Source organism: Orbicella faveolata, unplaced genomic scaffold, assembly GCF_042242905.1.
Source record: "Orbicella faveolata isolate gen_17 unplaced genomic scaffold, um_ofav_v1 contig_34, whole genome shotgun sequence".
NCBI lineage: Eukaryota > Metazoa > Cnidaria > Anthozoa > Scleractinia > Merulinidae > Orbicella > Orbicella faveolata.
The window spans coordinates 31381915-31523890 of record NW_028301563.1 but is presented as its reverse complement, the minus strand read 5'-3'; the positions used below and the strand labels follow the sequence as shown (position 1 = coordinate 31523890).

At 39.8% G+C, this 141976-nt stretch overlaps 10 protein-coding genes and 1 long non-coding RNA gene across 18 annotated transcripts in view; 7 read left to right on the top strand and 4 right to left on the bottom strand.

Moving 5' to 3' along the window:
* Window positions 1–2874: 2874 nt before the first annotated feature.
* LOC149105767 (uncharacterized) lies at window positions 2875–9038 on the bottom strand. Of its 2 annotated transcripts, XM_089271283.1 has the most exons (4): window positions 8916–9038; window positions 8572–8700; window positions 5032–5872; window positions 2875–4532 (listed from the first exon to the last, which is right to left on the bottom strand). In XM_089271283.1, exons 2-4 carry the CDS (start codon window positions 8671–8673, stop codon window positions 4198–4200), a joined length of 1278 nt encoding a protein of 425 aa, XP_089127409.1. In that variant the 5' UTR covers window positions 8674–8700; window positions 8916–9038; the 3' UTR covers window positions 2875–4197. The 2 variants fall into 2 exon arrangements, with proteins under 2 accessions (XP_089127409.1, XP_089127408.1); XM_089271282.1 differs by lacking the exon at window positions 8916–9038 and having other exon boundaries at window positions 8572–8848.
* A 9432-nt stretch (window positions 9039–18470) lies between these two features.
* On the bottom strand, window positions 18471–19352 carry LOC149105766 (uncharacterized). Its single transcript, XR_016201404.1, has 2 exons — window positions 19161–19352; window positions 18471–18543 (listed from the first exon to the last, which is right to left on the bottom strand). It is a non-coding gene; the product is annotated as an uncharacterized LOC149105766 (long non-coding RNA).
* Window positions 19353–23447: 4095 nt separating this feature from the next.
* Window positions 23448–25959, bottom strand: LOC149105765 (uncharacterized). Its single transcript, XM_089271285.1, has 2 exons — window positions 25768–25959; window positions 23448–25150 (listed from the first exon to the last, which is right to left on the bottom strand). The coding sequence occupies exon 2, from the start codon at window positions 24930–24932 to the stop codon at window positions 23898–23900; it is 1035 nt and encodes a 344-aa protein (XP_089127411.1). The 5' UTR covers window positions 24933–25150; window positions 25768–25959; the 3' UTR covers window positions 23448–23897.
* Window positions 25960–53366: 27407 nt separating this feature from the next.
* LOC110060494 (uncharacterized) lies at window positions 53367–100095 on the top strand. 4 transcript variants are annotated; one of them, XM_089271271.1, is made up of 15 exons: window positions 53367–53511; window positions 54095–54651; window positions 58590–58960; window positions 60959–61697; window positions 62398–62494; window positions 63078–63327; window positions 64346–65149; window positions 66634–67311; window positions 69264–69819; window positions 82887–82991; window positions 85935–86191; window positions 86602–86869; window positions 94458–94711; window positions 95171–97259; window positions 98216–100095. In XM_089271271.1, exons 2-13 carry the CDS (start codon window positions 54150–54152, stop codon window positions 94481–94483), a joined length of 4653 nt encoding a protein of 1550 aa, XP_089127397.1. In that variant the 5' UTR covers window positions 53367–53511; window positions 54095–54149; the 3' UTR covers window positions 94484–94711; window positions 95171–97259; window positions 98216–100095. The 4 variants fall into 4 exon arrangements, with proteins under 4 accessions (XP_089127397.1, XP_089127398.1, XP_089127396.1 ...); XM_089271272.1 differs by having other exon boundaries at window positions 95179–100095; XM_089271270.1 differs by having other exon boundaries at window positions 95171–100095.
* On the bottom strand, window positions 71506–73439 carry LOC149105764 (uncharacterized). The gene is made up of 2 exons (XM_089271291.1): window positions 72693–73439; window positions 71506–72232 (listed from the first exon to the last, which is right to left on the bottom strand). The coding sequence occupies exons 1-2, from the start codon at window positions 73095–73097 to the stop codon at window positions 72116–72118; spliced, it is 522 nt and encodes a 173-aa protein (XP_089127417.1). The 5' UTR covers window positions 73098–73439; the 3' UTR covers window positions 71506–72115.
* On the top strand, window positions 74733–82459 carry LOC110055191 (uncharacterized). The gene has a single exon (XM_020761560.2). It carries the CDS (start codon window positions 74822–74824, stop codon window positions 77159–77161), a length of 2340 nt encoding a protein of 779 aa, XP_020617219.2. The 5' UTR covers window positions 74733–74821; the 3' UTR covers window positions 77162–82459.
* Window positions 100096–101744: 1649 nt separating the features above from the next.
* LOC110060498 (uncharacterized) lies at window positions 101745–105171 on the top strand. Of its 2 annotated transcripts, XM_020767283.2 has the most exons (3): window positions 101746–102109; window positions 102370–102603; window positions 103647–105171. In XM_020767283.2, the coding sequence occupies exons 1-3, from the start codon at window positions 102070–102072 to the stop codon at window positions 104042–104044; spliced, it is 672 nt and encodes a 223-aa protein (XP_020622942.2). In that variant the 5' UTR covers window positions 101746–102069; the 3' UTR covers window positions 104045–105171. The 2 variants fall into 2 exon arrangements, with proteins under 2 accessions (XP_020622941.2, XP_020622942.2); XM_020767282.2 differs by having other exon boundaries at window positions 101745–102603.
* Window positions 105172–106884: 1713 nt separating this feature from the next.
* On the top strand, window positions 106885–116647 carry LOC110060497 (uncharacterized). 2 transcript variants are annotated; one of them, XM_020767280.2, is made up of 11 exons: window positions 106885–107215; window positions 108437–108599; window positions 109318–109387; window positions 109671–109809; window positions 111168–111300; window positions 111702–111899; window positions 112625–112723; window positions 113948–114051; window positions 114612–114840; window positions 115753–115824; window positions 116210–116647. In XM_020767280.2, the coding sequence occupies exons 1-11, from the start codon at window positions 107109–107111 to the stop codon at window positions 116384–116386; spliced, it is 1491 nt and encodes a 496-aa protein (XP_020622939.2). In that variant the 5' UTR covers window positions 106885–107108; the 3' UTR covers window positions 116387–116647. The 2 variants fall into 2 exon arrangements, with proteins under 2 accessions (XP_020622939.2, XP_020622940.2); XM_020767281.2 differs by lacking the exon at window positions 112625–112723 and having other exon boundaries at window positions 106887–107215.
* A 3135-nt stretch (window positions 116648–119782) lies between these two features.
* Window positions 119783–131005, top strand: LOC110060507 (phenazine biosynthesis-like domain-containing protein). Of its 2 annotated transcripts, none has more exons than XM_089271347.1 (10): window positions 119783–119935; window positions 120805–120901; window positions 121490–121588; window positions 123813–123875; window positions 124026–124078; window positions 125188–125221; window positions 125836–125920; window positions 127162–127329; window positions 128502–128564; window positions 130157–131005. In XM_089271347.1, exons 1-8 carry the CDS (start codon window positions 119831–119833, stop codon window positions 127232–127234), a joined length of 609 nt encoding a protein of 202 aa, XP_089127473.1. In that variant the 5' UTR covers window positions 119783–119830; the 3' UTR covers window positions 127235–127329; window positions 128502–128564; window positions 130157–131005. The 2 variants fall into 2 exon arrangements, with proteins under 2 accessions (XP_089127473.1, XP_020622950.2); XM_020767291.2 differs by having other exon boundaries at window positions 119784–119935; window positions 127136–127329.
* Window positions 131006–132972: 1967 nt separating this feature from the next.
* LOC110060489 (E3 ubiquitin-protein ligase TRIM45-like) lies at window positions 132973–136109 on the top strand. The gene has a single exon (XM_020767273.2). The coding sequence runs from the start codon at window positions 133164–133166 to the stop codon at window positions 135456–135458; it is 2295 nt and encodes a 764-aa protein (XP_020622932.2). The 5' UTR covers window positions 132973–133163; the 3' UTR covers window positions 135459–136109.
* Window positions 136110–137638: 1529 nt separating this feature from the next.
* Window positions 137639–141976, top strand: part of LOC110060490 (protein phosphatase 3 catalytic subunit alpha-like) — a 10812-nt gene continuing 6474 nt past the window's right edge. The window contains exons 1-7 of the mRNA XM_020767274.2: window positions 137639–137848; window positions 137958–138158; window positions 138270–138394; window positions 138614–138725; window positions 140178–140323; window positions 141045–141184; window positions 141775–141852. Coding sequence (XP_020622933.1) covers window positions 137800–137848; window positions 137958–138158; window positions 138270–138394; window positions 138614–138725; window positions 140178–140323; window positions 141045–141184; window positions 141775–141852 — 851 coding nt within the window. The 5' untranslated portion in view covers window positions 137639–137799. The remainder of the gene's footprint in view (window positions 137849–137957; window positions 138159–138269; window positions 138395–138613; window positions 138726–140177; window positions 140324–141044; window positions 141185–141774; window positions 141853–141976) is intronic.

Sequence of the window (141976 nt, the reverse complement as noted above, 5' to 3'; positions counted from 1 at the left end):
TGGTACCTCAGAGGGGTTCTTTTAAAAATTTCCAACGAGCACCCCAGTCTCTTCATAATTAAAACAAAAATTATACAGCATAAACCCATCAGTAAAAATTGTAGTGTTATCAAAGGTGTCCTGTAAAACTTAGTAAAAATAAAACTAAAAACCTACGCATACATCAGTGAAAAGTACATATAAAAATCACATTTAAAAATTTCCTGTAAAAACTGCAAATAACAAAGTTCGTTGACCTTTTTTCGAAATCAAACTCTAGAATTCATATTTCTGACCTCTAATGGTAAGCTATCTTAAACTGAAGCACCTAAAAAAGAAAAACTTTTAGGACCAAACTCCAGTTTCATTTTGGGTAGTTCAACTGACAGAAGTCTGTTCCTGGTGTTGAAGTTGTGATTTTTCCTCGTGAAAGGCGTACATACATTACCATGTAGGCAGTCAAAAACACAGAGACAAACTTTTCTATTCTTTCACATAGGAGTCTACCCGGTCGTGAACCTCTAAAGCATCGTTAGGAAGTCACATTCCCCTTGTCAGTTTACTGTGCTGTTAAAATGCTTAAAGAATAATGGCTGGCTGTTTGTAACAGTCGTTAGGTTGTCGGATGGCGATAAACAATGCACGAAAGGGACCGAATCACTCGATAATTCTTCGGAAAATTATCGGATCAATGACCTCGGTCTGTTGTATACAAGACATTCTTCGGTTAAAAGGGTGGAAAAAAAGGCTCGATTTTCCGCCATGGACACCATTCTGTAGGCACTAGTCTGCTGGCAGCCGGTTTTTTCTCTAAGGGTCACTAGGACGAGTGTTTAGTCATCGCGAACGCAAAAGGGTGGTATGGCGGTGGCCGAGTAGGGAAGAAGGCGGGACAAGGGCGGTATGGCCGAGTAGGGAAGAAAGCGTGCCGCGCTCATGTCTCCTCCCATTACCCTTTAGCCAAAACGTCTCGCCTCATAACCCCTACTGAATTTCCAGAGAAAAACAGACTGCCAGCAGTCTCTGTAAGAACATGATAACTGATCCACAATAAAAACAAACAGTCAGGTTCTTTTGTCCTTTGAAATTTATGGCCAACCAAAAATCTTGTGGGAGGCCCGCCATCTCGGCCAAATCACATCTCCACAGCGCGGACGGAGGTGCTGTGCGGGGCGGGGGGGGAGTGTTAGCCCTCCCCCCACGTTTTCGCTGTAAAAATACATGAGCAAAGCAAAGGATAATATAATACCACTTGTTACGAATGTTACGCAGCTCGACTTCGTGTTGTTAACGGCAAACTCCGTGTTGGATGTATGTGGACGATATCTCTACAGCGTTTTGGCCATACAACCGTTACCTGCGAACAAGAGATTATCTCTTGTTGCGAATGTGCACGTGCATGTGAATGACTTCAGAGTTTTCCAAGGCCTCTGTTTTGCGCTGTCCCCTTTAAACATTAAGGATCAGTTTTTAACTGTCTCCTGACTGTGGACAGCGTTTTCGCTGAAGACGATGTTTGGCGTCTGTCGGAAACCGATAAAATGCGCGTTTTCACGATATAGAAAAACGCATTAGTGAGGACAGGACCCGAGAAAACAAAAAACAAACATATCTTCCCACGAAACACAGAGCTATTACAGGCCAATATGCTCTAAATGCATTGACTACAGCGTTTTCAGCACCAAAATGTTGCTGCAATTGTGAATTTCTTGAATGATTGTACACCGTTTAGACAGCGTTAGTTGAATCTCGCTGAAGGAAAATGGTTAGATTCCTGGCTTATCACAAGGTGTTACAGTGGAGTAAATTTCTTGTGCCGAAAGTCGGATTGGATATTGAATTTAAAGGCTCGATAATACAATTTAACACCTGTACGGTGAAAAGATTGCTTTTGAAGCGCTGGAAGTTTGTGATTGTTGCATGCCTCGCTTGCTATTTTAAATGCATTATTCTGCCACTCAGAAGACTTAGGCCCCATTTATATGGTCTCGAGTATGTCCCCGAGATAACCCTCCCCACGAGGCAACTTTGTCGAGCGTTTATATGTGAAAACGGTTTCCCTACAGGCCGAGTCAAACTTGACTCTGCATCATTACATAACCCTTAATTAACAATCAAATGCGCAAATGTCCCTCTTTCTTTGAGTTTCCCTCGGTCATTCGATCACAGTGGGATTTGCCGAGTTAATTTTCACTTCTCTGAAACAAATTTTTGCTTTTTTAACACTTAATCTAGACATTTAGTGACACTCGCCACGCCCAGGGTTGTCCCGGTTAGGCGCGCCAGAGTGTTTATATGAAGACAAGTTGTCTCGCCTGCCAGAGATACTCTATACCTGCCGAGGCGAAAGAACTCGCCCACCCGAATTGTCTCGGCCCCCACCTTACCGTCGCCCCCCCGAGACGGGTTTGCGATCGTCATGTAAAAGGCTGCTTGAATTTTAAGTGAAAACCAGGATTTCATCACAGGGAAGCACGCTCTGGTAAGTGCGTGGATTCTCTTATCCCCCAACCAAGGTTTTTCTTGTGAAGGGGAGCAACACAAGGTCAACGGGTTGAAGTCACAACCCAATGGTGCAACCATCTGAACTGAGGCAGATGTTAAGCACACGGATAGCATGATCTTACCACTTATTCTAAGACCCTGGTTTGTGGTCCGGTCTGGGTGTTGAACCCACGACATTCCGCCACGCAGTTTGGCGCTCTTACCAACTGAGCTAACGATAAAACCAAAAACCAAAAAGCTTAAGATAACAAAAAAAACTATAAGGAGGTTGATGGCGTAACTGTGCAGACTCGTTGGTATCGACGATTGCTTGTCGAAAAATGGGTAAGATCAAATTGTCTGCACAGCTTCTTTTTTACTCCCTTCTATCAAAAAAGACAACACGATATATATATTTTTTTGTTTAGTTATTTATCCTCCAGCGGATAAGCAATGCAAAAAAGAATCTGAGTATCGTTTATTTTAATCTACAGCTAATCAATTTTAACCTTAATCTTTACTCTGCCAATATTATATATTTCCTTTCAAATTACAATCTATGTGTATTTCTTAGTGTCATTTTTTGATCAACTCATCACAAAAAAAAATTCGTCTCAGTGGAAAAGCTTCAGTTTAGAATATAATGTTTTTCATTGAATTTTATGCCTTTTTATAATCCCAGCAACTCAGGCTTCTCACAATAAGCAAGCAAGCAAGCAAGCTGACTGAATTCATTCCAAATGCTTCTCAATATATAATTGTCTTCGGCAAAATATACACTACCCGTGACATTTGTAAAAGTAGCAATACTTTTAAATAAATCAGCTTGACACAATATTCACAGTATAACGTGAAACTGGCATTGTAGAGCCTTCCTTTCTCCTAAACTTTATGAAAATACTTTATCGATTGATCGGTTGATTAATTGAAGGGTTACTTTATTAATAATAATTCATGAATTGTACAAATTCGTATAAATAATAAATTGGTATAAATTTAGCTTAATCTTTATTTTATTTAATATTTGTGTTTTGTTTTTTATTCTTGTTTGTTTTTCCTTTTGTTTGGTTTGGCTTTTTTGGGTATCCATAAGCTGTAATGATGAGTTCTTTTTTGGGTGTGTCTTCATGCCTGCGTTTTCGACTCCTGCTGAGCTTCAATCCATCCTTTATAGGCCCTGTTTACAGGGAGGAAGGGTTACCCTAGCAGGAGGGTCAAAGATAGTCTGGGTTTAAAAGCAAAATTTTACACGTAGTGTTACCCTACCACCCGGAACAACTTAATCGTAAACAAAATGGCCGACAAGGGAATAGCTCTGCTTGGTAAGTCGATTCTCCTGTCTGGACTGCTGTTTACAAGTGTTACCGAATGCCGTTATGTTACGTATTATTGCCAGACAACAACAACAAGTTGCAATGTCAAATGCAGCCCTGGTTCAGCCCAGTTGTTTGGCTTGAGCAGGGTAGGGGAATTATCCCTAGAAGAGCGTTTACAAGGCGGCTAAGGTAACCCTAGGGTTCAGCAAGAGTTACCTTCGACACTCGAAAATGGCCAACAATTTGAAAATGACACCATGTTATTCATTCAACTGAGAGTTAGTTGGTCTTCCGCTAACATTTTACACTGAGACCAACCTCTGTCTCCTCTGTCTCCTCTGTCTCTTTTGTCTCTTTTGTCTTTCGTAGTCTAGCTGATCATCTTACAGCACTGCTGTAGTCCGCAGATTACTCAGCATTACTGGGTCGGTGAGAGGTCTTGTGCTGAACGTGTCACAAGTAACTGTACAATGTCGTTTCGCCCGATTTCTTTTAGTTTCTCAGCAAATTGCCGCAGAGTAAGCTCTGGATATTTTGTTTGTAACTGAGTCAGCAGCATCTTAGATGGACTCCCGCCTTCAACACCGAGCTGATCTCGCAAAGAGTTGCGTACTTCGAGAGGAATTTTCTTGAACTTAGAAGCTAACCGTTCGTAGTCGCGTCTGAACCACAATCTTCCATTATCAATCTTTAAGCATATCTCGTCAAACACGTCCAAACGGCTGCTCTCTAGCTCCGCCAGGGTAATATCACCTGTGAGATGCAAAGATAATTAGTCGAGGCATCCTCTCTCTCTTTCTCTTACCGACTGTAATACGTGGAGAACACATCTCACCGATCAGCCAACAACTTTCAACACAGGCACTTTTCTGATCAACCAAAGGGGAAATTTTCAAACCCGTCTGAAACTATTCGTATAATAGTGGATTCTTAAGCGGTTTCTATTGGACTATCTGAACCGCTATTTCTTTAAGATATTTTCGTTCAATTCTTTATCCCCTCCCTCCCTTTTCCTCTTTGGAATAGGCCTGTCTAGATCTTACCCTTATATCTACTGAAGAAATGACCTCCGTTAAGCAGCAGTTCCAGCCTGGTCAAAAGTTATACGGCTTGATTTTAAGTCTTAACAAAACTTATTCTGATAGGAGACGGCAATTCGAGAGACATCTTTAATTTATTTAAGTGTTATTGTCAAAAAAACAAGCATGCACGTGGTTGTCTTGACTACCTACAGATTTATGATGTTACTCACCCACGAGGTTTAGTCTCTCTTGTGAGGTAGACGCAGGCTGTTGGCGGTTAAAGAGTACAGCACTGGGGGCATTAGTGAAAAAACAATGACATCTGAAGCCAGGTTGGTTGGATTGCCTCGTACTGAAAACCGCCAACAGTATCAATATTGCTAAGACTGCAACTAGGAGTGCCACTGCTACCCAAAGTGTTTTGTTTTCAGTGCTTCCTTCTCTTGACTCGGGCCATGTCATGCCTCCACCTGTGTAATTGCTATTTCCCGACCAAAAAGAAGTAGGTATCCGGGACACGCGCGACTGCCTCTCTTGTTGAGTGGTCTGTAAGGTCATTGAGATCTTTTGACTTTGCCTGGTTGATAGTCTTCCGTGTGGCGATGTTTTAGAAGCCTTTGTAGGCATATTAGGGCACGGCACTGAACGGGCTTTACACTTGTTCTGATAATGCGCACATTCCTGCGCCATTTCGTCCTTCCCGTCTCCGCAGCATTTCTCACAACGAAAACAACTGAACACAAATGGCAAATGATAATACCCCTCAGCGCATTTATCGTCACACTTAGTGTTCGAGAATAATGTGCAGTTCCTTTTTATCGCCTTTCCTTCCGAACATACAGTACACGCCTTGCAACGCGCTTTCCCGTAATTGTCCGAGTATGTTCTGCCAAGTTGGCAGGAAATGCAGTGAACTGGAGTCCTATATGCAACAGAAGTGCCGCAAGGGACGGAAGGCTGCGATCCCGCGGGACAGTCGGGACATTCTAAACATCTATACCTCCTCCCTGTTGTTGCATTCCAGTGGATTTGTTCAGGCTTGCACGGAAAGTCTGCGACAGCTCCATAAACCTGTTTGGGCAACGAAATAGTTATTCAGTGTCAACTCGACAATTTCACGCTTTATTTTCACTACTGCTTAAGTAGTGTTTCTAACTGCGACTATCAGATCTTCACTCTTTAATCCGCAGTTCAAATATATGAATTTCATATTCATACTCATAAATTGTACTTCTTACACTGCGATGCACTCTAACATAAAGCTATTTAGTATGGTGACTGTAAATCAATCACAACAACTCGATCAGCTCAAAAACATCTCAGGATATAAGTTACTTTTCTATTCGAAGCAAGCAAAAGACGTGTTTTGTAGTAAGATGCGCGTTTTGGTTTAAGACTGGCATAACGTGAATAATATATTCTGTCTAAGTGCCTCCATAAACAAACTAAAACCGAAAGTGCCATGAATCGTCTTTGGTATTTTTACCACAGTCGTGGAAGCAAGATTAAGAAATAGTCGACAGATACGGCGCCTATTCGAGCGAAACCAGCGCCTGCTTTCCGCGCAATTCTTGAGAACCACAAAGAAAGAGACGGTTGCTTTTAAAAGTACTCTTTGCCGGATGAACAGAAGATGAATGCAATGACTTGGTCAGCATAGGCGCGATAAAAATTCTGTCCGTTGAGCCGAAGTTCTTTAAAAAGGTGAATATGGCTGGCAACTTACATTCGTGCATCAAAATTAACCCTCCCTCAACTTTTCGTTGAGTTTGAACCCTGGGGGCCTCTTGATATGAGCCCGGTCAACCGGGCTGGCTCGGTTTCCGAGATCTCGCCTCACCACTCTTTCCTTCGTAAAAATTTCGATGTGTTTATATGAGAGGCCGGGCTGGCCCGGTTACCGAGATCTCGGTTTTTGCAACCGAGATCTTGGTAACTGGGATGAAAATTTTCCCTTATAAACACTCCAGCTCGGGTGACCGAGACGAGACTTTTTCGACAAAATAGCTTCGCTTTCGCAACATACCGGCCAAAATGTACGTATTTCCACTTCAAAAGTATACGAATTAGTTTTATCAGTGAAGTTACAGGAGTTCACAAAACTACGACAGTCGCGAACGATACAAGTATATACCATTTTGGTTGTGTTTCCTGAATTTCATCCCGGTCGACCGAGCTGAAATTTCCAATATGAACTGACCACAAAATCCGTCCTGGTAACCGAGCCAGCCCGGTTGCCGGGCTCCTATGAAGAGGTCCTTAAAACAAGCCTTTCGTTCGGTGAACCGGATACCAGCCTCACCAAGTCTCGACGTCGTAATATCTTAGTCGCAAGATTAAGTGTACAGGCTTACGATACATGCATTAGCCAACGGCTATTAAATTTCTAGGAACATTTTTATCCATCCGATCAATGTCGATCGTCATTATTTGTTTCCTGTAATAAATAAATGTGTTACTCTTTTCTACAGGGTTATACTTTTTTCGTCAAACTACGTTCGTATCCGATTCCTGCAGCTAGACGAAAACACCTTTTATAAGTCTGCGTACACTGAAAAGGCCTACAATTGCTTAGAGTTTTTAAGACAAAGTGGTCAATATGTTTCGGCCGTAACTCGTGAAAACTGAAGTGTCCTGTGGATTTTCAAGGTCTTCCTAAAGCTAGATGACCCTTGACTGTACATTATAAATTGGCTTTGAATGTCAGCCTAGATAGTGTAGCTTCAAATAATGTACTAAACTGCTTCTGTTTCGTTATTTTCACGGATTGAAAAATAAATAAAGTGGTTTATAATCGATCAGGTTTTCGTATACGGTTTACGCAATTTCGCCCACATAGCGTCGCGTGCCTCTGCACACGCAGTTTCATGTACATAGCGGTTAAATAGCTACATCCCACGCAACCTTGTGACTGCGTTTAATGGAGAATATTTTGATGAGTCACCATGAGTGTAGGTTACACCTTCTGCAGTGGGACCTTTGTAACGCCACATCAACATACATGTGGCATAATCTTTATCACTTTGTCTCACCCGCCATCGTTCGCTTTAATTGTCTTGATCTACAAGATCTATTCAAACTGAACAATTCTGCATTGCATTTTCTTAATCGTTAACACAGTAACGGGGGATCAACGTGAGGAGAGGTTGTGCTTATATATCGAGTGAGTTACAGTTTAAGTGTTTTCGTTACACAACATTTTCTCAGTTGTGCTAGCGAAGCATTTTCTGTTAAAAGGACAAACGTGAAAGATCATCATTCATTTGAGCCCTATACTTCATTTCATTGTGTTCATTTAGAAATCCCGAAAAATAGCCATGTAACGACCTTTTCGATGTTATGTACTGTATTTGCGAAGATCTCTAACCTAACTGTGATGGTGTCGGCGATAAAATACTACAAACGAAGATTGTAATTCTCAATTGGGTGACTGAACACGTATGCACAAAAACAAGGGTATTAAAACAATTAATTAAGATATCGCGACTCAAAAGCCTTGTCAAATAACACAATTTAACTTGAAGGTTCCGGCTATTTCTTTTTCTAAACAAGACATGTACATAAGAACACAAACGTTTCTCATCGCTGTAATTGAGATTGATGATGCAAACACAAACCTACTTGCGTAAGCAAATTTACTCAGCGGCAGCAATTAGCTTACTTACAGTTGTATAAACTTAGGAAGCAATCAAAACACAGTCACATTATTCTCCCTTCACAGTTATTTTTTTCCTTCGCCGTTAAATAAAATATTTAAGTTGTGTTCTCACCAAAAAGCAAAACATCATGATTGAGACAGGACTCGATGTTTTTTCCATCGTGGCGGCGCATCTTGACGACGATATACGTGGTTTGCAGAGTGATAGGCTCATTGTCGTCTCGTTGAGATTTCTTTTATACTGCAGAGAAGGAAGATCACAAACTGCTGGTTAGATGTCGACACAGCTGAGTCGAACGAAAAATGCACAAGTAGTCACCACGGACTTTTGAAACAGGAAAATAGTGTGAACAGTAGCCTACGAGACATGAGTCATCACAGAAGTGACCTCACGCACAATGAAATGCCTCCAAAATTGGGGCGCAATATTGTGTATTTGCTAATATCATCACCTACCTTACGATGCGTTCTCTTTTTTTGCTCTCTGTCTAGAATCAAGTCAGTAGTAAATATTATCTACACGCCTAAGCATGCACAACGGAGAAAAATAAGTTAATGAAAGAACGAGGGAAAATGATTACTTTAGCCCCGAGAGGGTATCAAGTATTCGGGGATTCCCCTCGAGGGAGTGTCGCGTCACACAAACATGAAACAAACCAGGCGAACGACGAGTTACCCAACAGGAACATCAGTGACCTTATAAGAAACTACTTTACACCGTGTTTCTCTGGGGTATAACGTACAGTGCGACCTCCCTTGTAACAACATCAATAATAAACTCTCGAGAAGATGAGTGATGTTCCTCAGCCCTGTCAAAATTTTACGATTCTGTGATTAGTTTAAGCAGCCGGTACCCACAGTTTAAGGCCACAATGGTCCAGATCTAAACGATGGTCAGACTGAGATCCAGGAAAAATGGTCCTAATGTGCATTTTCCAGGCTTTTGCGTTTCTAGCACAGGATATTGGCAGTTCCAGTTTCCTGGGGTGATTAGCCTCGCAAGTCGGTTGATTCTTTCAAGAACAAAACTGAAAAATTTTCGTTTATTCTGGAAATCATATTTAGTTGTCAAATATCTAAACGATCTCCATAAAACGATGGAAACCAATTTAGATGCGCGCCTTCAGATGAAAACGGCACGACGACCATACCCTTATGGCAGGCACATACTACTGGTATAATTTACGCAGGGAAGTACCCCCGAGATTTTTCTTGACACAAACTGGCCCCGCCAAATCGTTCAAAAACACTGCTATACAACATTTTGTTGCTTTAACGATGTTAGAACACTTAGCCCACCTGGTTTAGCCGCGCGCCAAAGAGTGTATAACATGTTAATAACATATAACGTTTTGCCGTGGCTTATTGTATGCTGGTCTACCCTTTATCACCTTATGTCGTAGCTTAGTGATGATCTTCTTTGTAATTATATTTAACAATTACATTATGAGTTCGAGATTACTATCGCAGCCCGAATCAGCGATCACGCATAGAAATCGAAAGCGAGCGTCCTACTTGTTTTAGTATAAATCTATTAGTCGTTCAAACTAAACAAGTAAATTTTCTAAATCGATCCTCCTCCCAGACACTTCGAAAACGCGAAGAAGCGTCCGCCTTTTTATTGGCAACCGCTACGCACTGATTTACAACAGAATAGATAGCGAGTAGCGTAGCCAATAAGAGAACAGCATTTATGATAGAACGCTAGTAGATATATTTATATTAAATCACGATAGAAACGTAAGGTCATTAATGTGTGTTTTCTTAAGGAATCATATTAAGGTCTCGACCATTTCTCTATTTCTCAAGTCAAACTCTATGTTAGTATTTTAGTCACTGAGTTATTTTATTTATTAGATTTTATGTATACTATAATAAGGGCCACTAGGTTATCAGTTTTAACTGTAAAGTGTTTTAACCCTCGTTAGATAACGTTATCTTCTTCTTCCGCTTTGCATCGCGCATCCTTACTGCCCATAATTTATGGCGTCATTTAGCGCGCGCTTGTGCACGGGCATATTTAAAACATGGCGGATTGGCCTTGATATTGAGCTCTGTCAGTTGAAAAATGGCTATAGCTCACCAACGAGCACGGGGACCCCACCTTTTTTCCACTCATTGTAACCAACTAATCATTAGCTTTGCGCGAGAAGAGTCTGGTCTGATTTCTATTGCTGAAAATTGAATAAATAAGGAAATAGCACATACACTGTGGTCTTTTCTTTTTTGACGTTTGGCAACTATGTCAAGAAATTTGGTTCAAATTTTTATCAACCATTTAGCTTTCTGTCCAAATCAAACTTAAAAATGTTTATTTGTATCCGACACAATGCATTGAGTGTAGTTTAATGCGACGAGTCTGGGCTCACAGAGATTTATAACTTGGAATGCATGCGTTCTGATAATAAGCATTAAATAATGTCAAAAATGGGGAATTTTCAATGTCTCGCTGCTCCTTAATGAGCGCGGGCACCCCCCTTTTTATTTCAAAATTTAAGTTCTCATATGATAAAAATCCAGTGGACAAAGTTTGAACAACAACTTTATTGTCACTTTATTTCAGAGGAATTAGCTTGTAAAAAAGTGATGCCTGCCCTTGACCTCAAGAACTCGTGCGCACTCAAGAAGGGCTTCCGGTAAAGGCTGCTTATTTTGTGCGTCTCTGCCTACCAAATTAAGCCGCAGGCCGAGGGCAGCATTTTCAAGCCCGAGGTCACAGTTTTTCACCATACGGACCGACCGTAAGCCGGCAAATAACATGTTTATTATTTTTTTTCCTGCAGTAAATTGGTTTTACAGATTACAAATGGGTTTGTTTACGCAACTCTTGTTATTGAATTGGCTTGCGCGCGGTCTACTAACGATTTGTAAAAAATCTCGGCAACGAGCGAGTAACTCAGATAGTAGACAAAGAAAGATGTATTAAGAAACAGATTTTTTTCGAACTACTTTGTGTTAGTTGCATTTATTTCACCAGTTAAGTTCTCCAAAATTGTTTTTGCGGTGTGAAATTTCGTGCGAAGTTGAAGTTTTACTACAAAAACAATTTCTGTCAGTCGTTGCTTTTAAAATCACTTCGTCACATTTCTACCGTAAATTGAATAGCAGAAAGCGAGGAAATTCGTTAAGTGTATTCCACAGAAATTCTTCTAAATACAGCAACGATCAGAGAGGTTAACTCGACTGAAATAGGCTCAAATTTTACGGCGAGAGAAACACAGGATTACGCGCCATTACAGCGCCAAGCTACAAACAATTAAGCAAACTCTCACAACCTCAACTGAACACTCAATTGAATTTACTTACAGTGACTTTCCTTGCCATTTTAAAGTGAACAGAGATAAACTTGCGTTGACTAATCGCCGATGGATGTGTAAAAAAGGCAAAAGATTAGCGATTACCGCTAACTTTTAGGAGCGAAATTTAGGCAGCGGGAAAAAAAATCCGGCCCGTGAGCCGTATCGTAAAAAACTGGACCGGTCACGTGCGTATGATTAGCCAATCAAATTCGAGGATTTAGGATTCCGGCCCGCTCAGATGCTTGAGAAAAAAATAAAATCCCCTATTTTTCCTCTAGACCAATCAAAACAAGAGGTTTACACCGTCCATTGTATAATTCGAAGTACTACAAGCAATCAGCTGTCAAGTTGTTCACATCCCGTCTAGTAACAACGAGACTCCTGTTGTGACCCTATACATGTGCGCATCCCAACTCCCTTTCCCTACTTTATAGGACTCAAAATGAAATGTTTTGTGTTGAACTGCAATAGATTAGAGGCTCACGCAAGTTCATCGAATTCCATCAACAGTACATTTTTTTAACTTTACCTCCGCAATTTTATAGTAGATTTAAAGATTAATAATAAGGAAAAAGGGTAAATTGCACATGCCTTTTTTAAAATGTGGTGTCCTCTTGTACTAGACCAGTTTTTCTGAAAAACACTTTTAAACATGAGCCGTCTCACCCTACCCTCCTAAGAACTGGTAAAGCCTTTGAAAAGTTAGCGTTAAAGAAAACGCGGGGCAGGCCTCTTTCAACTGACGTCTGAGTCTTTTCTTGGTCAACAAAAAAGTTTGTTTTATTACCATTGTCTTTCTTGCGCTATTTGATGTAATAAACTCTCCACGAACAAAACTTCTGAGGTTTTAATTACTTAAGGAGTACAAAGTTGAGTTCCGTTTGTTCGAACGACCAGAAACTGATGGAAAAGAATAACTATTATTGACACATTGTGTGCGACAACGGTTTGTCAACATCAGAAATTTTGACTACGTTTTGAGATTCTAACAACACGGGATTGTTAAGCTACAAGTCTAAAAGTTTTTCAAATAACAAAAGGCATATATAGAGCCTATTCAAGTCTTCAGATTCCACGAGCAACTTTTCAACTTTTAGGAGTAATTTTCGAGCTGTTTTTTAACAAATTCCCTCTTCAATTTACATAGCATCATAGTTAGGGTTCCTCTTTTCCCGTTTGAAGCGAATGGTCGCAAAATTCAATTCCATCCTTGTATCATTCCTCCCATTTTCGGTCTTCTTTCAAATAGCCCACTAAAAATAGCCCACCAGAAATCTTAGCCCTCTAAGAATTTGTCTGCCTGTCAGAATCGATATCATCAGAATTTGCAGTACTTGCTCAACGACTGTGTTGAGCAAGTGTTGTGTTGCTTTCGTTCTCGATTATTCTTTGCTGAAGTCCCTGTACGATGTCATTTCGCCTTATTTCAGTTAATGACCTCAGAAAATCCCTAACAGTGAGATTGAGATACAAAGCCTGAAGAAGCTTCACTAAAGCCTTAGAGGGTCTTCCACCACTGTTTTTGAACTCGTTTTGCAAAGACCGGCGTTGGTCGAGGGTAATTCTTGGATATGTCAGAAGCTAACGATTCGAAGTCCTTGCTTTGTCCATTGTCTAGCCTCGCACACATCCACTCAAGAGCTTCCAGGTGTTTGTGCTCCAGCTCTTCAAGGGTTATATTAACTGCAAAAGAAGAATAGAATTTACCTGTAATGCTTATGTCTAAACGTTATTAAACCGCATAGGGTAGTGTGTCCGCTTTGTCGTCTCACAAAGTCTTCTGAAAGAATTTCAAAAATCCGACGGATTTTTCTCTCATTTCATTGCACAGAACACCACATGAACAGTACATGACATCCAAGACTTCATGCAGTTTCGTAGTGGTTGCCCGACAAATGGCAATGATTCACAATTTTAAAAGCTAAGTAGTGTTGACTGAAATTAGGACTTCGCTAGCTTCTCAGAGGAGCTGGAATTCTTGTATTAGGAATTGTACAAAAAACTCATTTATAATTTACAACAAAAATACAAAAGAAATTAATGCTTTAAGAGTGTCTTTATATCTGATTTAGACACGGCTAAATTTTACTCCCGATTTTCTAGGCCAAAATAACTTAAAACCTCAATATGAGTGTAAGAATGGAATACCTTTTTTTAAGAACATAGAGGCTGAAATTTGCTAAATTTTAACCAGAGAATATTTTAAAAGGCGAGGCTGAGATTTGGAAAAGAATGTAATTTTGTGTGGTGCAAATTTGTAGATACAAACCGTATAGAATTCTTCATTTTTCTAAACGGCAAAACTAGCCAAAAACAAAACAAAACAAAACAAAACAAAACAAAAACAGCACTAGTACTAGCCGTATGTCACCGGATGCTAACAACATACTGCAAGAGGTTAGGCGTGTCATATTAGGCTTTATTGGCTGCAGTCTGGCTCCACAATTTCTTCAAAGTCATGATAAACATTAAATTAACCCCAAGAAACCTTTTTGACCTTTTCCCAAACCTAAAACTAATCCTAAGATACCTTTTTATCCTTTCCCAAACGTAATTAAACCTTAAGGAACTTTTTTAACCTTTTCCCAACCTAACACGAACCCTAAGGAACCTTTTTACCCTTTTCCCAAACCTAATACAAACCCGAAGGAACCTTTTTGCCCTTTTCCCAAACCTAACACAAACCCTAAGGAACCTTTTTGCCCTTTTCCCAAACCTAACACAAACCCTAAGGAACCTTTTCACCCTTTTCCCAAACCTAATACAAACCCTAAGGAACCTTTTTGCCCTTTTCCCAAACCTAACACAAACCCTAAGGAACCTTTTTGCCCTTTTCCCAAAACTAACACAAACCCTAAGGAACCTTTTTACCCTTTTCCCAAACCTAATACAAACCCGAAGGAACCTTTTTGCCCTTTTCCCAAACCTAACACAAACCCTAACGAACCTTTTTGTCCTTTTCCCAAAACTAACACAAACCCTAAGGAACCTTTTTACCCTTTTCCCAAACCTAATACAAACCCGAAGGAACCTTTTTGCCCTTTTCCCAAACCTAACACAAACCCTAAGGAACCTTTTTACCCTTTTCCCAAACCTAACACAAACCCTAAGGAACCTTTTTGCCCTTTTCCCAAACCTAACACAAACCCTAAGGAACCTTTTTGCCCTTTTCCCAAACCTAACACAAACCCTAAGGAACCTTTTTGTCCTTTTCCCAAACCTAACACAAACCCTAAGGAACCTTTTTGTCCTTTTCCCAAACCTAACACAAACCCTAAGGAACCTTTTCACCCTTTTCCCAAACCTAATACAAACCCTAAGGAACCTTTTTGCCCTTTTCCCAAACCTAACACAAACCCTAAGGAACCTTTTTGCCCTTTTCCCAAAACTAACACAAACCCTAAGGAACCTTTTTACCCTTTTCCCAAACCTAATACAAACCCGAAGGAACCTTTTTGCCCTTTTCCCAAACCTAACACAAACCCTAAGGAACCTTTTTGTCCTTTTCCCAAAACTAACACAAACCCTAAGGAACCTTTTTACCCTTTTCCCAAACCTAATACAAACCCGAAGGAACCTTTTTGCCCTTTTCCCAAACCTAACACAAACCCTAAGGAACCTTTTCGCCCTTTTCCCAAACCTAATACAAACCCGAAGGAACCTTTTTGCCCTTTTCCCAAACCTAACACAAACCCTAAGGAACCTTTTTACCCTTTTCCCAAACCTAATACAAACCCGAAGGAACCTTTTTGCCCTTTTCCCAAACCTAATACAAACCCGAAGGAACCTTTTTGCCCTTTTCCCAAACCTAATACAAACCCGATGGAACCTTTTTGCCCTTTTCCCAAACCTAACACAAACCCTAAGGAACCTTTTTACCCTTTTCCCAAACCTAATACAAACCCGAAGGAACCTTTTTGCCCTTTTCCCAAACCTAATACAAACCCTAAGGAACCTTTTTACCCTTTTCCCAAACCTAATACAAACCCTAAGGAACCTTTTTGCCCTTTTCCCAAACCTAACACAAACCCTAAGGAACCTTTTTACCCTTTTCCCAAACCTAATACAAACCCGAAGGAACCTTTTTGCCCTTTTCCCAAACCTAATACAAACCCTAAGGAACCTTTTTACCCTTTTCCCAAACCTAATACAAACCCTAAGGAACCTTTTTGCCCTTTTCCCAAACCTAACACAAACCCTAAGGAACCTTTTTACCCTTTTCCCAAACCTAATACAAACCCTAAGGAACCTTTTTGCCCTTTTCCCAAACCTAACACAAACCCTAAGGAACCTTTTTACCCTTTTCCCAAACCTAATACAAACCCTAAGGAACCTTTTTGTCCTTTTCCCAAACCTAACACAAACCCTAAGGAACCTTTTTGTCCTTTTCCCAAACCTAACACAAACCCTAAGGAACCTTTTTGTCCTTTTCCCAAACCTAACACAAACCCTAAGGAACCTTTTTGTCCTTTTCCCAAACCTAACACAAACCCTAAGGAACCTTTTTACCCTTTTCCCAAACCTAACACAAACCCTAAGGAACCTTTTTGTCCTTTTCCCAAACCTAACACAAACCCTAAGGAACCTTTTTGTCCTTTTCCCAAACCTAACACAAACCCTAAAAAACCTTTTTACCCTTTTCCCAAACCTAACACAAACCCTAAGGAACCTTTTTGCCCTTTTCCCAAACCTAACACAAACCCTAAGGAACCTTTTTACCCTTTTCCCAAACCTAACATAAACCCAATGGAACTTTTTTGTTCTTTTCTGAAACTTAAAACTAACCCGAAAAACCTTTTTGCCCTTTTCCCAAACCTAACACAAACCCTAAGGAACCTTTTTGTCCTTTTCCCAAACCTAACACAAATCCTAAGGAACCTTTTTGTCCTTTTCCCAAACCTAACACAAACCCTAAGGAACCTTTTTACCCTTTTCCCAAACCTAACACAAACCCTAAGGAACCTTTTTGTCCTTTTCCCAAACCTAACACAAACCCTAAGGAACCTTTTTGTCCTTTTCCCAAACCTAACACAAACCCTAAGGAACCTTTTTACCCTTTTCCCAAACCTAACACAAGCCCTAAGGAACCTTTTTGCCCTTTTCCCAAACCTAACACAAACCCTAAGGAACCTTTTTACCCTTTTCCCAAACCTAACACAAACCCTAAGGAACCTTTTTGTCCTTTTCCCAAACCTAACACAAACCCTAAGGAACCTTTTTGTCCTTTTCCCAAACCTAACACAAACCCTAAGGAACCTTTTTACCCTTTTCCCAAACCTAACACAAACCCTAAGGAACCTTTTTGCCCTTTTCCCAAACCTAACACAAACCCTAAGGAACCTTTTTACCCTTTTCCCAAACCTAACACAAACCCTAAGGAACCTTTTTGTCCTTTTCCCAAACCTAACACAAACCCTAAGGAACCTTTTTACCCTTTTCCCAAACCTAACACAAACCCTAAGGAACCTTTTTGCCCTTTTCCCAAACCTAACACAAACCCTAAGGAACCTTTTTGTCCTTTTCCCAAACCTAACACAAACCCTAAGGAACCTTTTTGTCCTTTTCCCAAACCTAACACAAATCCTAAGGAACCTTTTTACCCTTTTCCCAAACCTAATACAAACCCTAAGGAACCTTTTTGTCCTTTTCCCAAACCTAACACAAACCCTAAGGAACCTTTTTACCCTTTTCCCAAACCTAATACAAACCCTAAGGAACCTTTTTGCCCTTTTCCCAAACCTAACATAAACCCAATGGAACTTTTTTGTTCTTTTCTGAAACTTAAAGCTAACCCGAAAAACCTTTTTGTCCTTTTCCCAAACCTAACACAAACCCTAAGGAACCTTTTTGTCCTTTTCCCAAACCTAACACAAACCCTAAGGAACCTTTTTACCCTTTTCCCAAACCTAACACAAACCCTAAGGAACCTTTTTGTCCTTTTCCCAAACCTAACACAAACCCTAAGGAACCTTTTTACCCTTTTCCCAAACCTAACACAAACCCTAAGGAACCTTTTTGTCCTTTTCCCAAACCTAACACAAACCCTAAGGAACCTTTTTACCCTTTTCCCAAACCTAACACAAACCCTAAGGAACCTTTTTGCCCTTTTCCCAAACCTAACACAAACACTAAGGAACCTTTTTACCCTTTTCCCAAACCTAACACAAACCCTAAGGAACCTTTTTGCCCTTTTCCCAAACCTAACATAAACCCAATGGAACTTTTTTGTTCTTTTCTGAAACTTAAAACTAACCCGAAAAACCTTTTTGCCCTTTTCCCAAACCTAACACAAACCCTAAGGAACCTTTTTGTCCTTTTCCCAAACCTAACACAAACCCTAAGGAACCTTTTTGTCCTTTTCCCAAACCTAACACAAACCCTAAGGAACCTTTTTACCCTTTTCCCAAACCTAACACAAACCCTAAGGAACCTTTTTGTCCTTTTCCCAAACCTAACACAAACCCTAAGGAACCTTTTTGTCCTTTTCCCAAACCTAACACAAACCCTAAGGAACCTTTTTACCCTTTTCCCAAACCTAATACAAACCCTAAGGAACCTTTTTGTCCTTTTCCCAAACCTAACACAAACCCTAAGGAACCCTTTTACCCTTTTCCCAAACCTAATACAAACCCTAAGGAACCTTTTTGCCCTTTTCCCAAACCTAATGTGACCGAGGCAGGTTCTGGTGTTGTTAGTGAACAACGAAACAGACTTGTAGCCACAATAAAATTTATTTATGCAGGAATACAGAAATTATACAAAAGGAAAAAAAGGGTGATTGCAAACTGAAAAGAATAAATTAAAATAGCAAATCACTAAAAATATTACAATAACATAATCAAAATATAATACAGAAATAATAGTAAAACTTGAGTGTTACAATGAGCATTCACTAAATTCCTACAAAGCATTGCATGACACTGAGTAAAATATTAATCCTCTTATCTGGCACTAATAAAAAGCTATTCTTAGAACTAAATGTGAATTAACTGAAAACAAGTGAAACATAAACCAAATAATAGCTCAAAACAGCAAAACAATGAAATAAACTGATCTTGCTAGCAATTTGAATAATTGTCCGACATAAAACTAAGAAAACTGTAAACTTGTTACTTTGTGTCAGGACAACATCTGTCATCATAGCTGGGTTAAACAAAGCTAGACTAACAGTGAAATATCTAATTTCAACAATGAACTCAGCACTAAAATGAGTCTTATGTAGAGACAAATACAATGTTTTGGAAACTACACATACAATGAATCCTAGATACAATTTGGACATGAATCAACAGAGGATTCAAGCAAAGATTAAACAATTGGTTTAAGATAAGTACAAGTTGACTGTAGTTTTGAACTTAAAACCTAAACTTTAGACATAATAACAAGGTTAAATGTGACATACCAAAATCCTGAGTGAAACGAATCACTAACTTAGGTCACAAGGAACAGTACTTGACCAAGGGGTCCTCAACTTGAAAGTGCAGGTCTTGAACACTTTGAACCACTGAATTAAACTAACTAACTGCACTTCTTTTATTAGGAAACAAACAATAGAAGGAAATTCTCATGATTCTAGTACAAGGTGTGGTGGTGTGACATACAGGAAATTCATGATGTAAATCCTGTGTGGTTAGGTTATGTGGGTTGATTTGATAAAGAAAGGAAATAGTTTCTACCAAACTGAAATTCTAAATTTGTGCTAAAAATGCATTGTCATGTTTTTGTGAACCTGGTCACACACTCCCCTGCTTAACACTGTCGTCCACGACATGTGTATTAATAGTTACTAAATTCTAGACATAGAGTCCATACAAAATTAATAAAGTCGATATAACTAAATAAATTGAGAGTTCATTGACTGTAATAGTTATGGAACTTGTTACTGCAGTTTTTGGTTGCTTAAACCTGTTCTTGTGTTTTCCAGCAGTTTTCCTCTTTGTTCGTCTAGGTGGTATAGGAGATGTAGTTTCTGGAACAGGGGCTTCTGCTGAAGGTACAGGTTCTGTATCATTTTCAACGGTAGGTACTCTCTCCTCTGAACAGGCTGGGTCTGCACTGGTCTGGCCTGTAGGTCCTGGTCCATTAGAGGGTTCTGGGGCTACCTTTGTGCATTCTTTGGGTAGAATTAACACAAGCTCCTCATCTGAATTATCCTCCTCATCTGCTTCACTACTAGGATCTAAGGATTTAGATTTTCTAACAGGTTTGGGTCCTGGGTCCTTCTGTTCCACGTCTGGATTGGTCACACTCAATCTTAGATTGCTTCTGTGCACCTTTCTGGTCTGGCCAGGATCATTGATAGGTTCCACCGTGTAGACTGAACCGTAGAGGTCTGTTGGAACATCAACAACTTTATACGGGGTAGAATCCCAGGCGTCCTGTATCTTGTTGCGTCCATGTACATGGTTTCGTAAGTACACTATCTGATCTTTCTGGATCGGGATGTCAAACTCTTTTCCATTGTGGTGTTCTCGTCGTCTCTTGGCTTGGAGCTGGAGATGCTCCCCTGCTCTTTGGTAAGCATCTCTTAACCTTGTTTGATGAGCTGCTAACCAATCAATTGAACTTTCTTCAACATCTTCACCCTCTCCAAGAAGTAAATCAATTGGAAGTCGAGCTTCTCTTCCAAACATTAGATAATGGGGGCTGTACATCGTTGATGAATGTGGTGTGGCATTGTAAACGTACAATAACTCTGGTAGGTGTTCAGGCCACTTGCGCTTCTTAGACGGAGGGAGGGTTCTTAGCAGATCATGCATTGTTCTGTTGAACCTCTCACATTGTGCATTACCTTGGGGGTGATAGGGTGTAGTGCGAGATTTCTTGATCCCATAAAGTCTGCAAAGTTCTGCAATAACTTCACTTTCGAAGTTTCTTCCTTGGTCTGAGTGAATTCTTAGGGGAATTCCATATTTGAAGAACCATTCTTTCACTAGAACTTTAGCTGTTGTAATAGCTTTCTGGTCTCTTGTTGGGACTGCACAAGTAAACTTTGTGAAGACATCAGTCATAACAAGAACATTCTCTCTTCCGTCAGTCGCTGGTTCAAGGACTGTAAAATCTATTGCTAGTATTTCAAGTGGCTTCGTCGCCAATAGATTTCCCATGGGTGGTCTGATTCTCGGGTTTGGCATCTTTGATAAGGTACACCTTTCACAGTTCTTGATCCAACTCTCCACATCTGAGTACATTCTGGGCCAATAACATCGTTCACGTGTCAGCTGAAGACTTCTTTCTAATCCTTGATGTCCCATATCATCATGCAGGCTAGTGATAACTTTGTTCTTCAGAGTGGCTGGTAACAGAAGCTGTTTCAGTTCTCCAAGTTTGGGATCCTGAACAATTCTGTACATTAGGCCTTGTTCTCTGGCAACTTTATCCCACTGTCGCAACAGGGTGACACACTCGTGGGAAAGCTGCTTTCTCTCTGCAAAGGTGGGTTTCTTATCCCTCTCCCAGAACTTTAGGAATTCTTTAATTGTGGGATCAGCCTTCTGCATGTTGATAAGTTCTTCCTTTGTGTGAGTGGGGAATGATGTAGTGGCAATTACTGGCTCATCTGTTGTTGCTTTCTTATTAGCATCATTAGTTGTCTGATCAGTTGCTGTTAAATCATGGTCTGGTTCATATGCTGCCATTCGTCTTACTTCAATTGGGATAGGCGTCTTCACAATAGCATGGCTCAGGTCAGGAGGTACAGGAGTTGCTAGAGTAACTATAGACTCAATGTGTAATAATTCATCTTCCTTTGAATCGTCTACCTCTGGTGTCAATGATTCATGAGGCTGGCGTGATAAGGCATCAGCATTTGCATTAGATCGTCCACTTCTGTAGCTGATTGAGAAGTCGAATAAAGCCAACTGAGCTGCCCATCGCTGTTCCAAGGCACCAAGCTTGGCAGTGGTCTGTAAGTACTTTAAGGGGTTGTTGTCGGTGTAAACTTCGAATTTTGAACCAAGGAGATAGGTTCTGAATTTCTCAGTTACTGCCCACTTCAATGCCAACAGTTCAAGCTTCATGGAGCTGTAATTTCTTGGGTTCCTTTCACTTGGCCTCAATCTTCTACTGGCATAAGCAATGACTTTGCGCTGGCCATCCTGATCTTGTGATAAGACTGCTCCAAGTCCCACATGACTGGCATCTGTTTCTACGATGAATGGCTTGCTGTAGTCTGCAAATCCAAGTATTGGGGGATGAGTCAATTTTTTCTTCAATGCATCAAATGCAGTCTGACATTCTGGATTCCACCTTTTCACAAATGGGACTTTAAGTTTCTTCTCCACTTTCAGCTCATGCAGGCAGTTGTTAACTAGTTGGTGTAATGGTCCAGCAATCCTTGCAAAGTCTTTGACGAATCTGCGATAGTAACTGCAGAATCCAAGGAATGATCTCAGTTCTTTAACAGTTGTTGGCAGTTTCCATTCTGATACAGCTTGAGTCTTCTCAGGATCCGTTGTGATACCATCAGAAGAGATCTGATGACCAACATATGTGACTTTACGTCTAAGGAAGTGACACTTCTCTGGTTTGAGTTTTAATCCATGTTCTCGGAGTCGTGTAAAGACTCTGTCAAGTCTCTCTATGTGCTCATCAAAGGTATTGGAATACACGATGATGTCATCCAGGTACACAAGCAGTATCTGAAAGATGTAATCGTTCAAACAGGTTTGCATAAGCCTCTGAAAGGTCGCGGGACTGTTGGTCAAACCCATCGGCATTCTGTTGTACTCGAAGATTCCGAACGGCGTTGTGAAGGCAGTCTTGTGCCTGTCTTCGTCGTCCATGGCAACCTGGTTGAACCCACTTGCGAGGTCCATCGTTGAAAACCATCTTGCACCTCCAATGGCATCAATAGATTCCTCAATTCTTGGTAAAGGGAACTGGTCTCTTACTGTCTTGGAGTTAAGACGTCTGTAATCAACGCATAGTCTCAGGGATCCATCCTTTTTTCTGACAAGCACAATAGGTGCGGCGTAAGGGCTATGGTTTTCTCGAATGATGCCACCATCCAGGAGTTTTCGTATGTGATCCTTTGCCTCTTGAAACTGGTTTGGTGGGATTCTTCTGTAAGGCTGTGCAACTGGTACTTGATCGATAGTTGGGATCTTGTGCTTGACTGTTTCTGTGTATCCAAGGTCATTCTCATTCTCTGTAAAGACGCTGGCATGTTTCTGGAAGAGAGTCTCAAGCTTCTCTCTTTGCTCAGGTGTACATTCTATGGCTGATAGATCAATTGGATATGCCAAAGGTTGTGTTTGGTCTTCTTCTGTTGTGGATTCTCTGACAAACACCATCTCTTCATTGACTGAAACTCTCTTGAAGTCAACAGTGTTTTTAGTATCCATAACATTATTAATCTCGTGAAGTACTCCTATTCTTGTATGGGGTTGAAGCCAGACATCTTCATCAGTAATGTTCGCAACTCTTACATGAAGCTGTCCATTAACTACACCGGTAACTGTATTTATGACAATCAGGTTTCCCGGAGTCTGTCCACTTAATGGTTCCACAAGAGCAGCAGTGTTACTTGTTTGAGGTCCATGCCATCCAGTTATTTTGACAACAGAAAGAGATCCAGCCGGAATTCTAACCTTGGTCTTACCGGCTACTTTTGCAAAACCACGTGCTGAAATAGATTTGGCACTTGAAACAATCTTCAACACTTCACTCCATTCAGGTAAAATGTCCGTTTTTCCATTTTTGTAAGGTTCTTGCAGTTGGGTAATAATGTTCATTCCAATTAATCCAGGGGTTATCTTCTTACGTTGCCTGGCCTCTTCACTCGCTGGACTCTTAACGACTAAAATTCCCCTTTGTGGGATCATGACTCCCAGGGCTTCAATATCCAGTTCTAGGTATCCGACATATGGTATCTCTAGTCCATTTGCTGCTGTAAGTCTTAACCAATCGCCGGTAGGTAAAAGTGTTTTCCCTTGAGGGCGAAAGTGTTCATTGAAAAACTCTTCTGTAATTGTGGATACTTCAGATCCTGAGTCCAAGAGGCAAGGTACGTCCACTTCACCCAGTCGTACTGTCGCCACTGGGCACTCTCCAACTGCCTTCTCATACATTCTTGACACATCCATATTTGAGCCACTGTTGTCCCCTACTGTCACTTGGCTCCTTGTGGCAGAGGGAGTTAGTTTGACGGCTTGTCAGGGCGCTGTCTACCTTGTGGTGGTCCCTTCCTGACAAGGCGGTCATCATTTACCCTGCAGTTCCTGGCAATGTGTCCATTCTTGTTGCATTTGAAGCAAACAATATTAGGGCGCTGTCTACTCCATTCCTTGGGCGGGATTTGGGTCCTTGGCTGCTTGAGGTCTCTAATTGAACTCGTCAGTTCTTCTAAGGACTTCTGCTGCTTGAGCAGGACCTCCAATACCTTATCCATGGGGGTGACGACGGAGCTAGCAGCACTACACTGAGAACTCTCATCTGGGATGTCAGCTGCTACTTCCTGTGATAATGGGGGCCTTGCACGCTGTGGTCTTTCCTCCTCTTCTGACCAGCGTAAGGCTTCCTCCCTTAAATCTAAGAATGCGGGCTGATGCTCTCGGATGAACTTCTTCAGTTCCTTTCTAAGAAAGGGGTCCCTTACATTGTCTGCAAATTGGTCCCGTAGAGTCTTCTCTGGGTCAGGGACTGCCTTTGGATCTGCTTTGGTGACGCGCTTGAGTAGTTCATTCAAGCTGTACGAGTACCCTCGAAGTGTTTCATTTTCTTTCTGCTTACGCTCGTAGAACATCTTCAGGAGTTGAGAGCTGGAACGTTTCTCTCCAAATGCTCGTGCGAGAACATCCAGAAGGAAGCTTGGGTTACTTCGCTCCTTTTCGCTGTACATTCGTACCTCTTCTTTTGCTGGTCCATCCAGGTGAGACATTATGAAGTCCACTTTCTCGGGTGGGGTCATTTCTCGTGCCTCAAATGTTGTCTTCAGTTCTTCTATAAAGTCTTCAACTGGTTGGTCACCTTCTGTTTTCTTCCCAGTGAAGTTCTTTATCTTCTTGTCGCGGGGAAAGACAACAATTTGCTTTGCACCATTTGTTGTTGCTGGTACTGAGGATGACACTTGAGTCGGATTGGTGGATTCCTTCAGGGCTTTTAGTTCTTCCATTGCCTCCTTGTACATCTGGGTCAATTCATCCACTTTTGTTGATAGCTCCTCTGTAGTCATGGTGATTTGATCCTTGTGCTATTATTGCAACCACCCTTTTTATAAAATTGCTGACTTTTTTCGATTTCTTTTTTTTGTACCCTGCTCGCAGCGCCAAATGTGACCGAGGCAGGTTCTGGTGTTGTTAGTGAACAACGAAACAGACTTGTAGCCACAATAAAATTTATTTATGCAGGAATACAGAAATTATACAAAAGGAAAAAAAGGGTGATTGCAAACTGAAAAGAATAAATTAAAATAGCAAATCACTAAAAATATTACAATAACATAATCAAAATATAATACAGAAATAATAGTAAAACTTGAGTGTTACAATGAGCATTCACTAAATTCCTACAAAGCATTGCATGACACTGAGTAAAATATTAATCCTCTTATCTGGCACTAATAAAAAGCTATTCTTAGAACTAAATGTGAATTAACTGAAAACAAGTGAAACATAAACCAAATAATAGCTCAAAACAGCAAAACAATGAAATAAACTGATCTTGCTAGCAATTTGAATAATTGTCCGACATAAAACTAAGAAAACTGTAAACTTGTTACTTTGTGTCAGGACAACATCTGTCATCATAGCTGGGTTAAACAAAGCTAGACTAACAGTGAAATATCTAATTTCAACAATGAACTCAGCACTAAAATGAGTCTTATGTAGAGACAAATACAATGTTTTGGAAACTACACATACAATGAATCCTAGATACAATTTGGACATGAATCAACAGAGGATTCAAGCAAAGATTAAACAATTGGTTTAAGATAAGTACAAGTTGACTGTAGTTTTGAACTTAAAACCTAAACTTTAGACATAATAACAAGGTTAAATGTGACATACCAAAATCCTGAGTGAAACGAATCACTAACTTAGGTCACAAGGAACAGTACTTGACCAAGGGGTCCTCAACTTGAAAGTGCAGGTCTTGAACACTTTGAACCACTGAATTAAACTAACTAACTGCACTTCTTTTATTAGGAAACAAACAATAGAAGGAAATTCTCATGATTCTAGTACAAGGTGTGGTGGTGTGACATACAGGAAATTCATGATGTAAATCCTGTGTGGTTAGGTTATGTGGGTTGATTTGATAAAGAAAGGAAATAGTTTCTACCAAACTGAAATTCTAAATTTGTGCTAAAAATGCATTGTCATGTTTTTGTGAACCTGGTCACACTAACATAAACCCAATGGAACTTTTTTGTTCTTTTCTGAAACTTAAAGCTAACCCGAAAAACCTTTTTGCCCTTTTCCCAAACCTAACACAAACCCTAAGGAACCTTTTTGTCCTTTTCCCAAACCTAACACAAACCCTAAGGAACCTTTTTACCCTTTTCCCAAACCTAATACAAACCCTAAGGAACCTTTTTGCCCTTTTCCCAAACCTAACACAAACCCTAAGGAACCTTTTTACCCTTTTCCAAAACCTAATACAAACCCTAAGGAACCTTTTTGTCCTTTTCCCAAACCTAACACAAACCCTAAGGAACCTTTTTGTCCTTTTCCCAAACCTAACACAAACCCTAAGGAACCTTTTTGTCCTTTTCCCAAACCTAACACAAACCCTAAGGAACCTTTTTGTCCTTTTCCCAAACCTAACACAAACCCTAAGGAACCTTTTTACCCTTTTCCCAAACCTAACACAAACCCTAAGGAACCTTTTTGTCCTTTTCCCAAACCTAACACAAACCCTAAGGAACCTTTTTGTCCTTTTCCCAAACCTAACACAAACCCTAAAAAACCTTTTTACCCTTTTCCCAAACCTAACACAAACCCTAAGGAACCTTTTTGCCCTTTTCCCAAACCTAACACAAACCCTAAGGAACCTTTTTACCCTTTTCCCAAACCTAACATAAACCCAATGGAACTTTTTTGTTCTTTTCTGAAACTTAAAACTAACCCGAAAAACCTTTTTGCCCTTTTCCCAAACCTAACACAAACCCTAAGGAACCTTTTTGTCCTTTTCCCAAACCTAACACAAATCCTAAGGAACCTTTTTGTCCTTTTCCCAAACCTAACACAAACCCTAAGGAACCTTTTTACCCTTTTCCCAAACCTAACACAAACCCTAAGGAACCTTTTTGTCCTTTTCCCAAACCTAACACAAACCCTAAGGAACCTTTTTGTCCTTTTCCCAAACCTAACACAAACCCTAAGGAACCTTTTTACCCTTTTCCCAAACCTAACACAAACCCTAAGGAACCTTTTTACCCTTTTCCCAAACCTAACACAAACCCTAAGGAACCTTTTTGTCCTTTTCCCAAACCTAACACAAACCCTAAGGAACCTTTTTACCCTTTTCCCAAACCTAACACAAACCCTAAGGAACCTTTTTGTCCTTTTCCCAAACCTAAGACAAACCCTAAGGAACCTTTTTACCCTTTTCCCAAACCTAATACAAACCCTAAGGAACCTTTTTGTCCTTTTCCCAAACCTAACACAAACCCTAAGGAACCTTTTTACCCTTTTCCCAAACCTAATACAAACCCTAAGGAACCTTTTTGCCCTTTTCCCAAACCTAACATAAACCCAATGGAACTTTTTTGTTCTTTTCTGAAACTTAAAGCTAACCCGAAAAACCTGTTTGCCCTTTTCCCAAACCTAACACAAACCCTAAGGAACCTTTTTGTCCTTTTCCCAAACCTAACACAAACCCTAAGGAACCTTTTTACCCTTTTCCCAAACCTAACACAAACCCTAAGGAACCTTTTTGTCCTTTTCCCAAACCTAACACAAACCCTAAGGAACCTTTTTACCCTTTTCCCAAACCTAACACAAACCCTAAGGAACCTTTTTGTCCTTTTCCCAAACCTAACACAAACCCTAAGGAACCTTTTTGTCCTTTTCCCAAACCTAACACAAACCCTAAGGAACCTTTTTACCCTTTTCCCAAACCTAACACAAACCCTAAGGAACCTTTTTGCCCTTTTCCCAAACCTAACACAAACCCTAAGGAACCTTTTTACCCTTTTCCCAAACCTAACACAAACCCTAAGGAACCTTTTTGCCCTTTTCCCAAACCTAACACAAACCCTAAGGAACCTTTTTACCCTTTTCCCAAACCTAACATAAACCCAATGGAACTTTTTTGTTCTTTTCTGAAACTTAAAACTAACCCGAAAAACCTTTTTGCCCTTTTCCCAATCCTAACACAAACCCTAAGGAACCTTTTTGTCCTTTTCCCAAACCTAACACAAACCCTAAGGAACCTTTTTGTCCTTTTCCCAAACCTAACACAAACCCTAAGGAACCTTTTTACCCTTTTCCCAAACCTAACACAAACCCTAAGGAACCTTTTTGTCCTTTTCCCAAACCTAACACAAACCCTAAGGAACCTTTTTGTCCTTTTCCCAAACCTAACACAAACCCTAAGGAACCTTTTTACCCTTTTCCCAAACCTAATACAAACCCTAAGGAACCTTTTTGTCCTTTTCCCAAACCTAACACAAACCCTAAGGAACCCTTTTTCCCTTTTCCCAAACCTAATACAAACCCTAAGGAACCTTTTTGCCCTTTTCCCAAACCTAACATAAACCCAATGGAACTTTTTTGTTCTTTTCTGAAACTTAAAGCTAACCCAAAAAACCTTTTTGCCCTTTTCCCAAACCTAACACAAACCCTAAGGAACCTTTTTGTCCTTTTCCCAAACCTAACACAAACCCTAAGGAACCTTTTTACCCTTTTCCCAAACCTAATACAAACCCTAAGGAACCTTTTTGCCCTTTTCCCAAACCTAACACAAACCCTAAGGAACCTTTTTACCCTTTTCCCAAACCTAATACAAACCCTAAGGAACCTTTTTGTCCTTTTCCCAAACCTAACACAAACCCTAAGGAACCTTTTTGTCCTTTTCCCAAACCTAACACAAACCCTAAGGAACCTTTTTGTCCTTTTCCCAAACCTAACACAAACCCTAAGGAACCTTTTTGTCCTTTTCCCAAACCTAACACAAACCCTAAGGAACCTTTTTACCCTTTTCCCAAACCTAACACAAACCCTAAGGAACCTTTTTGTCCTTTTCCCAAACCTAACACAAACCCTAAGGAACCTTTTTGTCCTTTTCCCAAACCTAACACAAACCCTAAAAAACCTTTTTACCCTTTTCCCAAACCTAACACAAACCCTAAGGAACCTTTTTGCCCTTTTCCCAAACCTAACACAAACCCTAAGGAACCTTTTTACCCTTTTCCCAAACCTAACATAAACCCAATGGAACTTTTTTGTTCTTTTCTGAAACTTAAAACTAACCCGAAAAACCTTTTTGCCCTTTTCCCAAACCTAACACAAACCCTAAGGAACCTTTTTACCCTTTTCCCAAACCTAACACAAATCCTAAGAAACCTTTTTGTCCTTTTCCCAAACCTAACACAAACCCTAAGGAACCTTTTTACCCTTTTCCCAAACCTAACACAAACCCTAAGGAACCTTTTTGTCCTTTTCCCAAACCTAACACAAACCCTAAGGAACCTTTTTGTCCTTTTCCCAAACCTAACACAAACCCTAAGGAACCTTTTTACCCTTTTCCCAAACCTAACACAAACCCTAAGGAACCTTTTTGCCCTTTTCCCAAACCTAACACAAACCCTAAGGAACCTTTTTACCCTTTTCCCAAACCTAACACAAACCCTAAGGAACCTTTTTGTCCTTTTCCCAAACCTAACACAAACCCTAAGGAACCTTTTTACCCTTTTCCCAAACCTAACACAAACCCTAAGGAACCTTTTTGCCCTTTTCCCAAACCTAACACAAACCCTAAGGAACCTTTTTGTCCTTTTCCCAAACCTAACACAAACCCTAAGGAACCTTTTTGTCCTTTTCCCAAACCTAACACAAATCCTAAGGAACCTTTTTACCCTTTTCCCAAACCTAATACAAACCCTAAGGAACCTTTTTGTCCTTTTCCCAAACCTAACACAAACCCTAAGGAACCTTTTTACCCTTTTCCCAAACCTAATACAAACCCTAAGGAACCTTTTTGCCCTTTTCCCAAACCTAACATAAACCCAATGGAACTTTTTTGTTCTTTTCTGAAACTTAAAGCTAACCCGAAAAACCTTTTTGTCCTTTTCCCAAACCTAACACAAACCCTAAGGAACCTTTTTACCCTTTTCCCAAACCTAACACAAACCCTAAGGAACCTTTTTGTCCTTTTCCCAAACCTAACACAAACCCTAAGGAACCTTTTTACCCTTTTCCCAAACCTAACACAAACCCTAAGGAACCTTTTTGTCCTTTTCCCAAACCTAACACAAACCCTAAGGAACCTTTTTGCCCTTTTCCCAAACCTGACACAAACCCTAAGGAACCTTTTTACCCTTTTCCCAAACCTAACACAAACCCTAAGGAACCTTTTTGCCCTTTTCCCAAACCTAACACAAACCCTAAGGAACCTTTTTACCCTTTTCCCAAACCTAACACAAACCCTAAGGAACCTTTTTGCCCTTTTCCCAAACCTAACACAAACACTAAGGAACCTTTTTACCCTTTTCCCAAACCTAACACAAACCCTAAGGAACCTTTTTGCCCTTTTCCCAAACCTAACATAAACCCAATGGAACTTTTTTGTTCTTTTCTGAAACTTAAAACTAACCCGAAAAACCTTTTTGCCCTTTTCCCAAACCTAACACAAACCCTAAGGAACCTTTTTGTCCTTTTCCCAAACCTAACGCAAACCCTAAGGAACCTTTTTGTCCTTTTCCCAAAACTAACACAAACCCTAAGGAACCTTTTTACCCTTTTCCCAAACCTAACACAAACCCTAAGGAACCTTTTTGCCCTTTTCCCAAACCTAACATAAACCCAATGGAACTTTTTTGTTCTTTTCTGAAACTTAAAACTAACCCGAAAAACCTTTTTGCCCTTTTCCCAAACCTAACACAAACCCTAAGGAACCTTTTTGTCCTTTTCCCAAACCTAACGCAAACCCTAAGGAACCTTTTTACCCTTTTCCCAAACCTAACACAAACCCTAAGGAACCTTTTTGTCCTTTTCCCAAACCTAACACAAACCCTAAGGAACCTTTTTACCCTTTTCCCAAACCTAATACAAACCCTAAGGAACCTTTTTGTCCTTTTCCCAAACCTAACACAAACCCTAAGGAACCTTTTTACCCTTTTCCCAAACCTAATACAAACCCTAAGGAACCTTTTTGCCCTTTTCCCAAGCCTAACATAAACCCAATGGAACTTTTTTGTTCTTTTCTGAAACTTAAAGCTAACCCGAAAAACCTTTTTGTCCTTTTCCCAAACCTAACACAAACCCTAAGGAACCTTTTTGTCCTTTTCCCAAACCTAACACAAACCCTAAGGAACCTTTTTACCCTTTTCCCAAACCTAACACAAACCCTAAGGAACCTTTTTGTCCTTTTCCCAAACCTAACACAAACCCTAAGGAACCTTTTTACCCTTTTCCCAAACCTAACACAAACCCTAAGGAACCTTTTTGTCCTTTTCCCAAACCTAACACAAACCCTAAGGAACCTTTTTGTCCTTTTGCCAAACCTAACACAAACCCTAAGGAACCTTTTTACCCTTTTCCCAAACCTAACACAAACCCTAAGGAACCTTTTTGCCCTTTTCCCAAACCTAACACAAACCCTAAGGAACCTTTTTACCCTTTTCCCAAACCTAACATAAACCCAATGGAACTTTTTTGTTCTTTTCTGAAACTTAAAACTAACCCGAAAAACCTTTTTGCCCTTTTCCCAAACCTAACACAAACCCTAAGGAACCTTTTTGTCCTTTTCCCAAACCTAACACAAACCCTAAGGAACCTTTTTGTCCTTTTCCCAAACCTAACACAAACCCTAAGGAACCTTTTTACCCTTTTCCCAAACCTAACACAAACCCTAAGGAACCTTTTTGTCCTTTTCCCAAACCTAACACAAACCCTAAGGAACCTTTTTGTCCTTTTCCCAAACCTAACACAAACCCTAAGGAACCTTTTTACCCTTTTCCCAAACCTAATACAAACCCTAAGGAACCTTTTTGTCCTTTTCCCAAACCTAACACAAACCCTAAGGAACCCTTTTACCCTTTTCCCAAACCTAATACAAACCCTAAGGAACCTTTTTGCCCTTTTCCCAAACCTAACATAAACCCAATGGAACTTTTTTGTTCTTTTCTGAAACTTAAAGCTAACCCGAAAAACCTTTTTGCCCTTTTCCCAAACCTAACACAAACCCTAAGGAACCTTTTTGTCCTTTTCCCAAACCTAACACAAACCCTAAGGAACCTTTTTCCCCTTTTCCCAAACCTAACACAAACCCTAAGGAACCTTTTTGCCCTTTTCCCAAACCTAACACAAACCCTAAGGAACCTTTTTACCCTTTTCCCAAACCTAACACAAACCCTAAGGAACCTTTTTGCCCTTTTCCCAAACCTAACACAAACCCTAAGGAACCTTTTTACCCTTTTCCCAAACCTAACACAAACCCTAAGGAACCTTTTTGTCCTTTTCCCAAACCTAACACAAACCCTAAGAAACCTTTTTACCCTTTTCCCAAACCTAACACAAACCCTAAGGAACCTTTTTGTCCTTTTCCCAAACCTAACACAAACCCTAAGGAACCTTTTTACCCTTTTCCCAAACCTAATACAAACCCTAAGGAACCTTTTTGTCCTTTTCCCAAACCTAACACAAACCCTAAGGAACCTTTTTACCCTTTTCCCAAACCTAATAGAAACCCTAAGGAACCTTTTTGCCCTTTTCCCAAACCTAACATAAACCCAATTGAACTTTTTTGTTCTTTTCTGAAACTTAAAACTAACCCGAAAAACCTTTTTGCCCTTTTCCCAAACCTAATACAAACCCTAAGGAACCTTTTTGTCCTTTTCCCAAACCTAACACAAACACTAAGGAACCCTTTTACCCTTTTCCCAAACCTAATACAAACCCTAAGGAACCTTTTTGCCCTTTTCCCAAACCTAACATAAACCCAATGGAACTTTTTTGTTCTTTTCTGAAACTTAAAGCTAACCCGAAAAACCTTTTTGCCCTTTTCCCAAACCTAACACAAACCCTAAGGAACCTTTTTGTCCTTTTCCCAAACCTAACACAAACCCTAAGGAACCTTTTTACCCTTTTCCCAAACCTAACACAAACCCTAAGGAACCTTTTTGCCCTTTTCCCAAACCTAACACAAACCCTAAGGAACCTTTTTACCCTTTTCCCAAACCTAACACAAACCCTAAGGAACCTTTTTGTCCTTTTCCCAAACCTAACACAAACCCTAAGGAACCTCTTTACCCTTTTCCCAAACCTAACACAAACCCTAAGGAACCTTTTTGTCCTTTTCCCAAACCTAACACAAACCCTAAGGAACCTTTTTACCCTTTTCCCAAACCTAACACAAACCCTAAGGAACCTTTTTGTCCTTTTCCCAAACCTAACACAAACCCTAAGGAACCTTTTTACCCTTTTCCCAAACCTAACACAAACCCTAAGGAACCTTTTTGTCCTTTTCCCAAACCTAACACAAACCCTAAGGAACCTCTTTGCCCTTTTCCCAAACCTAACATAAACCCAATGGAACTTTTTTGTTCTTTTCTGAAACTTAAAACTAACCCGAAAAACCTTTTTGCCCTTTTCCCAAACCTAACACAAACCCTAAGGAACCTTTTTGTCCTTTTCCCAAACTTAACACAAACCCTAAGGAACCTTTTTGTCCTTTTCCCAAACCTAACACAAACCCTAAGGAACCTTTTTACCCTTTTCCCAAACCTAACACAAACCCTAAGGAACCTTTTTGCCCTTTTCCCAAACCTAACACAAACCCTAAGGAACCTTTTTACCCTTTTCCCAAACCTAACACAAACCCTAAGGAACCTTTTTGCCCTTTTCCCAAACCTAACACAAACCCTAAGGAACCTTTTTACCCTTTTCCCAAACCTAACACAAACCCTAAGGAACCTTTTTGTCCTTTTCCCAAACCTAACACAAACCCTAAGGAACCTTTTTACCCTTTTCCCAAACCTAACACAAACCCTAAGGAACCTTTTTGTCCTTTTCCCAAACCTAACACAAACCCTAAGGAACCTTTTTACCCTTTTCCCAAACCTAATACAAACCCTAAGGAACCTTTTTGTCCTTTTCCCAAACCTAACACAAACCCTAAGGAACCTTTTTACCCTTTTCCCAAACCTAATACAAACCCTAAGGAACCTTTTTGCCCTTTTCCCAAACCTAACATAAACCCAATGGAACTTTTTTGTTCTTTTCTGAAACTTAAAGCTAACCCGAAAAACCTTTTTGCCCTTTTCCCAAACCTAACACAAACCCTAAGGAACCTTTTTGTCGTTTTCCCAAACCTAACACAAACCCTAAGGAACCTTTTTATCCTTTTCCCAAACCTAACACAAACCCTAAGGAACCTTTTTGTCCTTTTCCCAAACCTAACACAAACCCTAAGGAACCTTTTTACCCTTTTCCCAAACCTAACACAAACCCTAAGGAACCTTTTTGGCCTTTTGCCAAACCTAACACAAACCCTAAGGAACCTTTTTACCCTTTTCCCAAACCTAACACAAACCCTAAGGAACCTTTTTGTCCTTTTCCCAAACCTAACACAAACCCTAAGGAACCTTTTTACCCTTTTCCCAAACCTAACACAAACCCTAAGGAACCTTTTTGTCCTTTTCCCAAACCTAACACAAACCCTAAGGAACCTTTTTACCCTTTTCCCAAACCTAACACAAACCCTAAGGAACCTTTTTGCCCTTTTCCCAAACCTAACACAAACCCTAAGGAACCTTTTTGCCCTTTTCCCAAACCTAACACAAACCCTAAGGAACCTTTTTACCCTTTTCCCAAACCTAACACAAACCCTAAGGAACCTTTTTACCCTTTTCCCAAACCTAACACAAACCCTAAGGAACCTTTTTGTCCTTTTCCCAAACCTAACACAAACCCTAAGGAACCTTTTTGTCCTTTTCCCAAACCTAACACAAACCCTAAGGAACCTTTTTACCCTTTTCCCAAACCTAATACAAACCCTAAGGAACCTTTTTGTCCTTTTCCCAAACCTAACACAAACCCTAAGGAACCCTTTTACCCTTTTCCCAAACCTAATACAAACCCTAAGGAACCTTTTTGCCCTTTTCCCAAACCTAACATAAACCCAATGGAACTTTTTTGTTCTTTTCTGAAACTTAAAGCTAACCCGAAAAACCTTTTTGCCCTTTTCCCAAACCTAACACAAACCCTAAGGAACCTTTTTGTCCTTTTCCCAAACCTAACACAAACCCTAAGGAACCTTTTTACCCTTTTCCCAAACCTAACACAAACCCTAAGGAACCTTTTTGCCCTTTTCCCAAACCTAACACAAACCCTAAGGAACCTTTTTACCCTTTTCCCAAACCTAACACAAACCCTAAGGAACCTTTTTGCCCTTTTCCCAAACCTAACACAAACCCTAAGGAACCTTTTTACCCTTTTCCCAAACCTAACACAAACCCTAAGGAACCTTTTTGTCCTTTTCCCAAACCTAACACAAACCCTAAGAAACCTTTTTACCCTTTTCCCAAACCTAACACAAACCCTAAGGAACCTTTTTGTCCTTTTCCCAAACCTAACACAAACCCTAAGGAACCTTTTTACCCTTTTCCCAAACCTAATACAAACCCTAAGGAACCTTTTTGTCCTTTTCCCAAACCTAACACAAACCCTAAGGAACCTTTTTACCCTTTTCCCAAACCTAATAGAAACCCTAAGGAACCTTTTTGCCCTTTTCCCAAACCTAACATAAACCCAATTGAACTTTTTTGTTCTTTTCTGAAACTTAAAACTAACCCGAAAAACCTTTTTGCGCTTTTCCCAAACCTAACACAAACCCTAAGGAACCATTTTGTCCTTTTCCCAAACCTAACACAAACCCTAAGGAACCTTTTTACCCTTTTCCCAAACCTAACACAAACCCTAAGGAACCTTTTTGTCCTTTTCCCAAACCTGACACAAACCCTAAGGAACCTTTTTGTCCTTTTCCCAAACCTAACACAAACCCTAAGGAACCTTTTTACCCTTTTCCCAAACCTAACACAAACCCTAAGGAACCTTTTTACCCTTTTCCCAAACCTAACACAAACCCTAAGGAACCTCTTTGCCCTTTTCCCAAACCTAACATAAACCCAATGGAACTTTTTTGTTCTTTTCTGAAACTTAAAACTAACCCGAAAAACCTTTTTGCCCTTTTCCCAAACCTAACACAAACCCTAAGGAACCTTTTTGTCCTTTTCCCAAACCTAACACAAACCCTAAGGAACCTTTTTGTCCTTTTCCCAAACCTAACACAAACCCTAAGGAACCTTTTTACCCTTTTCCCAAACCTAACACAAACCCTAAGGAACCTTTTTGCCCTTTTCCCAAACCTAACACAAACCCTAAGGAACCTTTTTACCCTTTTCCCAAACCTAACACAAACCCTAAGGAACCTTTTTGCCCTTTTCCCAAACCTAACACAAACCCTAAGGAACCTTTTTACCCTTTTCCCAAACCTAACACAAACCCTAAGGAACCTTTTTGTCCTTTTCCCAAACCTAACAGAAACCCTAAGGAACCTTTTTACCCTTTTCCCAAACCTAATACAAACCCTAAGGAACCTTTTTGCCCTTTTCCCAAACCTAACATAAACCCAATGGAACTTTTTTGTTCTTTTCTGAAACTTAAAGCTAACCCGAAAAACCTTTTTGCCCTTTTCCCAAACCTAACACAAACCCTAAGGAACCTTTTTGTCGTTTTCCCAAACCTAACACAAACCCTAAGGAACCTTTTTATCCTTTTCCCAAACCTAACACAAACCCTAAGGAACCTTTTTGTCCTTTTCCCAAACCTAACACAAACCCTAAGGAACCTTTTTACCCTTTTCCCAAACCTAACACAAACCCTAAGGAACCTTTTTGTCCTTTTCCCAAACCTAACACAAACCCTAAGGAACCTTTTTGTCCTTTTCCCAAACCTAACACAAACCCTAAGGAACCTTTTTACCCTTTTCCCAAACCTAACACAAACCCTAAGGAACCTTTTTACCCTTTTCCCAAACCTAACACAAACCCTAAGGAACCTTTTTACCCTTTTCCCAAACCTAACACAAACCCTAAGGAACCTTTTTGCCCTTTTCCCAAACCTAACACAAACCCTAAGGAACCTTTTTGTCCTTTTCCCAAACCTAACACAAACCCTAAGGAACCTTTTTGTCCTTTTCCCAAACCTAACACAAACCCTAAGGAACCTTTTTACCCTTTTCCCAAACCTAACACAAACCCTAAGGAACCTTTTTGTCCTTTTGCCAAACCTAACACAAACCCTAAGGAACCTTTTTACCCTTTTCCCAAACCTAACACAAACCCTAAGGAACCTTTTTGTCCTTTTCCCAAACCTAACACAAACCCTAAGGAACCTTTTTACCCTTTTCCCAAACCTAACACAAACCCTAAGGAACCTTTTTGTCCTTTTCCCAAACCTAACACAAACCCTAAGGAACCTTTTTACCCTTTTCCCAAACCTAACACAAACCCTAAGGAACCTTTTTACCCTTTTCCCAAACCTAACACAAACCCTAAGGAACCTTTTTGCCCTTTTCCCAAACCTAACACAAACCCTAAGGAACCTTTTTACCCTTTTCCCAAACCTAACACAAACCCTAAGGAACCTTTTTACCCTTTTCCCAAACCTAACACAAACCCTAAGGAACCTTTTTGTCCTTTTCCCAAACCTAACACAAACCCTAAGGAACCTTTTTGTCCTTTTCCCAAACCTAACACAAACCCTAAGGAACCTTTTTGTCCTTTTCCCAAACCTAACACAAACCCTAAGGAACCTTTTTACCCTTTTCCCAAACCTAACACAAACCCTAAGGAACCTTTTTGTCCTTTTCCCAAACCTAACACAAACCCTAAGGAACCTTTTTACCCTTTTCCCAAACCTAATACAAACCCTAAGGAACCTTTTTGTCCTTTTCCCAAACCTAACACAAACCCTAAGGAACCTTTTTACCCTTTTCCCAAACCTAACACAAACCCTAAGGAACCTTTTTGTCCTTTTCCCAAACCTAACATAAACCCAATGGAACTTTTTTGTTCTTTTCTGAAACTTAAAGCTAACCCGAAAAACCTTTTTGCCCTTTTCCCAAACCTAACACAAACCCTAAGGAACCTTTTTGTCGTTTTCCCAAACCTAACACAAACCCTAAGGAACCTTTTTACCCTTTTCCCAAACCTAACACAAACCCTAAGGAACCTTTTTGTCCTTTTCCCAAACCTAACACAAACCCTAAGGAACCTTTTTACCCTTTTCCCAAACCTAACACAAACCCTAAGGAACCTTTTTGTCCTTTTCCCAAACCTAACACAAACCCTAAGGAACCTTTTTGTCCTTTTCCCAAACCTAACACAAACCCTAAGGAACCTTTTTACCCTTTTCCCAAACCTAACACAAACCCTAAGGAACCTTTTTGCCCTTTTCCCAAACCTAACACAAACCCTAAGGAACCTTTTTACCCTTTTCCCAAACCTAACACAAACCCTAAGGAACCTTTTTGTCCTTTTCCCAAACCTAACACAAACCCTAAGGAACCTTTTTACCCTTTTCCCAAACCTAACACAAACCCTAAGGAACCTTTTTGTCCTTTTCCCAAACCTAACACAAACCCTAAGGAACCTTTTTACCCTTTTCCCAAACCTAACACAAACCCTAAGGAACCTTTTTACCCTTTTCCCAAACCTAATACAAACCCTAAGGAACCTTTTTGTCCTTTTCCCAAACCTAACACAAACCCTAAGGAACCTTTTTGTCCTTTTCCCAAACCTAACACAAACCCTAAGGAACCTTTTTGTCCTTTTCCCAAACCTAACACAAACCCTAAGGAACCTTTTTACCCTTTTCCCAAACCTAATACAAACCCTAAGGAACCTTTTTGTCCTTTTCCCAAACCTAACACAAACCCTAAGGAACCCTTTTACCCTTTTCCCAAACCTAACACAAACCCTAAGGAACCTTTTTGTCCTTTTCCCAAACCTAACACAAACCCTAAGGAACCTTTTTGTCCTTTTCCCAAACCTAACACAAACCCTAAGGAACCTTTTTACCCTTTTCCCAAACCTAATACAAACCCTAAGGAACCTTTTTGTCCTTTTCCCAAACCTAACACAAACCCTAAGGAACCTTTTTACCCTTTTCCCAAACCTAACACAAACCCTAAGGAACCTTTTTGTCCTTTTCCCAAACCTAACACAAACCGTAAGGAACCTTTTTACCCTTTTCCCAAACCTAACACAAACCCTAAAGAACCTTTTTGTCCTTTTCCCAAACCTAACACAAACCCTAAGGAACCTTTTTACCCTTTTCCCAAACCTAACACAAACCCTAAGGAACCTTTTTACCCTTTTCCCAAACCTAACACAAACCCTAAGGAACCTTTTTGCCCTTTTCCCAAACCTAACATAAACCCAATGGAACTTTTTTGTTCTTTTCTGAAACTTAAAACTAACCCGAAAAACCTTTTTGCCCTTTTCCCAAACCTAACACAAACCCTAAGGAACCTTTTTGTCCTTTTCCCAAACCTAACACAAACCCTAAGGAACCTTTTTGCCCTTTTCCCAAACCTAACACAAACCCTAAGGAACCTTTTTGTCCTTTTCCCAAACCTAACACAAACCCTAAGGAACCTTTTTACCCTTTTCCCAAACCTAATACAAACCCTAAGGAACCTTTTTGTCCTTTTCCCAAACCTAACACAAACACTAAGGAACCCTTTTACCCTTTTCCCAAACCTAATACAAACCCTAAGGAACCTTTTTGTCCTTTTCCCAAACCTAACATAAACCCAATGGAACTTTTTTGTTCTTTTCTGAAACTTAAAGCTAACCCGAAAAACCTTTTTACCCTTTTCCCAAACCTAACACAAACCCTAAGGAACCTTTTTGTCCTTTTCCCAAACCTAACACAAACCCTAAGGAACCTTTTTACCCTTTTCCCAAACCTAACACAAACCCTAAGGAACCTTTTTGTCCTTTTGCCAAACCTAACACAAACCCTAAGGAACCTTTTTACCCTTTTCCCAAACCTAACACAAACCCTAAGGAACCTTTTTGTCCTTTTCCCAAACCTAACACAAACCCTAAGGAACCTTTTTACCCTTTTCCCAAACCTAACACAAACCCTAAGGAACCTTTTTGTCCTTTTCCCAAACCTAACACAAACCCTAAGGAACCTTTTTACCCTTTTCCCAAACCTAACACAAACCCTAAGGAACCTTTTTGCCCTTTTCCCAAACCTAACACAAACCCTAAGGAACCTCTTTGCCCTTTTCCCAAACCTAACATAAACCCAATGGAACTTTTTTGTTCTTTTCTGAAACTTAAAACTAACCCGAAAAACCTTTTTGCCCTTTTCCCAAACCTAACACAAACCCTAAGGAACCTTTTTGTCCTTTTCCCAAACCTAACACAAACCCTAAGGAACCTTTTTCTCCTTTTCCCAAACCTAACACAAACCCTAAGGAACCTTTTTACCCTTTTCCCAAACCTAACACAAACCCTAAGGAACCTTTTTGCCCTTTTCCCAAACCTAACACAAACCCTAAGGAACCTTTTTACCCTTTTCCCAAACCTAACACAAACCCTAAGGAACCTTTTTGCCCTTTTCCCAAACCTAACACAAACCCTAAGGAACCTTTTTACCCTTTTCCCAAACCTAACACAAACCCTAAGGAACCTTTTTGCCCTTTTCCCAAACCTAACACAAACCCTAAGGAACCTTTTTACCCTTTTCCCAAACCTAACACAAACCCTAAGGAACCTTTTTGTCCTTTTCCCAAACCTAACACAAACCCTAAGGAACCTTTTTACCCTTTTCCCAAACCTAATACAAACCCTAAGGAACCTTTTTGTCCTTTTCCCAAACCTAACACAAACCCTAAGGAACCTTTTTACCCTTTTCCCAAACCTAATACAAACCCTAAGGAACCTTTTTGCCCTTTTCCCAAACCTAACATAAACCCAATGGAACTTTTTTGTTCTTTTCTGAAACTTAAAGCTAACCCGAAAAACCTTTTTGCCCTTTTCCCAAACCTAACACAAACCCTAAGGAACGTTTTTGTCGTTTTCCCAAACCTAACACAAACCCTAAGGAACCTTTTTACCCTTTTCCCAAACCTAACACAAACCCTAAGGAACCTTTTTGTCCTTTTCCCAAACCTAACACAAACCCTAAGGAACCTTTTTACCCTTTTCCCAAACCTAACACAAACCCTAAGGAACCTTTTTGTCCTTTTCCCAAACCTAACACAAACCCTAAGGAACCTTTTTACCCTTTTCCCAAACCTAACACAAACCCTAAGGAACCTTTTTGCCCTTTTCCCAAACCTAACACAAACCCTAAGGAACCTTTTTACCCTTTTCCCAAACCTAACACAAACCCTAAGGAACCTTTTTGCCCTTTTCCCAAACCTAACACAAACCCTAAGGAACCTTTTTACCCTTTTCCCAAACCTAACATAAACCCAATGGAACTTTTTTGTTCTTTTCTGAAACTTAAAACTAACCCGAAAAACCTTTTTGCCCTTTTCCCAAACCTAACACAAACCGTAAGGAACCTTTTTGTCCTTTTCCCAAACCTAACACAAACCCTAAGGAACCTTTTTGTCCTTTTCCCAAACCTAAGACAAACCCTAAGGAACCTTTTTACCCTTTTCCCAAACCTAACACAAACCCTAAGGAACCTTTTTGTCCTTTTCCCAAACCTAACACAAACCCTAAGGAACCTTTTTGTCCTTTTGCCAAACCTAACACAAACCCTAAGGAACCTTTTTACCCTTTTCCCAAACCTAACACAAACCCTAAGGAACCTTTTTGTCCTTTTCCCAAACCTAACACAAACCCTAAGGAACCTTTTTACCCTTTTCCCAAACCTAACACAAACCCTAAGGAACCTTTTTGTCCTTTTCCCAAACCTAACACAAACCCTAAGGAACCTTTTTACCCTTTTCCCAAACCTAACACAAACCCTAAGGAACCTTTTTACCCTTTTCCCAAACCTAACACAAACCCTAAGGAACCTTTTTGTCCTTTTCCCAAACCTAACACAAACCCTAAGGAACCTTTTTACCCTTTTCCCAAACCTAACACAAACCCTAAGGAACCTTTTTGCCCTTTTCCCAAACCTAACACAAACCCTAAGGAACCTTTTTGTCCTTTTCCCAAACCTAACACAAACCCTAAGGAACCTTTTTACCCTTTTCCCAAACCTAACACAAACCCTAAGGAACCTTTTTGTCCTTTTCCCAAACCTAACACAAACCCTAAGGAACCTTTTTACCCTTTTCCCAAACCTAATACAAACCCTAAGGAACCTTTTTGTCCTTTTCCCAAACCTAACACAAACCCTAAGGAACCTTTTTACCCTTTTCCCAAACCTAATACAAACCCTAAGGAACCTTTTTGCCCTTTTCCCAAGCCTAACATAAACCCAATGGAACTTTTTTGTTCTTTTCTGAAACTTAAAGCTAACCCGAAAAACCTTTTTGCCCTTTTCCCAAACCTAACACAAACCCTAAGGAACCTTTTTGTCCTTTTCCCAAACCTAACACAAACCCTAAGGAACCTTTTTACCCTTTTCCCAAACCTAACACAAACCCTAAGGAACCTTTTTGTCCTTTTCCCAAACCTAACACAAACCCTAAGGAACCTTTTTACCCTTTTCCCAAACCTAACACAAACCCTAAGGAACCTTTTTGTCCTTTTCCCAAACCTAACACAAACCCTAAGGAACCTTTTTGTCCTTTTGCCAAACCTAACACAAACCCTAAGGAACCTTTTTACCCTTTTCCCAAACCTAACACAAACCCTAAGGAACCTTTTTGCCCTTTTCCCAAACCTAACACAAACCCTAAGGAACCTTTTTACCCTTTTCCCAAACCTAACACAAACCCTAAGGAACCTTTTTGCCCTTTTCCCAAACCTAACACAAACCCTAAGGAACCTTTTTACCCTTTTCCCAAACCTAACATAAACCCAATGGAACTTTTTTGTTCTTTTCTGAAACTTAAAACTAACCCGAAAAACCTTTTTGCCCTTTTCCCAAACCTAACACAAACCCTAAGGAACCTTTTTGTCCTTTTCCCAAACCTAACACAAACCCTAAGGAACCTTTTTGTCCTTTTCCCAAACCTAACACAAACCCTAAGGAACCTTTTTACCCTTTTCCCAAACCTAACACAAACCCTAAGGAACCTTTTTGTCCTTTTCCCAAACCTAACACAAACCCTAAGGAACCTTTTTGTCCTTTTCCCAAACCTAACACAAACCCTAAGGAACCTTTTTACCCTTTTCCCAAACCTAATACAAACCCTAAGGAACCTTTTTGTCCTTTTCCCAAACCTAACACAAACCCTAAGGAACCCTTTACCCTTTTCCCAAACCTAATACAAACCCTAAGGAACCTTTTTGCCCTTTTCCCAAACCTAACATAAACCCAATGGAACTTTTTTGTTCTTTTCTGAAACTTAAAGCTAACCCGAAAAACCTTTTTGCCCTTTTCCCAAACCTAACACAAACCCTAAGGAACCTTTTTGTCCTTTTCCCAAACCTAACACAAACCCTAAGGAACCTTTTTCCCCTTTTCCCAAACCTAACACAAACCCTAAGGAACCTTTTTGCCCTTTTCCCAAACCTAACACAAACCCTAAGGAACCTTTTTACCCTTTTCCCAAACCTAACACAAACCCTAAGGAACCTTTTTGCCCTTTTCCCAAACCTAACACAAACCCTAAGGAACCTTTTTACCCTTTTCCCAAACCTAACACAAACCCTAAGGAACCTTTTTGTCCTTTTCCCAAACCTAACACAAACCCTAAGAAACCTTTTTACCCTTTTCCCAAACCTAACACAAACCCTAAGGAACCTTTTTGTCCTTTTCCCAAACCTAACACAAACCCTAAGGAACCTTTTTACCCTTTTCCCAAACCTAATACAAACCCTAAGGAACCTTTTTGTCCTTTTCCCAAACCTAACACAAACCCTAAGGAACCTTTTTACCCTTTTCCCAAACCTAATAGAAACCCTAAGGAACCTTTTTGCCCTTTTCCCAAACCTAACATAAACCCAATTGAACTTTTTTGTTCTTTTCTGAAACTTAAAACTAACCCGAAAAACCTTTTTGCCCTTTTCCCAAACCTAACACAAACCCTAAGGAACCTTTTTGTCCTTTTCCCAAACCTAACACAAACCCTAAGGAACCTTTTTACCCTTTTCCCAAACCTAACACAAACCCTAAGGAACCTTTTTGTCCTTTTCCCAAACCTGACACAAACCCTAAGGAACCTTTTTGTCCTTTTCCCAAACCTAACACAAACCCTAAGGAACCTTTTTACCCTTTTCCCAAACCTAATACAAACCCTAAGGAACCTTTTTGTCCTTTTCCCAAACCTAACACAAACCCTAAGGAACCTTTTTACCCTTTTCCCAAACCTAACACAAACCCTAAGGAACCTTTTTACCCTTTTCCCAAACCTAATAGAAACCCTAAGGAACCTTTTTGCCCTTTTCCCAAACCTAACATAAACCCAATTGAACTTTTTTGTTCTTTTCTGAAACTTAAAACTAACCCGAAAAACCTTTTTGCCCTTTTCCCAAACCTAACACAAACCCTAAGGAACCTTTTTGTCCTTTTCCCAAACCTAACACAAACCCTAAGGAACCTTTTTACCCTTTTCCCAAACCTAACACAAACCCTAAGGAACCTTTTTGTCCTTTTCCCAAACCTGACACAAACCCTAAGGAACCTTTTTGTCCTTTTCCCAAACCTAACACAAACCCTAAGGAACCTTTTTACCCTTTTCCCAAACCTAATACAAACCCTAAGGAACCTTTTTGTCCTTTTCCCAAACCTAACACAAACCCTAAGGAACCTTTTTACCCTTTTCCCAAACCTAACACAAACCCTAAGGAACCTTTTTACCCTTTTCCCAAACCTAACACAAACCCTAAGGAACCTTTTTGCCCTTTTCCCAAACCTAACATAAACCCAATGGAACTTTTTTGTTCTTTTCTGAAACTTAAAACTAACCCGAAAAACCTTTTTGCCCTTTTCCCAAACCTAACACAAACCCTAAGGAACCTTTTTGTCCTTTTCCCAAACCTAACACAAACCCTAAGGAACCTTTTTACCCTTTTCCCAAACCTAATACAAACCCTAAGGAACCTTTTTGTCCTTTTCCCAAACCTAACACAAACACTAAGGAACCCTTTTACCCTTTTCCCAAACCTAATACAAACCCTAAGGAACCTTTTTGCCCTTTTCCCAAACCTAACACAAACCCTAAGGAACCTTTTTGCCCTTTTCCCAAACCTAACACAAACCCTAAGGAACCTTTTTACCCTTTTCCCAAACCTAACACAAACCCTAAGGAACCTTTTTGCCCTTTTCCCAAACCTAACACAAACCCTAAGGAACCTTTTTACCCTTTTCCCAAACCTAACACAAACCCTAAGGAACCTTTTTGTCCTTTTCCCAAACCTAACACAAACCCTAAGGAACCTTTTTACCCTTTTCCCAAACCTAATACAAACCCTAAGGAACCTTTTTGTCCTTTTCCCAAACCTAACACAAACCCTAAGGAACCTTTTTACCCTTTTCCCAAACCTAATACAAACCCTAAGGAACCTTTTTGCCCTTTTCCCAAACCTAACATAAACCCAATGGAACTTTTTTGTTCTTTTCTGAAACTTAAAGCTAACCCGAAAAACCTTTTTGCCCTTTTCCCAAACCTAACACAAACCCTAAGGAACCTTTTTGTCGTTTTCCCAAACCTAACACAAACCCTAAGGAACCTTTTTACCCTTTTCCCAAACCTAACACAAACCCTAAGGAACCTTTTTGTCCTTTTCCCAAACCTAACACAAACCCTAAGGAACCTTTTTACCCTTTTCCCAAACCTAACACAAACCCTAAGGAACCTTTTTGTCCTTTTCCCAAACCTAACACAAACCCTAAGGAACCTTTTTGTCCTTTTCCCAAACCTAACACAAACCCTAAGGAACCTTTTTACCCTTTTCCCAAACCTAACACAAACCCTAAGGAACCTTTTTGCCCTTTTCCCAAACCTAACACAAACCCTAAGGAACCTTTTTACCCTTTTCCCAAACCTAACACAAACCCTAAGGAACCTTTTTGCCCTTTTCCCAAACCTAACACAAACCCTAAGGAACCTTTTTACCCTTTTCCCAAACCTAACATAAACCCAATGGAACTTTTTTGTTCTTTTCTGAAACTTAAAACTAACCCGAAAAACCTTTTTGCCCTTTTCCCAAACCTAACACAAACCCTAAGGAACCTTTTTGTCCTTTTCCCAAACCTAACACAAACCCTAAGGAACCTTTTTGTCCTTTTCCCAAACCTAACACAAACCCTAAGGAACCTTTTTACCCTTTTCCCAAACCTAACACAAACCCTAAGGAACCTTTTTGTCCTTTTCCCAAACCTAACACAAACCCTAAGGAACCTTTTTGTCCTTTTGCCAAACCTAACACAAACCCTAAGGAACCTTTTTACCCTTTTCCCAAACCTAACACAAACCCTAAGGAACCTTTTTGTCCTTTTCCCAAACCTAACACAAACCCTAAGGAACCTTTTTACCCTTTTCCCAAACCTAACACAAACCCTAAGGAACCTTTTTGTCCTTTTCCCAAACCTAACACAAACCCTAAGGAACCTTTTTACCCTTTTCCCAAACCTAACACAAACCCTAAGGAACCTTTTTACCCTTTTCCCAAACCTAACACAAACCCTAAGGAACCTTTTTGCCCTTTTCCCAAACCTAACACAAACCCTAAGGAACCTTTTTACCCTTTTCCCAAACCTAACACAAACCCTAAGGAACCTTTTTGCCCTTTTCCCAAACCTAACACAAACCCTAAGGAACCTTTTTACCCTTTTCCCAAACCTAACACAAACCCTAAGGAACCTTTTTGTCCTTTTCCCAAACCTAACACAAACCCTAAGGAACCTTTTTGTCCTTTTCCCAAACCTAACACAAACCCTAAGGAACCTTTTTGTCCTTTTCCCAAACCTAACACAAACCCTAAGGAACCTTTTTACCCTTTTCCCAAACCTAACACAAACCCTAAGGAACCTTTTTGTCCTTTTCCCAAACCTAACACAAACCCTAAGGAACCTTTTTACCCTTTTCCCAAACCTAATACAAACCCTAAGGAACCTTTTTGTCCTTTTCCCAAACCTAACACAAACCCTAAGGAACCTTTTTACCCTTTTCCCAAACCTAACACAAACCCTAAGGAACCTTTTTGTCCTTTTCCCAAACCTAACACAAACCCTAAGGAACCTTTTTACCCTTTTCCCAAACCTAATACAAACCCTAAGGAACCTTTTTGTCCTTTTCCCAAACCTAACACAAACCCTAAGGAACCTTTTTACCCTTTTCCCAAACCTAATACAAACCCTAAGGAAACTTTTTGCCCTTTTCCGAAACCTAACATAAACCCAATGGAACTTTTTTGTTCTTTTCTGAAACTTAAAGCTAACCCGAAAAACCTTTTTGCCCTTTTCCCAAACCTAACACAAACCCTAAGGAACCTTTTTGTCGTTTTCCCAAACCTAACACAAACCCTAAGGAACCTTTTTACCCTTTTCCCAAACCTAACAAAAACCCTAAGGAACCTTTTTGTCCTTTTCCCAAACCTAACACAAACCCTAAGGAACCTTTTTACCCTTTTCCCAAACCTAACACAAACCCTAAGGAACCTTTTTGTCCTTTTCCCAAACCTAACACAAACCCTAAGGAACCTTTTTGTCCTTTTCCCAAACCTAACACAAACCCTAAGGAACCTTTTTACCCTTTTCCCAAACCTAACACAAACCCTAAGGAACCTTTTTACCCTTTTCCCAAACCTAACACAAACCCTAAGGAACCTTTTTGCCCTTTTCCCAAACCTAACACAAACCCTAAGGAACCTTTTTACCCTTTTCCCAAACCTAACACAAACCCTAAGGAACCTTTTTACCCTTTTCCCAAACCTAACACAAACCCTAAGGAACCTTTTTACCCTTTTCCCAAACCTAACATAAACCCAATGGAACTTTTTTGTTCTTTTCTGAAACTTAAAACTAACCCGAAAAACCTTTTTGCCCTTTTCCCAAACCTAACACAAACCCTAAGGAACCTTTTTGTCCTTTTCCCAAACCTAACACAAACCCTAAGGAACCTTTTTGTCCTTTTCCCAAACCTAACACAAACCCTAAGGAACCTTTTTGTCCTTTTCCCAAACCTAACACAAACCCTAAGGAACCTTTTTACCCTTTTCCCAAACCTAACACAAACCCTAAGGAACCTTTTTGTCCTTTTCCCAAACCTAACACAAACCCTAAGGAACCTTTTTGTCCTTTTCCCAAACCTAACACAAACCCTAAGGAACCTTTTTACCCTTTTCCCAAACCTAACACAAACCCTAAGGAACCTTTTTGCCCTTTTCCCAAACCTAACACAAACCCTAAGGAACCTTTTTACCCTTTTCCCAAACCTAACACAAACCCTAAGGAACCTTTTTGTCCTTTTCCCAAACCTAACACAAACCCTAAGGAACCTTTTTGTCCTTTTCCCAAACCTAACACAAACCCTAAGGAACCTTTTTGTCCTTTTCCCAAACCTAACACAAACCCTAAGGAACCTTTTTACCCTTTTCCCAAACCTAACACAAACCCTAAGGAACCTTTTTGTCCTTTTCCCAAACCTAACACAAACCCTAAGGAACCTTTTTACCCTTTTCCCAAACCTAACACAAACCCTAAGGAACCTTTTTGTCCTTTTCCCAAACCTAACACAAACCCTAAGGAACCTTTTTACCCTTTTCCCAAACCTAACACAAACCCTAAGGAACCTTTTTACCCTTTTCCCAAACCTAACACAAACCCTAAGGAACCTTTTTGCCCTTTTCCCAAACCTAACATAAACCCAATGGAACTTTTTTGTTCTCTTCTGAAACTTAAAACTAACCCGAAAAACCTTTTTGCCCTTTTCCCAAACCTAACACAAACCCTAAGGAACCTTTTTGTCCTTTTCCCAAACCTAACACAAACCCTAAGGAACCTTTTTGCCCTTTTCCCAAACCTAACACAAACCCTAAGGAACCTTTTTACCCTTTTCCCAAACCTAACACAAACCCTAAGGAACCTTTTTGTCCTTTTCCCAAACCTAACACAAACCCTAAGGAACCTTTTTGTCCTTTTCCCAAACCTAACACAAACCCTAAGGAACCTTTTTACCCTTTTCCCAAACCTAACACAAACCCTAAGGAACCTTTTTGCCCTTTTCCCAAACCTAACACAAACCCTAAGGAACCTTTTTACCCTTTTCCCAAACCTAACACAAACCCTAAGGAACCTTTTTGTCCTTTTCCCAAACCTAACACAAACCCTAAGGAACCTTTTTACCCTTTTCCCAAACCTAACACAAACCCTAAGGAACCTTTTTGTCCTTTTCCCAAACCTAACACAAACCCTAAGGAACCTTTTTACCCTTTTCCCAAACCTAACACAAACCCTAAGGAACCTTTTTACCCTTTTCCCAAACCTAACACAAACCCTAAGGAACCTTTTTGCCCTTTTCCCAAACCTAACATAAACCCAATGGAACTTTTTTGTTCTCTTCTGAAACTTAAAACTAACCCGAAAAACCTTTTTGCCCTTTTCCCAAACCTAACACAAACCCTAAGGAACCTTTTTGTCCTTTTCCCAAACCTAACACAAACCCTAAGGAACCTTTTTGCCCTTTTCCCAAACCTAACACAAACCCTAAGGAACCTTTTTACCCTTTTCCCAAACCTAACACAAACCCTAAGGAACCTTTTTGTCCTTTTCCCAAACCTAACACAAACCCTAAGGAACCTTTTTGTCCTTTTCCCAAACCTAACACAAACCCTAAGGAACCTTTTTACCCTTTTCCCAAACCTAACACAAACCCTAAGGAACCTTTTTGCCCTTTTCCCAAACCTAACACAAACCCTAAGGAACCTTTTTACCCTTTTCCCAAACCTAACACAAACCCTAAGGAACCTTTTTGTCCTTTTCCCAAACCTAACACAAACCCTAAGGAACCTTTTTACCCTTTTCCCAAACCTAACACAAACCCTAAGGAACCTTTTTGCCCTTTTCCCAAACCTAACACAAACCCTAAGGAACCTTTTTGTCCTTTTCCCAAACCTAACACAAACCCTAAGGAACCTTTTTGTCCTTTTCCCAAACCTAACACAAACCCTAAGGAACCTTTTTGCCCTTTTCCCAAACCTAACACAAACCCTAAGGAACCTTTTTGCCCTTTTCCCAAACCTGAAACTAACCCCAAGAAACCTTTTTACCCTTTTCCCAAACCCGAACCTAACCAAAAGGAACATATTTCCCCTTGCTTTTCATACCATCTCAAACTTATGGTTGCCTTCAGTTAACTTATTAACATTTCCTTATTTTATTTCATTTCGTTTTATTTCTTTTAATCTGTACTTGAGCTGGATAGTGCTGTGTTACAGAGGTCACTCCCTCAATTTAACCATTAATATTAACATTTAATTTTCTCTAGATTTATTTTATTGTTATACACACACATATTCTCACCCTCACATACACAACATCCCTATGTCCCCACTGATTTCTTATCAGTGGAGTGGGAACCCTATTTTAGGGATTCCATATTCAACACCTATAATGCCACTAAGGTTGCTAGTTTTACTTCTGATAAATAAATATGTAAAAACGGTTTCATATCAGGCTTTATTGGCTGCAGTCTGGCTCTAAAATTACTTCAACACCATCAAAGTCATGATAGGACTGATAATCTGACGTTTTGGCGGCATAGTCTACTTCATATTCCTTAGACTCTCGGAGCACGTGGACAATGTAATTCACAATAATGCTACGCGCATTGATTTCTTTAATTTACACGCATGTGTCACGATATTATAAAACACTCTTTCAATGCGAATATAACGGAATTAAAAATTATTTGTTAATTTCCATATTACACACGCCTCGTTTTCCACACTCAGCATAGACATTACATGGAATGTCCATGGAAATTGAAATGGAAAATTGAAATTTTCTACACATTTTTCTACACTCCGCACTTTCTACACTCCACACTCCGCACTTTCCACACTCCTCATTTTCCACACTCGCCATTTTCTGCACTCCACATTTTCTACACTCCGCATTTTCTACACTCCGCACTGAGTTGGAGCGAGGATGGGACCAACCAAAATCTTGGCGACAACCTGCGATTTGGACAGGAAACGCCTGCTGGTTTATCAGTTTCTCTGGTTTCTCAATGGCAAAGAAGTATTCACTTAATACGTGTAATTAACACTCTCAGTCACGCATCTTTCCAGTTCGATTCTTTCTTTTCGCGCGATCAAGAAAGAGAGAATATAGACAAGTCTAGTTTTCTGTCAGTCTTTTATTGAGGGCCTTACTGAATTCGAGTTGAATTTGAGCTGAATTATATTTGGTAAATTTCCTGAACGCTAATATTAGGTTGCTTGTTATTTATTCTGTTTATTACGAATCGGTTAAAACCGTGCATAGAAATGGCAATACTAGAATAAATCTGTTGAAGTTGTCGGTTTTCGGTAGGTTTGGACAAATGTCATCATTATCGAGTTGAATTGTATAAAGGAATAAGATTATAATCACAATAATATTACAGTGTTGAATATTCCTATAAGGGACGGATCATTAGAAAAGTGATGGTGTCGGGGTTAGGGAGTAGGGAAAAACCCAGAGAAAATTAGAGCAAGGGAAAATGGCAGGAAAAAATTCTTGCAAAGAGAAACCCAAAGAAAATAAATTCATGGAGAAGAAGGGTTGCATTTTGGTATCAAACCAGTTAATTATAACTCAGCCAAGGTGCGATAAATTTTCCAGTGTTCTGTCACGGGACTGGCCATTTACATAAAGCCAGAGTGTTTGTTTTGAGTCTCATACTTTTGTCAACTCTTCTATCTCAACTAATCACAACTCATACATTTTGATTATTTCTCAAATTTAAATAGGTCAGTCCTCTTTTTGGACTGACATTTTGGAGCGGAGGGCACTACCGACCCGAGGGGCTGTCCGACAGCCGGAAATACGTCTGCGTTCGCAGGCTACGAATCCGCTCGATTTACCGCAAAAATCCACAATCCATGCTCTTTTTAAGGCCAACTCCGTCGATCCGAAAACCTATTCACCCCCCTCATTAACCCTTTGTACCAAATTTGGGAGGGCAAACTACAAAGAGCTTAACAACTTTCCCGGCTTGAGCTGTCTTCTTAGACTTCTCCACATCAGGTGGCTAGATAAAATTCTGGACACGGAGGTCCTTTAACGGACCAGCATCCTGTGCACTCAACCTCTTACAGAAAGCACAGGCAAAATGGGCTGGCCATGTTGTCTGAATGCCAGACAGCCGACTGCTCGAACGGCTGCTGTATGGAGAACTGTGTCAGAGCTAGCGTTTAGTTGCAAAGAATCCCTCAAAGGCCTAGGCGCAGGCATCAACGTCAACGCTTTGGAGTGCCTTCTCTGGACCGTCCCACCAAGCGAGGGAAGATCATCGCATTAGAGGCCCAAAACAAATGCGCCACGCGTAGGCGAATATGGTAGAAAGCAGATTAAAAAAAATTCGTGCAAAGGGTTGCAGTTGGAAAAAAAACTTGCACAGTCAAAAGGCCAAAAAAGAAAAAAGAAATTTATGCGAGGTTTTCTGATAGTCTGTCCGTAAAAGGGTGTATTCGGTAGAAAAAAACCTATTACTTTTCCCCTTCAGTGAATTTTTTTTTTCTTGTGGTCAGCCGTGAGTCGTGATTTGAATAGGCCTTGGCGGATTGTGCTATTTTTGGCATAATTGCAGCAAAAAAGCAGAATTTTTTAAAGGAGCACTGCCACGGCATAATTAGCAAATTTTAACACTTTTTGGAGCATAGATTCATAAAATTTAGTAAATGTGGTGTATTTTCTACAGAAATAAATTAAATTTAGGTAGTATGTTGTTGCAATGCGTGTCGTTGAAGGCATTTTAAAAACGGTTCAGAGATGCGAGCAGCTAATTTGAACAGCTGATGGCCGAGGCAAACTGCCATAAAACACAAATAAATTTACAACAACAGTTTATTTCAGTGAAAAACATCATAATTTGGTGTCGTTATTGCGCATTTGCGGGCCTCTGTGTGCAGAATCTACGTCCTTTTGTGAGCATAATTTCGGAAATCAGGAGCATAATTTGGGAATTCTGGCATAATTTTGGCATAATTTGGCAAATTTTCGATCACTGCTAGTAGCATAATATGCCACTTTTAGGAGCACAATCGGCCAAGGCCTAGATTTGAACCACTTTGGTCCACTTCGTTCACTTCCTCCACTTCCTCCTCATCCTGTCCCTTCCTTCTCCCTTTCCCGCTCCACACCCTTTCTCACCTGGTTATGATTGGCTCATTTGAGAAGCCAAAGATCTTGAGGTATTTAGGGAGTTGTTTGGGGCTGTCTCGAAAGAGAAAGTACTTCTACACAGTTACATCGAAAGGAGTCGGTTCTTTTCTGTTGTTGCAGTCCAAGGTAAGAAGTTTAATGTACAGATGCTCAATTAACGTGAATTGTTTTCAGCCAGCTTTTAGTTTAAGCTTGTTTACGCCTGGTGCGTGTAAATGAACAATTTAAGCTGAATTCTTGTAGTGAGATCAAGTTCGGCTTGAATTCCTCGAAACAGAAACTTTGAAGTGAAGTTTGTCACCTTATTTATGGCATAAAAGCAGTGAAACAGCGAGCGGTACTTATAAAGCACAAGTGGAAGTTAAGTTAACTAAAAGGTAGCTTGTTAAAGTTGAAGCTGTAAAGATTTTGAACGGAGTTGGACGAACGCAGAGCGATCGCTCCATGGAACTGACGATAAGCTAAGGCGTTTGTATTGAAACTGTCCTCAAAATTTAATCATTGTATTCAATACCAGCTTCTTGCAGGCTGTGTTAATATTACCACTGACATTCTTGCTAATTTTATATTGTTTAGCCAAAATATGACAGCTAATAAACTCAAATTGCTTAGCCTAATTGTTATGTGATTTCTATCAGATTCCTCCCGTATGTAAAATTACTGGAAGCTTCGTGAATTGATTGTAATTTTTGTTTTCATGTGTTTTCAGATACTTATCAGAAGTAAGAAAGCATCCAAACCATTGTAAGTATCACTGTATACAAATGGAGAAAATGTCAGCAGAGGAGCTGAGGAAGGAGATTTATACAAACAAGAATGGAGGAAGCGGTTTACGTCTGCGTTATGAAGAGTTGTCAAAAGTTCCTGAAGCTGTGTCTGACCTGACTGAATTGGAGGAACTTGACTTGTCAGATAATTATCTGAAAGAATTACCAACAAGTATTAACAAGCTGAAAAATCTTAAATGGCTGAGATTAGACTGGAACCAGTTGAGAGAACTTCCACACAGTATTTGTGAGTTGAGTAACCTGACCAGGCTTAGTGTGAGTAACAACCAGTTGTCTGTTCTACCTTCAAACATTAAACATCTCAGTAAACTCTGGGTACTGTACTTGAGTGATAACCAGTTGACTACATTGCCTGATGAGATTGGTGAACTGAAGGAGCTGCTAGGGCTGTATGTAGCTGGTAATCCTCTAACATTGGAAGGAATGAGAAAGGTTGTCAAGCTACAGAATAAGATGAAGTTTTCCACAGATGTTACAGGTAAAGATGTGAAATGCTTAGTATTTTTATTTTATTTTATGTCTTGTGAATGAAATGAATATTGGAACATGTAGTTTAACTTAGAAATTACATAATTACAAATGTGCTGCTGACCTTTGAGTGTATCTTTTAGAAGAAGTATATTTAATATATATATATATGAAGCTTATTTAGATTGTTATTGTGGAAAGTTTAACTTCAACTGCATGATATAGGCATCCTTGTTACTGTTCATGAGTAGTGAAACATTTTTAAAATAATTGTCAAGGAGTGTAGTATACTTATTTCGAAGTTTTGTTTGACACTGACTCTATTTAAACGTTAAAACAACGTTTATAGCTACTTATACAAAGATGTTTCGAGCGTTTGTCCATTTAGGAGTATAGTGAATGAAATAAATATTGGAACATGTAGTTTAACTTAGAAATTACAAATTTGCTGCTGACCATTTAGTGTATCTTTTAGCCTGAGAAGAATTATATTAAATAATAGCTTATTTAAGATTGTTTTTGTTGAAAGTTTAATTTTAACTGCATGATTTATATAGGCATCTTCATTTCTGTTCGTGAGTTTTAAAACATTTGTTAAAATTTTGTCAAAGAGTGTAAAAATTTCTTGATGTTGTGGAAATTAAATTTGTTAATTGTACAACACATAATTTATACTTCTTTCTCCATGCTTTGCTATCAATACTTGTGTCAATGGTTTTGAGTGAAATTGAAGGTCAACCCTAACAAAAAGAGCATCTTATAGTAATAATTGCACTATGAATTGTCCAGAATGTGGAAAAATTCAAATTGGCAGAGAATGGAAATACTTTGACTGTATTCATAGTTTTTCCATGTTTTTAAAATTTTGAGCTTTCAACTTGGAAATGCAGCTCATTTATGAGTGCAACCTTAACTTACACAATTAATGTTTACATGGCATATACAAAGTGGTTAAAAATATCTTGTTTATATACAAGGTGTGAAATTCCCTTCCTCCTCATGAACACAAAAGTATTACTGTATTTTCTCGTGTATAAGTTGACCTTTCAAGACCTAAAAATCAGTCCAAAAATTCGCCCTCGACTTATGCATGGGTCAAAACTTGAGATCCAAGCACCAGTCAAATAATTAGCATAATAATTGTCTTTCAATGTAAACAAACATGTAACAAGAAGATCTGTTAGATCTTATAACCGCGCTTTAAAAATGAAATGGTTCGCACTACCGTTGGAACGCAGTGCACATTCCAAAGCAGTCATTGATGATTCTTTTCTTACTGTAGACATCACATCACTTGATCAACACAAATTGTATCATTGCACCATCAGTGGTAGCCGTTGACAAATCTCCGATGACGTAATGGTCTTAATCTAGAACTTTCTTCGGGATATGTATGGGCATTAACGATATGAACGACACAATAATAACACTATTAACAACAGCTTTCTTTCTTAAAAGTCATGATTAAATTTGATTGGTGTTTTCCACGAGTAAAGGGCTAGCAAAGTAGTCACACAAGTCATATAAAAAAAACCCTATCCCGACCGATGTATCGATTTTGGTCACTTCAGTGACCACAGATTGAAAACGTGACAGAAAATTGGCGCTAGTTTTGATTCTCACCAAATTTGTCATATCCCCCCTTGGGAGAATTTTGTTAAGTTAGCTAATTTAGTATGCAAGCCACCGTAATGGCGGTCGCCGCGGCGAAATGTTTATTTGCTCAAAATTGGGGCAAAATCTTTCAGAGATGGAAATCGGGACATTTGTAAAGATACAGAAAGTAATTTGGGACCAGTTGCTGGCTTCTAAGGCTGAATTTATCCAGAAGTAAGCTGTATTTTCGTTTTGTGCCGAAAGCCACGCGATGAAATATTATCGGTTTGTTCTGCTGTCTTGTTCTGTTTTTTCTCTTGGTCTTTTTTGTAGCCCGCCGAGGCCAGTCTTTCGTCTAAATCAGTTGGAAAAAGATGTTCCCATTCAAGTTTAAGCTCTCAGGCGATAATTCTGGAGTTTTTTGGCCGAAACGTTGGCTTTGTTATGTTGGTGTTTTTCGGTTGCTATGGGCGACCGTGGCTTCCTTTATTAGGTCAAGTCTGGGGAGTGAGGTCACAAAAAAATTCTAATTCTGGTTTTGTTAGATTTCGCTGAAATTTTAACACGATAAAGCTGGATTGTTAAGGAATAGATTTACCGCCTGCCAATGTGTGGTAGCTATTAATGCTTAAGTGATATATCGCTTCGAAATCAGGGTTTTGAAGAGATTTTTTGGCAACGTGTGGGTTCGGCGAGATTTTGTAATCGGACGTTTTTGTTGACCCCAAAGGAAAAAATATCCGGAAAAGGTCATTTCATTGATGATTCAAACAAATATAAATATGTATATGTTCCGAGCGAAATTTCTGCTGAAAAAATATAATTTTTGACGAACGCTGGGTTTTTAATTTTTTTCCCGCGAAAGTCAGTATCGGAGATGAGATTTATTAATGTTTCAACAGCTTTTGGCAAGTAAACATCACAGGTTGCGTGACTCAAAATTTGGCCGAGTGAAAGTTTGGGTCTGGTCGTATACAAAACGAAAAAAAAACCACGGGTAAACCATGAACTGCGCTCGGCCCATGGCCGCGCGGTTAATAAACAGCAGTACAGTTTATAGCGTATGTTCATTTAGCGATCTGTTTCTCTATATCAGAGCTTCAAGTTAAAATGCATCAACGTTGACCCACTAAATGTTAACTTGAATCTCGTAGACACTCACTGGCTTAATTTTGTCATAACAAACCGATATTTTTCCTGTAAATAAAGCTGTAGTAAAGCCGCTCAGAGAAAACATCTTCTGCGCTTTTAACTTCTCTGCTTATTAACCTGGCAGGATACAAGTGCGAGGACTTCTGTACCAGTAATTGACTGATTTCAAGGCTTGGCTACCAAGTTCCCAACACATGCGTTGCACTTTGTTTATGGGGTTGTTTTGAAAGTCTAGAGCTTCTTTGGTGTTTTGCCTGTCTGTGTTTTGCCTGAGCTAACCACCGACTGGTTAGCTCAGTTTGTAGAGCGTCGAACTACCGTGTGGGAGGTCTCGGGTTCGAGCCCCAGACCGGACCAACACTCAGGGTCTTAAAATATCTGAGGGGAATATGCTGCCTTTGCAATGACATCTGCAAATGGTTAGATATTCTAGTCTTCTCGGATAAGGACGATAAACCGTAGGCCCCGTCTCCTGCATCTTCACTGTTATGGTCAGCAGGGGACATTAAAGAACCCACACACTCATCGTAAAGAGCAGGGCACGAATTTCCCGGTGTTGTGGTCTGGTCTTTGCCCACTGTGCTGTTGAAATGCTCGGAGACATTAGCTGTTAAAGCTACTCTACAATCCCAGGGTAAATAAAGTATACTACTACTACTACTACTACTACTGCTGCTGCTGCTGCTGCTGCTGCTGCTGCTACTGCAACTGCAACTGCAACTGCAACTGCAACTACAAGCCACTTTTAATCTCTTTGCTCTCAAAAAGGTTCCTTTGAAATCCTTATGTTTGATTTTGTGAGCATTTGACAAAAATTATCATCAAAAAGCCCGCATGCGCATGTGTTGCTAAACTGGGTAAAACGCTTGTATCCATGCCATAATAAGCTTATTAAAACTGCGTGTTGAAACTTACTGTGATTTGTTCACATATCTGTGCTAGCTGAAAGATAATTCTAAGAAATACAAGATATGTTTTCCAAGAAATTCTAGCTTTTGGCTTCAGAAATTGGAGGTCGACTCATACACGGGATACACGACTAATACAGGGTATATACGGTAATTTCTTAGATATTCATGTTATACAGGTTATGTTTATCTTGCATGTATGAAGCTTTATATAAGAATTATAGACTACACCTTAATTATAATTCTTATTAATTGACAATTAAAGAATATTTTTCTTGAATTTTTATACTAGGTCATGTATTTGAACAAAAAGCAGAAGGACAAAGAGCACAAATGGCTTATGAAAAGGCTCTAAGAGATGGCTCTGTGAATGTTTACCGTGGTCGCATATTACTAATTGGTCAGGATCGTGCTGGTAAAACTAGTCTAAAGAAGAGTCTCTTGGGCCTGCCATTTGACCCTAAACAACAGAGTACTGAGGGAATTGAAGTACAGGCTTCAACATGTGAAATTGAAGTTGAGCAAGTTAAGAACTGGCATTCCACCCATGAGAACAAACCAGGATTGCTAGAGTGTTCTAAAGATATATCAAGGATAGTGGCTGAGAAACTGTGTGAAGGAAAAGAATTTAGGGCTGAAAGAAATGATCCCAGAAGGCATAAGGTTTGAATAAAGTTAAATGTTTAGAGGTACAATTAATGTATAGTTAATGCAGGCATCTCAAATGTATCAGAAACAGGTTAACTATCACCTAAGAATTTAAGAACAAAAGCACTTCCTTTTTAGTGCAGAGTGCACTATTGGGATGGTTTAGGGGGCTGATGTTTGCTAAGGCACCAAAGTACTAATGCCATAAGGTGTAAACTTTAATGTTTGTTTAATTAATTAATTTCAATTAATCAATTAGCCTTGCAGGAAGGGGAGTTAGGTAGGTACCAAGGTGCATTACGCAAAACCTGTCATATTTACGTTGCTTTCTTTAGCAACATGACAAAAATATAGATGTGGTTTTGCAAATCTCATGCTATCCTTGTGGTGCCATTCTCTTAAGAACAAAAGCAATTTGCTGCAAACGCATGCGCAGATTTGTTAGTGTGAAAGTCGTCTATATGCTAGGTGAAAGATACATTTAATACGGGACTACCCACGAACGTTGAGTGCCTTCCCTTGTGGTAGAACATAACATATAAGACGCATGCGTTCTAGCATTGCTATTGTGATAAACTCCGTTCTCGAGTTCAGATGCACGCTTTTTTTATTTTTTGTAAATGAGTGATATCACACTCGTTTTGGCTGGGGATAGCAGTTATATTTCAGGTAACGTCAGTTCTCCTTTGTTAGTGCAAAGAACGCTACTGTGACTGCATATCTTCTGGAATCTTCCATAGCTGGATTCAAGAAATGTCGCCTGCTGTTTCATAAGTATTGTGTGTTTGCCAGGGTTGAAATAGCGAATGGGAACATATTGCTTCTCCTTAGCAGCTTGTTTGTTTCCTCTTCTATGAAAGAGAGCACAAAGTTCATATTCAGCCGAAACTTTCCCGCGTTAGTTACATGTAAAACAAGTAAATTTGTGACAAGAAACATCATTATTATTGCCGCAGACTCCGTGGTACTTACTGAAACCTCCAATTAATTTCATCAGTCAATGAGGTGACTCGCTCACCTATGTGGGATATAATTTCGGTCAAGTAAAGATCTCTACCTTCAATACTTCTCGTTGAAATGCTCCTCAATGCTATTACTCGATGGCATTGTGTATTAGTTTGATGTGGTTTTATTGTTTACACCAACAGAATAAGAACGTACTCTTCCATGACTCGATGTGACTATTTGATAATTAGATTAGTTCTTGTTTATCTGTGCAATGAAAATTTGCGTTTTGAATAAAACAAAATACTCATCTTCGACTTTTCAGCAGATATTTAACTTTTATTTTCCATTTTAATCTCCAGCAGTGAGTAAAAAAACTACACATCTTTCTTATATTTTCGTGGAAACAAAGGTACCTTCTGGCACACATTGACGAGGAAAACAAAAGTATCAAGTTACAAACATTGGCGTGAAAAGTGCAACTGTTGCATTTGCTGCAATGACTTACAAAACCGTCTTGACAAACAGTAATTAATTGTAAGTTATTTTTGGGCCTTGAAAGAAAACACAAACATGAAACATACACACTGCTAAGATTGTGTCTTATCAAGTTTTTGTCTGCTCATATTCTGCTCAAAATAGTAGACTACCAAGGGAGAGAACGGCATACACTGTAGGTGAGGACCTATGTGACTACTGTATCAGAGCCGTAGATTACACTCTGCACTATCTGAGATTGTCTCACTAGTTTTGTTTTAGTTTGCAACATGTAACAAACAATCTGAGCTGATGTATTTGCTGTAGGTTAGCTTCCATTTTACTTTCTTTGGGCTATTATATCAGATCACCTCTCTCAGTTAGATAGTTAAATGCTTGCCTGTCTTAGAGCGAGATAACTATAATTAAATATTTGTAATGATGGAGCATTTAATTCAGAGGAAATTTCCATCTGAATGCATGGTGTGTAGAAGACATGGAACTGTCAGTCAGGGTCTCTTTCTGAGTACCTGTGACTTACTTTTAATTACCAAGTCATTAATCATTCTTTTGTTTTATAATCTATTCTAGGTTGAGGAGATTGTAGACTCTGAAATTTCCTCACCATCAAGAAAAGTAAAAGCAATGTCAAAGCAGTCCCATAATGGTGAACATTTCCCTGAATGTGGAAGTAGAATTGAGCTGAATGAACCTGAGGTAATGATCAACACCACGTCACCTCCTGATGATGTCACAAAGTATGTTCATCAGTTCCTGGAGTATGTTAGAGGTAAACATGTTGAAAGTGATATCACTAAAGAAGAATCTGTTACCAGTTTGGATGTGTGGGATTTTGCTGGACAGCACCTGTACTATGCGTCTCACCCACTTTTTTTATCATCACGTGCACTGTATATTTTAGTGCACAATCTCAGCAAGCCATTACTTGGGGAAGCTCAGCCGTGTGTTAGACAAGGCACTTGTGACATTCCTCTGAAAAACCCAAACAGTGAAACAAATCTGGAGAATTTGCTATCCTGGCTTGCTACAATTCACAGTATTACACGAGTGAAAGGAGAACCAGATATTGATGCTGAAAGTAGGCTGCGCTATCTGCGACCTCTGGTACTCATTGTCGGCACACATGCTGACAAACCATTTGAAGACATCACAATGATTAAGGAACAAATACAGAAAATAATTTCTGGTAAGGAGTATGGGAAACATGTGGTCCCACCATTGTTCAGCATTGATAACACAAGCTCACTGATCTGGAATAGGATAAAGAGAGTCTTTTGGCGGGGTCCAAAGGAACAAATATATCAAACAGGTATTAAAGTACTAATGTCTTGCTGTGTAAAAGTGATTAATTATTTAATACATAAGTATAGCCAAGCCTAAGAGCAGAGCTCCTGATTACAATAAGTAAACCTGGCTTGAGCCTGTGATCCAATTGAAGACCAGTACCTGGGCAGCAGTCAACTTAAAAAAAACAAAAAACATGAGACCTCAATGAGCTCTAAATCTTAGTTCACGATATGGTCACATGATACTGGTCAGTGGACACCTTGCTTTGACAAGTATCAATTGACCATAACATGGATGCCCAATATCAAAGATGTACACTCTAAATTAAGGCTGCATGTGCATGCCTTGACCTACACTGTAATAGCTGGAGTTTGACCTTTATGTTACATGATGTTGTCATTGTTGTGCATATGCACCCGTATGATGGCTGTGATGACCGTGAAAAAAGCAATTAATGGGTTCTTATCCGTATGATGCTCCACTTCGGGTCACCGGAGCTCTGTGCTAAGGGTGGAAGTGAATTTCCACAGAGATCAGAGCAGACTCTCTTTCTGGCTTGCTACTGGTGCTTGCTCTCAGAGCAAGCAACAGTATTTATGAGACATGCTCTCATGACACCAGATTTGAACCTATTTACAAGATACCTACATCCACACTGTAAGGATATCTCAGTTATGTATAACCACAGGATCAATGTCAAAACGTATGTTGTTTATTTTCAGAGCAAGAGGGGAAGATAGATAACATTCAAGAACTGCGGAACAAAATCATGGAGGTGTTGAGACAGGAACCATATATGGGGGAGAAGATACCAGTCAGGTAAGTAATAAATACATTTAGTCTTGTTTTTGAGTATTTTAAAATCAGCAAGGTATTGTTGCACTGACATTGTAGGAGAAGAAATAGGCCAATTTCAATCTAGAATTAAAATTTTAACTTAGCTATGAGGCTTTGGGAAATAAAACAAAAGAAAATTAATTCATCCCTTATCCTTGGTGCAATTTCTATTTGGTAGACAAAAATGGTTGTCACAGCTCAGTCAATTTGCCAGATGCCCAGCCTTAATGAAACCTCTGTTTGTGACAACATTTTGATGGCTTTCATAAACTAGCAAATCAAATGTTAAGAACTGTTGTGTGCACAGGTAGGGATACACATGAGTGTTGTTTGAATACAAATGTATGATCTTGTCAAATCTGCTTTTATAGTTCTTGCACTCTCATTGTTGGCAATTTGAAATGAAAGCCATGAGAACATTAATATTATATGGCAAGGATTTGAAGGCGTTGTCAGAGGTTAATCAAAACTTGTTCATTTGTGGATAGTATGGCGATCTTCAAGGTAAATAGTAGAAATAATGGCTTGTCATGTAATGTGATTAATTTTCTCTGATGTCTTTTAGATGGTTTCTGTTTGAAAAGGTGATTGAAGCCATGATTGCCAAAGAGATTTTTCACATAAATCTGGTGCAACTCCAAAGCTATGCTAAAAAGCACTGCTTTATAGAAGATGAAGATGAGTTTGCTGGCATGATCAGTTTCTACCATGGCCTTGGTATGATTATCAAGCATCGCAGTACAGTTGTTCTGAAGGCTCAGTGGCTGATTGACCTTTTGAAGCAGCTGATAACTATTCCACACTTTGATGAAATGGTAGGAAAAAAAATTTCAATATTAGAAATTTCAGTGTTTAAACTTTACCTGATCTTTTCCTCAAGTGGTTGTTGTCACATTTTTAATATTTGTATAGCTGAAAAACATTAAGTTACAGTATGTACACTACGGTATATACACAAACATGTAGTTGTTCATCTTTCTATTAATTTGGCCAACCCTTCAGAAAATATATCATTCTACATGATGCAGTGCCTATAAGGTACTTGTAAATTATCTGATTAACCACCAAGTTAGGAAAACCAAATATGAAATATAAATATTTTCAAATTGTATAGGGGTGAACAGGTTCAAATTTTTGGGCTAACTAGTGATGGTTTGATGCAAAAGTGTTCAGATTTTTTTGTCATATGTCAACACCAGGACACCTTATTTCAGAGGAAGAGATACAAAGCTGTATTTTCCAACTGTGCTTGTTAATTTTCTGTGTTTTGATTTGAATTTTGCTTAGTGTGGAATCGTGCATTTGTTTGAGCTTGTTTGAGCTTAAATTACAGCTTTGTTTAAGCTGGAGTCCTGCTTTGTTGGCTGTAACAATGCGTTACAAAAGGAATATTGGTTATGAATAACAAAGGCTAATGCTTTTGCAAGAACTCGTTTTACTGTCTTGGCGGTGCATTAAGAATGCATATGCCATGTTGGCTTAAATGCAACATGTTTGAGTGGAGGTGATTTAAATATTTTGTCACATTACTTTGTATTGTTATAGCTACGTTGGGACCACTCAGTAAACTTATCATATGCTAGGAATGTCAGTACTACATGAAGAAACATCTCTCAGTATATGTTTAAAATGAACGTATGTTCCAGAATCTCGGTTTTAATAAGTAACTGTTACATGTAGTTTTGACATAAAAGCATTCCCTATTTGAGAGACTGCTAAGTGTACTTACAGTTTTTGCCATTGTCAATATAGTCTTTAGCCTCGTGTGAGGCTAAAATAGCCAGGTAGCATTATGCATGTACTTATAATTGTCATTATGATGATTTTTCTTAGGATCCTGTACATGCCAAGTACTGGGATGAACTGAAGAAAAACGGCATCCTCTGCATGGAACACATCGATCGTGTCTTTTCCAAGTTTATTCAACAAGGTGTTATCAAAGATGACATCTTGAACATGATGGAGCAGTTTGGTTTGATTGCCAAGTTCTCACCCTCCCCAAGTGATGTAAAATACTTTGTACCAGCTCAACTTGAACCATCACCTGATGACTTTTGTCAAATAGAGCCATCCCACACTGATCCTTGTCCTTTGTATCTCCACTTTGTGCATGGCTTTGTCCCTCATGGTCTGTTCTCACAGCTGGTGTCACAAACCATTCGTTGGTGTTGTAAGAAGACTTGGCCCATGGAGCACCCCATGCTGTACCAAAATGGAGCTTGTTTCTTTATTGGGAAGCAAGTCCATAATTTCATTCTCATTTGCAAGAAGAGTTTCATTAAGATCATCTTAAGGCAAAGAACACAAAGTCATCAGGTGTCAGCAGACAAGTCGGAAGAACTACCTACACTAGTTCGGGAGTTTGTGGAGAGAACTTTGCAAACCTTGTCACAGGAGCTGCCATACCTGAGCGGACTGCAGTATGAGTTGTGTGTAGCCTGCCCATACTGTCATCAAGGGAGAGATGGGGCTGGTCAAGAGTGTTCAAACCATAGAAGAGTGTCATGTGTCAATGAGGAGTGCTTCCACCTCCTTAAAATGAAAGAGGATCAACCACTGATCTGTACTAGGAAGCCCTGGGGTGAAGAACACCCTGTCCGTGGCCTGGAGAAATGGTTGTTGAAGAAAACTAGCCAGGTATGTGATTTATGTAATCTATATATTTAATGAAAATCTACTTAATGAGAAAAGATCTGTGTTTCACCTGCATTTGGGGGGTGGGGGTGGGGGGCTGCTGGTGTTGGACTTCCTTTAAAGCACCATACAGGCAAGCTGTATCTGAAAGGAGGTAGTGATTTCAGAAGTTGAAGAATAAAATGGCTTAAATCATCACAGGATCCTGTGAGATCTTGAGAGATTTGTTAGGATGATAACTAGGATTGGTGTTTTAGTTAAGATGCTGGACAATGAAAAGAGATCCTGTGAAAACTCATTTAGGATCCTACACAAGATACTGTAGAAATTCTACCAGTGTAGTCCAAAGGGTTTGGGTAACCTTTCCTTTGTCTACTGTAGTATGTCAAAGGGACACCAGCAACTCCTTAGGTACCATGTTGTATGGAGGGAATCCGAAAGTATCAGCTTTTCTGAGAAAAATGTTTAGTGGCTGAGGGATTGGACCTCCTTGAGTTCTGCTCCTTTGTCAAGTAATTCTTTCTACTCCATCCTCCCCCCAAGGATTTATTTTGCCTGCAGGTCTTTACTGCAATGCTATAGATGTGAAAGGGAGGTGCAGTGGCCTCATGGTTAATGTGCTTGTCTCTGGATTGAGCAGTCCGGGTTCGAACCCTGGCCAGGGACATTGTGTTGTGTACTTGGGTAAGACTTTACTCTCACAGTGCCTCTCTCTACCCAGGTGTATAAATGGGTACCGGTGAACTTAATGCTGGGGGTAACCCTGCGATGGACTAGCATCCCATCCAGTGGGGAGTAGAAATACTCCTAGTCGCTTCATGCTACAGAAACCGGGATAAGCTCCAGCCTGATGGGCCACTTGGCTCATATACAGACTTAACCTACCTACCTTACCTATATATGTGAAAAGTGAACTAATCAACATGACACGAGCACAGGACAAAGTAAAAATCTGAGTCAGATTTTTTCTTTTTTCTTTGTCCCACACTGGTGTCATGTTGATTAGTTCACTTTTCACATTTCATTGCAGAGGTTAAATTATACCTCTGGAGAAATGATTTGATTAAGGTCAGTTACTTATAAAAATCGCAAAAGATTAAAATTGACTGTTTCATGTTGAAGATAATCATTAAGACGCTACAGAAAGTTATTTGCTAATTGGTTGTAAACCTTTTGTGTCTTTGATTGTAAAAAGTCCTTATCAGGCTAAAAGTCCCATACTGGTAGAGTTCATCTAATTTCCTGTAGCATTAAGCAGTAGGTGTATTTTTACCTCCCCTTGGAGGATGCTAGTCCAGTGCAGGGTTACCCACAGCATAAAATTTGCTATACTCAGTATAGTATACATTCATACACTGGGGTGGAGAGAGAGACTGTGAGAGCAAAGTGTGTTTCCCATGAACACAACACAGTGACCCTGTAAAGTCTCAAACCCGGACTGCTTGATCTGGAGGCCAGCTTTAATTGTAGGTGTGGTTCTCTTGTAGGATTTGAGTCCTTCTGCCAGAGTTCCCACTACACAAGATGCACCTGCAAAAGACAATCAAGGGAAATCTGATACAGCATTGAGTGTTACTCTGTTGGCCAGTGAGTGGGATTCATCTAAAGGAGGCTTGTCAACCCTAAACAGACAGCTTGCCACAGAATTGGCCCAAGATGAGCAAGTAAATGTCACCCTCTTAGTCCCACAATGTTCCTGTTCTGAAGAAGGGAAGAGGACTGCTGAAAGCCACAAAGTGTCCATTAGAGAAGCAGAGAGACGTCCAGGCTATGATGACCCCCTTGACTGGCTGAGTTTCCCACCAAGAGACCTTGCCATTGACATCATAGTGGGTCATGGAGGGAAGCTTGGTAAACAAGCCCAGGTCATTAGAGAGTCGCAGGGTTGTAAGTGGGTGCAAGTAGTGCATACTGCTCCTGAAGAACTTGGAATGTACAAAGACTATCCAAAGGCCATCTCCAAAGGTGAAGAGAAGAACAGAACTGAAGTAGACTTGTGTAAATTGGCAGATACTGTTGTTGTAATTGGACCCAAGTTGCAGGCAGCATACTCTTCTTATCTGCGCTCTTGTAACAAACACAAAGACATCATTCAGCTGACACCTGGCCTGTTCCGTGAATTTTCAGATGTAACACAAGTAGCAAATGATGGTAACGAATTTAAGGTACATTCATACATAATTAAGTAAACATTATTTATCTTTGGGTTGATGAGGCGGATTTGATGTTTGATATGCTAATTTGCCAAGAAATAAACACTACTATACATGTAACAAATAATGAAAAAGAAAAAACAACAACAAAGAAAATAAATTGGAATAACAAGAATAATTATTAATAATATATGATAATTTATATTTAAAAAATTCTAACCAAAAAACAGTAGTGGACTGCTTTGTAAAAAGATCAAAGTGTTTAAGGATCTTAAAGTGTCTGATGTTGATCCTTGTAATGGCTGCTGAGTATTTTATTGATTTTAACCCATTGACGCCTGAATGAAATTGCCCGCGACCCACCCCTAATTCCCTGGCGTTTTTTGGAATTAATTCCTGAGCGAGTGAAAGCACAAAAATAAACCATATGCACAGTAACCACAGACACAGGATCAGGTTTCAAGACATCGTTTATTTAAAGTTGAATAAATGAAGGGTCAAAATATTAAAAAATATTAGCAAACAGAACTCAACCTAATGTGTAAAACTGATGAGAAAACAAGAAATTATATTATTTCTTTACCGCGCGACAAAATGTCCCACAGAAGCTGAGAAAATTGACTTTGCGAAAATGAGTCAATTATTGACTTTGGAGGACAAAAACGAAACCAAATACAACAGAATTGAATTTCTTGTACTCTTACGGCTAACATTTGAGAAAACAACGAAAATTAAAAGCGAAGAACTCATGTAAAAATCAATCTGAAATCAAGAAATCAAGTAATTTCTTCGCCACGCGACGAAAATCTTACGGCCCTGCGAAAGAAAGATGAAAGTCGTAAATCAAAAAGACGACAAAAACAAGCGAATTATTTTGAGATCAGTCGTATTTCAACTGTGTTAAATCAGTGGCCATTTAGTTCTTTTCTGAGCGGTTCTGTAGTAGCTGAATAAGACTCCAAAAAATATTTGAACGAAGCGAATAAACTAAATATACAAAGCGCCTAGAGGTTGCCGTAAATTAAATATGCAGAAATCCAGCGTGTAAGTTACTGTTCACTTTTAAAACCTAAAATTCCCAAATATAGGGAACCAAATGGAAGAGATGCGAAAGGAAGTTCAATAACAATAAATTTTCATTCAAGCTGAGACGAAGAAACCTATTTAAAAGCAAAAAATTGTTCAAAATTTCGCAGACATGCTTCACTGCATGACCGCATGTTCAAATTATTCTTCACGCTAACGCGAAAGCTTGAGTTTTTGCCAACCGCTTTTGCAGTCATTTTAACGCCCGTGGCTTTACCAATCGTTCCAAAAGTTGGATTCAACTTCGAAGTAATAATGTACATTACCATTTTTGTTTCTGAAATCCGAAAAGCCGCTTTAAATCTGCGATCTGTCGTTGAAACTTACTTGAAAGCGCTCCGATCTTCATGTTTTCTCGGCGGTTGTAGGAAGAAAAACTTCTTCACCAGAAAGTTTTGAGGACTTCTGAGGCCACCTGAACATTGATTTGTATTTTTTCTATTTTAAAGCCCAAAGCAGTAATTTATCCGTGTTAGGAATGAAAACAAGACCTTGGAAGTGTTTTAGATTTGGACCGCAACGCGCCATGTTACCTGCTGCACTTTTCGAGCGCGCGATTTTAAGAAGAAAAACCGCCTTTCTAGGACCCCTAAAGTCCTCTGAAAATATGCTCAGAAAGTCCATTCTGATTGGTTTATTTGTCCTCAAGAACAATAGAACAATAGGGGAACCAAAGAATCTTCAGCGACGGTAGGAAAGGCAATTGTCCCCATGTGCTTTTTTTTGGGCGGTTACGGGCGGCACAGGGAAATGGAGTTTTTCGCATGGGCGGTTACGGGCGGCACAGGCGTCAATGGGTTAAGCCAAAGTGAGTAGTATTAGGTTTGGGTACTGGAAGCTTGTTAGGCCTTCTCAGGTTTTTGATGTTTCTCTTAAAGGTATTGACCTTTGGCCGTGGTGATCCTGAGGACTTCAGTCTCAAGGGATACGACATTGCTGCTAAAGCAATAGCTGAACTCAAAAAGGGTTCTTACAGGCTTATTTTTGTTGGTGCACCTGATGGAAAGCAGGAAGAAGTTGCAGAGAACCTCCTGAAGAGCGGTATTTCTAAATGTCAGCTGACCGTAAGAAAGTTTTTACAAAGCAAGGAAAGTTTGAAAGAGTTGTTTTGTGAAGTTGACCTTGCCATCATGCCGTCCAGGACTGAGGGATTCGGATTAACTGCACTGGAAGCATTGTCTGCTGGTCTTCCCATTCTTGTAAGTAGAAACTCAGGATTGGGAGATACACTGCACACTTTACCATCTGGCAAATCATTTGTGGTAGACTCTGAGGATCCTAAAGATTGGGCAAAGGCAATTGCTTGTGTCCGTTGTAAAGACAGAGCAAAGCGACTTCAAAAGGTTCAAAGACTGCGGACATCCTATGAAGAGACGTTCAGCTGGGAGAAACAGTCTGAAGCCCTTATTGAGAAGATGTGGAGTTTGGTTCATGGTGAGGCTTTTGCTCAATTAATTGTTTTGGTCAATACATTTTTAGAGTTTTAAGTGTTGTGCATCTTCACATTATCTGTTTTGCGGCATATCCACAGAATGGACCATCCCTAGTTTTGTGTAAGCTGTTATAAAACAAATTGAAGGGGTGCGTGCAAAAAAGCCCTAAGTGACTCCAAGTCAATTTTCGGTAAAATAGCATTTTCTTGTTTCATGCAATTTTAGCACTATTCCTTCATTTAAAGAACGTGTACTGTCTTGGAAAATAAAGAGAAAGCTATTGTCGTGCTCATGAAGACGTTTTACCCATAGAAATAAAAAACTTTGAACGAAATCAATGAAAACAGGAGAAATAAATAGCTAACTCGTGTCTGTAATATAGAACTAAACAACTGAAGCGTGAAAGAACCCGCGTTTCCTGTGTCACGTGGACTCCTAGTAGTGAAATCTAAAGTTATAACGCTTATATTTACTCGCGGACATTTAATTATTATCATTTGATATGCTTACTTGCTCAATAGATATTGTTATGGCCAGTGGTAGGGTTATAACCAGATGTATTCCGCGTGGATCAGAAAGCGCGAGCCATTGGAAATATGTCCTCGTCCTTCTTATACGCATGCACAATTTTTTTTCTTACCCCCATTCTTCGATCGGCTGACAAGCGCCTATCGCGATCCGATTTTATTCCTCTTTGGCTTTTTTTTTACGTAAACCATTTTCGCCCGAAAGGAAAGAGGATCCATGTTTAGTCAACTTGATCGGTAAAACCATGTCCCCGCTTCGTAGTGTTGACAAATGCGCTATATTCTCTTGCTCTGTTTTATTTTGAGCTGTCAAATGCATTACCAAAAAAGGGTATAATTTTTGTTTGTTTCTTTGTTATGTTTTCTTTGATTGGGGGGGGGGGAGGGGGGGGCGCAATCTATCTGACTGTACTGGAGTGGCAGGATGACTAAAACTGGCTACTTAAGATGGAACTAGTTGAAGTCTGCTCACGAGCCTGCGTGAGGAAAGGAGAGATTGCAATGACTTCTCACCGACCTTTGAATTACGCTCCCTGTCTCGTCGCAAACATTCGTCAATACACTCGTAATGATCGTTTTCATGTTCGCATGAGTGATTATGAAGCGCGTGTCACTTGCTGATCCTTGCTCATTTTCCATTGTCCAAAGTTGTTTCCCGTAAGATGAAAAACCAGTGAAACAAGAAAATGTTCCTCCTTAAGAAGGGTTTTAGGTGTTAGAATGTTTTTTACAACTAATACATTTCACTTCAATTATCATTATGGTCTGGATAAAAGCGCACAAACTGGTATTCATAAACAATGGACAACAAATTTGAGTTTGCAGACATACTGTCATTATGCAATCAAGAAAACGCTGAACATTATTTACCTCAACTGGCACGTCTGGGGAAAAAAACTGTGTATCTATGGTTTATCTAACCATAACAGCACTTTAGCCAATCGGTTCAAAGGATATGGTAAAAACAGGAAGCCGCAGCTCACGCTGGGCACATTTTTGTGGTGTTGCACTGAAATTACGCCAAATAACGCGGCAGGAATCAGATATTTGAGAGACACGGCAACAAGTATGACCAACTTTCGTGGTTAACTGTGATTACTTGATTACTTTCAGTGGTGCATAGTTTTGTAATTCGTTTTTTTTTTTTTTTTTTTTTTCACACCAACTTTAGACCAGAAGATGCCAAATTAAACAAGATGCGGCGTTATACAACGGCTATTTATTCCTGTGAACTCGGAGCAAGAGAGTTATCAAAAGCATGCGCTAAATATCCCTACTATTTAATTGGAAGAGCAGATGCCTTCTACGCATTCTTCTTAAAATGAAGTTTTCGATCGCTAAAAGAACGACTGCTTGCAAACCACACGTTTTGCAGCTCGCGATTTCCATGATGAATTAAATTTCTCGATAAACACTGCCAGGTCAAAAGCTGACCTCGGGTATCTGCAGTGCAACCAGAAAATATGACCTGACCGGAAACCCAAGCTGATCGAAGACCAAGACAATTACCCATTGGGAAACCTCGGGTAAATATTTCCACTGTTGAATAAATTTAAAATTTTAATGTTATATTAAAATAATATGCAGAGCATTTTATATCCATCAGGAACCATGGGTTCAATGTCTTGTAGTTAAAGTTTAATCAATACATGCACGCTGTATAGTCAGTGTACATCTGTGTTTTTTGTACAGTATGTAAAATAACTGAGAAAATAAGAATCATTAGGAAATCGAATTACTCATTTTAAACAAAGCTTTAATTAACAAAAGTCATTCATTTAACCAATCTGGGAACTCAAGCCAGGGGCACTTCCTCAAGTTTTGGAGGGCATATTCGCTGAGCTTCATGTCCAAGTTTTCCTGGTCAGTGTCCTCGGCATCAGGAAGCTAACAGTCAAAAGAGAGAGAATCTTAGCCTTCATGACTTCCACAAACCCACAACAACTGTTACATTGTATTACGACTTGGGGCCCTGTGCACGCATTAGACAAAATTTTGTTTTCAGTTCCGCGAAATAAGTTCGCAAGGTGATTCTCCTACCAACTTGTCAAACGTAAAAGGCGCCAGAGTCCTGCTTCGGAGCATGATAAATTTTTGGCAGGCGTACAAACTGAGAGATTTTTCAAATTAACGCGCCATGATTTATCTCGCTTTGATCTCTCTTTTACCTCTGATTTCGCCATGTGATTGACACTTTGTGGTCAACAAATATTTTACTGTTTTCGAGTGCGCCAACGGTTACCAAATTGAAAATTTGACTGAGACAATTTTTGTCGCAATTTTGGTAGAGACAAACAAATTTTGTCGGCCTAGTGCGCACGGGCCCTTGCCTAAGTTGTGCACTTACCTTGCATTTAAACCGCTTAAGTTCAATGGCAGGCCGTGCCAATGACACTAGACTTAAATCACTTTCTTCTACCATTGCTTCCATTGTCTTCTCGTCGAACTCTCCTTCTTCTATTTCTTTAATTTTTTTACATTGTTCCTCAACCCATTTCTCGTAATCGAATTCATCGTCTTCCCCGTTACCACTGATCTGATTGGAATCTTCCTTTTCCCCAACTTGTTCTTTTTCTTCACATTTCTTCAGCATTTGTTTAATCTTTTCGATTTGCTTTAGAATCCCTTTATGAAATTGAGGGATCTCTTCCTCCTCTGAGCTAGAGTCGCTCTCCGGCCTCACACATGTCAGGAGTTGCCTACAGACCGGTTTGTTGTTCGATTCAGCCATTTCTCCCTCTCGAATTAGCATGTGGCATCATATATATACGCCCGCAGGAAAACTTCTTAGCAACCGTTGGATGTCTTATGACCACCCATTGTCCAAGAAGATTGTCTCATTAAATAAGATTTTATTCAGCCTAATAAATTCGTTTTGAAACGAATTTCTTGCAAAGGAGGGCATGCCAGAATAACTTTAACTACATATAGATAGAAAGCGGAATGAGCAAAATCTTGATAGACATGTAGAAGGAGCGTGACCAGTTTGTAAACTTTGGCCCAGGCTTAGGGTGTGGTATTGTAGATAATAATTTGTCTAGTCGCCCAATTAGATGAAAATACAGTCAAACCTCCGGTTGCGACCACCTCTCCTCAGCGACCAGTTTTCAAAAACACCAAAATTTTCAAAGTCAAATCACTACATTTGAAACCTTGTAAGCGACCGCGACCACTTTTAGAGCCAGAAATTTGAAATTTTCTTTTGTTTTTAGCCTCCTGTAAGCGACCAGTGGACAGATAATTGAACGCAAACTGGATAATAAGGTGTTGTAACGGAATAGCTGGTTTTCACATGACGTCACCAAAATTCGAACTACAAAACTATTGATCTTCCTGAGAATTTACTGAAATGATGCATAAGAGCAGCTGAAAACAAATATTCATGCAAATTTTCGCTCTGAATGGGTTTTGTGATATACTACGCTTGAATTTCTAAGCTTTTGCGTGACGCGGCATTTACATGACGGCCTAGATGCCATGATGGTTAAAAAAGTGATTTATTTCGGGGAACTTGGCCATCTAAATAGTTTATGTCTTAGAAAAAGTAATATTTTAATGTTTTAGAGTTCCTCGAGAGATAAATTCACGCTTTTGTAGCAAAACTCAGTGACAGATGTTTCTTTTGGTTTCCGGCCGCTATGTTGGTGCCCATACGGATGGGCACCAGCATAGTCTCCAAAAATTTGGGTAAAAAAACTTCTCAACATATCTCGCATAAGAAAAATTGTTGTGACCAGAATTTTGACGAGTGTCTTTGCATATTTACCCTCTTTCATTTCCCAAATTCTGGGCTTTCTCTATTGACCGGTTTCGATTTTTTTTTTTTTTGATCTATTTTGAATTGCGTGAGACCGAAAACCAGCAATCACATTCCTGGATAGTACAAGAGACGGAAATTTCTCAGTGGGAAGTACCGAATTTTCTCTCAAATCGACTTTTCCCATGAATAAAGCATTTAAAACAGGGACAAGTCTCTTCAGTCACCTTATGCTAATCAGGGAAAATTTTTACCCAATTTGGTCTATGCTCTCGTAAGCGATCACCTCCCCTAAGCGACCACTCAGACGTGACATTTTGGGTGGTCGCTTACGAGAGGTTCAACTGTGTACACGTATGCAAGGTTGTTCAAGGTGAAACCCCTACCGTGGGTAGTGAAGATAGTAGAACAGATTGAGAACTATCTTGTAAGGTGTTTCCCTTTTCAACGGAGTTAGTGAAAAAAAAAAAAACTTGCCCAGCAAGAGTACACAAAACAGTAGCTTTGCAATTTGTACCGAGTAGGTGGCTATTAACCCTTTGAACTGAGAAAGGTTTTGACCGCACAAAAGTATCCTAACCTTGCCCCCTTTCCACCCATATCACTCAACCCTCCCTCCTTACATTTTAAATTGACGCGAACAATCAGTGTCACCAGTGATTCTACTGATTTCATCCATTCAGACTTGCTTCGCGCAATTCACAACACGAGACTGACTTATGGCTACGAATTCTAGTGAGAACACCACTGATGAACAACTGGTTGCTTTAAATGAAACACCACAACCCCGCGATCCTTACTGTTTTGTGGACCCTGACGAAGAATTTGAGTTTCAGAGCTCTAGCTCTTCTCTGGAAGATTTTCAAGGCTTCACTCGTCTAGACTGCCGACATGCAAGGCGTCAACTTCTTTTCCGAAGGCCTTCTGTAGAAGTAAGCGCGAGTTCGAGTGATGATGAAGAGGGTGATTTTTCAGGGTACACCAGGGAGGAAATATTTTTCCCAGAGGGTAGCAACAGTCGTGAGTTTTGTGAAAACCGTGGTGTAAGCACATCAAGTTCCAACCACAGCGATGATTCGGCGTCCGACCCTGGGCTGAAGGGAAGCCGGAAAAGGAAAAAAAATCCCAAGAGATGGCAGAGGAATGTGAGGAAGAGGGCCAGAGCTGAGGGTACCCGCTATAAAATGACATCTGGGAGGATCAAATCGCCGCGCAAGCAAGGACCACCATGCAGTTGCCCCAAAAAATGCTTTGAACAAGTTAGCAAAGAAGAACGAGAACACCTGATTATGCAATTTAATCACATGGGAACTCACGAACTACAGAACCAGTATTTGAGGGGCCTTATTGTTGCTTCAAACGTAAAACGGCGTGGAGCTGGAGGGAAACTGGGGTCGGCAAAAGACAAGCCAGGAAAAAGATCGACCTCTTTTGAGTATTTTGTTGTCACCAGCATTAACCGAAGGGTCAAGGTCTGCCGACAGGCCTTTCTCAGTATTCACGGTATTGGATACACCAGGGTCAAGAATCTTCGCCAGAGCGCAGTCTGCAAACCAGACATGCGTGGGAAGCATGGCAACAGGCCTAAGAAAGTGACGAATATCCATCTTCAAAATGTGAGAAATCACATTAAGTCCTTCCCGAGAGTAGCCTCCCATTATTCTCGCAATAGCAACAACAAGAAATGTTACCTGAAGGAAGGACTTAGCGTCCACAGAATGTACCAACTGTACCTCGAGAAATTTGAGCCCGCTATAGTAGTGCACGAACGCGAAGTTCATCGAGCTCGTCAGGAACAACGAAGACCCCCTCAACCGTTAAGGCCTAAAGTTTCCTATCGGAAGTATCTCGAATTATTTAATACCGAGTTTAACTTAGGTTTTGGAAGGCCCAGATCCGACACATGTGCGCAGTGTGAAAAGTTGAATTTAATTCTCACAAACACAGAAGATGAAGCAGAGAGGCAAAAAGCACAAGAAGATCTGAAGGCCCATCAAACAAAGGCAGACAATGGCTACAAGTCCAAATCGGCCGATCGAGAGCGGTCCAGGCAGAGCTGGGAGGGAAAACGTCGGCTAGTATCAGATGATATTACTTTCAATTCAAAAGATGCCATCGACATGATTACTTTCGATTTACAACAAAATTTGCCCACACCCAATCTCAATCATAACGATATATTCTATCTGAGACAATTATGGACCTACAATTTCGGAATTCATGACTGTGTCACAGAACAAGGCTACATGTTCATGTGGCATGAGGCACTGGCTAAACGTGGAGCATCTGAAATCTCCTCCTGCCTTAACACCTTCTTCAACCGTTTTCGCACAGGCGCACGTTCCCTCGTGAGTTATTCAGATAGCTGCGGAGGCCAAAATAAGAACCTCACAATTCTTGGAATGTTAAGCGATCTTCATCTGGCCAATGTTTATCAATCAATTGACCACATCTACTTGGAGAGAGGCCACACCTACCTCGAGAATGACCGTGACTTTGGCATTATTGAAAAAAGGAAGCAGAGTGCTGAAGTCTATATTCCCTCCCAATGGTACCAAGTTGTCAGAGAAGCAAGCCTGAAGAAGCCATTTCAGGTAGTGGAAATGCAACAGGAAGACTTCCTCGATTTCAAGGGCGCTGTGGCACAGAGATATGCTCTACAGAACAAAGATCGTGACGGCAACCGCGTCCTTTTGAGAGAAATCCACTGGCTCAATTTTGGTTGGGGAGCAGAGATGGATCGCGAGGGAAGAAAAATTATGGTCCATCATCCCTATGAAGTGTGGATGAGGAGATCCTTTTCATCAGAGGAGCCCTGGATCAAAGTACGCCTTATTAAAAGGGAAAGCAGCGAAAATAACATCATCGCAAGTCCACCGGCACAGCTTTACCACAGCCAGATTCCCCTCAAGCCAGGCAAATTAAAGGATCTCAAGAAAATTGCATCCCAGCATGTAATACCCAATTATCGCGGATTTTATCTTTGTCTGAGAGGTGAAGGTGAAGAAAGTGATGATGACACCGAATACTCTGGCTCTGACTGTTCTGCATCAAATTAGGGGGGTTTCTTATATGCTTAATTTTTAGGCCCGCGCAGAAGTTTTAGGATGGAGAATGATGCTCTAGAAATACAGGAAATCACGAAAAGTCAGAGCGCTTTGGAATAAGTCATGTATTCGCTGTTGTGTTTTCAATTCCGTCAAGAGGCCTCCACTACTATACTGAAAGGTCACGGAATCTCGATTTATTTGTTTATTTGATTTTTTTTTAAGTCTCGGGTAAAACTTTGTCTTGGTGAACGACGCGTAAAAAGATTGAAATGTAAATCTGGAAATAGTTAATCGTGTTAATGTTGTTGGACGCTGTTGACATTTCAAAACTTCAATGATTTTAATTAATAAGTCTCGGTGATCCTGTTGATGTATGTTTTTAGAAATCAATAGCTGGTTTTCACATGACGTCACCAAAATTCGAACTACAAAACTATTGACATTCCTGAGATGTTACTTAAATGATGTATAAGAGCAGCTGAAAACTAATATTCATGCAAATTTTCGTTCTGAATGGGTTTTGTGATACACTACGCTTGAATTTCTAAGCTTTTGCGTGACGCGGCATTTACATGACGGCCTAGATGCCATGATGGTTAAAAAAGTGATTTATTTCGGGGAACTTGGCCATCTAAACAGTTCATGTCTTAGAAAAAGTAATATTTTAATGTTTTAGAGTTCCTCGAGAGATAAATTCACGCTTTTGTAGCAAAACTCAGTGACAGATGTTTCTTTTGGTTTCCGGCCGCTATGTTGGTGCCCATACGGATGGGCACCAGCATGCCAACTCCATACAAGTCTCAAAGAATTTGGGTAAAAAAATTTCTCCGCATATCTCGCATAAGAAAAATTGCTGTGACCAGAATTTTGGCGAGAGTCTTTGCATATTTACCTTCTCTCATTTCCCAGATTCTGGGCTTTATCTATTAACCGGTTTCGATTTTTATTTTGATCTATTTTGAATTGCGTGACACAGAAAACCAGCAAGCGTATTCCTGGATAGTACAAGAGACGGAAATTTGTCAATGGGAAGTACCGGATTTTTTCTCAAATCGACTTTTCACATGAATAAAGCATTTAAAACAGGGATAAGTCTCTTCAGTCACCTTATGCTAATGAGGCAAGGAACTGATGTAAACTAATTATAAGTGGGCTGACCTTATATGGTCCAGTTATTGTTATTGCTACTGTTACTGTTGTTGCTGTTACTGTTTCTGTTACTGTTACTGTCTTGTTTGATTTGCTTTAATTTTAATTAATGCTAATAATAGCAATTGCAAATTAAAAATAAGTAATTATTACAATAATAAATTATTAAATGATTAATAATATTGGTTACGCGCTTTATGAACATTTATCAAGGTGTCGTTTCGCAAATGACCATTTTTTTTTTTTGCGTGACGAATAAATGTGATGCCAGACAGGAAATGAAGAGTCATTTCTATTTTAAGCATGAAGCATGAATAGCGCATTTTCTTTGAAGTGCTGGAATTATCTTCGCAGAATTCAACATTCATAGTCCAGCGGGTCCCCTCCTTGGTTGAAGGTCTGGTTCCGCCACTGGCCTTTGACCTCGTATGGTATATACTATGTCGTATATCGTATATCACGCTACGCGGTAACGCAACTTTTGGGGAGTGTGCTTGCTTGAAAGGTCTCTCCTGTTCCAAACCCCAATCGCACTCTTAAAGCCAACTGAAAACGAAACCTGACTTATACCTATTTTGCCTTTCCGCCTAGCTCATTAAAATTAAATGCGGACTTCACACCGAACTCGGACCCAAATTGTAATTTAAGCATAGCGAGGTAAAGCCGATAGCCAGTAGCGGAAAACTACGGCGAAAATATTGTGAAGCCATGTGAAGTGTTTGTTTCTTATGTGAACTCGTAATAGTCTCGACACCACATCGTCTCTCATCGTCTCTGTCTTTCACGGCCTATGTTTCGCAAAGTACCATTTCGCAAAGTACCCTTTCGCAAAGTACCATTTCAGAAAGTACCGTTTCGTTTCGTTTCGTTTCGTTTCGCAAAGTACCATAAGCCGCCATCATCCCATAGTGGCGAGCCGGGCTGATATCTCCCTTGGATAGGAAAGTGGGATCCGAGCTCCCGTCTCATTCCTCCACACCACCCCCCAATAGGAAAGCTTGATACTCTGGCTGCGAGCTTTGTTTTGGTCATGTGCGAACACATTTTTATATATCGTAGATTCAAACATTTCAAAATCCACAGGCTACGGTCGACCTCAGCTAGGTTCTTTTTTCCTGAGGTTTGTCTTGAAGCATCGAATCGGTTGTTCCACATTCTACAGTCAACTCCAACCCTTGGTGCAGGAAAAAGGGGTACTTAATGGATGTGGTTGCTAATCAAGGCAATAAGCAAAATAGACTTCACCTGGGAATAACCATATTTCTATTTCTGTTAATGATTCTTAACTTTGGACAAAGACATCACTATGTTCTGGGCGTAGGACTGGATACCGGTAATTCCTGGAATAATTTTGCACCTTTTTTAAAAATGCCAGGACCCTATTATAATATCCATTCTTTCGCCTTGGTCATCTGCCTTTCGCACGATTGATACCAGAACGGAGTCATGGATAAACTTCCTGATGAAATTCTGCTAAGAATACTTTCCTTCATCCATTTTGCAGAGCGAATAATTTTGCGCACAGTGTCCTGGAGGTGGAGTTCTCTCCTCTACGATCACTCTTTGCTAAGAAATATCTGTGTGACCAAGTCGTACTGTGCAGATCATCAACTCACTTCTTTGTTCACCGCTTCAAAAAGGCTCATCACAGTCGACTTCTTTAATAGTCGTTCATTGAATGGGTCATGTATATTGCTAGCGGGACTGAGCAGGCTGAGATGCCTCACTTTGACAGGGACTAGTGTCACGGACAAAATTTTATCGAGCATCCTACAAGCTAGCGGCGAGCTATTAGAACTTCACTTGACCGGAACTCGAATCAGCGAGATGTGTGTACCTTACATAACGGGCCTTAGGAAACTTAGGTATATTGCTTTCCCCCCTGAAGGTGTCTGTGGATTCGGCAAGAGAGGCGTACTGGCAATTGTAAAAGGCTGCCCGTCCCTGACAACACTGGATTGTCAAGAGGGTTACTTTTTTGACCAGGAGGAGATCGCAGAGATTGTCAGGAACAACAGCCAACTCACCGGCTTAATCATACCCTATGCATTTCTTGATGACAACACGTTTATGTTTGTCATTGGATGCTTAAGGAACTTGACACATATTTGTGTGTGCGAGACAAGCGTTACACAAGCATGTGTGAACAGAATAAAAAGCAGTAAGCCTTGTTTAGACATTTGTTGGAACGTAAACCATTCACCGTAACAGAACTGTAAAATTTTAGTTGCAGTCATAGTTAAGAAATAGTGTAGGTTTTGTTGTTGATAATTGTTACAGATAGTTTTGTTGATGTTATTGGCCACACATGGTTGCGTAGCCCTTTCTTACATATACCTAATTTTTCATGGCCTCTTTATTTTTCCTGAGAAATATGACAGTTTCTAATCCAGTTCTTATCGGATGTAATTTTGAGTGGAACTGCACTGAAATAGATAACCTGAACTACGTATGTACATTTTTGTACCGTTGAGTCGCTGAGCAGATGTGGACATGTTTGAGCGTTTGCGTGCAATTTAGTTCATTTCAGAAATTCCGCCTTTTTCTAGCCAAAGTTAGTAAAGTTGGCAATTTTCCCTGAAGTAAAGCTTCTTTTTATAAAAATAAATATTTATTCCTAGTTCTTCCTCAGTAATAGTGTGGAAATGCGTAAACCTAGCCTAAGTGTTACGTGTCAGTTAAACAAATGGCAAACAGAAAAAAACTTACTTAGAAGTGGTTTAACCAAATTGCAAACAAGCTGGAACGTTTGATTCGGAGAACGGAAATGGTCTCGCCAAATATTATTTGCGTACTGTTTGAAACCATTTGGTTGAACCAGAATTGTGGCCTTTCTAGAACCCATGCAACCTTCCTTCTATGGGATAATGCTTCAAAGCACAGCAACTATATTCTGGTAATGTTCCTATCGATTTGTAGTTCTTTGGGACTAAACCGGACCGCTCCCCCCAGAGACACTCATTTCCGGTATTCACGCAGGCGATCAGAGGCACAAAACAACATCTTAAGTGGATTGAAGGTGGTTGTAGATGGTTTTAGGTGGTTTTAGGTCGTTGTAGGTCATTGTAGGTGGTTTTAGGTGATTACATGTTTTAGTATTTATGTCTCATGAAAAGAACCAAAACACCTTCAGGAATGTTAAGCGAGACAACCGGCGTAGTGAAAAAACGTCCGATGCCACATACCCACCGCAAACCGGCCATGGTTACGAGGTGCAAAGACTCAGTCATAATAATAATAATATTAATAGGTACTTTATTTATATAGCGCCATAGTGCTAGCGCTCTAGTTCATGTGTCTAAGTGTTTTGGTAAAGCAACAAGACAATTCTCCAAGCGTTTCGCAGTTAAAATTTTATGTAAGATTACACATTCACACCATAAAAACCTTAATTAGAATGTTTTTATTTAGCCCGAATTTATGAATTTCTGTTTACAAAGACTCGACTTCTTGGCCTCGTTTTCCTTGAAAGCGACGCGAAAAGCTGAAAAGAACAATAAGCTCTCGTAAAATAAAACCCAGGCAAAAGTTGTGTCCTTCGCAGCCATAATGTGGTCGGTCACACAATGCTTCTCCTCGCTAAGAAAAAACCGCCTGAAGAATAGTGAAATCTACCCTTTCGTCATATCTTCCAGCACCTATTCAAAAAAAATCTTCAGACAAACTGCGAGACTTGAAGGCAACTCGATAAAACCTGTTCTATATTGGAAACAGACTGAAATCATTTGTGTCTGTTAAAGATTATCAAGCTGTGATCATTTGATCTGGCATCTGGAACATTGCTTCGCAGTGTGACGTCTGGCGAGACTCACGCGAACACCGCTCGGTAATGGTCGTGAACTTTCCGTATTTAACTGTAAAGAGGGTCTTTTCACTAGGCTTATACGACAGCTTATATGCCTCTCTAGATACCAGACCTCTTCGAAGAAAAGAAACAAAATGGCAGACAAATTGCTCGAAGGTTGTACGCACTGCGAGGCAATTACCACCTCAATTGCAGCATGAGCGGTGACGTATTTGGCAGTAAAGGTACTGTAATTTTCGCGGGAATAAATCTGCGTGAATGAATCGTCTTTTAGTGTGAAAACTAGCGAGTTTTGGAACAAAAACTTTTGTCAGATGATAGTACATGGTAAATCCAGCATGTTTATTCAAAAATCAGAAAATCGACCAAAATGTCACTTAGGGCTTTTTTGCACGCACCCCTTCAATTGTTCTTTCTTATCCTGTTGATCCAAACATGTTCAAAAGAGTTGGGGGTGATGGGCGTTGTAGCAAAGATATAATGTCTTTTCACTCTACAAAAAAGGGTCCTTCTAAAAAGCTGAGAGGCTGATTTAAAGTGTCTTTTTTTTACTCTCCCTTTAGTTTTTAGCTCTTTATGAAGTGTTTTGATGAAAGAAATTGTACTTTCCAGTCTGGTGGATCCAGATGTACTCAAAAATTGGGGTGGGGCTGTTGGGGGGGGGGGGGGGGGGTCAAAGTGAAGTTGCCTTGTCTTGCTATTAAAGGGGAGCATGCAGAAAAGCTAGTGGGATGTTGGGACAGATGGATTAATCTGATTAATTCTTTTTCATAACTTCAGAAAAACCTGTAAGACATACATGTAAAGCATATTCCACAAGTCAGAGTAGTGATTCAGCAGAGTCTGCAGGGGGACAAATCTCGAGTGAATCTCCACTTCCCCCAGGTAAGCATCTAGCAACAACACTAGGATGTAGCAATATTTTCTGCAGTAACATTGTCAACATTGAAGGGAACAGGGGGAGGTTTTACTCTGAGAAATGAGCGATATGGGTGTGTGGGGGCCAAAGGGTTTGATTTTTGCGCAGTTTTGGTTTGAAAGTTGGTCAGATTTTGCCATGTTGCTCTACAGTAAATATTTTATCAGTAATTGACTTCAGGTTGAAATTAGGTGTAGTTCTTTTATATGTAAATCTTAAAAGCTTATTTACAACAATTTAATATAGTTGAGTGAAATTTAACATAGGTAATGACTAGGAGCTAGTCTGGTCAGTAGCGTTTTTAGTGCAGAGTGCACTATTGGGATGGTTTAGGGGGCTGCTGTTCGTTAAGACACTAAGCACTAATGCCATAAGGTGTAAACTTTAATGTTTGTTTAATTAATTAATTAATTTCAATTAATCAATTAGCCTTGCGGGAAGGGGCAATCTTGTTCCCAAAGCCCATGTGTCTTTTGATCAGCGCTGACCAAAAGACACGTGGGCTCTGGGAACAAGATTGCCATGTTGTAAAACACGGCACGCATGTGCTGTGAAACCGGAACTCCTAAAATCTTGGAGTCTGGAAATTGATTATTCCAGAGCTCCATGTCATGGCGTGGACCAAAAGACACATGGGCTCTGGGAAGGAGATTGCATCAAAGTTGTCTATATGTTGGATGAAAGATAAATTTCATAACATATAAGAGGCATGCGTTCTAGCATTGCTAGTGTGATAAACTCCGTTCTCGAGTTCAGATGCACATTTTTTTATTTTTTGTAATGAGTGATATCGCACTCTCCTTTTGGCTGGGGATAGCAGTTATATTTCAGGTAATGTCAGTTCTCCTTTTTAGTGCAGAGTGCACTAATGGGATGGTTTAGGGGACTGATGCACTAATCCAATAACGCCATATGGTGTAAACTTTAATGTTTGTTCAACTAATTAATTTCAATTAATCAATTAGCCTTGCGGAAAGGGGAGTTAGGTAGGTACCCAGGTGCACTACGCAAAACCTGTCATATTTACATTGCTTTCTTTAGCAACATGACAAAAATATAGATGTGGTTTTGCAAATCTCATGCTATCCTTGTGGTGCCATTCTCTTAAGAACAAAAGCAATTTGCTGCAAACGCATGCGCAGATTTGTTAGTGTGAAAGTCGTCTATATGCTAGGTGAAAGATACATTTAATACGGGACTACCCACGAACGTTGAGTGCTTTCCCTTGTGGTAGAACATAACATGTAAGACGCATGCGTTCTAGCATTGCTATTGTGATAAACTCCGTTCTCGAGTTCAGATGCACGCTTTTTAAAATTTTTTGTAAATGAGTGATATCACACTCGTTTTGGCTGGGGATAGCAGTTATATTTCAGGTAACGTCAGTCCTCCCTTTTTAGTGCAAAGAACGCTACTGTGATTGTGTATCTTCTGTATCTTAGCTGGATTCAAGAAATGTCATCTGCTGTTTCATAAGTATTGTGTGTTTGCCAGGGTTTAAATAGAGAATGGGAACATATTGCTTCTCCTTAGCAGCTTGTTTGTTTCCCCTCCTATGAAAGAGAGCCAAAAGTTCATATTCAACCAAAACTTTTGTAAAATTTGTGACAAAAGAAACTTCATTGTTATTGTCGCAGGGCTTAGGGTTCTTTGCGAAACGAAACGAAACGAAACGGTACTTTGCGAAATGGTACTTCGCGAAACAGTACTTTGCGAAATGGTACTTTGGGAAACGAAAATATTGTAAAAATATTGAATGGGGCAAATAAACATTGATTGCAAAACAGGTATAAGTCGACCCAGGTTTGCGTGTGCCTGACAGGAAATGAAGAGTCTTTTCTAATTTGACCATGAAGTTATCCATAGAATAGAACAGTCGGTGCGGCATTTTAGTTGCGTAAATGGTAAGCAGCTCTTTTAATTAGCAAAACACAGATCTCTCAAACAGACACCTGGAAAATGAAACGCAGACCACTCGAAAATGTGTATAATCTTTGCAAAGAATTTCAAATTTCTTATAAACACTACCAGAAATACGCTTTAGTGAAGTGATAGCAAAAATTTATATTAGCGTCACAATATAGAATGCAAGTAAGCAACATGTTCACAGTAAATTTCATATTTTGTCTCTCAAAAGCAAATTCATGGAGACTTAAAAGCATATCTTGCTATAGAAATGAGGCTAAACAATGCATAAACACATGGCAAATTACAGAGGTGTCAAACTCAACGAGTCGACATGCAGATAACAACGGAAACCACGCAGACCTATGACCTATAAAAAAATTTGCAATAGCACGATCTAACGGCCCAACTCCACTTAAAATTCCTCCTTATTACACAACATGAAGTGCCCTTGGAGCCCTAGGAGCCCTGGGGTTGACATTGTCCAGTGGTATTCTTGGTTAGTATGTGTGTTGTTGTCCCATGTGCTTGCAGTGTGTTTGTTGCTCTGTTAGTGTGGCGTTGTGGGTCGAATTATAGTAGTTTAGTTGTTCTCGGCGTTCCCTCCCTATTCCCCCCTTTTTTCAGCAGTTTTTTTTCTTTCCACTGAGCTATCTGGCTTGAGTGTGACGGGTGCCTGAGGGGGTCCTGGCGCGGGGTGCTCGTGGCTTGGTTGCGGGTTGGGCAGGCCTTGGGAATGTGACTGCGGTTGCAGACCCCGGGCTTTGTAGGCACCTTCCCTCCACTAGCGACTTGGGCCTTAATTAATCTTTTTCCATGGGGCTGTGCTTGTAATACTACACACTGTCATTTTCCAACTCAATTAATGGCAACTAAGAGTTTTAAAAATGAAATATTTTGGTCTCAAATAGGATTTGAAGAAACAGATGTCACTCTCCCTTCCCTCCAAAGGTTCCAGTGAGTAACCCCTGTACAATAACCTTAATTTCTATGTTTCTTTTTAGATCTGCCTGGGCAAATGATCGTGAATCTTGTGCAAATGCAACACCATGTAAGCAAGGTCAACAGTAATACTGATCTATCAACAGAGTTGGAGAGGATTGCATCAGACAAAGGCTTTGGGATTTCTGACAATGAAGGGTCAGGGAACTGCATGTTTCATGCGCTGTCTGAACAACTTAACCTTGTTAAAGGAATCAAGATCTCGCATAGAGAATTAAGACAATCCATAGTTCAGTACCTCAGGAAGAACCCAAAACTGGTAAGTATAGTCACGCATGTTCTCGTTAGAATAATCTTCACATGTGGCTCAGGAAAATGTGTTCCACGTGATCAGACTCCTGCAATTAGACTTGGAATCCAATAAGATGGCAGAAAATTTCACATTGCCATATACTGGGATTGTGTGGTACCAGAAAATATCCATTTCTCCTTCAAGGATGGTTATTTGGTTTGTACCCCCCCACCCCTTCCCCCGTGGAATTTCCGGTTTAGCTTCATACTTTACCTTTAAATGTTTGGCTATTGAGACCCCCCACCTCGGAATTTCTGATGACCTTTGTTGGTGTGGGTATCCTGGACCCGCATATTAGCAGGGATCAAAAAAAGTGCTGTCTGGTCGTCTGGGACAACCTTGATAAAAGTTAGTTTTTTTATTCACCCTTCTTACAGCCAGATGGAACAGATTTGTTTAACTTCATTGATGGATATCAATCATGGGCTGATTATCTTACAAACATGGAGCAAGATGGCACATGGGGTGATCACGTGATTCTCTATGCCACTGCAAATTGCTATAAAACGTACATTGACGTGATTAGCAGTCAGTCAAATCACCGTGACCTTATTATCAGGCCTGATGGTCACGTGATCAACACCAACCCACTTGTGCTGGGCCATGTTCACGAAGTCCACTACGTCAGCCTGCAACCCATACAAGGTAAAGCTTACTACATCACACTGCGTTGTAAGACAGTTTGTTGGTGATGTATCTCCTTTCAACTCATACAACTCATACTTAAAACGTGAACGAGTTATTCACAAAAACAGAAATTTTTTAAATGAGTCAATGAACCGCAAACTGTGATAAGCCAATTAAAATGTGTCAACCCTTGAGTTGGGCAGTAACAATTTTCACGGCAACTGATCTCATCCCCAGAGACATACTTCGCTTTTGTTTATCCCTTGCATCTTGCAATTTCTCCCATGGAAATCTTTGCTTTTGTTGATTGTTTTCGTCTCTTTAGTGATAGAGTAATCAATCTGCACAGTCTTCGCATTCCAAGATTTGAGAGCAAGCACATATCGCAAGCAAATGTTTCATTGATGCCTTGCTCCAGCTTCTTCTCGCACAGAAGTTGATTGCTGCAGAATTACGGGCGAATTTAATCGCTGAAATCTGACAAGGCAGCTTATCTGATCGCTTCTTCCCTCTCCTTGGAAGAGTGTTTTGCCATTTTCTAGTTAGACAAACAGGCCAATGAATTACGCGTTGAGCTTTTTTAAAAAAGTTGTGTAAATATCTGCAGTCGGCTTGGCTCTTGCTATTATTCCTCATCTTTCCCTTTTCCTTCTTTACCATTTGTCTGCTGATTCGGTTTATAAATATTGCACATTCATTCCTGGAAAGTGTTACTGTAGCCTGCTGAGGAGTTCAAAGCTGCGTTTCATTGGTTGGCAGCATGGCCACGTTGACAACTGCTTCAGTGAGGTGCAAAACTTGTGAATTTCTTTTGAGGTGGAAAACTTAAGGTTTATTTTTGCGTGGATTACCTCTATTCAAATGAATTACTAGGGCATGTAGGTTTATTGAATTTTAACAAAGCTTGGCCAAAATCTCCATCAGATATTAGCACACCAAAGTGTGTGAGGCTTTTGAGAAAATCGAAATATTTTTCTTGTGGCGTTCCATTGAGTAACAACAGTCAGAAAATTTTATTTTACCCAACTTTAAAAGGGATTTCCTAAGAAACCAATAGAAATAGCAAAAAAGCCTCACACACTTTGTTAGCCCATCATCTCCTGATTGATAATGTCTGGTCAGTTTGGATGTGCGCGGTAACACAAAGGCTGGTAATTGAAGGGGTGAGTGCAAAACCATGCTAAGTGACGATTTGGGTGAAAAAAAAATTTTCGCGAAAGGGCTTGAATTTTTGCATGTGGTCTTCAATGTAATAGAAAAACGTGGTCCTATATTTTTCCTGCTGGTTTTTGCTTCGTTTATGAAGACGCTGCTAGGAAAACCGAGTGGTTTTTTTGCATGCACAATATCTTGAAAATGAAGCGAAGCTTAGCGGAAAAACTATGGGACATTGCTAAACATACCTAAACAAAACTGCATGCGAAATTTGGAGCGTTCTCGACAAAGTTCACTTTTGATTAAAATACCTAACGTCCTTTTCCCGCCGAGGCCTTCAAATAAACGAAGCCGGGCCTTTGTTATGATAAACAGAACCGATCCTTTGTTATAATAGCCAAGCCAAGCCTTTGTTATAAGTCAAAGTCTCGCCTCGGTTTATCATAACAAAGGATCGGCCCACCGTGACCGCAAGGACTTTGATTTCACTTAGAAAGCAGTAAAATGTCAATTTCACGCAACGTATAAGCTCAAAAATGTTGATTTTAGGTCAAAAAAGGTTTAAATGTTGATTTCACGTTAACGCGTGACGGCAAGGATGTTGGTTCTCACGTAGAAACCAGCAAAATGTCAATTTCACGAAGCGCATAAGCTCAATGATGTTGATTTCAGGTCTAAATAGATTAAAATGTTGATTTCACGTTAATGTGTGACGGCAAGGATGTTGGTTTCACCTAGAAACCAACAAAATGTTGATTTCACGAAGCACATAAGCTCAATGATGTTGATTTCAGGTCTAAATAGGTTAAAATGTTGATTTCACGTTAACTTGTGACGGCAAGGATGTTGGTTTCACTTAGAAACCAGCAAAATGTCAATTTCACGCAGCACATAAGCTCAATGATGTTGATTTCAAGTCTAAATGGGTTAAAATGTTGATTTCACGTTAACATGTGACGGCAAGGATGTTGGTTTCACCTAGAAACCAACAAAATGTCGATTTCACGCAACGTATAAGCACAATGATGTTGATTTCACGTGAAAACGCTCTATAGATAGGGCTGACAGATTAACAGATTAACCCTTCTGCGCAACATACGGGTCTCCATACATCTGCATGTCCGCTGATCCCAGAAGCTCAAAACACTACAAATCATGCCGATTTGGAATAAAATCGACGCAACCTGGATCACAGATCTATGTTACAATCGATCGCTACTTGTTGGCCATTATTATGTTTAAACAGTTTAGTTACCAGTTCAAGAAACGTCCACAGAACATGATCGCAATGCATGCCGGGAAGGGTCTTTACACCTTGTGCGCGGGGAAACATGGCGGTCGATAGAAGACAAATTTTATAAGTCTAAAACCAGTTCTCGCTTTCCAAACTTTGATGCGAGCAACGCTTGGCAATTGGGCCACGACTCACCAGAGGGTATTTTTCTTGGGCAATAACTGCTCTTGGACTTTGCTGCCTGGTTCGATCTGACTTCGAACGCCGATAGCACGATTACGGTATATCAGCTGCCTTCGAAGTTTCAGAACACATTTTGATTCTTTAAAACGTGCTGATGACTTACGGGTTTATCGAGGCTTTATGATGCCTCTCAACCACCAGGCAGGCATACAAGGTACTTTAAAACAATGCTTAAGATATTAGTTGACAGAGGTCTAATGTGGTACATCTCTTTTTTGTTTGATGTATTTCGTTTGACGTTCGATCGATTCACGTGTTGTGTCCACGTCACAATAACCGATGTAAACAATCTTTTCCCAGATTTCTGCTCTATATATGCTGTGAGATTTGATTTTGACCTCATACACTATAAACAGTCTGCCTGTTTGCTATTCAACAAATAAACTCCTAGAGACATGGCTAGGAAAAGCCAAGTATTTTTGCATATGTTGTAACTCGAAAACGAAGCAAAAACCAGCCACAAAAATACAGGGCCGCTTTTTTCTATTACATTGAAGACCACATGCAAGAATTCAAGCCCTTTTGCGAAAAATTTTTTTTTCACCCAAATCGTCACTTAGCATGGTTTTGCACTCACCCCTTCAATTAATTCAGGTTAACAAGTACGGTCATTTTTTGCGTTTAAAGGCTTGCCGTGACTATCAAAACAAAAATAGCAAAATATATCATTATTTTCGGATTCTACAGTTTATTAGCTTTACAATGATATATAGTTACCATGGTTTTCTTTTGAGCAGCACACAAAGAAAGCATTTTCTGGAAGGCACCCCTGAAGGTCTACAGTAACCTTAAGGTGGCTCAAAACAGTTTCCAACACTTAGATTTTGATGGGTCGTTATAACCACTCTTTATCACTTGATGCTACATATCATGGTATTAAAAAAACTGCCCAATCATTGGTGAATATGTTGTTATCATTTTCGTGACACAATAGGTTACCATAGTAACAGTATGACCTAAAAACACCGTTAATTACAGCTTTAGGGGCTTATAATTCAAAAATGGCACAGTCAAATTTTTATATCAACTTTTGATAAGCATGATAAGACGCAACTTTTGGCAGAGTTAAAAAAAACTCTGTAGGTAGGATTCAGAGCCACCTTAAATTTGCGAAAATTTAAGGTTTCATGCTGTTGCTAACTGTGTTGGAAACTGTTTTGAGCCACCTGAAAGTGCAACTAACCCCAATTTTTTTCCTTTAATGAAATTTTCTAGTTTTCACAATTACTTCAGCAAAAAAATTATCTCGATAAATCCCCACGTTTCTACAAGGGTTTAAAGTTGAAATTTCTGCAGTCATGACTGAGCATAGTGGGATCTGAGTTGGGCTTCTAGTGACGTCATGAATTGCGAGCGTAGTGAAAACATATTTGGGGGATTTGTGTTTCATATTTTATCAAAAATGGACGACTTTTTAATGAAGGAACTGCATCATCTAGCAGTACAATTCGGAGCCTAGCTTACGATTAGGATGGCTACCATGTATATGCTTTTTTTCGATTTCTAAGTGTGGGTTGCCAGTCAAGCCCGCCACACTGCAAGTCGCAATTGACAATTCACCATTTCATTTGGCTAATCTACTAATCTACATACAACACTTCTTTTTAGTACTCTGACTGATATCAGTAATTCATAACAAAAAAAGCATATTTTTCTGCTAATCATTCAAAATCGTGGAAACATTTGTCTTTTCATTTTGTTATTGCCGACTGACCATATGTATACAAAGTCAGTTAGTGTGTACGAACATGAACATTGCAAGTTACACAAATTTGCATTTTTCGTTCTAGTAATTAAAAATCCTTTGACATGATCTTGGCAAAAGGTTCAGTATGGTATCACTTAAATGAATATGTTTCTCCTTCACTGTTCTTTTGTTTTAATAGTCTTTTTTTATATATGCTAAAAACCTGAGTGTTGTGTTTCGGTTGAAAACAAGCTCATTCTCCTTTCAGCGTCACAATCTCCGTTAGTAAAGAAGAATCAAAATGGTTTGTTTTACTTTCCTCATGTACTTATCAATGTTTGATTCATTTGAAGTTTGTAACTGAGATATATTTTGTTGGTCAATGGACAAAGCAATAGTTGTTTTTGTTCAGGCAGAAAGGCCTTTAAGAAACTCAGCTGCCTTTTGTCGACCTCGTTTGTGTGGTTGTATATAAAATCCACAAATATGTAGCTAGTTCTGCAGTTTGAAGCCTCACTAATCTTAATCGCCTCATTGTAGGATGTACAGTGTACCGTAAATCCTTGAATTGGTGTTCGGGGCACTTATTTCAAATTTAGGAGAAGACGGGGGACGCTCTTTCAAGGCGCTTAATTGATGGGGGGAGGATGCTTATTTAAATTTTTTTCCAAATCATGGCCTGATAAGATCATTTTTTAAATACATTATCTGCGTGTAAACAACAGCATATGCTGTTTATTTTTGTGTTTATCAACATAAAAAGCCGAACCTTAAGTTTAAATCGCGACACCGTTAGTTCTTGTAATTTTTTTCCAAACTTAACTTGTTCACAAACTGAAACAGTGCACAAATCTAAAACTACACGACAAAATGGGGGGAGGGGAGGCGGGCGCTTATTTTAAATTTTGACCAAAAGGAGGGGCACTTATTCGAGGGGGGACACTTTATGTAATTCAAGGGTTTACGGTACATGTCATTGACTATTCGTTTAGAAAACTCTCAATGTTGAGGGCAAAAAACTCAATGCATATATTTTGCTGTATAATTATCTCACCTACAATCTTGGACAAAATAAATGGAACATCTGGACCACCCCTCCCCCCATTTCAATGATGCCAAAATGGCACGTATTTGCTCCTTCGTGCCTTCATCATTGCTTTGGGGGGATGGGGGATAATTGTTCCATTTTATTCTGTCCAAGATTGTCTGAGCACCACACTGGCATTACAAGAAGCTGTACTGTATTTGCTATGCAGATCACATCTGATCTGTTGTCGCACATTCGATAACCAAGGGAAAAGAACGTTAGCCGAAATAAAATCTCATCATTTCTGTGAGCGATTCAAGCAGAATTGAAATAAAATCACCACATGGTTTATTTTTGGTGTGTCATGTACTTTATTAATATGAAAATTGAATATGCATAAGTGCGTGTTGAAGTGTTGGCCAAAAGCAAAGTTGTTTCTTTAACCAAGCCGAATATATTTTTTATTGTTGGTGTTGCGTGCAGGGGAAATAAAAATATTAAACGCTGCACATCTCTGATTAAGCTTGCTTTCTTAGTTTTTCAGAATTTAATTTTGAAGTGCGTCTTTTTAAAAGTACCTTATTGATACCTTCACAAGTTGATTTTTTTTTTTTTGCACCTCTGACGTGGTGGCAATATGTGGTGTACGTGGAGGGAGGGTTCATTGATGTGAGGGAGACAGAGTGAACGGATAGCATTGCACTGGCATTGTTTGCCAGCAAATTTTACGACATAAAAAAGAACATTTCAACTTACCCACAGGAAAAACAAAATAGCAGAAGAAGAGAATGGTCTTGAACCCGGGAGAGTTCTCACACTTCACCTTGACCTGCAACTTATGCGCTACTCCAATGCACCACTTAAGCCCTCATGCTTTCAATCGATTATTTTTAAAGCCTTAACTTTTCAGGCAGTTATTGGATATTTGTCCATTGAAGTATTTTCTTTCTGTAGAATAGTCTTCTCGTAAGAAAAGAGTCTTGCACAATTTTTATCTACGTTGAAATCAAATTCAACGATTTACAAGTTTTTATGGACGATTTTGTACGGTTTAGCATGGTTTTGTAGCAGGGCAGTGAAATAATATTCTTAGTTCAGTTTTTATTTTGTTGATGGCCAAAATCGTCAAAAACTGTTTTAAACTGTCCAAAAACCAACCTAAATCGTTGGAAATATGTCGTAAACTGTCACTTAAACATGTAAGCATCATTTTAACATAGTGCAAGTACCTATAGAGAACGGTTGTTTTATTGACTTCAGTCTTTCATCATTACTTCTTATTATGGCAGTGATGTGACTATTCATAGACTCCATAGTTTTATTGATCAGCTCTTGAGAAATACGATAGATTGTTCGGTATTAAACATCTCGCTTAATGTGAAATTTGAAGTTGTCTTCAGGAATTTGTACTGAAGCTCAGTGCTTCATTTGATATTCTATTTTTTCAATGGCATGTTTGTACTGAGCTTTTCGAGCACTAATATGATTCGTTATTAATCCCAATACTACTCTGGAAAGTTGGGGTTAGAATAACGTTCTTATTTATTCATTGTTATCAAAATACACTCTACTCGTAGTACCTAAACTTAGGTTGTCAGCGTTACCATTGAGCTCTGACGCACGTGACTGCGACAGACACCACTTCCTTGTACTGCCGATAAATGTGTTGACATATTAGTTCCTAATTACTGGCTCCCTTTGTCTTGTCATGTTGAAACCTTAAATACAATCTTGGACAAAATAAATGGAACATCTGGACCACCCCTCCCCCCTTTCAATGATGCCAAAATGGCACGTATTTGCTCCTTCGCGCCTTCATCATTGCTTTGGGGGGGGGGGGGGGATGGGGGATAATTGTTCCATTTTATTCTGTTCAAGACTGTAGTTTCCATTATTTTGGTCTGGGACTCCAGGGCTCATTTGAATTGAACAGTCAGATGGCTCCCAGCTTATCGTGTCTTATCTACCTTGACAATGTCAAGCTTTGCACTAGAAGCTAGAGAAGAATATACAGGCCAAGAAATTCCTAGGTTTTTACAGTAGTGGTGAAAACCCGAGATTGAAGAACTCCTCGATGGCTCACTCTTTCGGTCCAACTTTGTGTGAGTCAGCACGCTTCTATTGTCTGTTTCTCACTACTGGAAGTTACCTGCTCTCTCTTCATTATTGAGTGATAAAATACCTCCCATGAAGTGGACTTAATAGTTGATACAAATATGAGGTTATTATTATTTTTATTATTATTATTAATTTTTTGCAGGTTGCAACTTGCCAGGACAAGTCTGATTAGAATGAAAAGAAACTTGTGACTGAGCCTCAAACTTCAATTTAGAAAGCATCAAAGAATTGCAAGACAGTAGAACTACAAAGATTGGTAGTAAATAGATTTCATAGTAATAAGCCAAAGGAAAGATTGTTCAATGAATTGCTGGTGAACACGAGTGTCCTGTTTAGTGGCAACATCACAAGGTAACACAAGAACTTCATACTTGCAAGCATTGGTGCTAACAAAATGTAAGTTGTTTTATGATTAGGTTTATTTTATGACATGCAAGACCTAAACGAACATTGAAGAAAAAAAAAAATCAGTATTTTGAGCGAGTTATAGAAACACAAGTGTTAGATTGGGAGAATGCTTTTTGGAGTTCTTTCAATCTTTCACAAGTTTTTTATAGCTTGATAGAAATACAGATAATTTTTTTTCGATTTCCTGTTGAAAACACAGCCATAAAAAAGAAAGGATAGTCCCTGGTTTATTTTGTTAATCTAAATGTGAATTCTCTTTTCTTGTGCCACTGTTTTCGTGTGAGGTCTGGGGAGGAGTGAGACTCCCATATAAAAAAGACAGGGATGCTCGTCAGAAATTTTGAAAAGAATCCCTAAGAGGTACAGGTCTACATACATACTGTTTTGTGCCAGGCCTGGCTTCAAATCTTCTTCTGTATTTTCACAACCTTTTTTCATTTTTTCCAGTGCTACAGGATTTCCAGTTACAAGCAGCATTTCCAGCTCCTTCAGTTCACCAATATTGTCAGGCAATGTAGTCAACTGGTTATAACTCAACAACAGTACCCAGAGTTTATTGAGATGTTTTATGTGTGATGATAAAACTGTCAGCATGATTTTACCCACATCCAATACTATGGACTCATTCAATTTGCCAGTCTCAACTGGTTATTACTTAAGTCCAGTCTCGAGTAATCCATTCTCACATTCAGCCTTTCCAGCTCCTTCAGTTCACCAATCTCATCAGGCAATTAATTTTAGTCAACTGGTTATTACTCAAGTCCAGTCTCCAGTCTCCATTCTCAAATCCAGCCATTCCAGCTCCTTCAGTTCACCAATCTCATCAGGCAGTGTAGTCAACTGGTTACTACTCAAGTCCGATATTCAGGACTATTTGAGATTTACTGAGATGTTTTATGTGTGGTGATAAAACTGTCAGCTTCTTTTTACTCACATTATGTAACACTACATACCAGCTCCTTCAGTTCACTAACATCATCAGGCAACATAGTCAACTGGTTACTACTCAAGTACAGTCCCCTCAGTTCCTTGAAGGTAGAACAGACAACTGGTTGTTACTCACACTAAGCACGGTCAGGTTACTCAACTCAGCAATGGCTTGAGGAAGTTCTCTCAACTGGTTCACCTCTGATGTCAGCATTTTCAGATTTTTCAGCTTGTTAATACTTGTTGGTAATTCTTCCAGATAATGAATTATCTGGCAAGTCAAGTTCCTCCAATTCAGTTAGGTCAGACACAGCTTCAGGAACTTTTGACAACCCTTGGATACTAAGATCTAAAACGCCATCTCCAATAATAATTGTAACTTCAGTTCGTTAATCTCATCAGGCAATGTAGTCAACTGGTTATCACCCCACAACAGTACCTGGAGTTTATTGAGATGTTTTATGTGTGATGATAAAACTGTCAGCTCATTGTTACTCACATTCAGCCATACCAGCTCCTTCCATTCAGTTCACCAATCTCATCAGGCAATGTAGTCAACTGGTTATCACGCTGCACAGTACCCAGAGTTTATTGAGATGTTTTATGTGTGATGATAGAACTGTCAGTTCATTGTTACTCACATTCAGCCATACCAGCTCCTTCAGTTCACCAATCTCATCAGGCGATGTAGTCATTTGGTTATTACTCAAGTCCAGTCTCCAGTCTCCATTCTCACATCCAGCCACACCAGCTCCTTCAGTTCACCAATCTCATCAGGCAATGTAGTCAACTGGTTACTACTCAAGCACATTCCCCTCAGTTCCTTGAAGGTAGAACAGACAACCGCGTGTTACTGACACTAGGCACGGTCAGGTTACTCAGCTCAGCAATGGCTTGAAGTTCTCTCAACTGGTTCTCGTCTGATCTCAACGTTTTGAGATTTTTCAGCTTGTTAATACTTGTTGGTAATTCATCCAGATAATTATCTGGCAAGTCAAGTTCCTCCAATTCAGTCAGGTCAGAAACAGCTTCAGGAACATTTGACAACCCTCTGTTACTAAGATGTAAAACCCTGTCTCGGATAACATTTTTCACTTCACTTCAGCAGTCTCATCAGGCAATGTAGTCAAGTGGTTATCACCCAACAACAGTACCCGGAGGTCATTGAGATGTTTATGTGTGATGATGAAACTGACAGCTCATAATTTGTTACTCACATTTAGCCATACCAGCTCCTTCAGTTCACCAATCTCTTCAGGCAGTGTGAAAGTCAAGTGGTTATTACTCAAGTCCAGTCTCCAGTCTCCAGTCTCCATTCTCACATCCAGCCATTCCAGTTCCTTCAGTTCACCAACAGCGTCAGGCAACATAGTCAACTTGTTACTACTCAAGTACAGTCCCCTCAGTTCCTTGAAGGTAGAACAGACAACTGGTTGTTACTCACACTAAGCACGGTCAGGTTACTCAACTCAGCGATGGCTTGAGGAAGTTCTCTCAACTGGTTCTTGTCTATAAATCCCAGTGTTTTCAGATTTTTCAGCTTGTTAATACTTGTTGGTAATTCGTCCAGATGATCATCTGGCTAGTCAATTTCCTCCAATTCAGTCAGGTCAGTAATAACTTCAGGAACTTTTGACAACCCTCTGCTACTAAAATCTTGAATTTTTTTTAAAAATAAATTTGTAGAAATGCACTTTCTGAGCTCCTCTGCTGAAATGTTCTCTGTCCTCTACTATATTGCAACTGTTTGAATGCGACATGGAAATCTAAAATCTTAAGCACTTCCCGAAGTTAATAGTGATTTTACACATCAGAGGAATCTGGTAGAAATCACATGACATTAGGCTGACCAATTTTTTGCCATTGACCAAAACTATATAGAATTGGAAGGAATTCCCAGATATTAATATTCTGAATTCATATAGCCTACAACAAGCTTTAATTAAACACAGTAATTAGATCAAGAAGACATTTTTAATACAAACGCCTGAGGTTATTGTCAGTTTCCATGGAACTATTGATCTGAGTTCATTTAAACCCGTTCAAAATCTTGACGGTTTCAACTCAAACAAACAACCTTAACTTAAAATATCTAAATTTCACTTGACTGTGCTTTATACTGTAATTATCACTCACTGTTTGACAGTTTCACTCTTTATGCTATAAATAAGATGACAAACTTAATTCAGGTGGAAGAAATTCTGCATGGTTTGTGTTGCTATCGAGTTATAGAATTGCAACTTGTAGCAGGCACTCTCTTACCTGACTCATCCCCAGTCATCTTCAGACAACTTCATACAGTGCATGGTACAGGGCAAGGTGGGAGCGCAAGGTGAGATGGGTACACAATGCTCTCCCTCGCACTTTTCCCCTTGCCCTGTGCCACGTGTTGTATGAAGAAGACTGAAGATGAGTCCGCTTTCTTACAGGGTCCTTTCCCTGGTGCAGCATTTACATAGAAATCTTTTGAGTTTTTGTCATCTTACCTGGCGATTCTGGATTTACTCTTCTAATGGAGACCAATTAATTGAAGACTTACACAGCAAAATTGTATTTTCATTTCAGCAAATAAATGTTGGAAGTCCAGCGGCCTGGGTGATTACACCTTGAATTCAAGAGCTCCAGCTAGCCTCCAGTCCCTCTCATAAGTCTCTGCATTGGTTTTCATTCTCAGGAAAGAGAGAGCCGCTGAGCAGGTTCACCTTTGAGTCCCACGTGTGAGCGGCAAAGTGTGAGTTAGCGAGCGAGGAGTCTTGTGCAGAAAGGAAGTCAGCCTGCCTTGATCTCTGATCTCTGTTGTTCCCAGGGTCTCTCTGCCCTCCTCCCAAGAGTGAGAGAGGGGGACCGTGGGAACGAGGTTAAACTTTGCTGCTTGTACGTGTGTTCCTCAAACGTGAGCCTGTTCACAGGCTAGGAAAGAGAATTCCTTGTTTCATTCAAATTTCTTTTTGAGGGATCATTTCATCTACCCTCACGACTTTGCTAATGAGTTTTTCCTTCAATCATACATAATAAGAAGGAATACTCAATATTAGATTTAGAATAGCAAATAATAAACGGAGAGTCAATGTTAGATTTGGATTAGAAGACTGTACATAAAGACATTTATTTTAACTAAAGTTGCTAAATGTCTGGTTTCATCTACAGGTATTTTTCATTTGTTATTATGCAAACTAGGTATAATTAATTTGACCAATACGGTACCATATATTTACTGAGATGTCACATTGCTGAGATACCTTTTGTAGACAGTTAATATTAGGCGTATCCTTTGAGCAAAACAGATCTTTGTAAAAGGCAATAGATCGTTATTTCTCAACCAGTTTTTGTTTTTTTTGAGTGTAGAAAAAAGTCTCTGTCACTAAGAGGACTATACTTTTCATTGTTATATTGTAATTAATGAATTTTTGGAGATACACCTCTTTTATCTATTCGTTTAAACTGATGGTTATTTTTTCACGTATATGTTTTCCAAGTGTTAATGAGATTACCAATAATCAGAGTTAACTAGGAGATTTACTGTTGGCCAGCGGATGATCGCTGTGGGCATGCGTAGTTGTGCCATTGCTGTGCAGTTTTGCCCTCAATATTGCTTATCGACAAGTTAAATAGGAAACTAAGATCCAACGTAGTTACTTTATTTGTCGCAAAGGAGCCCCGGGGGGGGGAGGGGGGACTCCCGTATGAAAAGGTCGGGGATTCTCGACTTCTTGCTCAGGGTTGTAAATAAAGGATGTTGGTCTCACTCAGGACGACAAAATGCCACAATTTTTAGCTGTCAAAGTATCTTTAAGAGAGCATTCAAAGAGATACATTGAAAAACGCTCTCGTTTTCCGTTTTTGGGCTTAATTCCTGCCTCCCTCTTGAGTCAGGTCTACTAACCCAGGCTCCTATCCTGGGGCTGGTAATCAAGCCTATTCAGTTATAAGCGGTCTCTTTTAGGGTCATGCCAGGACAGATTGGTCTCGGCTTTAGGGGTTTAATTCAAATTTTCCGACCTTGACATATGGATGTCCCCCCCCCCCTCCCCGGGTAGTTTCTCATTTTCCCTAGTACTAGATTGGTGGTCAATTTTATGTCAAAAAACCAAAGCTGGCCTTCAGACAAGGCAGATTAGCGCTTCAGCCCCGCCAATCTGTTCGGAAGGCTAAGCCAAAGAACCACTTAAGGGATCACAAAGGACAGACCAACCGGTGAACCAATCAAAACTCAATGTAATTACGTGTAGCAGACGCAATTTTTAATTCAACCATGTAGCGTAGAAGTGTAAAGCCAAGTACTTTTCGACACTCGAATGAAAACCACTATGAATGTAAAATAAATACAGGTTATTAGAGTTCACCAAATTGACACTAAGAAATTGTCTGGAGATTTAAAGGAATTCTCCTAACTAGCACAATAGACAATATAAGACTAGTAAAGAGAATTTGTTATTTGATAATAATGTATGTTAACCTCTGTGGGAGTTGGTCGATTGTACCGTAACAGCTCTCAGGGGCTGGGCTAAGGCTCGACTCTTCCGGGATGCTCGTCATACCTTTTAGGGGTTAAGAAAGCGGTGTTGGTACCTCTTAATGTGTTCGGCCTTAAAGGGTTGGCAGCGAGAGCCTTTTAGGGTATTGAGCAGTATTGAGCCGAAAATGAAATATGACAGGAGATAACGTGTTTTGTTAGAATTGGTACCTCTTAGGGAAGAACAACAAGTCAAGCCACGCCCACAAGACAGGATCTTGGTACCTCTTAGGGCATCCCGTCGGTCCTTTTCATATCGGAGCCCCCATCCCCGGTGACTCAACCGCTGCATAAACTAACAACCTTAACGTCCAGTTAGCTTTTCTCATCATTGAATCGCCTTTTTCTGCCCTATTTTCAGGGTCCCTCTTGTGTTCTTGCTTCAGAGAGAGACCTTGGGGTGAGTCGTAACCGACGGTGCTACTTGCGTAGTGCCTAGGCCTCGATATTTCACCTCTGTCAACCATATCAGATCTTAAAAAGTGATTTGTGACTCCAAGTGGGTCGCCTTCGTCCGGCAACTTGGTCTCGCCAGGTAGCACAACAGTTGCGTTATTCTGAAAAGAATATTTTCCTTATGAAATTTAACCTTGGCCAAAGCAACTGTAGCATTGTCTTCACCTTTGTTAGCAACGAAGAAAACGACTATTTCGACTGCTGCTCGTACCCAAAAGGGCTACCTATAGCTTCAGGTATTTCACAAGTTGAGGTATATGGGAGGGTTTGAAAATCTGTCATTTAGTCATTTAAAGGGCCTTTACTTAAAATACTTGGAACGGTCGCACTGTATGGCTGTATCATTTAACATATTTAGATAAGCACTACATGAAAATGACAAGAAGATTTCTTGTTTTGGCGATTTATTCATAATACGGGCCGGTTATGAAAGCCTGTGAGAGGGGTACCGGTACCTTTTTCAATTAGAGTTTTAGCGGGGGGTACCGTATACGGAAGGGGTACCCTTTTTGTCACTGCCCTGTGAATGGTATACAAAAAGGGTAAGCTGTTGGACCAAGAGAGGGAGCCTGTTAAACTTTTTTTGTTATTAAACATTTGCGTAGTTTGAGAGCCATTGAGTCTAAATATTATGCATACGGCTTTGAGTAGGGGCGAAACGACTTCCGACTTTAAGTTGGGAAACGGAGCTCAAGGGTCCGTTTCTCCGAAAGCCCCGGAAACTTTTCGGACGCGCAAAGCCATTTTTAGTTTATTTGTATCTAAGAACAGAGGTGTATGCGCCTGAAACTTCTTGTATGAAGAAAACCTCTGTTCATGTCAAGAGTATGTTAATAAAGCAGCTCTGTAATCATAAGGTGTGAGAGTTCGCTACGGCTTTGCGGGTGCGAAAACTTTTCGGAGCCTTTGAGAGACGGGCCCCTTGAGGCGTACCGACCTGTTACGTTGTAGAGTACCCCACCTCCCCCGGGCTCATTTGCTGCGCCCACTCATGAGAGAGATCAACGGCACTCAAAGGTAACATTCATATCCCAGTGTGTTCATTTAATATTGGGGGGAGCAAATGTACAGCCTAATGATACATTCTTGCTCCGCCCTGATATTCCGTAGAGAGCTAGCATTATTATATGTGAGTTCTTCTTGGAGCAGTTATGTCCTGGTTTGTTTGTGTTATTCCTTAGACACTTGGAATGAAAAGATGCCCTTCAAACCTGGTTCAAAATAGAGTGTGCCAGTCTCTTTACTCAGGGCAAGGCCGAGGGGAGAGGGGATGGGGACGGGGTGCTTTGAGAGCTGCAGTTAGCAAGGTGCTTGATGGGAAATTTGTTGCATTGCTTGTGAAACAAAACATGGTTCAGTTTATTTTTGTGCTGTTGCTTGTTGGCGTAATGGTGGTGTCTTATGCGGGAGGCGTTTATTTCGTGAAGATACTTAGAACAAATACTTTGTGATGCTCAAAGATGTACGCGCCGACCTCCTTGAAAAACATGGTTAGCTAGAAGCATGCATACAAATAGTTCATTGTCACTGCGAGGATGTAAGCTCACTTGTCAAAGAAAATCTGAATTAACTTTAGTAGAGGCTTGCCAACTAGGAGACTATATCAAAGTCCGTAAACTTCTCGAACAAGGCGTATCGCCAAATAGCGTGGGAACATTCGGCTGGACAGCCTTACAGGAAGCTGCGAGCGAGGAACGCACTGCAGTTGTCTGCCTTCTTTGCAGTTTTAACTGCGAACTTGACTTGTTAGGTACCGCTGGCGAGACTGCGCTTCACAAATGTGCAGCTAATAATGATGTGAAAACTATGGACGTGTTGCTATCTTCAGGGTGTGGAGTGGACGTAAGGAACTCTGGAGGACATTCCCCGCTGCATGTCACTGCCTATCACGACCATCTTGACGCTGCACAGTTGTTGCTGTGTTATAATGCTGATGTGCGGGCGCGTGATCGCTGGAATCAAACACCATTACATAGAGCAGCTGGTAAGAGGAACGTCTGTATCATGGATCTTTTAATTAATTGATGAAATTTAAGTTAAACAACTTTATTCATGCGTCAAACCACTTGCTGGCCGTCCCTACATAGAGCCCACTACATTTGGTACACCTTAGCTACAATTTACTCTTCTGGCTACACCCAGAACAGTTAGTGTACCCTCACCCCAATCTCTGGGAGATCTAGCATGGTTCAGTCGAACTTCCTAAACTAAAAGAAAATTGAGACACTTATTATAACACACTGACTTGGCCTCAGAATGCCGGGAACCCATTTTCCAAGGACTTGAGTTTACAAAAAATTTCTAGGGTAGCTCCCCTACAGGGGAGCTCCTTTGGTGATCTATATCTTGAACCCACTACTCTAAAGTCCTGTATGCACCCCATCGTGTACAAACTTTAATGCCTTGTGCTTTTGTGTTTAGATCGCAAATGCAACTGATGATGGTGTCAAAACTTGAACATAGTTTTAAGGCAGCCGTGCTGCTAATATGACAAATTTAATGGCCTTTTGGTGATCATATTTTGGAGGACCACAGTGTATTTAGTTGGTTTGCTATAGAAAGCATCTACCTGAAATGCAACAGACTCAGGCTGGAAGTAAGGGCTGAAAATGACCTGGCCACAGCTAGAAGGGCTGAGAAGGAACTGGCTGTTAAAGAAGTGGGGGGGGGGGGGGGGGGTGGTAAGGGGGGTGTTTTATGCAGTTTTGCTGGTAGCTTTCATCTGTTGCCTGGTGCATATGATTTGATAACTTTATTTGTACATAGTATTTCCATCAGTCTATTTTATACTGAGTGTTAGGAAAAAGAGAGTTCCTTTTGGATATGGAAAACATTCTTAGTGCAATTTACATTACACTGAAAGCATGCAAAAAATCCATCTCCTTCTTTTTCCAGGAGTAATTAAAAATCACTCCTGGCTACTCAAGGTGTTGAAAAATATCTTGTTTTGGTTCAAAATTTTAGCAACAATTATAACAATTATAGCAAATGTTCAACAATAGTTAACTTTTTAACATTTTCCTTCAGCCAGGGGCTGTACCAACATGGTAAAGCTTCTCCTTAATAACAGCAGCGATGTACTGCTCCAGGATGACCAGGGTTACACTCCACTGCACCTTGCTGCAGCATGGGGATGCCCACTGACGGTCCAAGTATTGTTAGATGCTGCATCAGATATTTATGCTAAGAACAGAAACAACAAGACTGCAACCGATGTCAGTCAGTCATCTGCAGGTTCATCATTGCTGCGTGCCGCTGCGTGTCAGACACCCAAATTACAGTACCTTTGCATTTTGGTGATCAGAAAACTCCTTTGTAACAATCCAATGCAAAAAATCAATAGGCTTCCTGTGTCCCAGCTTTTAAAAGATCGAATTGCAAATGTTTCTTTGGTAGAAAGGGTCCAAGCTATGAATACACACTAACAAACCCTGTAAAGTACAATGGCACCCCACCTTGCGTTCACCCTGTTGATATGGTCAACTTAACTTTGAGGGACACAACATTAGTTTATCTAGACGTGCCCCTCTCCTCCCCTTCCAATACATCATGTAAATTAATTTTAGTGTTGTAAATTTGTATTGTATGTTTCTTGCAACCTATATCTACTTAATCATGTATTAGGGATTGGAGGAACAAATAAAATTCAAAAAAACTTCATGGTCACCTTGTTATAATGGCCATTTTTTTGGTCCTGGCGAAACGTCCATACATTTTGTGATAAGAAAACCCCATTAATTGTGGCCACCCAGTTAGTATGGCCAACAGCTGCATTCTAAAATCTTAACCCATATAATCCTCTACAATTTTTCCCCATTTATACAGCCACTCAAAGTAGTTATGGCCATATTTCCTGTGGTAAAATCATGACATACTTACTGATTGAACTTTCATCGTTTTAGAAATTATATCTGTATTATGGATGCTTATTAAAGAACAGGTGTTTAAAGTACAGTTTTGAGATATCTATTAAGAAGTCACTCTCTTTAGATGAATCATAAACTTTGCCCATACACTGTTAATATGCCACCCCGTTAATACAGTCAAATTTTCATGGTGCGTTGGTGACCGTATTAGTGGGGTTACACTGTATTTTGCTAAATTTAATTCTGATACTGAGAACCTGATTATGCAGTTCAGGAAATGTGCCTTGACTTGAACTTAATTTTGTCAGTGGATCATATTAAAGGAGAATGTATAGCAGTGAGGTCAAGGAGATTATTGTAGAAAAATGCAGCCAGCCTTGAGCACCCAGACATGATCAATTTCAGTTTTTTTCTTATTCTATTATTGTCATCAGTCGGCAGTGATTTATTCTGTGTAGGTAGGCTTATTATAGCTTATCCAAGCTTGCCATGCTTCAGGTAGAAAGGCAAGAGTACAAGAGTGTTTTTCCTGTGGGTTGTTCAAGCAAAAGCCTGGCTACACAGGCTTGTCATTGTCATCGTTGTTTTGCACAGTTTCAAAGGAGGCCTTAGTTAACGTAGTGAGCAGATGATGTCGATCATTGATCACATTATTATTAAAGTTAATAAAAGTGTTTCAAATGGGATGTTTTGTGATTGTGTTTCGCCATAGCTTTTTTGTTTGATTGCTTCTGCAGTATGCAATAATTACAGGTTAATGCACTCAGTGAGTGACTTACTGGGATTTACCTGCACAAGTTCACTAACAATGAACATGAAACTTCAATACTGCACAAGGCTTTGCTGAGTGTGGTATTGAAAATTTTGAGTTCTTTGTTAGTGAACGAATACAGGTAAATCCTGATAATTCACGAGCAATGAGTGCGTTAACATTTTTATTATTCAAATACACTGCACAAAGAAACACTGCATGGAAACCACTATATTTGAGTCAGCCGAAGCCATGGTGTAATGACAGTGGTGTGTTGAAGTTACACCATGGCTATTATACCACGATAATGTCGTCAAGGTGGTTGTCTCATCACAGCCAGTATCACATGGTACAAATCAGCCAATCAGAAATTGGAATTCATACAGTACATGAAAGTTGAATAATAAAACACGCTCATTCCCAGTATAAACAACATGATTGTGCAATTTGACGATTTGAATGGCAAGGCTTTCCATCCAGCACAACCCTTCCATGCAGAAAACTTTCAAATTATCTGCCTTGATGATACATATTTAAGACATCAGTGGCTTTGTAAAACATTGGCAGTCTTAGCAATTTATTTTATCACACTCCTTCTGCACAACTGTCTTTATGACTGATAGTTGTCTGCACACAGAGGGCTTGATAACACTGACGACACTTGTCCACTTTGAGAGTGTGGAGTCAAGTGTTACCAGACCATAATATAACAGATGCAAAACTTGGTCGATGGGGACAATAGAAAAAGAGGTGGGTGAAAGAAATTTGAGTGGGGAGAGATCAAGTCCCTTCTCTTCCCCCCCCCCCCCCCCCCCAGACTCTGCCCGGTTTTTTTTTTTTTTTCACTCAAAAGATTTTTGAGGAACATATTTATCAGTAATTATTTGCTTTTGTGGAGGGTAGGAGAAGAATTTTGTCTTTTAATTAGGATTTTTGCACCTGATAGCACTAAAATGCAAAAGAAGAGGGTCATATATTGGGGGATTAAAAATCCAGGGGTGGGTTATGCCCTATGATGTAAATGTTAAAAATATTGTTAAAAAGATGCTTAATGACGATATAAATCAACTAAATCTCCCTATAATGGCCTATGTGGGGAGGCTCCACCTGAAAGGGGTTAAGGGGTACCTTTTGCGGCTTTTAGGTATGTTGAAGGGTAGGGATTTCATGAAAGGGTAGGGAAATCAAAGTATCTTGACTCCTGCCATGCACTTAACAAATAATACTTGTGTTTTGGTTCACATCTCTTCCGGTATTAAATGCTTGGTATTCTCCCGTAATATATTATTCCTATCATTCCAAGGGTTTAGAAAAGGGGTGGAATGTTCTAAAGTAGGTATGTGAAAGAGGTACCGTTTTCAATAAAACGTATACGAAAGGGGCAGCTTTTCTGTCAAACTGGTATCCAAACGGGTAAGGGGTTGAACCTCGGGGCGGATGCTCCCCGTATAAAACTTCCTAGAGTAAGCCCCCACCTCAGCAGACAAGGTCAAAAGTTTATGGTCCCTCCATTCAAACCAAAGTTATTAGTTCCTGAAAAAAATAGTTTTGCTGTGTCGGCAGACACCTGGAAAACTTGATTGTCTTTTATAGTTGAGGTAAATAAAGCTGTCAGTCCCTCGAAGAAAAAAGGGCCTGGGGCGAGAAGACATACAACAGCCATAGCAACAAGCATCAACGAGACGAAGTCCGCCATTTTGATTAAAATTACGGGAAACTCGCGATTGCGTTTAAAATATCCATGAAGTCGATGCCCTTGTAACATTTAATAGCTTCCTAAAGAAAACTAGAAACCTCGTGGGGAATCTTCTTCTCTTTTTTCGATGGTTGTGTGGATTTAACGCGAATATAATATCGTAGTCTCTTGCCATCATGTCCAACAAAAGTCGACAAGATAAGACGAAAACTCCTGCTCAAACATCGGCGCCACCGCCTACCAGCAATGACATTATACCTGGGAGATTTACAGAAGCTGACTGGTATGTATTGCTATGAAGTAAAAATGGTTTTCTCGCTAATTTGGTTGGTTAATCATGGATACATGTTCCCTTTTAATTAAGTCTTAAGTTTAATCTTAGCTTCCTTCTTGTATCAACGTACGACTTGCCTGTTCCTGTAATCTGAGGCAAAGTAAAGGGTGAAAAAACTGTATTGACTTTCTATGAAGTATAAAATTCGTCATTTCGATCATGAAAAAGTACATGTGTATACATCAATAAAATGTGTTCAAAGTTCTTACTGACTGTTTGGACAAACTGTTTTAAGGGCCTCCACAGATTAGACATTTAGTGTCAACAGCTATTTGTTATCGACAACTAATTGTGTCTGATGGGAGCATTCCACACATTGGAGTGTTAGTTGTTGATAGCGAAGGGCCTCTACAGTCAACCGGGCTGGCTCGGTTTCCGAGATCTTGCCTTGCCACTCTTTCCTACGTAAATATTTTGATGTGTTCATATGAGAACCTGGACTGGTTTGGGTACCCAGATATCGGTAACCGGAATGAAAATTTTCCCGTATGAACACTTCACCCCTGGTGACTGGGACGAAACTTTTTAGGCAAAATAGCTTCGCTTTTGTAACATAGTGGCCAAAATGGCATAATTTTTCTTGTATGTATTTCCACTTTAGGTGTATGCAAATTAGACTTATTTGTAAAGTTACAAGAGTCCATGAAGCTAAAACAGTTGTGAACGATACAGGTTTATATCCCACCATTTTGGTTTTGTTTCTTGAATTTCATCCCAGTTGACCAAGCTGAAATTTTCCATGTGAACAGACAACAAAATTTGTCCCGGTAGCTGAAGCAGTCTTGTTACCTGGCTCATGTGAAGAGGCCCTAAGTCAGGCAAACGAGAGCTTAGGAAATAAGGTTCACTATACATGTTCAAAACACAATATGCATGCTGAAATGTGTTTCATATTTCCATAGTTGTCAACAGCTAAACCAATGATTCCCACATGGGAAAAACGGTCAAATGCTGGTTGTTGACAACTAAAGCAGTTTGTCTTTTCAAAAAGGGAAACTGCTTAGTTGTTGACAACTAAAAATTTAACGTTTAGTAGTCGACAACTAATCTCTAAATGTGCTATACGCACTGCATATGCTACACATATAACTTAAATATGTGACACCTGCATTCTGCAGACTGAAAAAGTTCACAATCGTGTACCAATACTATATTTTTATGAATCTTCAGGCATCACATGGTGGACCAGGAAGACGGCGAAGAGTTTATACTGGATATTGTCAATGAAATAGTGGAGTCTACCATGAAAGTCCTCCATAAGCAGTACATTATCAGTCAAACACTGCCGTACACTATACAAGAGACCAAAAATCTGCTTCTACAGATTATTGAGGTATACACACCTTGTAGACTGTTTGTGTTAATGGCCTCATTATTATTATCATCATCATCATCTCACTCTGTGCTAACAGACAGGCAAGGTTGTGACGTTCTGTTTCCAAGTCAACCTGTCCCTTGTTATTGCTCTTGCAATATTCCAGTCACGCTGTTCTTCCTTCTTTCTTTTTCTCTGCTTCCACGTTCCACCATCACATCGTGCAAGTAAAGATGAGCTCAAAACAGCATGGATCGAAAAAATGCTTGGATGAAGTTGCACCTGTTTGATCAAAATTTTAGGTTGGAATAACGGAGTAGGCTTCTCACCAAGGCCTTGATACACAGTATTTTTAAAAATTGACTTTTAAAGAAAGCCCTAACAGAAAGTGCATGTTTAAAGCCATGTTTCTAGAACTCAACAGAATTAGCACAAGCTGTTGATGTAATGATGTCGCATGCAAAGAGAACTAACATTAATCTTAGCAACCAAATTACAGTAGAACCTGCTCAATCCAGTCACCAATTCTTTGGACCACAAAAACAGGGAAGCCCTATTTCGCTATATTAACAGGGTGGCTATATTAAAGGGGTTCTTTAAATAAGAAAATGACTGACTGAGCTTTTATTCAGGCCAGAATAAGTGGCCATAATAACTTGGTGGCCGTATTAACAGGGTTGCGGTAAGGCAGGGTTCCGCTGTACATGTAAATGAGTGATTTTCTGTTATATTTCAGTGGCAGTTTTTAGCCTGTGATGCAGGCGAGGACAACCCTGCATGTGATTCAACATGGTTGGAAGAAGATGGTAGAAAAACAATTACAATTTTTTTTCTTATTATTTTGTTCACATATTCACATGCTTTTTTAAATTATGACAATAAAATTTTATATACATGTATATTTCTGCATGGAAAATGGAGATACCAGTATATGGTGGAAATTATTTTAATCAGTATTACTACTGCCATTTCTACCAGTTATTCTACTTGTGAGTTTACAAGATTTTGAGTCTCAATATAATAATATGCATTTATTTATGTTTGCACAATGTCCAAGTTCTAACAACACTTGTCTTGAATCTCATTCAGAACCTGTCACACCCATCACTGACTCTTGGGCTCAGGGATCAGTTCCCATCTTGTTGCGACCATCGTCAGCATCATCAACATCTTCTGTCCAATCAGATCAAGAGTCTGAGCTGTCATCTATTGCTGAAGAAAGGCCAGCGTAAGTTAATTTTGTTGAAAAAAAAAAACTTCAAATTCAAATTTCGGAGAAGAATTCTGTGCCCTTTTTGTCTGCTTTTAACTAACTGTCACAGACAAGTGGTAACGCCTTAAGACATTGCATAACTAAGAAAATTTGAGAACTTATCTCCACAAATTATGTTGCTTAACTTGTATAAGCAACTAGTGTGTGGGCCAGCTGATCTCAAGGTTGTTTCATGAAAAGTGGAGCCCTGCAGAATCTGGAGTCAACTTTTTTTAAGCCATCTGGTTTTTCTTATCCCTAGGGCTGGAAAAGAAGACTTAACATGGCTCGAAATAGTTTCCAGCACTTTCCGAGACGTAGACTTTAATGGGTCACTATAACCACTCTATATCGGTTGATGCCAAAATCATTTTGTTAAAAAAACTGCCCAATCATTGGTGAACAGGATGCTGTCAATATTGTGGCACAAAAGGTTACCATAGCAGCAATATGACCTGCTAAAAACACCTTTAATTTTAGCTTTAATTGCTTTTAATTCAAAAACGAGCTTGGTGACAGCTATTTTTATTATCAAACTGCGATAAGCGTGATAAGATGCAACTTTTGGCAAAGTTTAAAAAAATTCTGTGAGGTGGGTTCAGAGCCACCTGAAATTTTTGAAAATTCAAAGTGGCTCTGAACGCACCCCACAAAATTTTTCTTAACTTTGCAAAATGCTGCATCTTATCATGCTTATCACAATTCAATAATAGAAATAGGGGTCACTGAGCTCCTTTTTCAGTTATAGGTGCTTAAAGCTAAAGTTAAGGGTGTTTTTAGCAGGCCATATTGTTGCTATGGTATCCTGTTATGTAAAATAGATGATTGCAACTTGTTTACCAATGATTGGACATTTGTATGTCACCATTATTGTTGCATCACTTGTTAAACTGAGTATGAAAAAGAACTATCTCTATTAATTATCTTGTAACTGAAAATGAAGTATAAATTCTTTCCTAATACTGAGTACATGAGTTCTGTACTATTATGCCACCTTTAGGCATAAATAGTCAACTGGTCTGCCTCCCGCCAGTTGAGATTCTTAACCTAGTTATGTGTATTTGAATATTTATTTATCATTGTTTGTTTACATTGGTCCTGAAAAGTGCCAATTGGGAGTGGCCAATTAAGTAATTAATTAATTAGTTAAACAGTGGCAGTATTCATCCTTCGAAGTATAGCTGTTAGAAATGCGCTGGCAACTGTTGCCAGCCTCCTTAAACCAGATTGATTAATAATTTGATGTAGATGCCAGTTTTTTAAATTCTGGCAGCATTAATATTGTGTGTGTTAGTATGTTGTTTGCAATGTCTTTTTGTTGTTGTTGGTCTTAGGGCCCCTGAACCACCATTTGAGGCCCTTGAAGTGTCCACCACTCCTATGTCAATTAGCAGTCCTGCTCAACCTCCACCTACTGCTGCCGAGGAGAGTAACAGGGACAAACCTAAGGAGACTTCAAATGCACAGGTGAAATCATCTCACTTTCACTCATATGTTCTACTCGAAGTTTGAAACTCCATGAAATGAATTTGACTGACTCTGTTATCATTTCAGCTCTTTGTTGGTAATCACAGATAATGCATGTTTTGGTGATAATCAAAATGTAAAAAAGAACTATCTCTATTAATAAACTTGTGGCTGAAAATGAAGTATAAATTCTTTCCTAATATCATGAGTTCTGTACGATTATGCCACTTTTAGGCCTACATGTGGTGAAAATTATTGTAATTACGTTGGACTTGCATTATGTTATATATTTGACTAGCTGTTTAAAGTTTTTTGAGTGATGTTCCATTCAGCCACCCAAATTTTAACTGCCAAACTTTAGCCACTAGTGTTAATAATAAAGCTTGTTTACCTTTCAAAAGGTTAAAGGTAAAAAACGAACTGGTGTCCCATTTAAACCACACAAAGGCAAACTACCATCATTCTCTGGAGTGGATCTAACGCCTCTGACAGATGACTATGTGTTAAACAAAGCTGACAGGCAACAAGAGGAGAGTTCAAGGGAATACACAGACACTAATGGCCTGGCCATGTTGTCATCCTCTACATCAATTGTTAAGGTAAAGTATTAACCCTGATGCACTTTGTAAATGCATAAAAGCTAGACTCCCAGACTTGTGGAGGATTCAAAGATAGAAGAAATTTGTAAGAAAATGCAAATCAGTGGCCCTCATTAAGTTGTCTAAGTCCTGTAAATGATGAACATTTAATATTGCTGTGTTTAAAAATTATTATACTATTAAGCTAAAAAATTTCAATAATAAAGCTCTTGCAATTCAGAGGACTCTGTAAGGAGAAAAGAGATTTTAAACTTGCTAAAGCAGATTCAAAACTTGTAACCAATCCCTTAAGCCTTCAGGAACAAACTTTACTTTGTCTTTCATAAAGTAAAGCTCCTCTCGAATAAGCGCCCGCCCTTGGGGCAATATAAGAAAAAATGCCACTTGAAAGAAAAAAGTTAGTATTAATAATTCTGATTCCATTATTAAATGCAAAAAAAGAATATTTTGAAATGTCTTTCGATGGACTTCCTGTTTCTATCATAATGCTGATAATTGAAATAAAATTAGAGCAGTTCTATCCTAATATCAGCCTCAATATTCTCCTTACAATTTGTTAAAATATTGTGAAAATAATTTGTGAGGATTAAGAAATTAATCACCAAAGTTACATAACCTTCAGCTGATATTTTCAACAAGTTCTTCTAACTATTACATAGTGAAATATATGGAGATCAGTAGGGAGAATTTGAATGTTGACTCCATTTTGATTTTGAACTAAACAGCTTCCTTCTGAGAGCAGTAGGTGGGAGCAATACTCCTGGGCATCAACAACTAACTTGACTTCTCAATCTTGGAGTGTTAGTCACTTCTCTAAATCACAGGTAAACCTTAAAATAATGATGCTTTGGAATTAAATATAAACACCCTCTGATACAGATGGATTAAAAAATAAAATATTTATAAATAGCGGGAACTGATCAAACATTGTATTAGTAGTCTGTAGTGCTTCAAACTGACAAGTAAATTTAACTATAGCCAACGTACCATAAACACCGGAGGATAAATCAAACTCTTTTTACTCACAATTTTCCATAAAAATTGGGGATGCAGCTTATCTGTGAGGACATTTGGACAACATGCCATAAATTTGCATAAATTAACACTTTTTCTCAAACATTTACAAGTTTGTATTAAAAGCAAACTAATAAGAACTTCAGAAGACTAATAATATCCAAATACGCATTGATCATTGCTTTTACAGGGTTTGGTGGCTCCTAAATTAGCCGTTCTTGTTCATAAGCATAAGCCTACATTTCTTGCTGTTAAACACCATTAAACATTCGTTAAAGATCTTTTGGCCAGTTTAAGGTCACCATTTTAGAGCAGCTAAACGTCGTGCAGCAGAAAATCTCCATTCTGGCTCGAAAGCTGTTCTATACACTGTCGTAATGAGCTTTGATCACTGAACTCATGAAAGCTTCAAAAGCTACTTGTGTCCAGGTTTATTTTGATTATTTTGATTTCTTTCCAAAACCTTTTTTGCGAAATTTGAGTTGCCAAACTCAGGGTGTGGCTTATCTGCGAGTAGGGCTTATCCGCCAGTGTTTATGGTATAACTGTAAAATTTAAAACTGTAAGCTTAGTGTGGAATCATTCAGAATCATGCATAATTATGCCCAAACAACAAGTGTTCGACATATCTTCTCAATCAAAACAAATTCTAAGGAGTGACTGGAGAAGTAAATTTGTCAAAATCTATGCTAATTAAGACTGGGTATCCAAACCTCCTCCACGCTTGTGATTTTCTTTGTTTTAACTTGAATTATTGATGAGTTTGAGAGTGTAATATATATTTTAATATATAAAACTGCAGGCTCAATGTGAAATCTTCACAGATGTGTAAACAACAAGTTTCCTTCGATGAACACTACGTACAAGGAATTTGTCTCTGCATTCTGTCGTTGTTGCAGGTCTCTTCATGTCAACACAACACATAATTCATCATGACCACTGTTATGATAAAGATCCTTTGATGGTCCTATTTCACAGTGGAGGTGTAGAAGTTAGGTCAGACTTATATTTATTATCAATGTCTTTGCCAACAGGCCCAGTATGGCCGACCACCAGGCATAAAGGACGTGCTGTATGATGAGCGCGGAAATGTAGTAGCTGTCATGAAGATTTCTCCTGATAAACTTCCATCACACAGGTAGCTTTCTGGGTTTAATATGGTGTGACTAACTGAAAGATAAAGTGACCGAATGACCAACCAACTGACCAACTGACTGACTGACTGACTGACTAACCAACTGACTGATTAGGTGACTACCTGACTGATGGACAGACAGATAGAGGATGGTCTTGACTGACAGGCTGCTTGTCTGCCTCAATGAATGACTGTTATATCAATGGACTGACAGACAGACCCACTGCCTGACTGACTGCATTACTGACTGACTGCTTGACTGCCTGACTGCCTGCCTGATTGACTGACTGACTGATGAAATAGTGAACAGACAGTTGAGTCATCGGGAGGATGTCACAGTAAATTTAACCCCCAAATATGCCTCATAAACTTTAGTCACCCCTCCCCTGCCTCTCATGCTCCCCCCCCAAAAAAACAAAAAAATCAGAAAACATAAAGATCCTGCTGCAAGTTACAAAAATCACCAGTTTCATAGTGCATAAAAATTCTTTCATGCCTTTCTCCTGTTTGTATCTTTGAATATCCTTGTGGGATATACACTTATTTCCCTTATTTGGTTGCAGAGTTCGAACAAAGTTTTCTGTTGTCGATGATGACGGCGAAGGACAGTTGATGCGCACCCGTTCGAGACCCAGAAAACTGGGAGCTAGCGCAAAAAAAGCAGAATCTGGGAAGGAGTGGAAAGCCTCCAAAAGTACAAGTCACAGGCAGAATATTGATACCAGCCTCTTACATAACAACGCATATCAGATTGAAAATACTGGTCACATAACACCCTTACCACCTCCCTTGGTAAGCTTTAGTTTCTAACTTGTTTGTGTTGAAACGACTGGCTGCATAAACTTCCTCTTTTCTTCTTTTATGTGTTGATTATCTTCACCTAGCAACTGGCAGGAGAAAATAAGCTCAAGTCGGCATTGGGCCGAGTTTTCCCTATTGCCAGATCCTATTAAATTCATCACACACGAGGGGAACAGTCCATGCAACTAGTCCCTGCAGCAAGTGGCAGGGACAAGTCCCATCGTGTGAACTGACCATTTTTGCTTCAAAATCCCACAAATTCAACCAGTTTGAATTTTTGGGACAAGTGTCTGCAACTTGCTCCACTAAACGCTTCATGTGAACTGCTTGTGGAACAAGTCCCTGTGACCAGTTCAGGGGACTAGTGGCAGGAACTAGTGGCAGGGACTTGTCCCTTCGTGTGTGCCCAACTTTATGATTCCTGCAGCATTTAGGCTCCTACAAATAGGAGTATTTCTTCCCTCTCCCTGGATAGAATGCTGGTCTGCTGCAGGGTTAACTCCAACATTTAATTTTCCATTGCTCAGATAAATAAACCTGGGTGGAGAGAGATACTATCAGACTAGAGAGAATGCAATGGAAGCTGACCAGGGCTCAAACCCAGACTTATCAATCCAGACTACCAGTGCACTGAAAATCACACCAGTTCATTCTCTAAGTGAAAGTACACTGTCTTGCCAAGAGTACAACCCTATGCAGGGCTTGATCTTGATGCACCACAAAATCCTGAGAAGTAACATTAAAAGAGATGTATGGAAATAATTAAGGAGAGTTTGTATTTCAATTTTGGGACTAAACTATGTAAACTGTGAGTTTCACACAGTGTCGTGAAGAGTTCACTCTGATTGCAACATGTTTATTTACATTTTATTAATCATTATTATGTCTATTTAATAACTCAAGGTTGATACTATGGACATATCTGCTGGTGTGCTTGTGCGAGAAGGAAATATAATCAGGCGTGGACCAAGACAGGTTAATAAAAGCGTTATATCATCCATTTGACATGAAAATAATTTACATGGATATTTTTCAGAATACATATTGAACGACGAAAAGCTATGCATATTTAACCGTAACAAGAAGGCAAAAAATGCCTAATTATAAGTTATGTATACAAATGGAGGTTATGGGTAAAGTCAAGAACTGACTATCAGACTACTATCAAAAGTTGTAGAAACCAACAGCGAGCAGCGAGGTGTCTAATCAGTTTTAGCATAGGCTACCGACCGTTCTATCAAACAGAAAAAATATGCAATACAGCAAATAGAAATGCAAGCCAGAAATGTTTGATGGATATTTACCTGAGTTATGCCATAATTCTTTTTTCAATTGAATCAGGTTGTCTTGTTATCTTCAGATCCCTCGTCGTGCAGAGAAGACACCCTCCACAGCGTGTCTACAGCCGCTCGATAACAACCGTCCCGCGGGACGGGTCATTAGCGATCTCCTAACCCGTTCGTCGCCCGTTATCAGACCGTTTCGAGCTACTGAACCCATTCCCCCGATAGCTCCTCAGCCACCCACATACTCGTAACACTCAGGGACTTCGTTCGCCACTCGTTGTCGTCATAGTCAATGTAAATATTTGCCGGCTCATCGAGGATGACATTTTAAAGTCTTGTCAATTATGTTTTATTGTACTCGTTTGTGACGCTGTCTAGACTAGCCGAACAGTGTTTGGTAGTGTGACTGTCAGTGTTTTGCAGAAGAGACAGCACAACGTGAAAGTAGTTTGTAAATATCATACATTATGTGCTTGTAAATACACTATAAAGAACAAATGTACTATACGATGTGTGTGGTTCAGGGTTTTTTGACAATTCCGTGAAATAAAGCTTTGCGAGATATTGGGTCGATTTTCAATTGTTTCACTTACTCGTTCACTGGAAGGTATGCCTGGAAAATCATTTGTGAAAATTATTTAAACAACAGACAGAAGAAGCTTTATTTTTTGTTTTTGTTTTTTTATATTTTCCGTTTGAAGGTTAAAGCTCTGTGCGCGATAATGTCAGAAAAGTCGCCCCCTGGACAATTAACCCCAGACAACTCGCCCCCGATCTTCAGACAACTGGCCCCCGATATGAAAACACCTATGTTACGTTGCCTGTTTTGCAGCCAATCAGCTCGCGCCCACGATCACCCACCGAGTTCGCCTCGCTGAACGGTATCCATTCGTTTCGCTTAACGAGTTGTTTCGCCAACGTCTCGTTCGCCAACGTCTTCGGTCGATTCGCTAACGTACTAAGTCGTTTCGCCAACGTCCTACTGGTCAATTCGCCAACATCTAAATAAAAGTTTACCTTCGTTTCCTGTGCTTGTAAATATTTGATGCTATATATTGTAATAAAATTGCTGTTGTTATTTACTTGACGTTCCATTTTATTTCTAACTCGATTATAAGGCTGGAAAATGAAAACAAACTCTGTTTGCTTCTGAAAAAAAGGAAAAGATATAACGTTAATTTACATTGTAATGCATTATCAGCGAATTGGTGTGGTAGTTGCAAAACTTTTGGAAGCCATCGGACTTTGGTATTCAAAAGTCAATTTTGACGGATTTAATTATAACGATGTAGTGCCCAAGAGCCGGCTGGTGAAACTATCAAAAACATGCAAATTGATCTAAAGTCGAGAACGCTTGCCAAGCAGGCTAGTCTTTTTAACTCTCTTTATATGTATAGTTTTTGATTTTTATATAGCTTTTTAAATTTTTGCATGTTTTATTTTATTTTATTTTATTATTTAGTTATTTATTTATTTTACACAGGACCCATGTTGATAGCGGTTTTTATAACTGAAATGGTCATCCTGCATAAAAAATATGTATTTCGAGTTCGCCTTCAGCTTCAATGAATTAAAGAAAGAAACGAGAAATAAACATGTTTCGTGTAACATTGTTTCATTATGCCCACAATGTTGTCTTTTTTGCTGGATAAGAGAAAGATAGATTTTAACCACTTGACACTTGTACAGTTGATGTGGGTCAGTGGGTTCGAACTCGCTTTGGTGAAGCCTGCGAGCAGGGTCATGTGTGAGTCACGTGCGCGCGAGCGACGAAGAGGTAAGCGATCGGGCGGGAACTGATCAAGACGTTTCCACCTTGACGGAACATTAACGTCATTGTCATGTCAAGTTTAAGGTTAAAATAAAATGTGTAAGTACTGAAAATCAACAATAGATCTTTGATTAAGTTTATGTTTAGCAACGACACACACTTGATTCGAACTGAGCTTGCTTTGGCAGTTAGTCTCGTATGATGCTGGTAAACGGGCAAACGCCTTCGTGTTGTTTCGTTGCCCGCTTGCAATCACATACGTTTGTAATACTTAACTCTTCCCATATGCAGTCGGCAACATGACAAGCGCGTCTTGCATACTTTAACATAAAATATCACTAAGACGATAGCTTGTGCCACTGGTGCAATTAAACGAATTCGGCATCTCACTCCATTTAACATTTTAATTAAAGTTTATAATAGCATTCAAATTTGAATACGCAGACGGACTCCATACGTGCGAAACTCTTTGTTTAACGTCACATATTTTAAGTCGCGCGCTTCTGCTCGCTTTGGTGGGAAACCTCCAGCTATCCTTCCAGGCATTCAATGTGTTGAGAGGGGGAGGGGGGAACAAAACAAGGAGAGAGATTTTCCCCTACTTTTTTGCCCGCCATTTTTCGCACTGCGCCCAAACCAACTGAATGCCTGGAAGAGGCTATGCTCCATTGAAATCAAAAGATATGTTTGTCGATGTTCTGTTTCCTTCACAGCAAAAATCCCTTCCTGTTTGTCAGACCAAAACATCGCAAATAGACACCCTTAGAGTAGGTGGAAATCCTCATTGCTAGTTCCGTAAAAAACCAAGCAGACAATCTAACTGGGCTACGCTAATCGTATAATTTATTGCAGGATTCAAGATTATTCGATTGGCGTAGCCCAGTTAGATTGTCTGCTTGGTATTTTACGGAACCATTTCATTCGATTTCTTTGACGATGTCCAATCAGATTGTTTTGCGGTTTGTCCAGGTCAGGAAACAGATAAACAGATTTGAAAACAGCAGAAAACGGGTCAGCAAAACAGGTCAGCAACGAAGGTGTTCACAGTGAAAAATATCTGCGACAAAAACTAACTTATCCAAGCTCAAAGGTCAATTGACCGTATCGGTTACGCGGCTAAATGTCAATCAAAAGGTATTTACGAAATCAAACGTCAATCAAATGCTAATTGTTCATATATTAACGGAACAATTGCTAAAATAATTTGTTAACAATGACGTTCAAGAAAAACAAGCGATTTTAAATTCAATCTTGTCTCAGTCGATTCTGAATTTCTGTTCTTAAGGTGATTCTGATTTTAAAAAGGTTAATAATTAGAAGTCCTTGGAAGGGAGTTTGCGCGACATTTCCGTCGTTTCTCCAGGGGCCTTTTCAACAAGATGGTGCCTAGCTGCCAGACAGCCAGGCTTGCTCTTAGCCTGAATTTCAGCCGCCTCCTCCGCTCGCTGAGTCGCTCGGGGAGAGAGACATCGTCTCTCTCCCCGAGTGACTCAGCGAGCGGAGGAGGCGGCTGAAATTTAGGCTAGGCTTGCTCTGTGCACCCCAGTGGACCTCTTCCTTTCAAAGATACGAAAATTCCTCGGAAATGAATAAAACTGGATTGAAATGCAAACGCCATACTTGACCGTACTTGTACTCGAACCAACGTCACCTTAAATTGATCACGTGGTTTGCTCCAGGATCCGTCAAACCATCGTCGGAGTCCTGTCCCATATTTTTCCCTTCTAGACTTCCATCCCCCCTTCTCTTCCTGGAGGACATGGTTTGAAACAGAGGGCTCTGGGCACTCTGAAAATCTCAGAAGACGAAGAAAATATTTAGCTGTTTGTTTGCATTCGTTGCTGGTGAGCGATGAAATATTGAGTGGACGTAACCACAGCGAAACGATAAACTCCGGGGAGAGCTGGGGACGAGAAAGGTCAAGATGGCGGACGAATGTAATAATGCTCGATCTATTTTTGTAGTGGATGCCTTCACAGATAAGGCTTTTGGAGGAAACCCAGCGGCCGTATGCCTTGTAGGAGCAAACGTTAGTTAACTGTTAAGATAACGAACTAGTTTGCATATCCTCAGATTTTTGCAACATGTGCCACATTGATTTGACTCACAAGCAATCCAAATTGCATTTTTAAATTAGTCTTAGATAAGCTTAATGGAAAGCGGAGTCTGCGTCTCATTCTGAAAGTTACTTTGGAAAATGAAAGGGCTAATCTCCAGAACACCCGGCCACTTATTAGCATCTCACTGAATAAGAATAGCAACTATTGTTATCTACCTCGTTCTTCAAAGCACACCAACACATGTAAATAAAGTGGCCGGGTATTCTGAAGTTGCTCCCACTCAGGTTAGCCTGAATAGCTCTCAGGTTAGCTTGTTTACAGTTAGCTCTCAGTAATGGAAATGATAATACGGTATTAGCAAAAAAATCCTCAGTCCATGGTCTGCAGTCCGCAAATGTCATACACTGGGCCCAGGGTGTTGGGTCCCATGGATGATTTTCAAAACCTAGCCATGCTCTGCTAGCACCACTTAGTGCATTCTTAGCTTGCAAACACAGACAAAGCATGCAATAAAAATAGCAAAAAATCCATCTGTGTTTTCAAGCTTACTACATTAAGTTTTGAAATACGTAGACACATGTACAGTAAAACGATGCCAGTTTAATGATGTTTTTCATGTTGTATATAGGTGATATAAGAATTTACATGCATACCAGCCATACTGCTATGGTGTCATCTAACACCCATCCTTACGTAAAAAATGTACCTGTTTTGACCCTGAAATAAAATGGTTTAGAAAATACAGAGATCTTTTTTTTATAAAAAGATGGATAAATAGGTTTCTTAAGAGTAAGATGTTATCATTAATCATCATTAACTTATTTTGCTTTTAATTCAGGAATTAGGTGATGACATCTTGCAGAAAATTGCAAAAGAAATGAACCTGTCTGATACTGCCTTTATCTTTGAGAATGAGCACAACACCTACAGTAAAGGTACTGATAATAGAATTATTTGGTTAATTAGTAAATAAGGGTAGGTTGATATATATTTCAGTGTAAAGTACACATACCTGTTGATTCAGATGCCAAAATTAATCTGTTGGACTCTAAATACACTGAAAAACAAAAAAAATGTGAAAACTGACACAAACATTTATTTATGCATTACGTTTGGCACACAAAATACCCAGTGTCTGAATCAAAGCTGCATGTCTGTTCTGGGATTCTATTTAGGGCTGCAGGCACCGGACAAATTGACCAGCTGTGAGGACGATTTTGCCACACTGATTTGACTTTCTAGAGGAAAACTATACTCATAAAGAAGTTCAGTTAAAAAAGGTTTGCCTTCCTGTGTTAACTAGTTTCCCTCCTGCTGAAAACGTTAATGAAACTCCTGCTGTTCCAAAGTCAAGATTCACGTTTGAACCTAAAAATAGGTGTTCTTTATTTCAGACACTGAAGTTTGCTTGTTCTTTGTTCAAAGTATTAGGCTTCGTGCACAAACAGTTAGCACTTGAACAGGACCCTCCCCATTCCAGCCATCTTCTAGAATTTATAATAGTATTTATTTTGGCTTATCAGAATCCTGCTTTGGTCTTCGTTGGTTCACGCCAAAATGTGAAGTACCTTTATGTGGACATGCAACCTTAGCCTCAGCAGCTGTTTTGCTCAACTCATTGGGTAAGACGAGAAAATTGTTTTTGCACTTAAATTATTGCTAATTTATAATAGGATGCATAACACATTACCGGTATATCAAGTTAATTTTGATAATTCTTTGCAAATGCTACCTTCAAACTGATTTTTGTATACATTTAATACCAATTTTGTCCTATAACATCATATTAATGGCAAGATTTCTGTTAAAAAAGGTCAAATCTGCATGTGAGCCAAGTGACCCATCATGCCACAGCTTATCCTGGTTTTTGTAGCATGAAGCGACTAGGAGTATTTCTACTCCCCCCTGGATGGGGTGCTAGTCCATCACAGGATTACCCACGGCATTAAAATTGCTGGTCCCCATTTATACACCTGGGTGGAGAGAGACACTGTGAGAGTAAAGTGTCACCCTAGCCTGCATGCAGGCTCTCATGTGTTGCAACAGGACCAAAGTCTGGTCGATGAGCAAAGTCGCAAGAGGTGCATCAGCAAGTAAAGTAAATGATAGCCTGCACGCAAGGCATTGTTTTCCAAATACAGTGTGTTGGCCCATGAACGCAGCATTCTGATTGGTGAAAAATGACAGGTCCTATTAAAATGACCAAAACCAGCAGAGATTATCGAACACAAACATGGCATGGCATCCGAGAATCCAAGTGTGGCATTTATCCTGGAAGCTTTTCGAAAACTATCCATCTATCTTTCCAACTGGTCGATCTAAAACACGAACAGGAAAAAGGTGTGAATTGTCTTTCAGAAGGAAGGGATGTTTTTGTGGTCATGCCAACTGGATATGGTAGATGTCTTATATTTCAACTGTTCGCAACTGCTGTGATGATCAAGAAAGTTCGCTGAAGGGCAACATTGCGATACTGTAGCGTTAGTGCTTACCTGCTAACCAGCATAATTCAGGATCAGGTAAAGGAGAGAAAATCACTTGGCTCAGATTGTGCTGTGATTTTGTCCAAGATTTGTCCAATGTTGCGTGCAGCAAAACACAAGTGCTATTTGCACAATTAAAACTAATGCCTCCACATGCAATTTGCTATCATGTTTGTTAATGTTTTTCTCAATCCCTATTGGCTAATAATTTGACACATTAAGCTAGCAAGTTGTCAAAATCTTGACACCTTTGGAGGGGCTGTATTCAGAGAACAATAGCGTCCATGCAAGCTCTCATTCTCACAGGCTCGCTTCGCTTGCCAACTCTTGCTTTGTTCGCTGATGGCTTTGCTCATGCCACCAATCATGAGAGCCTGTTTGCAGCCTAGTCTTGTTTAAGGGCCCATTAACCGATCTTTTTGAGCCGTTGCAAAGGAAAATTTATTCTCATATAACCTCATCATTTTTAGTTACTTCAGAGTTATTTCATGTGTTTTAACTTTTTCATGATTAGTAACACTAGTGATGACGTCATCAGGCCACGCCCATGGTCATGTGACTAATACTGAAAAAATGCAAAGGCTCCCTGGCAAATTAATTTATTGGGATTTTTTTGATTGATTTAATATTTTAATTTAAATCCTCATTACGCTATGCAGAGATTTTGTTTCATTTCTAAAAGGTCAGATTTTGAGAGAATTTCAAAATATTAAAAAATTCGTAATTTTCTGAAAAAAGCATGATTTTGAAAAAGGAATGCATAGCTATCTTTCTAATGTTGGCTTTGGTCACAATCTGTTGAAAAAGGCTGGATTTAATGAAAAACCGCGTTTCCTTTAGCATTTAAAGAAACCCGAAGTGCGCCGGATGTACATTGCAAGTTACCCTATCAGCGCATGCACAATTTTCACTAGCAGCGCACTTCGGTAAGATCAAACAAAGCCACACGGAGTTAGTTTTTTGCTTTCTTTTGCTCTTGTTTTTCTGTCTTTTTCTTATTTTGTCTTTGCTTGTACTTTTTTTTACTTTGCATTTTGTGAAACACAAAGAAAAACATCTAAAATGTAAGCGAATTTGGAAGTTATTGAGTTGCTTTTATTTTCCGCGCTCAGGCTGACGTAAGTAACCAGAAGTGAAATTTCACCTCCTTAGCAATGTGCGTGAGCGCACAAATAAATCGGTTAATGGGCCCTTAAGATCTCAGCACAATGTCCACAGCCAGAGGTTGAATGTGAACCACTTGATTTGGAGTCCAGTGCACTTACCATGAGGCCGCCACATTTCCCACAGGATTTCTGTTGATTGACATTAAATATGACTGCCGTTAGTAACCATCTGACAATGATTTGTTTGTGTAATTTAGGGAACCCAAACACAGAAGTGACATTTGAAACTTTAAGTGGAAATTTAATAGCCAGAAGACAAGGTAAGCCATGAAATTTAAACAACAATATTTGTATTTTCATTACTATTAGACAAAATTAAGGTCTAAATATCAAGTACAGTTCAGCAGGAACATAGGGAACAGTGGAAGAGTATACTAATAACAATATTCTTTGTGTGCATTGATTTTTAGGTTCATCACTATCCTTAGATCTTCCATTAATTGACAGTGAACCTTTGCTCGAAGTATGTTGTCTCCATGTATTTTTGTCAGGCCTTTTTAGCCAGATGGGTGTCCAGGCATTCACTTTTGAAAGCAAATTGTTTTTTTTCCATGTGTTGCTTTATAAATTTTTGGTTTGAGCAGACCCTTAGCACATTTTGGACACCTACTGTTCTGAACTTTTATTTAAGGTGGCTTACTTCAGTTTTTCCGAAACTCGGTAGCACACGCTATGATTGCCTGCCAGACATCAGTACTAGTCGTGCTTGCAAAAATGACGCACCAAACCCTAAGAAGAAGAAAAAACATTTTCGCAATTGAAAGGCATTAAATCACCTTGGTATATGTAGTGATAGTTTCAAACTCCGTTCAAACATGTTTTAAAGGCTACGGCTAGGACAACGAACGCTGATAAACAACCGGTAAAAGAGCTTTATGTTACTCTTGCGTTCTTGCATGCGATACATGGTGTCACATGAGTGCGTGCCTAAATAAAGGTCATGCACAATTCACTTCCCGTCCAAGGTTGTAAAAGCAAGTCTTTGATTGAGGACTGCTCGAAAACCTACCATACAACCCATGATGAAATTTTCACAGTTGATTTGTAGGGGTGAATCATGTTTAGAGCCAAAAGTTTAAAAAAAATCTGTAAGACAGATTTTGAGCTAGTTTCGATTTCACATTTTCTTATTTGCAAAAAATCCGTCTTACAGATTTTTATTTTACTTGGCATGAATATTAAATCAGAGCCAATTTGTTATTTCTAAAATTTTGAGGTGGGGTGATACAGGTGGATTTTGAGAGAAATGTCATTTAACCTACTAGTGCCCAGTCTCTCCTTAGGTACTTGGTCATTAATTTTATTTTGGCCATTTGTTGACATTTAATTGTTCAAGTTTCACATAGAATGGTAAAAGACTTCAGCAAACAGTAAATAGAGAAAGGAAAAACATTTTGGAACATTTTTCAAAAGAGTTAGAAGTTGGGCTGTGACTGCATTTGGTCTGTACTCATGACCTTGGTCGAGATTCTCCCATACAGACCTCCTGCTCAGTTAATAAGAGCTAATTCTAATGATGATCTTTACGATGTTTATGAAACAAGTTTTATGGAGTTCTTTTTCTTCTTTTAGGATGACCAAACAATTGCAAGGTTAATAAAAGCAGGTACTAAGTCATGTCAAATCATGCTTACAGTATGGTGTATGTTTATTTCGACAACCACATCATTACATACATTTGGAAAATTAATTAAAAATACTATTTGGAAAGAGTATATATTAATTTTGTGTGACTTAATTTCACTGCAAAGACATTAGCTTGTTTTTGGATGATAAAAATGCTGTTTTGGGTGCAGAAAAAAGGCCAGCTTTCATTTCTCAGAATGGCCAGGTTTTTGTGAAATAGACAAAAAAAGCACGAATAAATCTGAGAAAACCCAAGAATGATCACTTCCTTTGCAGACGCTTTTTGGGCTTGTCACACAATGTTCCTCCCCCATGATTGTTCCTGATAAAAATTTTATAGCGCAGCGTAAAATTAACCTACAGATCTTTTAAAACACTCTAGGTAGCCTAAAACAGGGTTTGCATTTGAGGGAAAACCCTCATTAGCTGCCCCTGAATTTGAAGTCCATGTATGAGTCCTTATAACCACCAGAACGAGGCATCAGTGATCATTTATGTCCCTACACTGTAAAGAAAAAATCCTGATCACAGGTCATGGAACGTTATAACCATAAAAGGCCTCGGTTTCTTCCATTGATGGTAAGTTTTAATCAGTTGTAGGTGAACTTGAGGTGAAAGAAGTCCAATACTCTAAAACTATGAAGACACTACTTTTGTGTCTTGGGCCATTGTTGACAAGGTCAGTATGAAAATTCTAACTGCACAGTTATTTTATCTTATTGTACGGCTAGCTCTCCGTGAGTGGGCAAGATGAACCAAATCCTGCACTGTGATTGGTTACTCGAGCAGGCAAGATGGCATTATCTTCCTTTCCTCTGGACTACCCGCTGTGTCCTGCAAGAAAAACCATGGAATAAATCCTTTATTGACCATCCTTGCTCAGTCAAAATGGCTGGATGTTGTCCTCATTCTTTTTTGTTGTTTGTTTATGGACATCAACTCCATCTCAATCCATCAACGCACAAAAATAGAATTTGGCCATAATATCCAGCCATCTTGACCTCACGCTTGGTCAATAACCAATGCATGTGTAATAATACAACTAACATTGTGTAGTTCCACAACATATCCATACATCCCCTAAGGAAGGGTTTTTTTTCTAAGACCTACCCACCCCTCTGGAAATTCTAGTTAAGCTTGATAAGTTTCTTTAAATGTTTTGTTCTTCCAGACCCCCCCCCCCCCCCCCCGCCACAGGAAATTCAAGTCCCTTCTGTAGGGGGAGTATGGATATTTTCTGGAACAGCACATTGAGGAGGATCCACCTTAACTACCACTATGTGGTTGCTAAGGAAGGCTTCCTTTTATTTTTAAATATAAGATGTTTAACCATGTTCATTGTAGTGAAGGCCCCTTCAATATCTTTAAGTGACAACCATCAATACCTTGAAGTCTAACATATTACAATGTTTGACCTAACATATCAAACACGAGTGACAGTGTTTCAGTTGGATATCCAAACACAGAGTAGAGAATTGAAAATATGATGCACAGCAGAGTATTTTTGACGAAATTTGGATATCTCGATGAAACACTGTCTCGAGTGTTTGATATATCCTCTCAATTATCGAAACAAAAACTAAGGAGTAAACGGTGAAGTTAAGTCGTCAAAATCTATGCTAATTGAGACCGGGTATTCAAACCTCCTTCACAGTTGTGATTTTCTTTGTTTTAACTTGATGAATTATTAACGAGTTTGAGAAGTAAGAGGAAATGTCACTGACTGAAGAATATATCAATCTCACAGTTGAAATTCACATTAATGTGTAAGTTTTGTCACCTCAAAGATACAAAATTCCTGTTCACTGAGACACAACAACCAAACTGTAACGACTCAGTATCTAAAATTCACTCAAACATAATCAGAAAATATCATGAATCATTTTTTTAACAGAGAGGATTTGGAAAACCTCTCCCCAGACTTCCAAGCCATGATGTGCGCTCACTCGTCGTGAGATGTCCGTGGTGTGATTGTAACTCTACAAGGGACTGAGTCAAATGGGTGTGTAGACAGCTGTGGTACAGTGTATGACTTTGTTTCCCGATATTTTGCTCCCTGGGTTGGTGTTTCAGAGGATCCTGTGACGGGTGAGTATATGGCCTCGTCTACACAATCCGAGGGTAAATAAAGTATACTACTACTACTACTACTACCACTACCACTGCCACTGCCACTGCCACTGCCACTGCCACTGCCACTGCCACTGCCACTGCCACTGCCACTGCCACTGCCACTGCCACTGCCACTGCCACTGCCACTGCCACTGCTACTGCCACTGCCACTGCCACTGCCACTACCACTACACTACACCGGAGAAATTTGAAAACAGCGTTTTCACTCTGAAAATGCATCAGATGTTTTCCGTCCACACCGCACCCCGGGAAATTGGAAAACGGCGTTTTCACTCCATCAAATGTTTTCTGTCCACACTACACCGGAGAAATTTGAAAACAGCGTTTTCACTCTGAAAACGCATCAAATGTTTTCCGTCCACACTGCACCCCGGGAAATTGGAAAACGGCGTTTTCACTCCATCAAATGTTTTCTGTCCACACTACGTCGGAGAAATTTGAAAAGGGCGTTTTCACTGTGAAAATTCATAAAATCTTTTCCGTCCACACTAATCAAGAGAAATTTGAAAACGCAACAATCATCGGTCATTTTGCATGTTTTGGATGTGTGTTTGAGTAAAACTCGGGCTGGAAAATCACATAATTATCGTGTTGTTCTCGTTTTCGAAAAGCTCCATTTTCAGAATGTTTTCCGTCCAAACGAAAAACGCAAAGCCGGCGTTTTCAAATTCTTCCTGTTCGAAGAGCGTTTTCAAAAAGCTCCGTTTTGGTGACGGATTAGTGTGGACGGTAGGCCTAACCGTAGAAATAAAGCTGCGTTTTGAAATTCTTCCGGCGTAGTGGAGACAGGGTCTAAGGAATAATATCAAAGGTTCCTTGAGCTGTGTCGTGTAACATAATTGTAATTGTATCAGCAGTTCTTCTCGGGTGGTCGTCCTGAAATTTGCTTCAGTTTACGTCCTAGAATTCATTGGTTTAATTTCTGTGCCACTCTAATTTTTTGCTGCTTTTCAGCAAGGGAGACAGAATGCTTGAATGAACTTTAAATTTATGAAATGACTTGCCGAAAGCTGACATCTTGACTTAAGTTGCTTTGATAATTTTTTTCATCACTTTAATATAGGTAGCATCACGTAGCCACAGATTAATCAAAATTCGCTTCTTTTGTATCACCATTTTGCATTTAGGTTCGGCGCACACGGTTCTCGCAAGCTTCTGGTCAGCAAGATTACAGAAGAACGACTTTTATGGTGAGTTTCTTAAAATACTCGCTTTGTATCAAGCGCTCTGTGAATTGAGATGTAATACATCAAATACGAGAGACCGTGCTTACCGCAATTTCGGACACTAACAGAGTTGAAACATGGCGTGCTGCTAAGGGTGTTTCACAAACCTCGTGCTGTTTAGAAAATGGAGAAAATCTATGCGAATTAAGATCAGATATTTAAACACTATCAGCTTCATGATTTTATTTTTATTTTTTCAAAATTGATGAGTTTGAGAATTGCCAAACTCATTAATAATTCATCAGGTTAAAACAAAGAAAATCACAACCGTGAAGGAGGTTTAGATACCCGGTCTTAATTAGCATAGACGTTGACGATTTTACTTCTCCGTTTACTCCTTAGTTTTTGTTTCGATTGAGAAGATATATCACTCGAGACAATGTTTCATTGGCTATCCAAACACCGCGAATTTCGTCAAAAATATTCCGCTGTGCGTCGTATTTTCAACTCTCTTCTCGGCGTTTGAATATCCTGATGAAACACTGTCTCTCGTGTTTGATATATTACTTGAAGAAGTTTTATTTTTGTCATAAACGACCCTCGTAGAAACAACACAAGTCAAACCTGGGCATTTTTAAAAACGTTCCTTGCTATCATGACAGCATTTGTAACATTTTTACATTCTTACATCACGAGATGATGAAAGATACGAGAGTAAATTACCCTTATATGGGCTTCAGAGCGGAAAAACGTAATAAGCATGCGCGAGTTTTGACTGTGCGCCAGGCCCGAAACTTGAAAAAATGGCTGGAATTTCGTGGATCGTGTAAACAAAAAAGGTTACGAACTTTGTATGTTTTCCCAATATTCCTGGTAAGCAGCAACATTTTAACGTCACTAATGGAAAGTTGGTGTATTGTTTTCGTAGAGAATCAATTTTTTGGGGACAAAATTAACCTAAAGACGGTTTCTGAAGCCTTTATTTTCCCTCGGTATGCGAGAAATTTCGATGCGAAGACACATTTTATTCACAAACGCTCTTTACATATTGCACTCATATAAGCAACCCACTGAATATATAAGCAAGAGAGTCTCTTAACAGGCGGGGGGAGACTTGTTTTCTTAGCAGTGAAATGCCGAAAAAATTCATACTTGCCCAAGTGTAAATAAATCAACCGAGCGACAGTCCGCCGCTCTTTCCAACCTTTGTAAACCGTTGCAGCTTACATCAGTACTAAGCCCGCAGAAAGCTACGCAGTACGTTTTTCCGCTCTTAACATATGGACCATTATTTTCAAGTAATTTTTTGATCACTTGTCGGTAGTGAGGGTCTGGAAATAGCCAATCATGTGACGCAAATTTTGCTCGCGTCAGCAGCCCAAGCGGTCGGCCAAACTTACAGTAAAAATGTATGGAAAAGAAATCTTGTAAAACGAAATTTCCGTTAAAGAGGACACAGTTCAGAAGCCGAAAACGTACCACATAATGACGAAGAGATGTCATTACACGAGTGATATTGTATGCGGAACAATCAACACAGTGGTATGGGCTAATGGTTGTTTTGGCTTAACTTATACATTTTCGTTGAATAAATTTTATCAAACCTTTCTCCGCAGCTCGACAGTGCTCGTCTCGCGGCGGAGAACTCCAAATTCACGTGAGACAAGACCACAGAGTTGAAGTCGCTGGAAAAGCTGTTTTAGTTCTACAAGGGAGTTTATACTTGTAACAACTGGCGGTGTACTCACGTCACGCAACACACTTCTAGTTAATGGCGTTCCGTGACGGCTGGCAAGAAGGCTATCTATGCGTGACGTGCCTAAAGAAAGTCTGCGAAGGAGACTGGAGTCCAGCAGAGCATAGCAATATTTTAATTGTTATTGTTATTGTTTTGGTTTACAATGCAAGATTGGACGGTCACAGAAACATCTGTTATCTTGGCGAGTTTGGTTTGTGGTGGAAACTAATCCAATTCTGATTGTTAAACTTAAGTTGTAGTGTAGTTTACAAGATTAAATACAATATATAAATTATAAAAAAATACACACTGTAGCTGGCCACCCAAAACAACTATAAAACTAAACTAGTTATGTGACAACCATTTATTACTTGAAAATATAAACACGAGTCAGAAGATAGGCTTAACTAAATATCTAAATGTAATGTAGGTTAAGTCTGCATACGAGCCAAGTGGCCCATCAGGCTGGCGCTTATCCTGGTTTCAGTAGCATGACGCGACTAGGAGTATTTCTACTCCCCCCTGGATGGGATGCTACTGAGTCCATGGCAGGGTTACCCCCAGCAATAAGTGCGCCGATACCCATTTGTACACCTGGGTGGACCTGAGAGAGGCACCGTGAGAGTAAAGGGTACACACTAAAATAAGTTAGTAGAGTTCTACTAGTATACTAATGCAAATGCTGTAATCTGATTGTTAATTACAAAATAATAAATAGATAACAGTAGCTCTTGTGCTTCATAGTCCAAAACGTATAAAAACGCCTTCTGCTGAATTTCATGTAATTATTCGTGACAACCTTTCAGACTTTCAAATCCAAGATGGAGGACGCCTGGTTCATTCCTCAAGACGTTCAATTTCGATACTGTAAACGAAATATTTGATAAGCAGTGCAATAACTTAGCATGTGCGTTGAATATCTTGCAGTTGGTACATTCCCCGGGGGGGACTTCCATATCAAAAGGACGGGGGTACTCGTCGTACCTGTTAGGGTTTAAAACGCGGTTTGGTAGCTCTTAGGGTTTGCAGCCTCAAAAGGTCCACATCCGGAGCTTTTATGGCACCATTTAGGGTATTGAGCCGAAAATAAATGACAAGAGATAATGTGTTGTTTAGGATTGGTACTTCTTAGGGGTGAAAAAAATATCAAGCCGACCACAAAACAGGGGTTCTTTTCAAAATTTGCGACGGGCACCCCTGTCCTTTTCACATGGGAGTCACCCCCCCCCCCCCCCCCCACACCCGGTACATTCGTAAGTCATCCTCTGTAAAATTGTGCGCAACAGAATCTACGTTTGTATGTTAATGTAACGAACGTGTTTAGCAGCTCGAAAAAAAGGAGAGGAAATGTTAGTTCATAATTTGTCAGTGTTGCTGTGGTGTTCTAGACCGTCCTGAGTTTTCGGAAAAATCCGAAAATTATCGAATTTCCAAAATGTGAACCATTCAAACGAAAATTCTGGGAATTCCTTGAAGAAAATGAATCAATGGAACAAAAATTCCTTGTAAGAAACTTTCGAAAATTTTGATTTACCTTGTGAGGTTGTCCTCTTTTCCTCTAATCCGGGTTGTCGGAGTAGGAAATTTCCTAAAATTCAAACCGGAACTTTTGGTGTCATGGAAAGCGCCCTTATTTTACTGTTTTCCATGCTTTATGTCATGTCTATTAGTTCCAAAATAATTCGGACGATTTTAATTTCGAAAATAACATCGTCCGAAATTTTTCTTAACGTCCGAACTATTTACTGTACAGTACATTATAAAACTTTTAAATAGCGCTAAAGCCGCTAGTTTCCTATATGGAGCGAACTCTAGTTGAGACACTACTCGACATAGTAACGCCTTCAGAGAATTTTTCTTATTTTCCCGTCGGTGATTCTGTAAAACCTTGAGAATGCGGTAAAACGATAATTTTTACAGATGTTATTTCAATCTAAAACGTGTTTTGTAGGGGTAAACGAACCTTAGTTATGTTTCAGCAAAGTGTTCGGAGTTTTTGTCCGAAATTCGTCCTCAGAACCCGTACTTCTTTTAGTTTGCGTCCAGGACGTGGACCCTGACTAACTCCGTTTTCATTGTGAGCTAATCACTTTTGAGGTGAAACGACCGTAAGTGCAGGAATCGCGGACTTCGGGTCAAATCAGACGTGAAAAGTGCCCCTGTTTTTGGTGCTTAGAAAAAGAAAGGCGGGTTTTAGACTTCCAAACGCGCATAAAGGGTGCTGTGACGGGCCATTCCTTGTGCCCCTTGTGATGTTACTACTTTTCACAATAGGACATGTTTTGTAGTGTCTAAAGATCTTTGAAAACGTGTTCTTGTTCTTAATTTATTTTTGCCATTTATAAATATATTTACAACAGATCAGTGTATATAAGGCAATGAAGCCCAGAACAGCCAGTAAGGCTTATGTGAAGTCTACCGTAATCGGCACACAGCGCGGAAACTTTTCTACCGAGCACAAACGCGAATAAAAGGTAAACAAAGCTAATAATGAGCGAAAAAAGCGGGACTTTTTAGCTTTCGCGTAAGTTTCTTTAATACTCGAAATTTGCAAAATATATATACCCCAAAGGTTACGGAAGTTTGCTCACGTCACTGGTTGAAAGAGTAATTGTCTTTATTGAAAAGTTGTGTCAACTTGTCACAAAGTTCTTTGTTTTGTTTGCGGAGATTAAAATTTCATTATAGCTGACATTTGTCACGCATCATGATACATAAGAGCGTCGGGTTTGTCCTGAAAGTTCCATACTTTGTTTTGTCATCTTTCGTTTTGGTGATAAGAAATGTTCAGTTAACAATCGAAAAACTCAACGGTTTTTCTGTGGAGAAAGTTGTCAAGTACTTGCTCTTTGAAGAGAATTTCATGAAGTTGTATTCCAACCCCGATGGCAAAACAACGTACGAAGGTGAAATTTGCCGACGAGACACCAAATGCCGAAGATTTAGTTTGCCCCGGCTGTCAAAAACGCTTTGTTTCACCTTTACTTTTACCATGTCTTCACACCTTGTGTAAAAAGTGTATTGACGCCGAAAGGACTTCACAGAAAAATGGAAAGCTTTCACGTTGTCCAGTGTGCTCAAGAGTTTTAGATATGCGTTGTGAATTCCCTCTGAACTTTGTGGCAAATAATATGGTGAACAAGGCCGCTGTACAGGATAATACGCCTGTAGATTTCGTTTGCGATACTTGTGAAGCATTAGAGGAGAAAGTTACGATGCGATGTAGCAATTGCCACCTGTTTTTGTGTGAGTTTTGTTCCACAGCGCATCGTAGAATGAGCGCCACCAAAACACATACCTTACAGACGGTCGATCAGTTCAGGGGACAGCTTTTCAAGGGGAATAATTTTCAGAGATCGTCGTTTTGTTCCATTCACTTATCCGAACGGTTGTGTTATCTTTGTCAGACTTGCGAGCAAATGATTTGTCGCCATTGCTCGCTCTCTTCTCACGAGGAACACGAATGTCGTACTATTGCGGAGGTCACTAAAACATTGAAGGTTAACATGGTGAATCTTGCAGAGCAGATTAAGGGAAAACAAAAACACGTCAGCGAGCAGGCAACCGTCATTAAAGAAGACATTTTAAAGGTAGAAAATCAACAGAAGGCGGTTCGTCGCAGTATTGAAGAATATTTTCAGAAGTTGATTGAGGCACTCAAGAATCGCATGAGTGAACTTGTAAATGAGATTGAGTCACATTGTACCGCAAAGCTTGAAGCTTTGTTTTCAAAACAAAACGTATTACAACAGACTGTTCAACACGCAAGCGACTGTTGTCTGCTGGCAGAACGCACTGTGAAGCAAGGAAGTGACGTGGAAATACTCAGCGTTGGAAAAACCGTTATTCAGCGTCTCACCTCGCTTGTGGAAGAAATAGAGAAAAATTCGGCAAGTCTTCGGCTGGAGAAAGAGGTACACAGCTCTGTTGAATTCCTTGCAGAGAGCGATAAAATTCTGAACGATATAAGTCATTTAGGTCATGTTAAAGTACAGTCTTCAAGCACGCCATGCGAGCCTACATTATGCATTTTGTCTCCAGCGAAAGAGCCTCAGCACGTGGTCACGGGAGAAGTTAATCGAATGTCTTTGACAGCTGTCAATCAACAAGGAAAAAGACAGCAACGAGGGGGAGAGAAAGTGAAGCTCTCTTTCTCATTGGTCAGCTCACGAGTGACGCCCGAAAACGCCGGGTTTAAGTATGGTTGTCAAGACAACCAGGATGGAACGTACTCCTTGGCTTACGTCATCAGTAAGCCGGACACCTACTGGCTGCATGTGAGTATAAATGGCAGTCCTGTGGCGGACAGTCCTGTCACAGTCACAGTACGACCAAGAGATTGGATTGGCAGTCAGCTAATTCTACGAAGCGAAGATTGCGGCGGTTTTTCGCATCCGTACAGTGTTATAGCGGACTCACACGATCATTTGTTGGTGGCTGATTCCCATAATCACAGAATTAAAATACTTTCTTTAAAAGGAGAAGTGCTCAAGTCGTTTGGTTCTCAGGGAATAGTGGAAGGACAGTTCAACTTTCCTTACTGCTTAGCGCTTAACCGACGGGGAAATCTAATCGTCGTTTCTGACAGTCAAAACCATCGTGTGCAGATCATCACACCTTCGGGGAGACTCATGAAGAGCTTCGGAGGCTTCGGAGATGAGGTCGGCAGGTTAAAACACCCACTCGGTGTCGCTGTCGACTCGGATGACGTCATCTACGTTGCTGATTCTGGGAACAGCAGGATTCAGATCTTCTCACGCGAGGGGATCCCCAGGGGGATGATTGTGTCCAAGGAAATGGCATGTCCCTGGGGGATAACCATAAGCAAGGTTGGTCATATTGTGGTGACTGACTATAATAACCACAGGGTGTGTGTTTTTAACAAGGACGGTTCTTCGGCCCTTCAGTTTGGATCCCGGGGGGATGCCGATGGATTACTGAACAATCCCGCGGGGATCACCGTGGACGACCAGGGGCAATACGTGGTCGCCGACCGGAGTAACCACAGGGTGCAGATTTTCCAGGCGAACGGAATTTTTGCCACCAAGTTTGGTGGAAAAGGACAGGGGGACGGATTAATGCTTTTCCCCGCGGGGGTAGCGGTGGACAAGAAAGGTCATCTGTATGTTGCAGACACGTTCAACGATCGCATTCAGGTTTTTTCATTAGCGTCAGTTTAGAGGGAAATCTCTAGACTACTAGTAGTTAATCTTCCTCTTAGTCCGTCGTACGTGACGCGAAAGAAAACTGCGAGGAAGAAAACGGCAGTTCGAAATCCTGGGCGGTGGGGAAGGGGCGAGTAGGGCGCGAATGGAGGGACTACGAACTTTCGCGCCTTTCTCGCACGGTTTCGCTCGACCGACTAAGCAAAAGAGGGACTATTCGTAGTCCAGGAAATCTCTTGTGAAAGCATTTTCCTACTAACATGCGATTGCCTAGACAACAGAACTATTATATATGACTTATTCCGCGAGGTAGAGAGTAGTTATAAACACACTGAAAATCCAGTAATCCAGCTTGTATAGTCTGTCTTTCCCGCGCCCTTTTGGTACGTACGAACAATATTACTGCAAGAACGAGGTTTGGGTGGCGATTTCATTCATTTCTTGTATCATCTTGGCCATCCTGGCCTCGAATGGCCTGGGCGCCACTGTTCAGTAAACAGGCTTCTAATACATTGGTCGTTCCCAGTTCTCTGTCATGCGTTACCTTCAGCTTGTTTCAATAAGTTATTATGACGTATGACTATGGGGTTTTCGAGTTCTGTAATGATGGTCGAATTCCGGCGTAGTTTTGCATTAAAAGAGCTAGCACGTTGATACCCTCAAAAAGGCAACTTTGTTCCTAGGGCTTTGTCCCTCCCAATTTCAAATTATACTGGGAGTGCTGCGCTAGTGCGAGTAAAACCGCAAAGTCATATGCTAGTTTTTGCTGCATTTTGCCCGGTCCTTATGCCCCCTTCAGTCTCGAAATCTCATCTCCCTGACAGAACGCATCTTGGATGTCAGAACACAGCCATCAGTGACCAACAGTGATTTTTTATTTTGAACTACTTCAAAGAGAAACAAGTGCTTCTTCCCGAAACTGTTAGAAAGAATTGATATTCCACAAGATGCCTCGTGCCCGGGCGTCTCTCCTCAAGCCTCGGTCAAACTATTCCAGCATCTCAACGCAACATATCGCAACATGGTTGGCCAAGTATTTGCAAGCCGCGGCCAAACGATCGCAACATTTCGACGCAACATATCGCAACATTATTGAGCGCAACATGTTGCTTGCGTTTGGCCACATGTTGTGTGTTGCAAATCGAACTACTGCGCATGCTCTGGAGCAACATTGTTGCAGGGCCTGTTGCACCAACCTGGCCAAACGAGTAGAACATCATGCAACATTCACAAATGTTGCAAGAAAAATTTGACCATTTTCAAACATGTCGCAACAGGGTGGCCAAACGCGCGCAACATGTTGCGCCCAACAATGTTGCAATATGCTGCGTTGGAATGTTGCGATCGCTTGGCCGCAAATAGTGCAATAGGCCATTTCCGAGTTTTTCTTTGCCTCCGTGTCAAAGCGTGTCTTCGTGCGAAACAATTTTTATGAAAATGCGTTTAATCTGTAAGTTCATTTTCATACAAATCAAACTCATTTTCATATGAAAAGTTCTCCACGAAGACTCGTTTTGAAACCAACAGGCCAACAGGCGACTCGGAATTGGCCTGTTTTCGAATTTTTCCCATTTCATCAGTTGCTTTTACAAGCTTGCGCAAGGCTCAGTGTAGTCAGAGGAGATAAGTAAAACAAGAAAGCGAATTCATAACAAAATGCGCGTGGTTTGAGCAATGAGAGAGAAAGAGAGAGAGAAAGAAACGATTTTTTTTCCAGTTCTCACGTATGTTTAAGCTGGCACGGGACGCAAATTACAAATTTGCACTTTAATTGTAGTCAATCTAGTCATGGCTCGTGGCGGAATCAAACATGCGGCAGACATGAACATAGTGGTTCAAAATCGCACAAAACCAAAACGTATATCGCTGCTTTTTCAGAGTATTGTCAGAAAATCTGAAATACATTTTACCAGTAACTGTTGTGGAAAATGCGTAAGTCGAGGCTGGGCCCCGCGGCCCGGAACTGTGTGTTTATAAGTGGCTTTGAACGCATTTGTTGGTCTTATTCTGATAAAACTTTATGTCTTTTGTAGCTAAAGTGCATTGAAGAGAAAGTTTGTATGAAGCGCAATCCAGTGAAGTGAAATTCATAGGTGAAGGCGACCTTGATCATCCCGGAGAAAGTGAACGATTTTGTATGTATAAAAACGTTGGGTGAGGCTCCCGCATGGAAGCGAGGCTAGGATGCGCAGCCGCGACGGACGCAGCTTGCTGCATTTGTTGTTTATGTGTCGGTTCAGTGAAGGTCGTAGCTGAGAGAAGCGAAGGAGACAGTAGAAATCTGGTTCCATCTTGGTGTGAAAGCTAACAGCTACTGGCCATTACTCGCCATCATACATTTTAGGGTATAAGGAAGATGGCGAGCCAAGATGGGAAGCTACCAACCTCGGATAGAATGCTCAAAAGTTAGCTTCTAAAAAATCGCTAATCTTACCAACCGTTGCCTTGAAAGCCGCCATTTTGCATAGTATAGCCTTGTAACTGTTTTTAATTTCTTCTGCTTCTCCAATCTAGCTGTACCTATGCCACCTATTGAACGACTTACGCTTAAAGATGTGTTCGATTCGAATGGAAAACCCAAAGCAGAAGTATTAAAGAATCATTTCTTAAAAGAGGGTAGAGTGGAGGAAGATGTAGCTCTTCAAATTATAAACTCGGGAACGGAGCTTTTAAGACAGGAACCCACAATGCTGGAGGTGGAAGCACCCATAACAGGTACATGAACTGGTTATTTGAACTGATCAGGTGTTAGTCTGAAAATCTATGGCAGGTCGCTAAAGTTCGAGAATATACCAACGCTATGTTCTGTATTTTTCCCATCTGCAGTGTGTGGTGACATTCACGGCCAGTTTTACGATTTAATCAAATTATTCGAAGTTGGAGGGCCTCCAAGCTCTACAAGATATCTATTTCTTGGAGATTACGTAGACAGAGGGTATTTTTCAATCGAGGTAAGCGTATTAGATGCATAAATCTGTTTAAAAATTGCACTCGCTTGTTGCACCTTGCGTGTGTGTACGAAAGCTTGTTATTCGTTGTAAACATGTTCCGATCCAAGATACCTTCAAAAATGTTCACTTCTAGCGTCCCTCTGAGGAAGCTGTATCTGTTCAATGGCCACACATTACAAATCAGCATTTAATGTCAATTTTGCCATGTTTCTCTTGCAGTGTGTTTTATATTTATGGGCGTTGAAACTCCTTCATCCCAGCACACTTTTCATGTTGAGGGGAAATCACGAGTGTCGACACTTAACGGAGTATTTTACCTTCAAGACAGAATGTAAGTGCCTTTGTTCCACATTTAAACGAACTCATTTTTCCTTAATATTATGAGCTGGATTCTACGCCGGCCTACTGGCTTCCAAGCTTCCGATCGATCAGAAAGGACGACGCCTCGAAAACCCGCGTAAAAACAAATTGTTGTGTCGAACAGTCGATCATCGCGCATCGTCATCCTACGCGTAAAGCTTCTTTTGTGGAAATTTCTAGTAGTATTTGTTTGATAGTGGACTGCCTTTCCCTAGTTCGTTTTTTGATATTTGTTCTTAAATAGTCAGCTTGCTAAAGAACTTTGAACCTTATTTTCACTTTAAATAGACCCGTTGCGTTTTCATGAATAAATTATATTGTTGCGCTTTTAAAATTTACATCTTCATTGTCGAATACCATGAAAAAGTGCGAAGTTAAATTTAAACGATCTTACTTCCGCCTAAACTTGCCACAAGTTTAGAAAAATGCGTTTTTCTTTTGACCTCAAAGTTTCGTTGTAGTAATTTGTTGTCACGAAATACTCCATGTTGTTGAGTGTAGTAAAATTTTAAACAAAACGTTGATTGATTTTGAGAATTATTGTTCATCTTGTACTTGTCGGCAGATAAAGGACTTTCCTAAAGATATCTCTGACTTTCTCGGAATTTTCAGGCTAGAAGTTTTCTTTTCTTTAAGGGATTATTCTTCAGCATTCCTAGTTTTAAATTTTGGTCAACAGGTGTTTATTGAAATGTGATCTGTTTTCTGCACAAGTAGTAGTTTGCGACAGGTTGAAATTATGCATTTGACAGCAATTTATTAGCGTTTGGCGGGTGAAATGATCCAGAATTCCCTTACTCGATTTTCTGTTACTTATGGGAAAAATTTGTGATGGACTGGCATCCCATCCATTGGGGAGTAGAAATACTCCTAGTCGCTTCATGCTATTGAAACTGGGATAAGTTCACCCTGATGGGCCACTTGGCTTGTATGCAGACTGAACAATTTGCCCTTGTGGGTGCAAAAGGAATTAAGAACCTCCAAATATAAGAGGTTTTAAATCTAAGGTCAAATTAAAGTATGAGACCAAGAAATACATCTGTACCAAAGATAATAATTAGATATATTAAGAAGAATTGGGCCACATAAATAATAGAAGTAGTTGAATGATTTAGAATATGTCAGGTTCAAAAACTTGTGACTTCGCTTTATGAGTGTGTGTGTGAGTGAGTGCATTAGCTGTGTTAGTTTGTTAACTGAAGTAATGAAAGTACTGTTAATTATGTAAGGTAGAGTGTTGTATAGTAAAGTATTGATAAGTAATCTCCGCTGAAAGTAATGTAAGTAGCTGTGTGTATTGCAAATAAAAGAGAATGTTGAATATTCAAGCCAGTTTTAGTAATTAGAGTAAAACTGATGAAGCTTCTTAGTAGGGTCCATTGTACATTGAGTTTGTAGCTGACAAGTTTATATCCTGTTTCAGGTAAAATCAAATACACAGAAAACGTGTATGATGCTTGCATGAAGTCATTCGATGCTCTTCCTCTCGCCGCGCTGATGAACAGACAATTCCTGTGTGTACATGGTGGATTATCCCCAGAGATTTACACTCTAGATGATATTAGAAAGGTAACAGCAGTTTGTTCTGAAAACAATGATAGTTTTTGTCAGTAATGGTCCTGTTTGGCTAGAAGGTGTTCATAAGGAGTAAACAACTTTTAGTTTTATTCCAGATATCAACTAACTTGCACAACATTTATTTTGTAGTATTTCTGTTAGCTGAATGTGGTAGCTATTGTGTAAAATTAATCACCAAAATATCAATCATGGACAAATTGTAATGTTTTAATTAAGAGTATAACTCACTTTACAAGGTACATTGTTTAGTCTTGGTAATCTCATTTCTGTTCTGCACTCTCTACACTGAACCATGTTCCAGAATTCCACACCCAAAACTGAACCAAGGTTAAATACGAACTGTCTATATTGTAGCTGTTTTGTTGAACGATCTGACTATACTGTGTAACAAAATGACAAGGAATTATCTGACTATCAAAAGGTATGACTGGATTTCAAATATTATGTAGACTGAAATCAGTTGTTAACTACATAAAGATGTAACAGTTTCAGGGCTCAAAAAAAAAAAAGTGTCGTCCAATTGTCCTGGAGAAGTAGATTTTCCTTTCCCAAGGGCAAGCTGGAATTTCTCTCTTTGCTGCAGTACTTAATTCACCAAGTTATTTCAGCTGACTTGGAATGATCTGACCAGGGAACAATCTGACTGCATTTCTAATATTTAATAGCATTTCAGTCGCCAGCTAATGGTAATAACTATCTATGTGCATTTTAGATTGATCGATTCACAGAACCGCCTGCATTTGGTCCCATGTGTGACTTGCTTTGGTCTGATCCACTGGAAGATTATGGCAATGAGAAAAATGCTGAGCACTTCAGTCACAACACCGTCAGAGGCTGTTCTTATTTCTACAGGTGACATGTGCTAAGCATTTCAGTTTTTTATTGTGTTGCAACTGGTAATGCAGAAGCATGTTATCCCATAGCGCCTAGTAGTTCATGTCGTGGAACACCAGAAAGAAAGCTAACTTAAACTCTAATCATGATTCTTACGCTAAGGTTAAGGTTAATCTGCATACAAGCCAAGTGGCCCATCAGGCTGGAGCTTATCCCGGTTTCTGTGGCATGAAGCGACTAGGAGTATTTCTACTCCCCCCTAGATGGGATGCTAGTCCAGCGCAGAGTTACCCCACAGCATTAAATTCGCGGTACCCATTTATACACCTGGGTGGAGAGAGGCACATGGAGAGTGAGGTGTCTTGCCCAAGGATACAACACAATGTCCCTGGCCAAGACTCGAACCTGGACCGCTTGATCCGCAGTCAAGCACACTAACCATGAGGTCACCATGCCTTCACGCTTATGCAAAGCTAAACTTGTTTTTGTTGTTCAGGAGCGTCCTGTCATGTTCCCTTTTCCATGTTTTCTCCAGGTTTTTTTTTAAATATGATTCCACTTGGTGTTGAAAGGTATTTAAGATATGCCTGTTTATGCTCTATCTACAGTTATCAAGCAACATGTGACTTCCTACAAAAGAACGCCCTGCTTTCAATAATCAGGGCACACGAGGCACAAGATGCTGGGTGAGCAGTGAAGATGATTGTATTATTGTGCCATTTTTAGTGCAGAGTGCACTATTGGGATGGTTATGGGGGTTGCCTGCCGCTAAGGAACTAAGGCGCTATGGCACTATGGCACTATGGCGCT

Excerpts from the sequence above, each read along its gene's own strand:
- LOC110060489 (XM_020767273.2), top strand. The coding sequence starts at position 133,164 with ATGGCAAAACAACGTACGAAGGTGAAATTTGCCGACGAGACACCAAAT.
- LOC110055191 (XM_020761560.2), top strand. The coding sequence starts at position 74,822 with ATGGCTACGAATTCTAGTGAGAACACCACTGATGAACAACTGGTTGCT.
- LOC110060497 (XM_020767280.2), top strand. The coding sequence starts at position 107,109 with ATGTCCAACAAAAGTCGACAAGATAAGACGAAAACTCCTGCTCAAACA. Across the intron at positions 111,900-112,624 it reads CCTCTACATCAATTGTTAAG|CTTCCTTCTGAGAGCAGTAG; the intron begins GTAAAGTATTAA and ends TGAACTAAACAG. Across the intron at positions 114,841-115,752 it reads CACCCTTACCACCTCCCTTG|GTTGATACTATGGACATATC; the intron begins GTAAGCTTTAGT and ends TAATAACTCAAG.
- LOC149105765 (XM_089271285.1), bottom strand. The coding sequence starts at position 24,932 with ATGACTACAGAGGAGCTATCAACAAAAGTGGATGAATTGACCCAGATG.
- LOC110060494 (XM_089271272.1), top strand. The coding sequence starts at position 54,150 with ATGGAGAAAATGTCAGCAGAGGAGCTGAGGAAGGAGATTTATACAAAC. Across the intron at positions 62,495-63,077 it reads GGGGAGAAGATACCAGTCAG|ATGGTTTCTGTTTGAAAAGG; the intron begins GTAAGTAATAAA and ends GATGTCTTTTAG. Across the intron at positions 63,328-64,345 it reads TTCCACACTTTGATGAAATG|GATCCTGTACATGCCAAGTA; the intron begins GTAGGAAAAAAA and ends GATTTTTCTTAG.
- LOC149105764 (XM_089271291.1), bottom strand. The coding sequence starts at position 73,097 with ATGCTAATTCGAGAGGGAGAAATGGCTGAATCGAACAACAAACCGGTC. Across the intron at positions 72,233-72,692 it reads TTAAGCGGTTTAAATGCAAG|CTTCCTGATGCCGAGGACAC; the intron begins GTAAGTGCACAA and ends TTTGACTGTTAG.
- LOC110060498 (XM_020767282.2), top strand. The coding sequence starts at position 102,123 with ATGCATACAAATAGTTCATTGTCACTGCGAGGATGTAAGCTCACTTGT. Across the intron at positions 102,604-103,646 it reads ACCATTACATAGAGCAGCTG|CCAGGGGCTGTACCAACATG; the intron begins GTAAGAGGAACG and ends ATTTTCCTTCAG.
- LOC110060507 (XM_089271347.1), top strand. The coding sequence starts at position 119,831 with ATGGCGGACGAATGTAATAATGCTCGATCTATTTTTGTAGTGGATGCC. Across the intron at positions 121,589-123,812 it reads TGTTTTGCTCAACTCATTGG|GGAACCCAAACACAGAAGTG; the intron begins GTAAGACGAGAA and ends TGTGTAATTTAG. Across the intron at positions 123,876-124,025 it reads TTTAATAGCCAGAAGACAAG|GTTCATCACTATCCTTAGAT; the intron begins GTAAGCCATGAA and ends ATTGATTTTTAG.
- LOC149105767 (XM_089271283.1), bottom strand. The coding sequence starts at position 8,673 with ATGAGCCTATCACTCTGCAAACCACGTATATCGTCGTCAAGATGCGCC. Across the intron at positions 5,873-8,571 it reads TCATGATGTTTTGCTTTTTG|GTTTATGGAGCTGTCGCAGA; the intron begins GTGAGAACACAA and ends TTGCCCAAACAG. Across the intron at positions 4,533-5,031 it reads AGAGAGACTAAACCTCGTGG|GTGATATTACCCTGGCGGAG; the intron begins GTGAGTAACATC and ends TGCATCTCACAG.